The sequence below is a fragment of the Amblyomma mixtum genome, chromosome 6, assembly GCF_055824585.1.
Source record: "Amblyomma mixtum isolate Tamu chromosome 6, ASM5582458v1, whole genome shotgun sequence".
Classification (NCBI taxonomy): Eukaryota; Metazoa; Arthropoda; class Arachnida; order Ixodida; family Ixodidae; genus Amblyomma; species Amblyomma mixtum.
The window spans coordinates 120,797,249-120,919,144 of record NC_143017.1 but is presented as its reverse complement, the minus strand read 5'-3'; the positions used below and the strand labels follow the sequence as shown (position 1 = coordinate 120,919,144).

Sequence of the window (121,896 nt, the reverse complement as noted above, 5' to 3'; positions counted from 1 at the left end):
CATCATAAAAAAGTTAAAGGTGGCTTTCAAACCTTTTTAGTGAAGTTTGGGTTACTGCATCATTAGTTAGATTATTCCAGTCTGTAATGGTTCTGGGGAAAAAGGAGTGCTTAAAGGTGTTAATTCGTGCGTTTAATGGTGTTACTGTAAAATCATGGCGTTGTCTTGTGCTGTACCCTGAGGAGAACGATATAATATTGGATGTGTCAATATTATACTGACCTTTGATTAACTGAAATAAAAATTTTAGACGACAGATGCGATTTCTGTGAGAAACTGGAAGCAAACCACTTTGATTAAGAAGTGCAGTGATAGATGTGCGGTTATATGAATTGTAAATAAACCGTGCTGCTTTCTTGCGGACTCTGTCTAATTTAGCAATGTTAGATTTAGTGAAAGGATCCCAGATTATGACGGCATATTCTAACATAGGGCGAATAATAGTGTTATACGAAAGTGAACGTACACTGGGGGGGCCTAGCTTCAGAGCACGTCGGAGGAAAAATAGTTTGCGTAGGGCATTAGCTGTAACGTTGTCAACGTGCTCTGTCCAGGAGAGGTTATTGCAGATCCGCAAACCTAGGTATTTGTAAGTATTCACTTGAGAGAGAACTTTGTTTTTAGCAGTATAGTTAAACAAAAGAGGCTTCTTTTTCTGAGTTATACGCATGAACACTGTTTTATCATAATTAACGCACATTTGCCATTGGTCAGACCATGTTATTATCTTAGTGAAATCGTTATTTAACCGTACTTGGTCCTCAGTAGTAGTAATCTTTTCATATAACACACAATCGTCAGCATACAATCTAACAGAAACTGAGATGTTATCGACAATGTCATTAATAAAAATCAAGAAGAGGAGTGGCCCAAGAACAGATCCTTGGGGAACGCCGGAATCAACAGGAACTGGAGGGGAAGGGGAATTATTTACTACTACAAACTGACGACGGTTTCTTAAGTAGGCTGTAATCCATGCGAGTAATCTGTCATTTTTTAGTACATTACCTAATTTGTGAAGAAGCTTGTTATGCGAAACTTTATCAAATGCTTTTTTAAAGTCCATAAATATAGCGTCAGTCTGCTTTCCTTCATTTATTGCCTGCGCAAAATCATGTATAGTTTGTACTAGCTGAGTGGCAGTGGAAAATCCTCGTCTGAAGCCATGCTGTGCATTAGTTAGAAAATTGTTTTGTTCAAGAAAATCGGCTATATGTTTATGAATGATGTGTTCCAAAACCTTGCATGCTGTAGATGTTAACGATATCGGACGGTAATTCTGAATAGATGCTTTGTCTCCAGTTTTGTGAATTGGTTTGATTCTTGCCGTTCTCCAGTCATCCGGTAATGATCCTTCATTTAATGATTTGTTAAATAAGATGCATAAATACTTGGCACACCATTCTGCATAACGCTTCAGGAATGCGTTGGGAATATCATCTTAGATAGGAACTTAGATAGGAAAGGGATTAAAGTAGATTACTTGAGTGACAGAACACAACGTACAGTAACCGGAGGTAAATATTTCAGTTTTTTACAAGTCACTTTGTGAGTGCCGCAAGGATTGGTGCTTTGACAACGTCTCTTTTTAATATACATAAATGATGTCGCTTCAAATATTTCTTCAAAATAATGCTATTCGCAGATGACAAATTTGTTTACAGATCAATTCGTAACCAGCATGATGAAGATGCCCTCCAGCAGGACCTGAACAGCCTAGTTAATGTCAGTAATTGTTAAAATAATAATAATAATAATAATAATAATAATAATAATAATAATAATAATAATAATAATAATAATAATAATAATAATAATAATAATAATAACAGTTAATGTTACACGATGTAAAGAGCCATCAAATCGGTAAAAGGTCTTTTATCCATTTCATGGCTCTTTACACTTTGTGACGTTAACTGATATGTAATCAGACAATAAAAATTATTTTTGTACCATCCCTTCTAATATTTCATTGTCGTTTAGCCTTACCTCCTTGCTACGTATTTGTCGCCTTTATGACCATTTACACCATGTGACATTGAATGCATCTGATTACCACTGCCACTGCTTTCCTATATATTGTGTACGTTTTGCTCAATTAAAATCAGTTGCCACTTCAGCGCCCTTTCCTGTACCATCTTCGTTTCGCCGTCGGGATCTTCTTTTGCTCTGCTTACCTTATGTCAGAAACCTAAAAAGCGAAGATTTTTTGAAGCTAAAGATATCTGTACCAAGAAACAGTCTAATATTAAGGCACGACTGCTCTACATTTTCATTCAGTCAAAAGAAAAATCACCGCCACGTGTGTGCCTCCTCTCGTTCTCTGCCCTGTTTCTGAAGCGCTGTGGCAAAATTAAGAAAAAAATTATCCGCTCCAGTGAGGTTGCTTCAGCATAAATGAGTACGAACCGAATCTTCTTTAAATAGCGAATAGTGATGGCACTCTGCAACGTCGTCTACCGGTTTTATCGGTGTCTTTGGTCAGCTATAGCGCTACAAAAATGACTTCCAGATTACTATTTCCTCGATATCTGCACACCAGACTGCATAGTGTTTTCTTCCATTATAACGCGAGTGCTATCTCTAAGCCGAAAGTACTTCCGTGAAAAAGTGGTAGGGGCAAGCTTACCCACTTGTCTTTATACATTTGCCTGTGTTAGTTTTGTACGACCTCGTTTCTGGTTTACTCCCTCTGGCTTGATAGCAGCACTGCACTTTCGGAATTCCGCAGGAAGCCAAAAGACCGGTGATGCAAGCGGAAGTCAGACGCGCTGCAAAGGAATGTGTGGACAACAGCCGTTCTTACTCGCGGGCACGCCTCTGTAAGTCTAGCGAAATGAGTCATTTTTACTGATTTCTTTTGCCCGCACTCACCGTTATCGTCCGCTAGTTATTAATTGTCGCAAGGCGTCGGCTGTTCAATTCTTTGTCGCGGCAGCCACATTTCGACGAAGGGCAAAGGCGAGAATGCCTGTGTACTGGAGTAATGGTGTATGTGAAGAATGTTGTGAAGAAAATTGTTTTCGTACGTAAAACTCCATTACCGTCATTCTTACCCTTCCATTTCCTTAGCGAATTAAAGGCACGAGTTACGAAAAAGATGCAGCGCAGAAAATAGCGCATGACTAGCACATGATATTCTGCGTCGTGCAATCCGTTTCAAATGTGATGCACATACTGCACTGCTGAAAAATTCCTTATCTGTGACTTTGAGTTCACCGAAACCAATGAAAGCATAGGGTAGGGTGTTTCTTTTAAATATAATTTGCGGTGTTCATCAATGAGAAATTTGAAAGTTCCACTTTCTAGTCAATTATCTGTCGTGTGTAAAGTGGTTAAACTACTATCTTCCAGTAATCGACGCGTCAAATTATATCTAAAAACAATTTCCCAATAATTTTCGTTGGTTTCAGTGACTGTTGGCTCCCTTCGCATGTATGTGTCATAAAGAGTGCCTTATTCCAGATCGTTGTCGGCTCTATATATTATAATATATGTCTGCCTGCGTGCGAGTGTGTATGCGTGCGCACGTGCGTGAGTTCATGCGTGCTTGCCTGTGTCAGCATCACCATGCTGTAGCGAGCAATGGCCTTGATATCGGCATTGGGTTTTGATTCTGTGAGCCCTGGTAAGTACCGGAGCATTATACATCTCTTTTTTTTTTAAAAAAAAAAGGCAACTCACCCAGTGCAGTGGAAGAAAGGCCCTAGGCCTTGAGTATGCCTCTTGCATGCATAAACCTGTGAGGCGATCTTAAGCCATCAGCCGTTGGCAATAGAGTTTATCTGCTGTTTACTAAGTCGTAAAAATTAATGGCGCTTGGCGGCATATGATAAGCCGTTATGAGCGAAGTGAAGAGCGCTGAATAGCTCTCCTTCATGGCGACAGCGATTTGTTTGGGAATAGCAGCCCAACTTGTGGAAGCCCACTTTTCAAGAGGCATGGTCATGCAAAAAAGAACAATACGATATCTCATCTAAGCAAACTTTGGCGCACGAGCGGTTTCACTAATACTGTTTGCAACGGTGATGGTGTTGTAGACGTCTTGATCGGCTCATAAAAGTAAAGTAAATAAGTGACTCCTGCATGCTGCATCAGCCGGACGGACACTGGTGTGTAATTCGGGTATACTAGAGCCAACTCCCGACTGCTATCGTGCAACAAGGTGGACGCCATCAGTGCTTTCGCTCAGTGGTGACGCCAAAAGAACAGTCTAGAGTTAGAGAAATGCGGCTTAGTACAATGGCACTTGTGCACATAGGACTGGACGTCGTTCTTTAAGTGCGATCGGAGACGAACGGCCGGCTCCGGAAATTCGAATAAAGTTCAGTAGTGAGTCGCTGACAATCTTTTCCACCTTAAGTGATCCATTGTTAGCGTGTGCAGCCTTCCGCTTATGTCACTACGAACATTGCATTGCTACTTGGTTTATTTCTATAATACAAACAGGCACTGGATGTCTATACAAGGTTAAGTACTAGACTGGTACAGGAAATGCTATTTTGTCATCGACAATTGCCCAAGCAAACCTTTTATACAAACATCTGTTCTAAAGTAGGAATCAGCCTGCGTTGTCAATATTTTTAAATAAAGAAAATTTTCTCATTTCTAGGAATTGTACGGTATTTCGTTGAACGCTTCCTTCTTCTGTTTCTTGCAACTTTGCTCCATTTTTATATACTGTCACTGCTTTTGATGAGGCCTCTCCATTCATTCCGTCTTGAGCTTCTTAACACTTAGATCTTCCTTCCCATTGTCTTGCCACCTCTTTCCCGTTCCTTCTTTGGGCCTCTAACCACCGAGTTCGTGCTTTGTGACCTTCTTTACAATGCATTCTTCGTCCTTGAACTTTAAATGCCCAAATTAGCACAGCGCCTCTTCTAGAATTTTGCGTTGAATATCCGTGACTTTGACGCTCACTCGTATGTGGTCTTTCCGGACTGTGTCCTTTCTTGGCACTGCACACATCCATCACAGCATCCTCACTTTTGATACTTTTATCTCTGTCTCTGGCCTTCTTTGAGGGTAACGCTTCAGTTCCATACAGCACTGTCGGCCTCACCATTGTTCTAAAGACTTCGCCGCTTTGACTGGCATCTTAACCGGTATCTTCTTGTTACCGAGGACATCAGAAACAGCTTTCTAGTTCTTCTATGCTGCTTGGATTCTACGGTCCCGTTAAATAACTAACCTACAAGCCTACATAACCTTCTAGAATGGGTTCCCAGTCTTCAGGGGATAGAAGGGAACGAACGGGCACATGTTCTCGCTCGCAACACGCCTCCGAGCAACACTTACCCTCGTCTGGATCATTAAAACCACAAGGATGAGCAGCGTATGCCCTGAAAACACCGAAGAGAAAGTCTTGAAGAACTACGACTCTCCCGCTGCATCCTTCCCCTCCATCTTCCACATTTTACTCGCCGCGAGTCTAGTTTCGCTAGACAAGTGCAAACACTGTTCAATGTGACCTGTACAACCACCACATACTCAAGTACTCTGGCCACACTCGCTGTCAGGTATATTGCTCCCACCCGACAACACACACATATTGGACCTGCCCACGTGCCACACAGTCACCGCACTACCTACAACGCAGATTGCTATCCATGTAGATACCGTGTTCTTGGGAGAGCTGGGTCGCTACTCTAGACGGTCCGACTTGTGGCGGCGATCCGGGAAAGGGGGGGAGGGGGGGAATAAATGTTTTTCTCTCTCGCTTTCCCTCACTATGTCTTCTTCATCACTTATCGTGTTAAGGTATCTGGAATGTATTTTTCTTTTGACCATGGTGTAATGTTACCTTAGTTGTTCGCACATATGGCCTTCTTGATTAGAAGCCATGCATTTTGTATTGCCTTTTCTGACGCTTGCTTTTCAGTGTTTGCTTTCAAGCTTCCAGATTGCTCCTGCACTCTCCTTGGCACTCGACCACAGTTCTATATCATCAACAAGCACTATTATAATAGGACAACCAATACTGTACAGAAGTGGAAAGGGTTCAGGCTGCAGACTCACTGTAACATCAGTGCTTCTAGTTTTAACTCGTACAAAAGAAGCTCATTTATAAGGATAAAAATGCTAAATGCATAAAGCGTAACATATCTTTCTGTTAAGCCAATAAATGCTGCAACAAATTTTCTGACAGTTCATTTTGCTTTGTCAATTCGAAGGATCTAAAATAATCGCAGAATACTGAACGTGTGTTATGCTAACCTTGTGCGACGTCAAATTCTCGTGTAATACGTCTGCATGAAGCTTTGAATTCAGCCCAAAGGAAATCTGCATAATTCAATTTTTTTTTCTTTTTCCTTTTTTGAAACCATAGACGCAATACGCGCGTGCAGCCCACGTGAACTAAACGTGACGACCAGTGTAAACGAAGTGATTAGGAAGATGCATTAATTTAAGCATCTCTTTTCCTGTAAGGAAAAGCAAGGACAGACGAGTGGCAATGGGATGTGACCAGAATGAAAAGGTTGATTAAAACGTATGTTCGAAGCCACTCTCTAATAATATTCACGACACGGCAGCCAGTGCCTATCTGCGGTGGATAGTAAAGGGCATGAATTATTCAACGACATTCCATTCCGTGCGCTACGTGGGGGAGGAGCAAGACATCTCTATAGGAGTTCTGTACACCCGATAGGAAGGTGTTCGCATATGCCGTTGCTCAAAACCGTCTTGATCGTTCCGAGAAGCAGAATTAAGATCCGAAGGTTTCCTTTTCCTGGCCGGCTTAGACACTGTGCTAACGCTTTCAAGCATAAAAACTTCCGGGGAATAAGTGCACGTGTACTCACAAAGGCACAGGCAAACTGCGAGCCCGTGACAAATTTTCGTTTTAAGATGCGGTATGAATATTCAAAGCGAAAGTATCTTTTTCGTTTTCTTGAACATGTAGACGTGGCATCGGTAAGGCCGACTGTAGAAGCCATCGGCATTTTAGCTCATGAAGCACAGTTCTCACCTCTCGTCGCAAGAGGTATTAACTTTGCTTTTGAGGATTATTTGCGGATTAGCCGTGAACTAGCAAGTGAGGAGGTATTTGCCAACTTCAATCCTGTTTAACTGCGTTATCTGCAGGACGGCCGCCTGGAATGCTGCTCGTTTGGCGGTTGCTTCGGCCCGTTGCTGTTGCGGCTGGACTCATCAATGGAAGCTTCTTGTAATCAAAAGAAACTGTGTTAGTGCGAAATCGACACCAGTGTCGCAGTGCGAAAATTCCTTTGTCTATGTGTCTGTAGCCTAGGAGAATGATGTCTCCATTCACCAGCCACCTCCCCACCACAACCGCCTTAGTTAGGAAGCTGGCCACCCACCTACCGCCACCCTTTGATGCACCTCTCAATCCCACCCTCACCCACCTTCGCCCTTCAGAAGCGCCATACACGATCCGCCTACCTCCTGTAATTTTCACCTGCCCAAAACATTTTGTCGCTTGTGGGAAGCCTCGAGTTGAAAAGCCTCGAAAGAAAAGCATTCATTGGAGCAAAAACATGAAAGTAGTCTTGGAGGATATATCCAACGGCTGTCACAAAATTTTCGCATCAGATGTCCCATTGTCCTGTAAATTGTTTTCCGTGAGTCTGTAACCTTTAAAATGTGGTGTTATTTGAGAAACGACGCTTGATTAATCAGTCTTACAAATCTACTATGTTTTAAGAAGAAATTATCAACTGCAACCAGGGACTATACTCAGTTGCACAGAAAGAGAGGTCGTGTTTCGGCGTGTTGCCAGAGTTTACTGTGTCGAAACGCAACTGCGTGCTCTTGTATGAAATCTATGGCTAATGAACGCAAAAAAAGACGGAGACGAAGAGAAGACGACGACAACATTACTGAAGCATTCTTCGTCTTTGACTTTTTTGCACTCGTTAACAATGAATACGTACCAACTAGCCCAACTTCTTAATATTTGAGAATGGCTAAATTTCCTCATAGTTTTATTTCCTCCCTTAGAAGCCGGGCTCCCTTGAACGCCATGCTTCCCTAACGAATTTTTTGGCTGTACCGATGAAGTGTATCTTTATGGATGGATGTACCCTGCTCTTTATAAGTTTGGCTCTACGCCGACTGGTGTCTGTCTGTTTTTACATCATGGCAATCAAAGATACGAAACTGACGCGGCACTGTTGTTATGGTTCCATGATTTGCCGAACGCCGCGCATAACAAGACAGAAAACAGAAATCGAGAGTACGGGTGTTATTCCTGCGCGGATTTGCACTCATATGTCTGCTTTGGTTTGTTTCACAACTGATAATCGAGGCTTCCACCAATGATGACCTGATATGACGGGTGCAAAGCTTCCTCTATTTGGCCACATTTATTAGGCGGAAGCATGGCGTCACATAGGTTGGGGCTTGTATTCTCTTGGCGGGGCGTCAAATCTCTGTCACTTCTGTTCCGTGTTATATTTCAACTTTGCGGCCTAGCCCTTGACCTGGGGCGCCGACATTTCAATTCTACTTTTCATGTAAGCGAATGCCTTTTATTCGCTAGCGAGTCATTGATGCGGCAAAATGTAAAGTTCGAGATCGCAGTTCAATACCACAGACGGGCGGGGACGTTGACCGTCACGCTCCTGGTATTTGCCCGAGCGAAAAAGTGTTACGCGCTTGTCGGCGAGAACATAAGAAAGCGGGCCAGTGAAACCACCAGATGCTGGGCACTGATATCATTGTTATCAGTCGACCATGCCAAGCGAGCGGCACTGCAGGAAAAGAAAACAAGAAGGAGAAAACAAAACCACCCCACTGAGGTGCCCTACATACACCGAGCCAACACGCTAAACCTCAGAGAGCCCGCAGCAGAAGGAAGGCTGTGAAAGTGTTTCGCTGCTCGCCAAACAAAAGGTAGTCTGTGCTTTATAGTGGTAACGCGAGATCGAAGAAGAGTTAGGGCACGAAAACGCAGGCTACCGGGTAAGGTCCGTATGAACAAAGAGAAGTGAACGAACATCAAATCAAAGGATAGCATTGCGAAGTACAGCACGACCACTCTGTGTGGTGTTGTCCTTTATTTTTGTCTTGCCTTTTTTCCAAAGTGAACTACACATCTCGCTGCCTTGTCACCGACTAACCCAACAATGCACCTTTACGAATACGTGTGCTTTGGTGGCCGCGCGATAAATTTCACCACATGACACTTGCGATCTTATTCTCCATGCTGGCTTGAGATGTTCGCAATGGTGATGAGGTGCATATGCGTAGTGCTAGGTGTTAATACAAAAGGTACGGCGCACCGACACACGTCATCTCAGGTGACTGTGTACCCAGAAAAAAAGAAAGCAAAGAGGTGGTACGCACTTGTCTCTCCGCAACCTTCTTTGTTGTTTACAGTGCTTCGGAGGCGCGTGCAATGGCGTGGTGCAAGCCGGCTCCGATAGAACCAAGGACACAAAGAAAGAAATGTAATTAGTGCCTTGCATAGCTGTCATCTATTGGACGCTGCGCTTAGCTATAGGTTGCCGAACAACAAACAACATCAACAACGGCAGGAAATGTAGTGGGGACAACTCCATTCATCTTCAAATGCCGATTACTGAACACCATGGAAAACATCATCCAACACCCATCTATTCCACATTGTTTGCAAGTAGATAAAGCGTAGTGAAACTGCGCCTAAATATGGAAATCAGTCTGTGTGCATATACATGCGTGCGTTCGTGCGCGCATGTGTTTGCGTGGCGTGTGCTGCACCGTCATATGGGTGTGCCCAGTTTAGGACTTGCGACAGCACAGAGCCAGGTCATGCGCCTCTGCTCCATACGCAAGGAGGGAAGGGCGGAGGCGTGACGTCACCTAGCGCGTCGCATAGAGGGATCACCCGTACTATTGCGTAGGCGTTCTGTTTGCTATAGCATCACCACCGAAAAGGTGCCGCTACAAGGAGATGGAAAAGACGTAACCGAGCACAGACGCGGAGCAGCTGTAATAGCGTCTAGAGCGTGGGTGGCCTTCGCGAATCGGGTTACAGGCGCGACCTCGACATCCAGGATGCCGAAAAAGACTCGGGCCGCAAACCGAATGGGCCTGTACTATGCGTGCGGCGCCAAGTCATTTACAGCAATATATATCGTGAGTCAGAAATCTGGCAATTAGAAAAAGAACGGAAGCCACATTTTATGTTTTAGGGCCACTTTGATCTTTCCGAGTTTGAAAGGTATTCGACTGAGGACTTCTCGTCCCAGTTGCTGCGTGCGCCTGCTGAGCGGGGTCTACATGTCTGCTAGAAGAAATGCTCGCTTGCGGTGCAAGTTACATCTATTTCATGTGTTTTAGTTGTTACATATAAGGCCTCGTGGACTTCAAGTAGCTTCGAAATTTACATGCAGAAGCAACATTCGTGCTGTGAGCCCGTTGAAGAGATTGTCTACAATACCGTCTCGACCACATGAATGTGTAGCGAAGTCCCAATAGCATTTTCGCATTTCGACTCAATCTAAACCTGTCCGCTTCCATAGCGCGCTTTCCATAGCTCGCTGGAAAGCGAGCTGTGGAAAGAAAAATGATAGGTGTAACGTTAAGAGACCGGTAGCGGGCAGAGTGGGTGAGGGAACAAACGCGGGTTAATGACATCCTAGTCGAAATCAAGAGGAATAAATGGGCTTGGGCAGAGCATGTAATGCGAAGACAAGATAACCGCTGGTCCTCAATGGTAACGGAGTGGATTTCAAGGGAAGGCAAACGTAGCAGGGGCAGCAGAAAGTTAGGTGGACGGGTGAGGTTAAGTTTGCGGGGATAGGGTGGCCGCAGCTGACAAAGGACAGGGTTAATTGGAGAGACATGGCAGAGGCATTTGCCCTGCAGCTGGCGTAGTCAGGTTGATGATGATGATAATGGGAAAACCCAGAATGCAGAAATTCATTTGGATTATTGCTGAGAAACCGATCTTTTACTCGGGTCTGATAAGAATATATGCTGTATTAAGTGAGCATGATGCAGTTATTGAAGCCACTGGTTACAGAGGCTCCATGGCTGACATTTATGCGACGCTGAAGAAGTAGCGTATTTTGCCGGCACCTTCAAAAATTCTCATTTCCAACATGTGCCAAGGAAGGCAATGACAGGAAATAAGTGCGTAGCCCTCACAAGGCAGGGCACCGTATACTTCCAACCATGCAGTCAATATTTACAAGATGGCATATAAATAAGTGTTGTTTTAAAGAAGCGAAACACGCTATGAAGCATCGCGTCTCTCCTTTTCGATGTCTCTGAACCCTGGGGAAACCCAACCATGTCGTCCGGATGCGCTTGTACAGACAGGAAAAATCCTGTGGGTTCCCGGTGCAACACGAGACCGGGGGTGACGCCCTGTATGACGAGGCCTGTTTGCCAGCGCGTCATCGCTGTCAGATAGGCCTATTTCATTGATGCCCTGCACGTAAAAAAAGCTATAAATTTTGTTTCAAAGTAAGTACAGTTTCTGTAGTCAATTCAAGGCCACTGTAAGAATGCCTTGGCCCATATACTGGCGTACTCGTGCTCAAAAAGTGAAGGTGTACCACTCGGATTGCTCTTTGTTAAAATAAACATATTGCCACGTATCATTGTAGTGTCTTTTCGTTCACGCAAAGCCGCAGGAAAGGGGTGTTATCATTTTTGTTCGTGACGCGAGAAGCGATCGGATTAATCTCGATTGATCACAGCCATGAAGAGGTGCATCTACGTGTTTCCAGATTAGTGTAGATGATCTTGACCTGTTATCTCGAAGTTTCCTTACCGGCTTTAAATTGAGCGATGCCGCGAGCGGCGGGCATTTGTAGTTCGACGACTGACGAGCACGTTTGTTGCTTACGCCGCCGCCGAGTTATTCAGTTCTTTTGCGGGCGCAAGTCAGCCCAAATAAAGAGCTTCGTTTCCAAGTCTTGTTGGTGTCCTACTGACCGCTGGACTGCCGTTACTACAACGTGACAATATTGCCAGTGATATCGAATGTTATATGAGGTCGCGGAAGGTAGCACTGGGGCTTTTTGTTTACATCTAAAAAATGCACACACGTAGTACTAAGAACAGGCATGCGTATGCGCCATCACACACGCGTACAGGCATGAACGCAGACACATGCGTACGCACACGCATTAAATAAAGAGGCAACTGCACTCTTTCACGCTTCCTTTATACACAGCTCTCCTACGTGCTGTGGCCAAAAGCAGCAGGTGTGGAATGGTATCATATGTGCAGGAAGACAGCAAAATCGCAGGGTAGAATTATAAATGTCTTCACCGGCTTTTCTTTTCTAAACGGACTCTCACGGGAGACGCATTTGCAGTAGCACGAATTTTTACAGTGACTGCTGCATCATTTACGCTTTGCGAATTTATGCTTCCATCAAACTCTTTCTGTGCGCTACTATAAAAGCTGTTCAATTGCAAAAACCCAATCCTATAACCCGAGAAAGATAGCAGCTTTTTGGAATTCCTATTTTCTTCCTATATAACTTGCTATGGACGCGGTAGAATCGTTTAAGACGTTATTCGTAGCTTGAAGAACCTTACGTTCCGTATGCTTCCCTCAGGATTGCATAAGGTGAGTAGTCTTCAATCTCGCATTTTATAACAATTAAAATTTTAGAATTTGAATACGCCAATACACAGTGCTTGTATAGTCGTTCACACACCTGTCTAGAGCGCTCGAATGACGCACACCGGGGAGTGCACTGGCGTCATTTACGCTTGGTCTAGGTCTAGGGCTCTAAACAAGGCTTTATCATGCAAGCACCTTCCCATGCGCACTGTTTAATTCCTCATGACTTTTAAAGCCATATCGAACCCGCCACGCAGCGGCGCACGGCCATAATTCGCAACAGAGCGCGGCGTTCGAACGCTCTAGATTTGTGTGCGGATGACTGTACACGTTGTTATGCCTGGGTCTGCGTTGGCATCGAAGGCCATAAAGAGGATCCAGAAGACCTGTAAAAGACGCTCCAGTTTCTGTAGAGGGGTCTGGCAGTCACCAAGGTGCCATGCATAGCAGCGATTAACCTCCCAGTACAGGGACAGGTGCATGCCAACAAAACCCTTCTGCGCATTCCTCAACTCGCTCTGCAATGTATTCTAATTGCATGGTGGGCTGGGCTCAGGCCGCTGGATACTCTGCGAGTCCCTGCGGAGTCTCCTACGAATCGACAGAAAATTATACTCCGCAGAAGCACACGCTTCCTCTTGGACGCCCCGAAAATTGGCATGCTCACGCCGGGTAATTGTCGACGCATGGGAAAGAGAGAGAGCATAAGCGAAAGAGTAGACGTGAGAAACGGCGTAAGAGACGGGCAGCTGCATCAAGAAGCAACGGCGCTCTCTGTCTTGCAGGTGGACCCAGCGGTCATCAGTGGCGACTTCCGTCCGGCAGGGCGCGCCTCGAAGGCCTACTCGGACTCGACGTCGTCGCGCCGCCTGGGTATTCAGCAACGCTCGTCAAAGCCGGTTCGCCCTCTCCCCAGCCCCTCGCCGTCGCCGCCGCCGTCGCGCGGGCCACGCGGTTGCTGCCATTGCTGCTGCGCCGGTGGAGCCGGCCGAAGGCCCTGTCCCCGTTTGCCCCGCAAGGACGGCCGAGCCGTTTCGGATACTCCGCTGTCGCCGTCACCGGTGAGTCGAGATGCGCGCGACGCGAGTCGCGAAAGTACTTCTGCCCAAAAGCATCACTGTTTGGCTATGCTGTAGCTATATGGAGCGTGCGCGTGTGTACATGGCTGTCTGCTGCAGTCATTCCAATGGTTTATTTTCCCGCTGACCGTGATGTGTGCTGTACGCGGTGTCCACTACGTCGAGTGCGTTCTGCGTGAGTGCCAAGCAGTGCTCGGGGAAGCAACAACTGTGCCAGTGCAGTCGAGTTGCTTGTTTGCTTTGCTTCGCTGACTGTATGACGGGTGGCTTCGATGCCTTCGGTGTTGTACTGCGACGTGTCTGTAACTTCTGCAGTGTCGTTTCCTTTTTGCCGGGTCGATAAGTTTCGACCCCACTGGTTTCGAGTGCGGGATAACTGGCATTCCAGGACTACTGCATATGGCATTCTGGACGAGATGTTTAAAACTGTGCCACGTTCTCCCCTAGCTGTTTGCAGGGGTTAGCGGACACGTGAAGGCGAAACCGTGTTGTTTTCGCTTCACGCATTGGGTTGTGTCGTTGGAACGCACTGCCATCTTGTCTACAATAGGGTTTGGTTTAGTATACATTGCATGGAGGAGTTGCGCTACAAGCGGTGAAGTGATAAGTCAGCGGTGTCAACTACGTGCATGTGATCCCTCGTGTGGTCCCGACGCTCGCGTGTGTGTACATCGCATGCCGGCCGCTTATAAATGCGACAGGAGGACTCAGGAGCATCCATCGTCGGTCGCATTTTGCCATTTATTCATGAGATACGTGTGTGGCACCTTTAGTTCTATTTTGGCACAAAAAAATGAAAAAAACTGCCTCTTCCTTTTTCATTAAAAAATAAGTTGTATAAGTAAAGTTTAAAGACACCTTTTACTGGAGCATGCAGCCAGGAGCTACGCGAATTGAATGAATTATGCTGTGGATTGATTTAATGTAAAAGTGTGGAGGATATATCACATGCTTAGACGAGTTCGTGGGTAAAATGATCATCTGACTGAAGTTTATCAAGTTAGGATCATGATAAGTTTTAGCTTTTAAGGGACATGACGCAAAAATATTGGGGTAATTACGGGATTCCTGGAACAATGATTAATTTATTAGCGTCGTAACTAAAAGAAGATACGAAATATGTGCAACAATGAGTTATAGTGCTGATGTGCGTATATAAATACGCGTTACTGAGGGTCTAGATGTAATTTTGTATATGTTTGTTCAGTGTCATGCGAACCGCATGCAGACGTTGTGCGCCTTCTGGCTGTCGGAGTTTTCCTCCCGTGTGGTTATTTCGTGTTTTCTACTTACTCATTTATAATGATGTTCATAATAACGGCAATACTTTCATTTTGGACAGTGTTTCATATGATTTGCTTTGCGTGAAAAGTATCTTGCTTGTTATTGAGCATTTTTTTTTGTTACGCAGAAGCAGTAATAGAACTTATGTCGCAGGTTAACTTCAAATGTATTCAAGAATGAAAAATCACCATTTGCCGCCGCATATGCAAGCTTAGCGCATAAACAATACTCTCGCATTTTGACGAATGAAGCTCGTCCCTACGAACTAACCGCTTTTATTTGCCCTTTAGTCGACCGTCGCACTTACGATCAAGAAAGAACACGTTTTTACAATCACTGCGCACGTTGCCACACTCACAATTCCATACCCTTGTTCTCAAACGGTGGTCACGGAAACAGGTTGGCTTATGCTCTAGTAGATATGCTAAGCTATGCGTTGTCTTGTTTCTTTTTTTACTCGCCGAAGTGAACGGAGCATAACTCTCTGTTTTGCTTCCGTCTGTGACTCAGAGGGTATTAGACTTTGCAGTAAGCGCGTCTCATAGTCAGGAGCTCTTCGGGCTTATGCTCTGCGAAGTAAGGGACAAAAATCATTTCTTAAAACAAAATTTTCTTGAAAGGTTTCGTGCCCTACGACGCTGTTAACATTACTCATTGAATTCGTTGGTAGTGACGTAAGCAATTACGCACGTCTCTACTAAGATACGAAGTAGCGATAATATCTGGGTGTCAGACACCTAGGTCTTAGGATCGGAGCCAATCGGTTTCGACATCTCGCATTTCTGTTTTACTTTGCGACGTAGAGGTTCACTCTTCGAAAAAGAAGGATGATGTTTCAACATACGATTGCGGACGTTTCATCCTTGCGACATTTTCCAGAAAAGTACTGCCTCATTAACATAAGCAAATCGGTAACACTAGAGATTACATAGCGCAATATTAACCTTAATAGGGTTTCTGTAAAGAAATATAGCCGCTGAGATACGTTTTATTTTCTAATAAGTTGCCTATGTTCATTACTGAACCAGAGGTGTTTTAACGCGTTTGCGAAAAAAGAGGAAGGAATGTGTTGGTACCTATTATATTAGAGTCGGAATTGGCCCCAGAAAAAAAAAATAATTTTTCTGTTGTCTGAAAGCAGTCACCTGTTAAATCAAAATGAAGCGCAAGAAGCGGCACTACTTGAATAACACACCGGACGCTGAGCGCCGTTATTCTTGGAGGTGTGTCTGCTCACCTGACAGCGGCAAACGCGGGGTCGGTGGCTGAGCAAATATGCTTTCTTTCGCTAGGCTGCCGTGCCAAGGCTGCTGAAACCGAAGGCGCAGCTTAGAAGACAGCATTGCTGCACCAGCGTGAAATGGAATTGATTTCGGCAGTTCTGCACAGAAAGAGAAAAAAGCAGAAATGAAATCTTGTTAGAAATAAAAGATGATCTGCTTTTAACTGTTCTACTGGGCGGTTTGAGGCTGTGATATCCAGGATTAAAAAGAAAATAAGGAAGACATCCACAGTTCACTACAGTAGAAAACTGATTCCCTTTTCTGTTAAGTCTAAGTTCACGCAGAAATTTTTGAATCCTGGTTACTAGAGATGATCAAAGTTAAACGGAGTGTTCCGTCTTGATCATTCCGACCTCAAGGTCCACGAGAAGAACAAGTATTTTGTACATTTTTTTTTGCCAGTACGAGTTATCTTTAGTAGAAGGGCAGCATTTTCAAAGCGAGCTATTATAGAATGTTAATTTATCTGACAACAATGCCGAAGGGCTATCAGGAAAAAATTCCTTGCGGAAAAAAAAAACAATAAAACAGTCGTATTCTGATCGTCACTACGTCTGCCGGTCGAAATAGCCGCACGATAGCTGTCGACTACTGCGTGGCACATAGCCCTCAGTTTGCGCTGGCCCGTAAAATTTTATCATTCAAAATTCTCTAGATAAATGTCATCAATTTCACAATGAATCCATGAATCAATCAATCGGTTAATTAATTAGTCAATCAAACGAGCAGTCTATTCATAGGAACATCAAGCTACTCAGAATTCAGTAACTCTTTATCGATCGCTTTATCCAGCAACATTTAGAGATGTTGTGAAATTCGCGCACTTTCATATGCAACGACACAAAAAGCGACGCACACAATTGCTGTTGCGCTGCTTCGTAGTGGAGTTGCGCGGGTACTTTAAAATGCTCACTTGAAGAAATGCCACGAACGCAGGAGGCAGCATCCATTGCTGTGTCCCTGCTGGCACATCTCAGCGCGTTCTGAGTGGCTACCATCTTACGATATTATGTCCAGCTGTATGTGTGCAGTGCAGTCCACCACACACGAACTTGCACTCTCTCTCTCTTTTTAAAAAATAAAGCCCGATAAGGCCTGCCTAGGCTTCTGAATGGCATTGACCACATTTCAAAACCACATGTCTTCAGAAACTGTTTGCAGGTTTAATGGCGCCCATCGAAACTATTGCTTCGATTTGTAAGGAAAAACTTTTCAAGGTACGCAAGATAAAAGTACCTCTTGCGTTAGCGAACTTTTGCTCTTTGCATCAGTGGTCCATTTGCCCGTTAAAGCATGTAGTGATGCGCCCTCTTTTGGGAATATAATCGATCGCATCGAATGGGAGTTAGAAATTCTGTTTTAAAATAACCCCTGTTCCTCTGCAAGGCTTACTGTTTGCGAGCACTCTAGTATTTGTGAAAGTTCCTCGAATTATTCCGGTTACGGGCACCGATTGGAAACGTGGAGATGCATCGAGGCCAAGTGCTACCTACGAACTGCATGGCGGCAATAATGGGAGGGGCCCTACAGCAGCATGTCAACATTCAGCAGGTCATGTGACTAGGAAGAGAAAAGGTGACGAATGAGTGCTCTCTTCTGTGGGCTGACAGAAATGGCCATGAGGCTTGCGCGAGGATCGTTGAGGAATCCGCCAACGCTTTACCGACGAGGGATTCTTCCGGAGGCATTCGCTTAGTAGTACATGCGTTAGCTCTCTGAAGAGTGAGCGGTGGAATGCCTGTAAACAACGCGTAGCCGGAGCCTGTCAGTCTATCTGGCATGTGTTAGGATTTTTTTCCACAAAATGTTTTCGCCAGCTCAGGCGCAGTCGAAAGAAAATACATTTATCGGCGGCATTGTTTAGAAAACTCGAGGTCAGGGCTACCAGGGCCACGAAGCGTTCAAATGGCAGTGCCTGCAAGCTGAAAAAAAAAGAAAAACAGCCTAAAATTACGCCATTAGATGTGATTATGCGAAAAAAAATGGCCCCTGAAGGAAGAGTTACTGATAGTAGAAAGAAAACACTGGGATAAAAACAAGAACTTAAAAGGTGTAAAAATTTCACGCTCAGTTATTTATGCGTTGAAATACACGTGCAAAAGCGTCTCTAAAATTCTTGACATGAAGGTTGCGAAGGGGAGAGCCCAAGACAGAAGGCGTAAAGGCGCAGCAAGTTAGTAAATGTGAAGTTGGTAAAAATTCTGACGCCCATAAAATAGCAGCAAGACGCCAGAAGGATACACGGCATTGCCGGTAGAATGTATTTCAGCAAAATGACAGTGAAATAGCTTGATTGTTTACTGCATGGGGGAGAGGTTTCCTCGTTCGTTATGGTCAAGTAGCCAAGATCCTTGTCAAGTGCAAATTCTCTCACAGCACGAGCGCATGCAAATGAGGCTATGGACCATCTACGCTATTGACGCAGCGAGCGCGAAGCAGACAGCGTTGCGTCACGTACACCACTCTTCCTTGTGAGTTCACTCAAAAGGAAATACCCAAGCCTACTTTCTCTTCACTGTTTTTGTGGTTGTAGAGAGGCAGTCGAATGCGAGTTGACAGAAAAAAAAAACGGCCTTGACGGCGAAAGTAATTCCGCCTAGCGTGAACATCTTTGCTTACGCTTTTTAGTGCTTTTATATAAGACCTTTCCTTGAGTGATGCATTACCATCTCCGACAATGTTTGCCCTGGGGGGTAGTTGCACTCGACTTGAAGCCGGGAGTGCCTTTCCGAGCTCCCTTTAGCGTGGAGCACCCGGAACCAGTTATACCTGATACATTTGCATCACGATGCCAGCTAAGCACCACCTAGCCAGCGTGCGTACTAAGCCATGCGTGTCAAGATGAGTCTGTTGCTCATGTTCATGTCTGAGTTAAGGGCATCACAAAAAGGCGCAGAGAGAAGATCCTGTCACTCAGCGACTTGCCGCGGGAGATCTTTATTGAGACATGTGCGGGACCAAAAATAACCCGCTGAATCGCTGTGATCTAAAACAACACCCCTATAAATCGCGCATCTGTCCGAACTTTAGTTGCTAAAAAAAAAGAAAGAAGATTGAAGCGAAGGCGTAACTTGTGCAATAGTTAGGAAAACTCGGGGTAACCTTGAGAAAGCGGGAACGGTGCCAGGTGTCTGGTCTGGCAGCGCTGTGCCCCTCTTGGCTGAGACGGCGTTGACGGCGGTTCCGAAGCTCCGAATTACTTGCGGTCTTAAAAGCATGTGCCGAGAACAGACGGTTTCAAAACTGGAGTACACAGGCTTCGTCGAACAGTGTTGCGATGGCCGTGGCGGATAGATGCATGTGTATTCAGGTAAGGTTGACTCAATGGCCTTTTAAGGCGGAAGCCTTTAATGCCTCATCGTTGTAAGCAGGAGCTGTCGACAAGAAATGTCACGCTTTTCAGTTGGTCGAAACGGTCGTGACGACACAGTGCGCGAATTTCAAACGGGGCCAATTGTACTCGGCTACTAACCATGCAACCAATTAAAGGGATCGTATAGTGATGCTCCAAGAAAGTTTGACTGAGTTTAGTTAATTGCTTACTTAACCAATTAGTCCAATTAACCTTTCTAGTCAGACCAGATAAATAAATAAAACTGAGTAAGAAATTGGCCGAGCTTGGGAATCGAACCCCGGTCTCCGCAGTGCGAGTCGAGCACGCTACCACTCCGCCATGCCAACTCGATGGTTTGGAATGAACAAAGGTGCGTCTAGTGAATACGGTATCTACGTTCACTCCCATCTTCCTCCCTTCCCGTTACGGCGAGGTTTAGGTGTCCTCCGAGATATGCGAGACACATTTCCTTTCCTCAAAAACCAATTTACCGACGAGCAAGTCGTATTTGTCCGCGTTTCTGATTGGTCCAAATTGTCGTGACGTCACCATGCGCGAATTTTGACGGGTGTCCACCGAAATATGTGAGACAGTTACTGCGCAACTTCCTTTCCTCAAATACAATTTTCGTCTAGTGTCTACTGAGATATGTGAGACAGTGAATGCGTAATTTCCTTTCCTCAAATAAAATTTTCATTTCCTTTACTACGGCCCCTCTTTCTTCTTTCACTCACACTTCCTCCCTTCCTGTACAGTGCGGCTCAGGTGCCCACCGAGATGACAGAGAATTACAGCGCCATTTCCTTTCCTCAAAAAGCGTTGCGTTCAAAGGGCAAGGCATCGCGCCGAACGAATGGTGGCGTTCCGTGGACTCCCTGGCAGCGCTGCAACACGCTGTCGCGTTCCACTCCTAAAGGCGAAGCTTAAGCGTCATTAATGAGCAGTTAATTAATGCACCAACAAAATGGGCAGTGAACAATCGGGTAGCAGAATGCAGCACTCAGGCTTTCGCCTTTCACCACTTTAGCCGCTAAAGTTCCTCGTAATTTTTGTTCATGAAGGATGTTGGAGAAAATGGGTACATTTCATCGAGTAAGTGGAACTGCTAATTTAAATGCGCATCCATCTGAGCCGGGAACATTTCACGGAAAGAGGTAGCTCTTCATTCTCACTTCTTGCTGGTTATTGGGTACCGATGTAGATCTCTGCTGGGTAGGTGATGGCAGTTATGATGGAAGCTTTTCTTTTTTTTTTTGTAGACGGTGATGGCCGGTAGTCCTCCGGGGAAAGGATAAAGGAAAGGAAAGGTGGCCGGCACGCATTTAATTGATGTTCAATGGGATAGACTTTGCTCTGCATTGGTCATTATGCAATGACGGAAGCGGCGAATATTTTTCCGGCACTGCTTCACTCTCCAGTTTGTGCAAGGTCCAGTTTTTCCACATTTCCTTGCAGCTAAGCCCTATTTTTGACAGGCACTGCCTTTCCAGTTCCTAATCAGTGGCTGCGTCCTTTGACAGGTCCATTCTTCAGCCTTTTCTTTTGGAACAGTTCCTGTTGGGTGAAGTGGCATTGAGAACAATTCGATAAAGTTCGCCGCGCAAGTGCCACTGATTGAACCAAACATGCAAGAACATTTTTTAATATGTATCTGGGAGTAGCCCGGCGAACACTATACGGAAAGGTAGACCACAAGTCTGTTCTTCAGCCATGTGTCTTTTGGAGCAGTTCCCTTTGGGTGAAGAGGCATTAACAATTCCACAAAGTGCACCGCGCAAGTGCCACTAATTGAACCAAGCACGAACATTTTTGATATCGAGCTTATTAAGGCTACGCGGGCTTGCTAAGGTTAGATGTTGTGTACGATAATTTCGCGAACAGCACTAGCAACCTTTCCTCTCTGTGGAACCTCACGCTTCCGCTCTAAATAAGGCTAAGCAGAATTCCTGTGTACTGGTTGTGTCCAGCGCCGCTAAATGGAAGGGGCCACTTATCGCCAGCATCGGCTCACGTCTGCTCGTCGCGTAGGTTTCGTGGCGTTCTCCTTTCGCTTTCCTGGGGTCGTGCACAAGCGTTTTTCATATATTGGTTCCGGGTGTACGGCAGAGTGGGTATACCTTTACGAGGGATGCAGCCTCAGGCAGGAATTATGCGGTGCACAGGGACGGCGGTCCAGGTTTGTCCGGTAGGTTCGTGCTCGCCGCGGCCGCTTTTGGCGTGCGAAGAAGGGAGAGGAGGGAGTGGGGAGGGAGACAGGGGAGGGTGCGCAAATCAGAAGGGCACGTTCGTTCGGGAGCGCTTTCTCTTGGGCGTCCACCGGTGAGGAAAGAGGTCAGTGCGGTCAGACAAAAGCTCGACCGGAAGCCGGCGACCAGGAAGCGGAGCATCGATTCCGGGAGACCAGAACGCATCGCACTCTCTCGCGTCCAATCTGCCTCTCCTCCCCCTCGCAAAGCGGCGTCTCGCATTCCGTCCTGACCGCGCGGACCCCCAGGCACACCGCTGTCGGGCCGACGTCGAAGCTATTGCTTGTGGATATACGCTGCAGTTGTATACTTTGTTGTCGTTGGGAAAGTTTCTCTCTGCGCCCCCCTGTGCGTTCTGTAGCAGGCAGAGCTTATTATTTTTCAACAGTTCGATAACAGCCCTAAACTACAGAATGTACTAAATGGTTAATTACGCTCTCAAGAAAAAAATTCACTTCTGCCTTTGCAAGAAACTTAGGAGAGAAGACATGGAGGGGGGAAAGGGGGGTATTTGTTGAGAAAAAAGTTAACTGCATAAAAAGTAGTTTCTGTTTCTATACCTGTGGGAGTAATCGTTGGCTACATGCTGAGAAGGCACTGTGTTTCGGATTGCTTGTATTTCTACTTACGCTCGGTCGGGTCTCGCGTTGGACTCGTGAGGGTGCGGATAGACGGTATTTTTCGACCTTTCCTTCACCAATTTATAATGAATATTATGAAGACATTGGCAGTTGATGTAACGTGCGCAACCGCTGAGCTAAGAGGAAGCGGGCTACACTTCCCCGACTTCCGTATATACAAGTCCGATCTGGAGGCCTCGTTTTCGTTCTTTTCCGCATTCTCCGCGTCGTACTGGTGCAAGGTACATCGTTAAAATGAAACGCATTCCTTTGAGCGTCAACAGCAAACACTACGACTTTCTCGGCACTACGGGACTCTCTTCGCAGGCGCCTGAAGAGAAACAAAGGAAAGGAAATAGGAGAGTGAAGGGATTACCGGGTTCTGGCTCCTTCCGGTACGCGCATACCGCGTGCTGAGAGGCCAAGCACGGCATAGTAAAAAAAAAAGAGTATAAAAGCGAAACGGGTTTGCCTCCGATCGCCGCGAAAAGTGACCGTCTTTTGCCAGTGCGGCGCGCTTGCAATTCTTCTCTTGTCTATTTAGGGAAACTGTATCGCGCACAAGGTCGCATTATGTGCGGTGACTTGTGGGCATTGTTCAAGGGGATATCGACTGCAGCGGGCCACAGGGCGATAGTCCCGATTTAGTACAACGCAAAAAATAAGCTCACGAAGCAGCAGCAAGTCCATGGTTTGGAGAATGCTGGTCCACATCAGGCACGCTAGTACACAAAAAGGCTACAGCCAAAAGGCATCAATTTATTTGGCGACCGGTGCAGTGCGCTGAGGGTAAATGTGTTAACAGCAGGTTTTGACTAAGTTAGCCGCTGCAACTGCTAACTGCTTTATGTCTTCTCGTGGTTTAAAGCCGAGATGTTCAGGCTACGCCAGACAGTGTTGTGTCGGGATCTAAAGCGGCGTATCGGTGAAGCCATGCACGTGTCGTTTCCCGAGTGAAATGCAGGCGCGCCGAGGGTATTCGAGCGCGTGTTGTAGCAGTCAAAACAGGTGCGCTTGTCGTGGTTACCGTTGGCGTTCACGCCAATCGAAATTCGGCGGGTGGCAGTGAAATTCATGCGACGTTTTACACTTCAGAGTTTTCGGTACCAACTCTCTGCATACGTTAGCAACTCTATGTCAACAAATTGTCCGAGGCGTCGACTATTAATAGGCCACTTTTCGACGCCAACAATTAGTTGGCATTACGCTTTGGCATAACGCCGGCAGATTCCAAGGTCTCTGAATTTATTCCAATTCTTGTTAGCCTTCATGTCCTCTTTGCATGATGTAGAGAATGGCGATGGTGTTTTGGACGAGAGGTGAGAGTCTGCTTTGTGTGCTTCTTGCTGCCTATTTCTGCACGTTGCTATATTTTGCGCACACAACACACTGAACTGGTACCATGTCGCGGCCTAGTTACCCGCCGTGCACATTGAGGAATTCTTTTAAACGGGCGTAGCGCAGGTGCTCAGAGATTTTGTTCGATGGCTGTAAAAGTAATTCTTTCCAAGGCGAGCGTCCTCACCGTCGCCGTATATGCTCCTTCGCCCCCCCCCCCCCCCCCCCACCCCCTCTCCCCCGCCTCAGTGCTGACTCTTGTTTACCATACAAGAAGGCTCAGAGTCAGGGTTTCTTCATGTAATAGGCTTCTAAGCCTCAAAAAGTGAAGCGAAGAGGCGTGCAATACGGGATAAGTAGGGCAGCCCCCCCCCCCCCCCAAAAAAAAAAAAAAAAAAGGTGTCCTGCCCGCACCGTTTTTGTCACAAAGGTTTTAAGGCAATATAAAAGAAATAGGCAATTAATCTTAACGCGGACCCATTTCTGTCTTGTCCAATGAAAAGTGCGCAAACAGGCGGACAGCTACAATGCTGACGGCAGCTCTTACCATATTAGGCCGTTTTGGCAATCACCAATTGTCGGAAACGCCAGCAGGTTGTCTCTTTTCGGGTCTCTTTTTGAGAGCACGGTAGTCAGCGAGAATGTTCCAGCATTCATTTCGTACGTTTAAGTATTTATGTCCTCGAAAAGGTTTTGGCGTCGATCATTTATAGAGCTCTCGCGCCACGATCTTTTTGTGGCTGGACCGAAGTGAATCCAAAAAATGGAGCCGAACCCTGTCACAGAAGGTCCAGCGTTGGAAACTAGCAACAGTTTTACGAACCAGTGCAGGAGGCAGTGTGCGGGAAAACTTAAAATTCGATAGGCAGAGCTGAAGGAAACGAATGACAAAAAAGAATGTGAAGTTCCGTGAAACTCAAGTGAAACTAGCTCTTGCAAAAACTCACCCGATCCATGAAAAGGAAAGACAAAAGTAATCACCATGCTATACTCTTTCCCACAAATTGTCAGCACTGAAGAGAAAGCTACTGCTCCCTTTATAAAGCCAGACAGCTCGTATAGGCGAAGCGACGAGCCCTACAAGGTTGTAAAAAGCGTACGAAATTCAGTGTAAGGAATTATTTGCCTGAGGGATCGTTCACTGGCTCCTAATTCTGAAAAAGGAAAAATATGCGTTGTTGACAGAGCCATGACATCATCGATGCATGTAAGTATAAGGGCAGCAGGTTAGAACAACAGACACTTAAAGGAGTGCACGCTTCAAGACAGTATTCCACTGGAGCTTGCATCGTAGACTCATAGGTGACTATGAACATGTCTACATTACACTACACCTGCCGTTGCTTACGGCGCCATATTTTTTTCTTTCGCTCTCTACGAGCTTTAGCAGTGCTACTGCCACAGTAAACGTACGCAGTGTTACTGTCGTACGTACTAGCACAAAGGTGCTCCAGCTGTCCCAGCATTTGCGGCAGGCGACAAACCGCCGCCAAAATGTTCGCGCAGAAATCGTGCTATCTTGGCTTTAAGGACAAACTCGCCGCTCTCTCCTTGCGTGTTCTACTCACTATCATGCCGGTTTCGGCGCTGTGGCGCGCACCTCGACCGTCCCGGGCGGCCGTCTTATCGGTGAAAGCGGCCACACGTTTTGCACGCAGTGCCTCGCGTAGCCGATGCCCCACATCTTGGATCACCCGCCGACTTCCGGTGCGTACGCTGTGCCGTTTGTGAGCATCGAGCAACGGGGTTCCAACGTGCAACAAGGCTGCACTCCTCCCGGAAGTGATCGGCGCGCTTGATGCGACTCATTGGGAGGTGTAATTCGAAGTGCGGCACACGGTCTCTCAATTATCACGGTGCTTTTGCCAAAGCACAGACCGGCGTGGTGATTGCCAGGTGTGAAATCTGACTTAATGCATTTGAAAACCTCAAACGCACCATACCAGAAACCAGTCAATTCGTTCCAGAAACGATGTAGTTCCGTTTCAGTCTATGTGGACTGAAAAACAAAATGTAGGTTATCCTTAATATTTCATCGGGCGCCAGGTTCCTATAAGGCGAGATACATGACAACAGAAGCTGTTTTTGGTAAACGACTCTGTGCAATGGCATCAGCACGAAAAAGGTTGGTGTTGAGCAGAGAGCGCTGTTTAAAATAATCTATTTCCGAAATAACTGACCGAATTTTCGCCCCACAAAATGACGCACCTTCCTTCCAGTCAACGGAGGCATCAAACCGCACTAAAGTAGGCAGCGTCGGACATCATTCGGGTGCATAGGCCGGGGAAGAAAATCATGATCTGTCGAGTTTTCTTCTTCTCTATTTCCTCTCTTCTCTTTGCTTACAGTTTCTTCTTGAGCTGGCAACTGTAGACAACCGGAATTGAAGGAGAAACAGCCGCCGTCTACTGTGCGTCATCAAATATACATTTAATCCGCGTGATCAGCCACGGGGTATTATTGAGGGGCATGAGGGGCGAATCCGAAAGCGCGAACGTCGTTTTTTTGCAGTTACGCACCAACCGGACGCTTGGAACGCGTGGCACGCCTTGGCGATGCACATTTGTGCGTGACATCACTGTCATTCCATGCCTGAAGCGAAGAAACAATTGGCCACGGTGCCGAATGCTTGTTTCGGCAATGACGTTTGTCCCACGGACCCTCCTGGCTCCTTACCAATGGGGCCCCATTAGCGCGCCTACAACTACACGGTGGGGGAAGCAGCTTGGTGGGCTGCGATAGCATTTTCGCCTAAGCGTTGTAGTCTGACAATATCTACAGTCTTTGCCAAAAGTATACAGCCCAAGGCGTCTGCTTCTGAGCCCTGCAGCGCGGCCCCTCTTGCATACTCAGGGACCCTAACCTCACGGAAATGGGAGTAACTGAAGTCCTCAGTCCTCCCAAGCTTAGGACTGTCAATTGTGCGCCCCGCTACATGGCTTGCAAGCAAATCGCTTGGGATGCATATTTTTGATCTTATCTCAGTAGAATAGCGCATTGTAGAAGTAGGCACGGATGACATAAATGAGGCAAACTTTCAGTGCAAGGCTGAGAAAATCCTGTGTCTTCACACAACGCACAGCCTTGCGTGAGAAAAAATTTATTTCTGCTATGTCACGCAAATTATTGAGAATGTCTGCAAGTATAAAAGGATGCACATGCTTCATACACCGCTTTCGGTACCAGGTAAATTGGTTGTGCGGCAGTGCTATTTCGAATTTGTTTCCAAGCACGCGAGTAAAGGCAATGTTTACAGCTGACTGCATATTATCTCCGATCGTGCAAGTGCGTGCACGTAGGCTTCTAATAATCTACCTGCAGAAAGTTGGTAATCGTATGCATCGTTTCTGTGTATCCTGTTGGTTTGTGGTGTACTCCTGATATTACGTGTTACCAACTTCAGTAAAACACGCTTTTGGGCAAGTTGGTAGCATTCTTGCAGTGTTCGTCCGTGTTTTGAGTGTTCCTTCTCTGAATGTGTGTGTGCCTCTTCGCTGCCGGGACGATTCAAGAGTGTTACCAACAAATCTGAACTTTAACCTTTGTAACGTGATCATGCGTTTGTCATTCAGAAACCTGCTAGTATTATCAACTGACTTGATCGCCTGTTCGAATTACATTTTTTAGCGATCATGATAACCTCTGCCCTGAAGAAACACTTAGAATAAAGTTGGTACCGTGCATTAGCTTCACCTTATCTACCGATATATAACAGTGGCCATTCTTTAGCTACGTTATTACTGTCGGCGAACATTTTAGCGAACCTTCACAAGCATGAAATCGGAAGACTTAAGGCAGCCTCCTTCAAGAAGACACATTAGTGAATGATTTTAGTTGAAAAAGTTTAATGCTACTGGGTGCAAAGAAGTTTCTATTTAACTTATGCCGGTACACTATGAGCAGAAAGACGTAAAAAGGTAATAAGCTGTCCTCGAGCACATTCCGCTTTATAAAAGGGACCGCTCTTGCTTCTTTTTTACCCCCATATAGGCGTATTCGTGCTTTGAGAGCAGAATAATGAACAAGAGACGATGTACAGCAACAAAGTTTACAAAGCGCAAAGTGATGAGCTACCGTAAAAATTTACTACGTTGTTCTAGCTACAAACGAAGGGCTTCAGTCAAGGGCATGTGTGCGAGGAACTGGCGCTTGCACTGTGTTTCTGCTACGTGCTTCTCCGTTGATCATCTTGAAGCATTTCGCAAGAGGCACTTTCATTTGTAAACCTGGTGTTCGCCGTGCGCGAAGCCGCGAAGGCGGCCATGACACTGATCGTTTTGGCTCACTTCAACGATTCTCGGGGGAAAAAAAAGCACTTGGAAAAGCTTTTGGCTTAATTGCGCCGTTTTAGCCCATCGAGCACGTTTTACGCGTCTCAATCTTCATGATTTATAATTTTGTTCGACTCCAGCGTGCGGAAGGTGATAAAGAGCTTGCTTAGGGGGAACGTATCGCACCATCATCGGGGAGGTATAAGGGTGCCAGTCGGGCCATGACCTCTCCGAGTTGTTTACACCTGCTCAGCTCGATGAAAAAAGAGAGAAAGGCGGCACAGAAATGCAGGTAAATGGAATGCGCACATCCAGTAGCACGTGCTGCCAGGACGCGCCCGGTGGCCGCAGCTGGGAATCACGCCCGTCGCAGGGCGTGATTTAGCGCTGCGCATTTCCGCCTACGCTCTGCCTTGCCGATAAAAGGAAAGTAAAAACGTGCAGCGTTGTGGCAGCTTCAGTGGGTGTCAGCGCACTGGAAGCCAAGTTCACAAAGCTAGTCGCATATACGAGCGGTTCGTGATTGGCGGTAAAGACCCGCACGTATGTATACCACTCTGTCCCTCTTATCTGGACTGACCGGCTCATGGTTACCAGTAGAGTTTGCACCACTGTAACTTGGCAGCAGCTTCAGCAGTTCGAGCGGCGGATAGCGGACTCTCCTTCTACACTAAAAAAAAAGGTAGTAAAAAGGTAGTAAGTGCAGCAGTGACTAACTCTGACCTCATTTTACTACTTTTTATCAGCTATTTACTACCCTCTTCAAGGTATAGTTAGCAAAAGTAGCCCTGGCTGCCTTTTTACTAACTATGGTCGCTAGTTACTACCTAGGTAGTAACCGTTCCTTTAACCCTAAAATAAAGTCAGATAACTTACACAGATTGTCGAGCCAATAAATTGCTTTTGTAATTAAACATTTCTGCAGGGACATATGGTTAGGTGTACTAAGCTGTTTCTACAATCTCAACTTCATAATTAAATCCTGGTATCTTAGCTCTACTGGTAAGAACCGCTAGCCCATAAATGAGAGTCTGATTTACGGACTATATAAGACTGAAAAAGGTTTACCTGTGCACGCGCAATGCCCGAGTGTGACTCTTTCTGATTTGTGCTTTTCCTGCATTCTGAATCTTTTTGTGCGCACGGTAAGTTTAAACCTAAGCGTGTAATTTATGGCCAGCGTGCTCTGATAGCTCTGTCTGGATTCGGGAATTCGTCAAATTGACTATGAAGCTGTTTTTTATTTTTCGAGCACGCATAAATTTGACAAGCCACGCCAGCACACCGTACGATGAATCTATAGCAACATATGCGAGTTTCTATTCATTTTCTTAGTAAATAGTACTAGCTTCCCGTTACTAACAGCGGGTAGCAGCCGTTACTAACTCAATGGGTTAGGAACTGTTGCTAACCTTCCCGTTACGAACTGCAGTTACTAACAGGTTAGTAACATTTGTTACAACCAGTTACTACCCCAAAGTTAGTAAGTACTACTACTTTTTTTCTAAGAGTGTAGAAAGCTGAACCGAACTTCGACCACCGAAACTTCTACTGACGCGCGCGTGCCGTTCGGGTGGCATGGATTCGAGGCGAGTCATGCATCGCGAACTCAGCTTGTGTTAACGAGTCATTCGTGAGCCTTGATTCTTTGTAGAGTCGATGCACGCTTTGCAAGTTCCAGCTGTTTATGTGCGAACAGGACCGGAAGTGGCGCTCTATCAACCGGAAACATAGAAATGAGTGTTGTTCGTGAGAGTTACTTCCAACTTGCTGCCGCCCCTCTACTATGCCTTAATATATGCGCGCTCACATTTTATCTTTTCTCTTTAGTGGACATCCAATGTTAAGAAAAGGCTGCAGAGGAATTAGTCGCTAACAATGAAAATTCGGTGGCTAAATTTGTTTCCCATTGCAGTGTAGTGACCCCGTCACCAATGCACTAGGATTTCGCCCACTTGTGTTTGCGGGCAGATTCAAGGGCAGTTACCCCGGACTCAGATAAAACGCCGGAATCTGGGGGAAACAATGGGCCAAGGACATCCAAAGCTACGCTTTGAGGAGCCGCGTTTGTTTTGTTGTTTGTTTCCAGCGGCTGCCGACATGCAATGGCAGCGTCTCACCGCGCACTCTCCACTATTCTCATTCGCGCGATTAATTTCTTCGATTACGAAAGTGGGACAGTGCCGTGCGAACAGGCGCCTGCTTTCGGCCGCGCACATTTTATGGGCCGCGCCGCCGTTCCAGCGGCAGCTTGCGTACTGCGCGGCCACGGCGACGGCGGCCGAGCGCATCGGATTCGCGCCCACTGGTTGTTGCGGCACGCTGCGAGCTGCTGCTGCTGCGGCTTCCCGGGCCAACTTTCACGCGCGAGTAAGCGGCCGCACTGCACGCGAGATTGCGCACTCTGATAAAGGTCCGGGCTGGCTCCGCCTGAAAAAGGTTGCTTTCGGAACATCGGCGTGCGTACCAGAAACGATGTCCGGCTCGTGCGTGTGTGCCCGAAGTGCAATGGCATCTCCCCCTACTCGCCGGAAAAACCTCGGAATTCAAACTGAAGCAACCGCGTTGCTGGCCTTGGAGGTAACTATTTTGAGTTTAAGGTTGCGGCTGCTTTTGCTGGGAAGAGGAGGCGAATTGCTAGAAAAGCGGATATGTTCTGTACGCGAGTCTATCCCCCTGCGTCAGCGAGAGGATGTTGACGTCAACCATACTTGCCTTCCCCTCATGACTTCTTTTGTAAATTAGTGACCCACTGCTTGTTCAATAGAACTGAAAGGAGCTATCGGAACTCGCTTCGCCGGAGCTGACGTTATGTTGCTAGTAAGCGTATTCTTGTCATCTCGTCATTGCTGCCGTGCTTGTTGGCGGAGTGGCAGGTCTGCAGAGAATCGCTACTGCTGCGCATTAGTTATCATTATCATCATCATGATCATCGTACAGGCTGAATATATTTCACGACAAAATCCTTTCCCATCGATCTACAGCTGTATTTGCCTTGTGCCAGTCGTGGCCAACGTGTGAAACATTGCCCTCAGCTTTATCATCACCTTTGCTCCTACCAGTCACAAAATGGATCTTTTTTTTTGTATTGACATGTTGAGACGATGCACACGTGAAACCTTTCTTTGTTTCCCTGCACTGAAATAATCTGACCGTTGCAAAAAAAAGCTTATTTCCGGCAGATTTCAGGGCCCCTTCATGCGATGGGTCCCGCAAATGAAGCGACTTCAGATAATGCGAAGAAGGTCGTTTATTTTACTCAGTAACCTCTCACTCTCAAGGCATAAGTAAGAAGCTGTCTCTCGTTACCTGCTAACTAGTATGAAGAGGATGCCGAACAAAAAGCTAAGACTTGCGACATGCTTCTACTGATAAACAGATAAATTAGCGCTCGGGCAACCTCTCAAAAGGAAGGCCGTAATTGGCGGCTGCTTGACGCCTGCGTGGCGGCATTCCTTCTGGTTGCGCCATCAGCAGAACAATGCCTTGCCTTCGTTATTGAGAGCGTTTGTTTCAAGGAACTCCCGGTCTTACTCTAGCTGAAGAAACAGATTACAGCTTCTCTTCCTGTCTCATACAGAGGGTCGAACAGTACAATATGACTACGAACGTCTACTGGATTGGGAAACGCTAAGACGGTAGGGTTGCCCCATGATGACGTAAAAAATTTACAGCGGTTATACTTACGATGAGGCCCATAGCTAACGGATCTTGAAAGCCACTTTTGAGTAGCCCAGAACTATGCAAGCATACCTGACTTTACCTCATAAACGGCTTAGCCGCAAAATGATCGCTTTGGTTAGTGGGCGGGTTAGACTTTAGCCAACGAAAACTGTATCGAATAAAAAATTCGGCAAAAGAGTCTGAGAAAATTATCGCCGTGTTTATGGTTGGAGTGCGTGGTTAATAGCGACTGTGGTTTTAAGAGGGTTCTGCTTTCAACAAAACTTCGTTCGACACAGCTCTGACAACTATGTCATGGGAAACGCCGAGGCCTAATGCCATGTGGTTCGCGCTACAATTTATACATTGCCAGGAATGCCAAATATGCTCTCTACCAGTGTTAAAACCCGGAATTTTAGTCCTGGATCTCTAACCGTTAAGTAGTTTACCTCAGACATGTTCGGCAGGTTCTTTACCTGGCTCGTTATCCGTCCGTTCAACGGTAAGGGCTCCGGTTGTACAGATGGTCGGCGAATTAGCCGAGTGGCTCGGTAGAAAGCATGAGGGGGCTAACAGTGCTCGTTTCACATGGGTTCGATGCAGCAACGGTAATAAATAACGGTCAAGGAGCGTATTTTGTAAAGAAATTTTTCCTTCATTCTTTTGCCTTTGGTCTGCCAAGTTTTCGATGCGAGGTCTGGTAATTAGCGGCAGTGCAAGAGCTAGGTGTCTGTACTTCCACCATTTTTTCCTGGTGCCGCACGCGCGTGGCGACGGCATTCACAGGTGGGTAGTTTTAACGCATTTTCGATGCACACAAGTCTCGAAGCTGTCGTCTCAGGCTTCTACCTCCCGCATTCCTACTGGAAGATATTGAGATCTCGAGATTGAGTACGGCTCGCAGTTGGCCTCAAATAATAACAGAGGCAAACAAGTGGATCGCGCAATGAACGGGAAGACAATTGTAGCTGCTTAACTAAGCTGTAAAACTGCTCAGTTATTGTCTTCAATTCTTGCGCATGAGCTCGCCAGTGGCATGCGTGAGAAAGAGCAAAAAACAAACAAAAAGGGCTTCACGAGCATCACATATACCATAGCTTTGTCTCGTCTTTCAAGAGGGAGGTGTTGTTAAAGGGCTGGCACTTAATGCGGATGGAGCAACGTTTTTTTGCCCTGGCTTAGTTTTTTACTTACACGAAAAATCGTCTCCGTGATCTTCCTTCCCTTCTCCCGTTTCTCGCGCGACTAATTGAAGTTTACAAGCGTACAAGAATGTTACTCTGTGTGCGCACGATGTACCCTCCTGAGTTGTTTCTGTACCTCTCAGTCTCTGTAAACAAAATTCTTTTCTCACGCGAACAATGCAGTCGCGTTCGCGGGATTCCGCAAACGGAAGCTCTTGTGTCGCAAAGTAAACTGAGCTGTGTTCCCACGGCCGACGGACGCGTCGTTGTTTGTTTTGAGCCGCGCTGTTGGGGCGCAGGTACGGCGCCTTTCAGCGTTGACATGAGAAATTCTTGTTACGAAAATGACGCTGCGCTGGCGAAAGGCTTAGCAACGACGGCGAATATGTCCTCCCAGCATTGTTCGTTTTTTTTTTGTCTGCCTTCAGTTGCAAGGCTCCCACCGCTCCCTACGTGTCTCGACACCGCCATGAAGTGCCGCCCTGTCCCACTCTTTTGTGACGCAAGAAACGTCGCTCATCAAGAGAGAATGACCTCGTAGCTGTGTCATTGTCCCCACGCTCCTAAATGAGGTTAATTCTGCGAGGCATCAAAGCTCTACTTTTTAAATGTGGCGGGTGCTTTTTTTAATGCAGAAGTTTCCTGCAGAAACCTTGAAGCCACATCTCTAGCGAGGTCTTTTGTTGACGCAGAGGATAACAAAAAGAAAAGGCAGAAGGTTGGCGGCTTTAAAGTGAGGGGACTTGCTTTTTTACAAACAAAAAAGCTTACACGCCGGCAGTAGCAACCGCCAGCTTTTGTTCGGGTAGTCGCCTAAGAAAAGACAGCAAGGAATGGTTTGGTCACCTTTTGTATTGTCATTGCTATTAAATTTAGTTACCGTAATGTGATATCCGTAAGAACAACGATGTTTCGGAAGGAAAACTAATTTTTTTTGCAGAAATTTGGTACTGCTTCTCTGTTTACCCGCATTTCTGGTTTGGAAAATGATGAGTGGCTAAGGCATTCCGCTGATCAGCACTAATCCGCTGCTTAAATCGCGGCAATGGTGGCCGCATTTTGAATGAGGCAGAAACCGTCACACCCTTGTACCGAGATTTTGTTGCTCGTTAAGGTTATTCGAAATAAATCCGCTGTACTCTTCACGATGTGGTTTGTAAGTCCACACTATTGTTTTGGCGTTTGTGAATAGGTTAATAAATAAATAACCAATCGAATTGCGACTTCTAGTACCTAGACGCTCTTCAAAAATGCCCTCATTCCTTTTCTGCGGTCATCATTCGAGTAATCCCGATGCGCATGCTTGATAAACATAACTGCTGCGAGGATGTAATTACTAGCTACAGATGCTTTTTTTTTTTTTACGACAAAGCATTGCAGACCTACAATCAGCAGTTTAAGCGTTCTTAGTTCTGAAATGTAGTCGCGAAGGCTAAGTTTCTAATGCATTCCGTTGCGAGCAGCTGCAAGCTATATTATAACTACAGAAACGACGGTTTCACAGGCACTGAAGAAGCTGGCGGCCTCAAATCACTACTGTCGGCGGAGAAGACGTTGGGAAAGAACTACGTGCCTTTTTTAACTTTGACACGAAAGCTGTCAACATGACGGAAGCCCGGAACGAATGAGTATAGGGGATGCTTTTTTTTATTTGTAGTTTTTCATCAATGGGAGATTATTAAAAGCAGAAGAAAAAGAAACCATCTGCCGGTGGTGAGATACGTACCTGGGACCTCCGAATTTCGCGTCCGCTGCTCTACCAACTGAGCTACGGCGACGGCCGTTACGTCAGTCTTCTGCTTTCTGAAGCTGTCAAGCTTGAATGTATTTATAGCGAGACAACGTAAATGCAGTAAAAGCACTGGTTTGAACCTGAAGAAGAGGGCATATGTTGGGTTTTGTATTCTTGTCAAATACCTGGGGCAGCACACGAAAAAGAAAGAAGCACGGGCTCGGCTCAGGTGCCTCGGCATGATCATAACTCTGCTGCCTGCATTATATGGCGACGCGAATGCGAAATAAGTGTTGCACCTTTCGCCTAAGGTTCGCTGCGCTTTCGTCCCTATGACGCGAGGCAGTGACCCTAGATACACGTGTTACTCACTTGCCTCGGCGCGACCTCGTGTTCGCGATGTGCGAGCGTCGTGGCGCGTGCGTGCACGGGTTGCCGCAACTCGAATTTGAATGGCACGCCTCGAACATGTGGCGCTGGAGAGGGAGCAGCGAACGCTGCCGAGTGCACCCCTCGAGGCTTTCGGCGTTCCGTCACGCGCGCGCAATTCTCTGTGCACCCTCGTCGCGCCGCCTTCTGTCGCCAGGCATGTCGCAAGCCGAAGGGGGATGGGGGGCAGCTCATCCGGTGGCTTGCATAATGGCTGGGCAGGCGGGCTTCACCTTCGTACACGATCACTGGTCGCTTTTTCTTCTCTTTGTTTTCTGCTTTTGGCGCCTGCACAAATGGAGGCATTTGCGCCACGCCGCGTCTTCAACAATATCCGGGGGGACCTTGGACACACCGCGAGGAGGCAGAGAACGTCGGTGGTGCCAAGTCTCCGAGGAAAGTGGGCCTTCGAGCATACTATGGTGGAGCTAGCTGCTGGGTTTTTATGGGCCGAGGCATCGCGAACGGGATGGGTGTGCTGGTCTCGTAGCACCAAAGCGTGCGCGATTCGCCGTGTCGCAATGGTGAAACGCGCTGGGCGAGGGAGCTCTCTAGAGTACCGGAAGGAAGTGTTTGCAACCCGGGCCATACTTGGTAGTACGCAACGGAGGAGGTGGGTGGGAAGTAAAATTAAAGAAACGGGGTCTGAGAGCTGTCATCCGGTGAGCCGCGGATCATCCGGTGGTAGATTTCGTAAAGTGGTCAGTGCATCACTGCATATTGAGTTCTTACGCAAATAAAAAAGGAAGAACATGCTTCTTTGGGACATATCTGTTCGAAGACAAAGTATGGACGCTTTTGTAGCATTTCCCTCACATCTCAAAAAGAAAGTGATGTAGTGCGAAGTAGCGAAAATACTTGTAAAATAAAAGAAAAATATTTTGTGGAATGCTTTCCTTCACCTCAATATCCTTAAAAGAACCTCATGTTTGCTCTAGTCCGAGTGCAGGTAAATAAAGGAAGAATGTAAAATTAAACTAGAAAAAATAAACAAATAGAAAGACAGAAATGAAGAACAAAAACGAAGAAGGAGAAAGAAGGTAAGAAAGGAAGAAATCAAGAAAGGAAGGTTACACCGTCTTTAATAAGGAAATAAAAAAAAAGTACATGCACACTTGAAGCTCTGGGCGCAACTGTCGCAGAAATGCATTCCCACAGGTTACCCGTAGCAGCTCATGCATTATTCCAAGGAGGGTATCGTCTTATTTTGCGTCTACCGCTTCTTTTTGTCCTTCGAAGATCACTTGGATAACATGTATAACCAGTGTTCCTACCTACCTATATGCAGTGTGCGCTATGCATGATAATGCATACAGCGCATGCTTTTGACCACGCGGTGCTCTTGATTTTTAACGAGGGCAGTCCTGGAGTACAGACACAAAACGTGACGCCACAGTTCGGACGCAGATTGTGTCCGCGTACGCAAAACTATAGGCGTAAGCCCTTCAGCGCATTTCTGCGTTAAAACGATATTATTAATAACGCACTGACAAGATAAGTGTTGGCAGCTCTCGCGAACATGTCCGCACGCAGAAGGCAAACTCCCGATCCGTCTCCAAATCTGCGGTGTCACTGCTATATTCATCACTGACAACCTCGGCGATCATACACCGGTACGAACACAAGCACTTTGCTCACAATAACTTCGCTACTATTTCAACTACTGTTAGGGAAATATACCCCCTCATTTATCCAGCCTTACCACAGGACTTTCTCCTGAACGCAAAAGTGCAATGACTTTACGCCGAGGTACGACGAGGAGTATTGTTTGCTAATGGTCTCTGCTCGCGCGCTATCTTTTTTTCTTCCCCACGCACTACCTCTTCCTAATCGAGTGCTGCGCGGACCAGAGAACTCAGCGTTGCACTCATTTATCTGCGTACGTGCTACGCGGCGTGAGGAGCACGTCACGTCTTCAGAGATGAAAAGGTTACATCCCGTCTTGTTTGGCACGTACTGTTTTGCAGGAGAGCATCACGAAGCCGACTTATATAGCGGACGTTGACATCAGATGTCTTTTTCGTGTGTTGCTGAAAGGTAATGCAAAACACGTGAAAAGGGGAGTTTGCTAAACTTTCCTGGAGGGAGCTGCGTCATTTGAGATTGCATAGAGGGCACCTGTTTTCGCATACTTTCCCCTTCTTCGTACAGCCCTATTTCTTATAGTCCTATTTTTTTTAAAACGCAAATGACACATAGGAGCAGTCTTGGAAGATCTTAAAGGCTCAATGTTTCAAGCTCCCCTGTTTTTGTGGCGTAAACGAGGTAAAATAATAGTGCACATCCTAAGAAAACAAAGAGCAGCCATACGTTTCCATCGTGCTCTTGGCGTTGGGGTTGAATGTCGAATCTGCCACTTGCTTCTCGACCTTCGGGAAAGCCTCACATGGGCATGTGACGTTCGCGTCATTTGGATGGGGCCAACGAACAAGACGAATAGAAATTTGTATTCGCAAGATTTGTTAATGCGTGAAAAGAGCAAAAAGCACCCAGCGCATCATGCTGGTAATAGAGAGAGCTACATGCCCCATCGTATGGAGAATATGAATTTCAGATGCAGCTGCACAAGCGATAAAACGCCGGAAAAAGTGCAGCCTTAGGGGCTGATCTCCATAAGTGAAGAGCGTGGCTGGTGACCTAGCGAGACAAGCAACCGGTGTCGAAACGAGATGTTTTGATGGGGTTTACAGCTTGACTGACAGCCGCCGGTCGTGGGAGTTGAGGAATTTTTTCTTTTAGTGGAGTCAGCCGCCACAATATTCTTAGAAGGGTATCCCCGAACTTCCAAAGCCGTCGCTACTGAACGGAACCTGGACGGAACGATGAAAGGAACATGGTGCGCAGACACACGAATTGTGTACTCTTTTGCATTTCTCATCAAAAGGCCGAAATTGTTGAGAAAAGACTAACAGTGAATATAGTGAAAAAGGCCTTGGCTGCCTTTAGTTTTGGCTTGCCGGGTGGACTTTGTAATCGACAGCGCGACACCGTGAAGCCGGTGGGTTTGTTTTGGAACTGGGCTGTCCATATCCTAAATCGATATAAAAAAACGGAGCCCACATACCTGACAGACAAAGGAGACGAGGTCGTCAGGACTGCACCAGTCCCGTCAACTTCCTCTCCTGTGAATGTATTTTATTTTAGCGCAGCACGTTGTCGATTTAATACCATGAACCAACTTGCCCAGCAAGGCAAGTTGGTTCAGTTAACCTTAAGTTAACCTATATTTGTTTTTTGAATTTGTATTCTTGCTTTTTTGCTATGATTCATCCTCATCCTTGATACTGATTAAATGCTATGAGTCATCCTCATCCTTGATACTGAATAAAAAATCTTGCCAGTTCTATTGCTCAAACGTCGACTGCCAATAATAACGCGGCAAGACAATTATTCGGAAAAAAATCTCCTGTAATACAGATTTCATAGGTTGTATTAGCAAAACTATGCACTCCAGCACTGCGAGATAGGCAAGTGCAAGAAAGCTGGACAACCTTGAGAGAGGGTAAGACGACGGTTCGTGGCCATTTCAGAGAATAAACACGCTACTAAGAACAAACTGCATTTATTTAAGTGTTTTTTTTTTTCGCAGACACCCAACGCTTAACGTTTAAGCTAAAGAGGACGAACGAGCCTTCTCGACGACGCTCGCAGAACTCTCCTTTTTTTTTTTTTGCCAGCTAGTTTCTGCTTCGATGCAGCAACTGCTCCTTGAACTTGTATTGGCTCACTTATCTTCTCTGCTGACCTGCCGGGGCGACGAAGGTATAGCGCACCGCTGATGCCTCCAGCGTGCCGCGGCGTTACGCGTGGATGCCGCTCGCCTTGAGACGGCATTGAAGGCCCCTGGGCGTGTGCCTCCTTGTGTAGGCGCGCGGGAAGACGTCCTTCGCTGCGCTGAGGACATTGGCCGGAGCGTGACGTCGCTGGTGCGATGTGCGCGTATCAGCTCACTCTGTGCGGGGCTCGTTGCAGTGATGTCAGAGAACAACACTGAAAATAGGCGGTGGCCTTTTGAGCGCGGTGCTTTTTGGTGCCGTCGCCACATCGATTTACGGAGACGTTACTGGCAGAATTAGAAAGCTGTTTTGAAGCCTCCTCCGGCTAGGAGGACCAAGCCATTATTCAAGGAGACCGAGGCGAAAGGAAATAAAAAAGGCGTTTCTGCACATTCAAGTTTTGTGGAGGTTGAAAATCGCAGTGAAGTAAAGAAATCCATGCTGTCACGTTAAAGATCCCCAGGTGGTCGAAATTTTCGGAGCCCTTCACTACGGTGTCTCTCATAGCCTGCGTAGCTTTGGGACGTGAAACCCCAAGAAACCAAACCAAACCAAGTATCAGTGTTTGAACATAAAGTTAACATTAATTAGCTTAAGTCTGCTTGAAACAGGCATTTGCTGGTGTACACACTTTGTTGGGAACTTCATGCGAGAACTGTCTTAATGTGTACCCGCTGTAATAATCGTGTAAAAATAACTTTGGCGACGAAATGCATTTTCTTTGTATCCAGTGTGGATTTCTTGATTTTTATTGATGCACTGCGCAATTTTCGTACTGAAAATAAAACCGCGTACACCGATTACAGGTACCGTGCGAAAACGGCGATGCAATGTAGGGCTTTGTGCTAATATTGTGCTCTTTAAACATTTGTCCGCGGGCCTATATACCGTGAAAAGAGTCAGCAGGGCTGAGACTGTGCTCCAGTGAGGGTGCGTAGGCTTGCGCAAAGCGATTACTACTATGTCCTTAGAAAGCTGGAGCCTCTGCGCGTTGCCCACAGCGTCAGCTATTCCGTTTCAGGCGAGTATTAACAAGAGCGGCATTCCGGAAGGGCGTATATGGCTTGTGGCCTGTACTCCCGAGTTAATGTATTCCGAGCGCAGAGTCTTCGCATTTTTCTAGCTACGCTAGCTCGCAGAGCTTTCCAAGGTAAACACAAGGGTGCGATGCTCGACCCCGCCCATCACTACCGGTATATTGCTGTCTACCCTCTTCCGCATTCGCCCTTGAGGTAACGGCCGTGCGATGCCTTGGAAATGTTCGCTGGTGAAGTCATTTGTTTGCTCAGACGGGCCTGTAGTTTTTGCGCTGAGTTATTACCGTCATGCTACGAACACCTTGGATGAACTAACATAAAGATCATATTCTGAAGCCTATTTCTTCAAGTCTATCTACGGCCTTCGTCAGTAACTGTCATCGATACCTGACACGAGACCAGGTAGGAGGGTTTGGTTTATGGTTTATGGGGGTTTAAAGTCCCAAAGCGACTCAGGCTATGAGAGGCGCCGTAGTGAAGGGCTCCGGAAATTTCGACCACCTGGGGTTCTTTAACGTGCACTGACATCGCAGAAGGGGCGCATAGATTAAGTTCGAATCTACATGAATGTTGTATTTGCTTTCTCCTGTTTAAAAAATACGCGCAGTAATGACGTCACGCTAATCGTAATCAAGGCGGTCATTTTCGTTTCGCAATAGAAAGAAGCCACATTTTCTCGTTTTTCTTAACGGAACACGTCACTGATCTCTGTTATCACGTCGGTGTCGGAATGAAACAGGTGCGGTAAAGGTTAGATAAAAACATTATATTTTCCGGGTTTTATGTTAAGATACCTTCATCAAAACTATAAGCCAAGACGTCGGTTTGCGCAGGACTCGAGAGTGAAAACTGCACATGTAGAGTAAGCGGCATTCATAATCCCAAGCGGATGCTACGCACAGCGCTTTTCGTGCTATGTACTCAGTGTGACAGCAATGTCAAGAATATGGCACATAGTGAATAAAAGTTCATTGTACTGCTAAGCGCGCTGTTTGCCAGTGAGCTGGCATTGGTAAAGTTCTCATCACCGCCAAATTTTCGCCTTCCATTGCTGACATACCGCAGTGATTCTGCCAAGTCGGCAGTCATGGATTTTTCTACAAACAGCCACTTACAAAATCTTACAAGCAGAAATCCACACACACACACACACACACACACACACACACACACACACACACACACACACACACACACACACACACACACACACACACACACACACACACACACACACACACACACACGCACACGCACACGCACGCACGCACGCACGCACACACACACACACACACACACACACACACACACTCTCTCTCTCTCTCTGGGCGCGCGCGCCCAGAGAGAGAGATAGAGAGAGGCAGAGAGGAGAGAGAGACACACACACACACACACACACACACACACACACACACACACACACTCTCTCTCTCTCTCTCTCTCTCTCTCTCTCTCTCTCTCTGGGCGCGCGCGCCCAGAGAGAGAGATAGAGAGAGGCAGAGAGGAGAGGGACACACACACACACACACACACACACACACACACACACACACACACACACACACACACACACACACACACACACACACACACACACACACACACACACACACACACACACACACACACACACTGTGTGTGTGTGCTCTCTCCTCTCTGCCTCTCTCTATCTCTCTCTCTGGGCGCGCGCGATAGAGGCAGGCAATAAGAAGGAGCAAGAAGGACGCTGGCAGCGGAAGGAGTGCAGTGCCTTCCTGTTCAGAAAAATACACCGCAGCGATATATATTGTGCAAACTATGAAAGGGGTTCTACGTAACCGTTTGCTTTCTGGAAGTAAGCTGGCAGGAACAGGAGTAAATGATTTCTAACCTGACGAGGCTCTCTCAAGAAAAGAACGTGCTTTCATTAAAGTAAGTTTTGTCGCAGCACATCTGGTCTTGTGCGATGAAAGTATTCACAAGAAACACTGCAGAAAGGGGAAAGTGTTCGTAATCCTGTCAGGAGGAAAACTACAATTCTGCCCTCCATAACTTGTTCCGAATAGCGGTAGAGTCCGTAATTTTGTTTCTAATAGTTCTAGTTTTAATGGACACTTTGGGAAGCGCCTCATTCTGGCCTGTAGCCATCCGTCGTGCGCCCTCTACGCGCCCTCTAGACAAGCGCGCTGTCATGCGCACAGCACATATACATACGCATATGCGCACGTGCTCATGCACGGTCGCGCGCTCCCTTTTATACACACGAACATACAAGCCTTCGCATACAAGCACCAGCACACGCACCCTAAAACCATCAAAGCCGCGCACCACACACGAGCAAGCATGCACGTGTGCATATCTTACCTCCCGAGCATGCTCGCACACAAACACTCCGCCAGGTCGTGCAGTGTCAGGAAGCGCAGCCATTCTGGCGTGTCTGAGCAGAGAACAAAAGCAAAGGCTATTTCATCACAGTGGACAAAAGGGTTATTTGTCGATCGCAAGCGGAACGGGATGACTTTGCTGTCAGATGTCAGCGGCAAGAGATATGGGTTGCCTGTGACGGTGATAGCAGGCGAGGAGTGTAATTAGGACAGGGCCGTGATCTAGAATCCGGAACAGTAAACTGCTACGTTCGGTAGAGCGTGTAGACTGAGCAGAGGTATACATTTGAGGGATGGTACACTGTGGGTGCGGCTGAGCACGACACACTGAAAGTCGGGCCGAACGACGTGAATCACAATTGTATCGCCGGCGGGGATCGTCAGAACGGCTGTCGGGGAGAGTTACTAGATGAGGAACTGCAAACATGCTAATCGCTGTGACAATAGGTGTGAAGTCAAGCTCTTAGGTTGTCCTTGCATAGAAATCAGGGCACGGAGTGAGGCGCATGGACGGAGGGTACAAAGATAGCGATGGTGTCTTCTCTCGCGCCGATTACAGAAAGGGCAGGCACATTCAACTTTTATTTTGTGGGCCAGCATGCCTCTAAGGGTTAAAAGATAATAATCTTGTGACGTACGAAGACCAAGGAACTTATCGCTACTTATGTGGGACGGCACACTAACCTCCAAAAGAATTGTCAGTCCCGTAACAATTGATCGGTAGATGAAATGGGGACTGGTGCCGCAAATGAATTGCAAATTTCATGCTCCCTTGCCAACGTGGGTTGAATACGACGCCAGTCGCTCAAAGTGATGCGTTGAAATATGAATTCCAGCGGACATGCAGACCCATACGCGGTGCACCAGCGGTAACAAAGAGACTTCACATGCGTTAATCCTCGCTTCGAAACTTGCATCAATCTGGCGCGGTCTGCTACCGTCATGGATACATTTTAAATTACGGAGCAAGCCTAGACGCGTTTGTAGCCTCCGAGTTACTTCCCGTGATTGCAGCGCAGAGGAGTCCTCAGTTACTTTCACAGTTTTATGATGTAGGATGTGGTCGCATACTTCTCTTCGTTTTGCGACGTGACGTTCTTTGCCCTGTTAAAAAATGCAGTATGCGTGGGAAGCCGCAGTGATGCGAGAAAATATGTCAGGCTTTGGTACTGAAAGCAATGAGACAAAAAAAAAAAGGAAGCTCGAGGTCACATTCCGAGTTTTTCTTGTTCGTTTTCCGACACAGTGGTGTCGTATGGCTTTGCAACATTAAAGAAATGCAGACATGCTAGAGAATCACGCACCGAACGCTTTGTCTTTAAAAACGTTCGTCATTGCTAATTCTCCGTTCCTAATCTCCCCTTCTGCCAGTGAGCAGTAACAAGCCAGATAACGCAAGGTAAGCGACACATGTCTGTCATGTCTGGAAACTCGAACATCTATTTCAAGAACAGGTTGCCTTTCACAAGAAACACAATCAAGATAAGATACGAACACTGTTTCCTTCCCGTCATCCCTTTGCGCACGAAGTATAGCCTGGGCAAACACTCCGCGCGGCGGCACCGCACAGTGGGACCGTCCCGTCAGAAACTTCTGACAAGGTTACGTCTGCGTCCGTTCACTGAACCTGGCCAGTGTGTGACGGAGAAAGAGCGCACGCCATGGGGTGACGTCACACACGTGGGAGGCTTGCTTGATTGACTGCACGCGGATCTGGGCTGAGTGCTTGGTTTAAGACACGGCGGAAGCTGTATCTCGACGCGTCGCTTCGAGCCGGTCAAAGGTCGGGTAGAGAACTGGTTGCTCCGCACAGACAATGCCCGGTTGACAAACAATAGCAGCCGCTCGTTCACTGCGACCACCTACCTCCATCGCTGCGAACGACAGTGCTCCCACGCGACGCACGTGTGACCGAGTTTCGCTTTCGTTCGCTCATTAATACTTGATGCTGACATTCGCTTGCCAGCGTTCGCTTGTTGACCTATATGCGTAGACTCCATCGGCGGTGTTTTTTTTTTTTGTTTTTGAAATAAAGACGTCAAGAAGTATGCGAGCATTTGGTTAGCGTGGTTGCGTTAGGACTACTGATGCTGGGGGGTTTTTATTGCTTGATTTTGTTTCTGATTGATTATGCCGTCTAATGCTGAGAGCGTCGAAGTTCTTACTGACAGGCACCCGAGATATTTTTTCTACTTGAAGTATTCAGTATTCCATCACTACAGTTGCTGTGGAGCAATTATTACAGTATGTTTAAGTACTGCAGTTTATTCTGCCTGAAATTACTCAAACCCGCTGATGCGTTGCTGCATAACGGAATATGCGAAAGGATCCCAGGATTTCAAGTGGGGTATATAATAGATGTTAATATAATACTCTAAGTTGGAGCAAGGTTTCAACATATTTGGGCAAGGTGCGGAAATCAGTGTGTTGAAGGCACTGTCCATACACAGCTCGCGAAGAGTGCAGCAGTAAGGTAATACAGGTTGTTTACTACGCAGGAGCATTAACAGTTGGTTCGTCCTGCTTGTTTGCAATAAAAAGTTGTTAGTGTTGCTAAAAAGACCGAAAAGGCAATAGCTGCTACCTCACTTCACTTCGCATAGCAGCGCGAACCTTATGTCAAATGACTCCAGCCCTGTGCTTAAAAACGATTCTCAATGTCACTACACTCTGTCTTTATGATATGCTTGCGGTTCGGCTCGCTGATGCGAATTTTTTGAGTGGGACGAACTGATTGTAGTGGCGATTTTTGCGACATTTCTTTTACGAGCGCACTGGATTGACCTAGGAGCAGTCGAATGAAGTCTGAATGAAGACAATGCAAGCATTAACCTGGTGGTTACAAGAAAGTATTATGATAGGATAGCCTGTGCTACCATCACACCACCCTTAATAGAGATGAGACCTCCAGCCGATACAAGCACTTTTCACGTGTACGATGACCTGCTTACAAAATTTCTGCGCTCGTGGCGCGGTTCGTGGACGGACGAAGCGGCAAGGAGAAGCTTCGTTGGATTTGAAATCTCCGGCCATGACATCATTTCTGCTTAATGTCGGCGGCGCGTTCCAGCCTCAGTTGTCTTGTCGCTCACTCAGCAGACCGGAACTGCTGTCAGGTTTCAACTAATGTCGCCTAGCCTTACAAGGCTACGTTGCAATCGACTGGTCAAAAGCTTTGGTTGTCAGTACGAGCATAAATGACGTTGAAGACCTTCGGCATTTGCAAGTCTACTGTGGTTCCGGCACGTCTGGTAGTAGAATAGAAAAGATTAGAGGATTGATGGGGCTTGTCATAAAGGACGCGTTCGGAGCACTGAAAATGGCCCTGAATTTTCTGTGATAGACTGCTTCTGTGGCCGTCACAGATCTGAGTACGCGCTTGACGGATTGGTTGTCTTGTTTTCTTCTGTGTGCTGTCGAGTCCAGTGGTTGCTAATGCGATTCTTTCAAATTTTTTAGGAAAGAAAAATGGCGCTGTAATTGCCTCACATCTCGGTGGACATCTTTCCTATCATGAATTTGTCCGCATGAACAAGAGCAGTGCACACGTGTGGAACGTTGCAGGGAGCATAATAGCGACAAGTGACTGGGTGTGCTTCCAAAAGTTGGAAGTGTTTATGAACGCTCTCTGGCGTAGTGGAGGAATGGCTTGGCCATTGGCGACTATTTCATACTTCTTTTTTTTCACGTAGATGTTTTAGGTTTGAGCAATCTCTCATAGCGTAGGGCTCACAGCACACAGCAGCCATAGAAACTGCCAGAACAAACCAGGATCCGCCTGCTTCCAAGCTGCGATCACGAAAGCACGTATTCGAAGAGAGGAAGGGTGCCAGGAGCATTCAAGGCTGCGCGTGCGCGTTTTTAAACCGGAGGCTATATTTAGCCTGAGCCAAATTTCTCAGCACCATCAGCGGAGTATAACGATTGAGCCCTGTTTACGCCCTAGAACCGGCCGCCCGTCTGTCTGTCTGTGCGGTGCGGAGGATCTCTCTTCCCGCCTTAGGAAGCGCGGGCTTTCCGCCTCGCGAGGTCCTGGCTGACCGGAGGCGGCGTTTTCTGTGCTCCGAACGTGCGCAGAGAAAGTGAAACGGCGGCTCCTTCGAGGTGGAACGCGACCAGAAAGGGAGAGGTGACCTCTTCTTCGAAGACAGCGTTCGTTGCCAAACGGATCTATCCCAGACCGATACGAGGCTGATACCAGGCCGACAAGGGCTCCACGATTGCGACACAATGGCACGGCTTCAAGATTATAGAGCCTCTGCTGCTGCTAGTGACAGCGGCCGCAAATAAGGCCTATCTCTCACTTCGCACACCATCACGTTTTTGTGTGTTGACGCAGTCTGGGCATATCTTGGAGAGTACGTGATGCTACTTGATTGCAATAAGATCCGGCTGGCGGTTCATTCAATCGAGCATTGTTCTTGCTTGCACCCCAGGGAAGCCCAGGACGCTGGTCGAGTTGCCGGATAAGTGGGCCACTTAAGCACGGTGGTTACTCTACCGGAAGGGGCGTGGCGCCAGGAGGTGCTGCTGCATGACTTACGTCAACTCAGGGGACCTAAATACTGAGCCTGCCCTCGCTGGAACGGGCAGTTAACACCGGAGACAACGAGCTGAAACTTCGTACCATCGACAGGTGTTTCTCACCACAGGTCTGTGGAGATGGTTCCATTTCTTACGCATTTTAGATATCTTTTCGTATATATGAATACCAAACCAGCAACATTTTGTTTTGCTCACGCGCGAAATGTTAGTGCATACGGAACAATTCGAAATATTTGCTCGGATAAGCCGCACACCATAATATATCATTATAAAGCCGCTTAAGCAATGATAAGCTTCTAAGTTTGTGCTTCTGTCAAGTTTACCCAGACATGCGCATTGGTGTAAGAAATACTGCTTTCTGTCGCTTCCTGACTACCGAGATTGGTGAACCCAGTGTGCTGTTCTCAACAGTGTGTACAATTCCAAATTTTGGATTGGATTGTTCGTACCGAGGACGCTTGTACATGGCTCGTCACTTGGTTTTGAAAGCACACAGAAGTCCTCTTGCAGCAAAGTGATCTACAGTGACTTGCGAAAGCTACAAGGCGTATGCCAACCTGCAATAACCGGATTGAGCAATAGGCGCCATACCCACAGTGCTAAGAGATGTGTAAACCTGCCTTGTAGAGGCACGTAACGCCTGGATTCGTATATCTTTTGAAAGCATTTTAAATACAAAATTATGTAAGGCCTGCACGGAAAGTTTCCACTGTTGCAAGCTTTTTACCGCCAAGATATATCAGATCTGCGCAAATTTTCCCTGCTACTGATTCATCAAGCATACTCTTTTCTTTCTGGTGTGATTTCCTGAATGACGACTTTTTATTTTAGTCTCACTGGCCCGCTAGAAGTTTAGTTCCTTTCTTGTGAGTAGTCGTTATGAAAGTGAAAATCTTGCGTTGATTAGAAGAGTAATCACGTACGTCAAGAGCTGACATCCGGAATGCTGACACTGTTTCCCAGTGAAACGCTGCGAAGGGCAGATTTATTTGTTCTTGCGGCTCATTTCTCGTTTTGGCTCGCACCTGTTGAATCTACTCAGTGTTTTCACACTACTTAACAAGGAGATGTAGTTTTCCCGGCGCTCGTACCAAAATTGTGACCAACCGTGTGTCGTACAGCATTCTGGATGGCATCATACGATTTCTCGTTGCATACAGCGTACAGGTGCTAGTCAAATTGGAGGCCAGCTTGCGAAATGTATTCGAACCGACGACATACGCACCTTCAGTTGTATGCTTTGCCAGACTTTTGTATCAAAATTGTGATGCAACCGTTCGTCGCACAGCGCTCCAGGCGATGTCACAGGCGCGTGCTTACGCATCCCCACAAGTAAGAGGTCTTAAGTGTCTCTGCCGAATTTTCGTTCCTCTCTTTTGCGTGCCGCGCTTGCCGAGAATACTTGCACTTTTGTGATAAGTCCTTGTTTTTACTTGGGAATGAATTTATAGTAGAGATAATTTGCAAACAGTGCTCAGTTTTATTGGACGCATTATTTCAAGCGCGTCAGTGCCGCTGTTTTATTGTTTCATTGCCGCAAGGGCTTTATTGCATTCTGCTTTGCTTTTCTTCCCTCAGAAGAGCGCAGTGTTTGAAGAAGTGGGTAACTGTCGTTGCGAATGACTCGGTCCGAACATAATTAATTAATTAAAAATTATTAATTTATTAATTGATTCATCCTGTGCCGTTAGCGGCACCCTATTATGCTTATCGCTTCTGCTGGCTGTCACCGGCTCTTATCACGCCCTTCTTTTCTTTAATTCACTTGAGTGAGCACCCATGCGTCGTCCGCGCTCAGCTGCTTGTGCTCTCTGCTATTGTGTACGTGCTGCTCTCGGGTTTGAGCCCTGGCCGCAGTGGCAGTATTTAGATATAGTTGACGTAAAAATACCCTTAAACTAAATCTTGAGACTATTTTGGCATGCAAGATGCACTCATTCATGAACTTCAGGCTAAATGTTCAACTAAAAAACTGCACCGGGCCCATAAAGAGCAGGTGTTCAATTTGTTTATGTTGATAAAAATGAAAAAAAAAAAAGATAGAACGATAGCCTACATTTTCTGTTCTCGTGTGTTGCGAAGGAACGACAGCCACAGCTCCAGCGCAGCTATTCACAGAAAAGAAATCACGGGACGGCTTCTGAACAGAGTGGGGTGGAAAAAAAAAGTGCACTTGTTTAGAACAGAAGCCAGATACGCAGAATCATATTTTGTCCTCTCCACACTTGCGCAACTCAGTCTCCAGGTGACGCCACCGTAAGGTGGCCTTGCGTAGTGCTTAAACGGCGTCACGATGACAAGGACGTCTTAGTGAGGAGTATTCGGTCTGGAGCATATGCAACTCAGTTTTCTAGTGTAGCTCTCCGTTCTGACAACTGAGATGAACTGACGCAGCGCATGTACATGTCTCGCCGCTCCCGATCCGCTGTTGCAACCAACTGGTGTAAACAGCGTGGGTAGCCCGTCATTTTCGCCACCCCCCTGACGAGCGCGACCTGCTCGTCTCGACCCGCGCAGGTGCCAGTCCGTAAGCGTCTGTTGGCGATTGCTGCGGCCGCGAGCAAGGTCAGTGGCGTGGCCACGCCCCGGCCTGGCGGGTTTTTCCGCGCGTAGCCACAAGTCGCTCAGGCACCGCTGTATGAACGAGCAAGGTAGTATCAAGGACACCACAGGGCGTGCACAAAGGCATCAAAATTCCGGTTTCACCGAGACAGCGGCAATCTCAAGGATTGTTTCTGCGGTCAACAAATAGTGCGGGTAGGCGAAACTTGCGCCAGCGCTCTCCACTCGTAGAATTTGGAAGGTATTCACCAATCCTGCCTCTGGGAACGAGAAATGACAATCTCCACTGAGCTGCAGCCAGTTATTCACATTGTGTTTGCTTTCTTCTTGTAGAGTACTCCCGTAATACCGCACTGCGTGAGGGAGTAATCACTGCGGCCTGAACTGTCCCTGTGCCAAGAGATAACGGTCATTGGGATATACTGAGAGCAAAAATAGGAGCTTGCTGCGAGAATAAAATGGATTAAATTCATGCGCATCCTTTGATGACGGACAAGTATGAGGCTATAGTTGGACGCGGAAAAGTAAAGAGAGCGGACCTGGCATAAGTGGCATTGCTGCTTTTATGTCTGTTTCAATTAAGCGGTCTGTCAACATTCAACGCTGCCTCAAGGTAGCGGACCATGGATGTCAAGAGAGACATTAAAATTGAGGATTTCATGGCCACCAGCGCAGGAAGCCCGGTAATGAGAGGTACGCCGGCAGTGAATGACGGCTTGCAGTTAAGCCGTGCGCGCATGACTTATTTGTAGGGACCTCGAGCTAATTGGAGCACGCTGTACATTCAGGCTTTAGAGAGAGGAAACTCCTCGTTACCGTTAGACAAGCGCGTGTAAAAAAAGTCGTTCTATGTAGACTAAACAAGCCTAGTGGTGCGCAGGCAGAACCCGAAGCCTCTCTTTCACCTGGACAGTGTGGTAGACGAAACATACGCGGTGTATCGCCCTACTGCGCAGCATTTTCGGTAATGGGGAAGCCCAACAAGTGCGGGAACTTCCTGTTGGCTTCACTGAACTGCAATGTTTGAAACTGAAGCGAAATATGGGGGCGACAGTGTTAGCCTACGCTTACAAACGCTTCCGCTGGGCGAGAAGGTGTTGAAAAATGCCTTCTCTCTGGACTTCTCTGTCGCAAAACCATTCCGCTTCGGCTTCCACCCTGCCAGGTGCACAAAACAGCTTAGCGAGCACTGAAGTGACGCCTAGGGAGCCCTTATTGGAAAGGTGCGTAGAAATTAGCTACTCATTTAATGGCCTATAGCTTTTCAAGGTTACCTAGAGGAAAAAGAGGCGCTAATCTCGTTTATCCATCATGGTGGGGCTGTGATTCCACGGCAGAATCCGAGTTTTGGCCTAACACTAGCCAAGCCAAATGTTAAGTGGCTACTTCCCGGCATCCTCCCCGAAACTCACATTTACAGTGGCTCCTCTTTTCTGTCAAGCTAATATTGAGAAACCTCATGTTTTGAAAACACTCGGAGGACAACTCCATGCGATTTATTCTCTGAGTAACAATTGACTGTATGGCTTTCTGTATATTTTATTATTTCCTCTGCTGGAAAAGGTGCATTTATTGGTTAGAAAATTCAGTTTAAAAGCGGGATCTTTTTCCCTGCCTCTCGAGTCAAGCTCGTGACGCAGGTACCGAAAGGGACTCCGTGATCAGCGTCTAGAAGTGACTAGCTGTGTAGTCTTGCCACAGGTACATCCGTGCACCAAAAACAGTCTTGACGGCATCGCAGTTTGGTCCCGTGGTGAGGATGCGGATATTTAGCTTCTTGGATTTATCTACCTTCTAAAACCACCTTTTTCAATTAACTATCCTCTTCGGCGTAGAAACACTCTTCAGTGTCCCTTTATAGCCCAAAGAGAGAGCATCCTCTGGTGGGAATGACGAAAAATTTATTATTTACGACACTTAGGCGATTATTCACTGTGGTAAGAGCTCTGGCCATGGTGACAGCAAGCGACCTGATAGCGACATTGAGACAGCGAACGCCAAGCGTGCGAGACAGCCACAGAACGCACTTGTTTTGTGGCTGTCGAGGTGCCCTTAACAAGCGCATTTGTGTTTTCAGGCTGTGTTTTCGAGAGTGAATCTCGCTCGTCCGCTCTAGCATAAAGCCAGGTAATCACCTACGTACGGCCGCAAAGCGGTCTCTAGATGAGCGATTTATAGAGGTTTATAAGATTTATAGAGGCAACAGCACCTGTGGTCCTATAAAGTTCCTAAGAGTTCGCTCAGTCTATCAGCATTTCGTTATTAGCGACTGAGAGATATAACAATGAGAACGCAAAATGTGGTGCTGTTGACCGGTTGAACGCATAATGTAAACATTCCAGGGCAGGCCTCTTTACTGTTCTATAGGCTTCAGTTCAAAATGCACTGATGGCACAAATATGAATTACAGCCTGGATAGCGGCAAATAACGAAGCTTGTGTGAAGATCTCATGAAGACCGCCATTGCTAGAACATATGCGGCGAGGCTCTTCGTTCGCACGGTACTTGCCGCGAGAACGGGCGTACACATGAAAGTAATTTATTATCGCTTGATGACGAAAATCTACTGAAAGCCGAGAGAGCTATCCCTGCTGACTAGTGTTAATTAGCATCCTGAGGTAAAATTTTCGCAATATCTAATAGTAAATCTATCAGTTGGAAGCAACAATAATGGCCCATAATATGTGATTTAAGGAAACGGTGCTTTGCCCATTGATTAAGCGGTAAAACACAACAGATCAGCTTGATCACGCTGATCCCGTTGCTTAGGGAATGCTTGGACTGAACACTTAGTTTTACACCATGGCAGGTCTGCGCGTGGCAGGATTAACGTTTTAGCGCATCACATTCTTTTTGCAGAAGAGCGTAATCCGTGAGCGGCATTTTTCATCACCCGTTTTCATAAACTCTTTCACGTTATCGTAAATCATTTGCAGGAATTTGAATAACTACGCGTCGAGTAGCGCTCCTTATTTTTAACTCGGGACACAACAGGTGGCTGAGATGGCTGCGTTCGCTAAAACGAGAAATCTCGCTCACTTGGCCATAAAACGCCACGTAACGCTCCACTTGCCTGCAGCGAACACGCGTTTATGAAGCTCACTCGCAGTGGGCTGCTTGGGAAGGCAGCCGTGCCTCATTTTGCCGAGGTGCACATTTATTTCAAAAGGATAAGAAAGAGGGAAGAAAGGGAGTGGGCACTTTCAAAAAGGTACTGCACTCCTTTAATGAGATTTCTATGTGCTCAGCGTACGGACTATATTTCACAACGCGAAGATTCATCGCGCATTATGAGCCACGAATCCACAAATATGGAGCTACCTTTAGTATGGAAGGTCATTAAAAATGACGTCTGAAACAGGCTTAATGAGATAGCATTAAAAGCCAAAAAAAAAAAATGTATCCTCGGTTATAAAATTCACCAATTGGCTAAAAGGAAATGGCATCACGGTACCAAACGGGACGTCAGCAGACTGGTAGTGGTGCTACTTACGTAAATGCATCAACAGTGTCTAAGGATATCGCATTGCCAACACATAAGGTTATTTATTTATTTATTTATTTATTTATTTATTAGAGATACTATCGGTCCGGTCAGGACCAAGATAGGAGTGATACAAGGTACAGATTAGAAAGGCGGAACACAACAAACAAAACACCAGCACCATCCAGTCGGTGCCAAGTTTTAACATATCAAAAAATGGAATTGACCTCTAAGCAACAAATAAAAATGCGCAAAAATATCGCTGCAACGAAACAGAAAACAATGTGAAAACACCATGTCCAACACAAATGCAAGGCGCATTATATCAGGCACTATACCAACCAATCACGAACTCCAGCAGAGAACACATCCACACCCGATGCGAGCACCACATTCTCTGGCAGCCTGTTCCATTCTCTCGCTGTGGACAGGAAGAAGGAATGCTTGTAGCAGTGCTTAGAAAACTTTTGTTCTTTTACGTGTCTGCAGTGTTTACCCCGAGTGATACGTGAAGTAGTTTGGCTTATGTATTGCTGCTTATCGATATGTACCATGTTGTTCATAATCTTATAGAAAAGAATGAGTCTCTTTTGTTTCCGGCGACATTGAAGAGGGCGCAAGTTCGCTAAAGTGTAAAGATGTCTCTGTGAATTTTTAGTTACCGGATAGACTGAAATTCTTGCCATTTGTAAAATATTTTGGAGAAAAAAGGCCCGTTTCTTGCGCGGAATGGGAAGCGTGAGGTGTAGAGCATTTAAGCAAAGGCAGATGCCTTGAGGCTAGCCAAGACAGCCGTCCTCAAAGTATTCTGAAGGCTGTGAGTATGAAGTATGCAAGGACTTCTGTACTTTGCCTTGAACATCTCAAGTGTTGCCCAGATCATAATTACACATATACCTCCTACCTTTCATCCATCGCCTTCTCTGTTGCTCTCCGCTCTTGTATCTTCTGGTGCGGAGCAACGGGCCAAAAATGTATTGCTCTGCCCGATCTTTCCATTCTTCCTTACAATCATGAAACCTTCCGCTGTTATCAACTCACTCGATGTAAGGGTCAGGACAAAAGCCGCAGGCGAGAAGTAAGACCAAGGATACAACGGCTTTCATTTGATGCGCGTACCGCCACCCGCCAGCTATCCTCCGCTGCGAGTGCCGCTTGTCTTGAAAGCGACTGGCCAAAGGCTCGACTGACTGCTTGAGTCGCGGGGCAGCTGCTTCGGTAGCTTTTTTTCCTGATGGCTGGCGGAAGACATTCGGCGGGAGCTGCTGCTAACTCTTGCTTAAAAATCTATTAGTATTATACATGGTACATCATTGTATGCAATGCAGATTAATTTGAATAGATCACTTGGAAAATAGCTAAAGACCACAGGTGATTAATAAATACAAATTCACAATTATGTTTGAAAGGGGCGCCTTCTTGGCCACATAATTTAAACTCAAGAGCAGCCTTCTGTAGCTATTATGATGGCTGAATTTATAAGGAAAACCTAATTGAACGAAGACTACATGAGGATTGCATTTAAATGACATAATTTTATCATTGTTTTCACTTTTGGTAATTGGATCAAGAGCCGCCACTTGTCTTCCGTAGGCTGATATGCTAGTCGGAGCTTTTTACTTCCGTTATTAGATCAAGAGCCGCCATTATAGTCCGATATGCTGGTTGCAGCAGCGCAGAAGCGAAAAAACAACAACAAAGCCTTTGGTTATATCACCTCTGGTTATCCACATATATCTTTTCGCTCGGTAATTTGGTTTTCAATTGCCTGCCTCTTCATCTCGCCAGCGCAGGCGCGCTAGCAAGTAAGAAATTGAGTTTGCGTCCGAACACTTCACTTGTGAACTTGAATATTAGCTTTTGCAATTCAACCATCAGAGGAAGTTAACCAGAGAAGAGCATTTCAAAACTTGAAGCATTCCTGCGCTTTACTTGGATTACTTACCCAACCCACTCGCCCGTATTGATTTTGTTCACAATATTTTCGTCGTGAGAAAAGAATAGAACCCGGAAGTGAGGCAACAAGGTCGAGAGGGTCTGATCAAGAGAGAAGTGAGCCTAATTTCTTTCGGGAGTAAATTTTCCGGTTGCATAATGCAGAACCTTTCGCTGCTGTGCATGGATCTAGAGCGCATCACACCGGAATGGATGGCGGATGAAGGCGTTCTGCTGCGTATCTTCATTGCTTCGCGCTACGCACCACTGATGTAATGCGCGCGAAATCTCTCTCTTCGTGATTTGACGTTCACGCACGTGGAGAGGGGTCGTTCATTTCCTTCCCATTTGCGGCTATTGTGGGCAAGTTTCCTTGATGGCGGCCCGCGCGTTCGTTTTCCTCGTGCGGAGCAGCTCACTCGTGAGAGACCCATGCTGCCAACCAGTGCGCGCGAAAAAAGAAAACATGCTTGCTTTGATTGCCCGCTGTGTTTCACCAGCGGCTGGCAACTAAATGCAGCGCGGCCCTCTGTCTGGTCAGAGCGCACGGGGCGAACGGGTTTGCGCCGACGAGCAACACCAATGTCCGCTAGCTGGGCGCGTGCTCTCTCTCCGTGGCTTCCGCAAGGCGTCCAAAACGCGCTGCTTCCTCAGCACCGTTCGCACAGACGCCAACCACTTTGACGGCGCACCCCGGAGCGTGCGCAGGTGGCTCGCCTGGCTGCGTCCGAGAGAAGCACGCGTCCCCGCCCCTTCCCCAAGTAAGTGGAGCTTGACTTTAGGGAACCGTTTGGAGCCGCAGTGTACAAGGCGCAAACATTGTTCGTTTCGCGAATGAAGACAGCTGTGGAGGACGTAATTTCACGGGAAGGAGAACAGTCCTCGGACATTCCGTAGTTTCGCGCTATCCAGGCCACGGCTAGACCGCTGCATTACATTAGCTGCAGTGGCTTTCGGCCGCTGGGTACGGGAACGGGGTGGAGTAGCGTCGGCCGCGTTTCGAAGGAAGCGGAATGCGAAAACGCAACTGTTCGGGGATTTTGGCGCGTGTGAAGGAACTTGACTGAATTATAAGGAGCATTTTATTCATGGCACCCCAATTCCTAGTTGTGAAGAATAGGTCTCCTGGTTGATTCTCCGGCTGTAAAACAGTGCCTGAGATACAAGTACCAATTACAGCTTCGCTTGGTATCTACCTCTGTGCTGTCCTTGTTTTTACCGCAACCTCCTCTTCTTGGACCCCGTTACTGTGAAATTTCATTCGCCAACGGCAGCGACCTTCATAGCCCTGCAGTGGCTTGAGCACTTAATCATTTATTAATTGATGATTTGTTGAATTCTATTCTACAGGTCATTTATTCTCTCGTTCAAGTTTCGAGAGAAAGTGGCTGTTGCTCGCTCTATAACTACGTAAAAATCCTTGCAACGACGCTTAGAGACAGCTGGCTCCGAACTGCTAGATCCTTAGAATACTTATTTGCATGCTGTTGCCCCCCCCCCCCCCCCTCCCTCATATTTCACACGCACAGAGGCAAGAGAATGGAGTGTCAGAGGCGCATCATTAGAGCGTGTAACATGGCGCTTCCCGCTATTGTCTATGAGCGATAAATATGCGACACGGTTCAATGACGCCTTCTTTCGCGAAAGTGTATTCGCACTCCGGCCGAGTTGCAGTCCGAATTGCTCAAGACATCAATTAATGGCCTCTGCATAGTGAGGTTCTCTTGATTGAACGCCTGTTGCATAAGAATGAGCTATGGTTTCGTGTTTGCATTCTGCTAGAATGGCGGGTCTAGACACTTGGATTTTAAAGAGAATTTCTCATTGACATGATACATCTTTGATTTTATATAATGCGTATGGATGGGGAGTAGTCATTTAGATGCTTGGAGATGTGGTCACCCCCCTCCAGAAGCGACTGAAATGGGTAAAGGGGTTAGGGCTTTGAGGGCTAACGATAATCATTCCCTAAAAAAGCAATGATTACTTCCTTAGAAAGTCACTCAAAAGCGCTTACCAGCCGCAACTGCTCTCCGTCAAGGACAAGATAGACAGAGTTAGTCTCCTTTTGAGTACTTTGGTTTAAAGCGCAGTATCGAAAACCAAGCCGAAGGAGGCATCACGAATGCTTTGAAATCGTGTTAGCTATGATCATCAAAAGGCACGTGCGGAAGCAGACAAGGATTGGCGGACAGAATAGCGGCGAGCGCTTACGCCCTGGAAGTGTACTGATCCTTGGCGGCAATCACCACCGCGCAGCGCCCACAAGGTCAGAGCTGAAAGAGCGGCCCGCGGCTACAGTTGGCCTTCCGCGACAAAATGGCAGCTTTGTGCTCGGGGAAAATTGAGTCGATATTGGCTGATAGCAAGATTGATCAATTGCGACAGGTAATTCTGGCCGGGGCTAAATGTTTTGCTCGTTTCAGTTCTTAAGGTCTTCGTTCGTTGTAACTTCTTTATTTGGCGGTTGGTGAGCCGAAACACCATTATTCGAACTGATCTGCAACTTCGCCATGGTGCTGTGTAATCTGGTCATATAAGGCGGGATATATATCCAGATGTGAATTTTTTGTTCTTGACATGAACATGATGGTATAGCCCGTCAAGAGAGGAAAGCAAGGCCTGGGTGCTACATCTGAGGCGCAGTTAGCTACAAAGGAAAAAAAAATATTGCGCATGAGGCTAGGACAGCGGTAGTGATAGCGCCAACAGTTTTTGCGTTTCCATGGAAGCGTAAGCGTATCCTTTGAAGACATTGTTGATGGCACAGATGCAAAAAACACGCGGAAAAGTTGAAAACTATGTTCTCATCCTTCTTCTCCCGGTGCGTCATAGCAGCAGAGTCATAATGATCGCATTGTAAATATATTACATGACCCGCTACTCTACGCATCCGACCTCTCCATGGAGAGCTAGAGCTAAATGCCATTGAAATGCGAGTCAATGGAAGTGAAATGCGCCCTGTGACATTGGCTGCCCTTCCATATGGTGTAAACCGGTTGGTGAAGTTCGAATAAAACCTTCACGCGTCTAAGCCGCCGCGGTGGCTCAGTGGTTATGGTGCTCGGCTGCTGACCCGAAAGACGCGGGTTCGATCCCGGCCGCGGCGGTCGAATTTCTTTGGAGGAGAAATTCTAGAGGCCCGTGTACTGTGCGATGTCAGTGCACGTTAAAGAACCCCAGGTGGTCGAAATTTCCGGAGCCCTCCACTACGGCGTCTCTCATAGCCTGAGTCGCTTTGGGACGTTAAACCCCATAAACCAATCAACCACCAACCTTCACGCGTCTGTTTTGTAGAGCTGCGCCTACGTGATTTTATTGCAAGCTTTCCGTTAGTATTGCTCCCAGAAGCAAGACGTGTCATATGGTCTGATATTTATGCTTTGAATGAAACGAGAGCTAGCGGGGCTGCAGTAACACGCGATTCGCGTCCATCAGCACCACGGTGTTTTCGCGACCCCTTCCGCAAGCTGCACACGCTGTCGCGTGCGTTTCTAAAACGTTTTGCGCAGACTTTCCGAAGCTTATCCGGCGGCCACGGCAACAAAATAGAACACATCCTTCATTGCAATGGCGGCCACACGGGCCGACCAGGCAAAGGAAATTTCATTCTGGGGTGCAGTTAAGTTTCTCATCGCGAGCTTTTAGGCTCGGTAGCTGTGCAGGCAATGCATGATACATTTTAATAATACCTTTATAAAATGTGCATTCATTTATAAGTGGTGTTGTGGGTTTGTCGGTCAGTAGTCAGTGCTAAAATATCAGTGAAGATCATCCATAGTAAGATAAAAAACAGCAGTTACTACCAAGGACCCGTATCCTACAGGATTGCCTATTACACCAAATCAATCACTGCACTGAACAAAGTCAGTGGTTTAACTTTTTGCTCTATTAAGAAAGTAAGAGGCGTCAAAATCATTCTGGTTGTAAGTTGTTCTTGCGATTAGCTCTTTATGCTGGTATCAGCAAAAGCTTTAACAACGGACGACTTCCTTGGTGCGGAGCAACAATGTGAGGCGGTCATGAATGTAGGCGGAGCTTCACTGCAGGCTGGTGTTGTAGCCTACTGTGTTTACCACGGAAAGAACATAAATTTTGATTGCGCCAGCAGTAGTGCTTTTCAAAGCACTGAACAACCGTACGCATTGAAAGAGAGAGGATCAGTAGTTCTTCATCCATGGTGAAAATAAAGTGTTTTTCTTTCCTTAATAGTGAAACCATACCATCACTTTTTTAAACAAACCACTTCTGCTGTACTGTGTGCAGGTGAACTGATTATCAGCGGCGAATGGAACGTGAACAGCATAACTAGAACGCAAAAAGAATAATACAAACATTATAAGCTTCTGAAAAGAAAACATAAGAAAGGTCTATTTACACTAAACGCAGCGGTCCTCACGCCTTCAAATTTGAAATAAAGTGCACTGGTATTCAGCTTCTCTTCGCTAAAGTCTTGCAGTTTTGTTGAGCTCATTGCAGTTGTTTTGTTCGCGTTTCATTTTACGCTTGCAGTACAAAACAAGGTCATGTTAAATGGCACATTTATCTGCAGCGGAGTTCACGTATTGGAAATTTCAGCCTCTATGGGACACACACACAAAAAGAGAGGAAGCATGCTATAGCATCACTGTAGCATTCACAGGTATTTCCCATTGAGTCCCGACGCCCTTGTGGGTGTCCGGAAGTTGAGCGATGAGAACGGCAGATCTGTTTCCGCATGCGTGACCGCGTTCAAACGATCTGCTGCGTCTGCGACCAAGCGGCCTCGCAGCCTTCAGGTCGAGGCCGGGCTTTCCGGCCTCGACATGAAAGCGCAGCCAGCCTATATTGCCCGGACATTTGATGCTTTTTCTGCACTGTTTGAACAGCGGACGGAACTCCTTCAACGCTGCGCTCTTGTGATATGCTGAAGGTTGGAGCCGTTAAATCTGAAATAGTGGGTAACAAAATAGAGATGTTTGGACTGGGCGATTCATGAGCTAACGACGAGAATAGCTAAAAGAAAACAATAAATGTGACATCGGCAGGGCTTTCACCATTTTACAGTGTGTTTAGTAGTGTAATAATGGCTGTGCAGGTTGACAAGTAGTGCTAGCATTGTCGTGATCAAACGGCCCGAGTGTGTTTGGTAGTGGACGCTCCTTTTTCTTGCTGCCACGTTGGTGATAAATAATTGTATAGCGGTTGCGCTTAGTTCTGAAAAGCGCAGATAGGCCCCAGTGCTTTGCACGTAATTGTGTGAGCTAGCATACCAAAGCTTCTTTTAATCGTGGATTCAGTATGAACTGAATGGGTATTTAACCGCAGCCCACTCCTCCACCCCAGTTTAACGTCACAGAAATGCCACTGCAAAACCGAGCATAATATACAGTCTTTCTTGTTTTCGTTCTGGACAATGGCAATTTTCGCTTCACTCTGTACACTCGCCGCCTAAACATCGATGAGAAGTGGTGAGATAATATTAAGTGCTGTTACGAGTTGAATGCGGTAAATGGAGATTGTAATACCTATGTACAAAGCCCGTATAGATATGTATTGTAAAGTAAGCGCTGCGTTCCCCCTTTGTGTCTGTGTGTTGCAGCGCTTGTGTTATGCACAATGATTGTAAATTAAAGAAAGCGCCTCGTTGTGTTAATTGTAAGGTTGGAATGCCTACTGGTGTTACTGGCAGCGAGAAATCTTGATTGTCTCACATTTGCCTTTTGATAAATATCCACTGTGAATTTCAGTCCGATGTTTTCTTATTTCGGTTCAATATCAACTCTCTCTTGCGCAGGTTTTGCAACCGTTACATGTGCGCTCACCCGGAGGGGCGCAGTAGGATCCCCCGACAGCCGATCCGGTTGGGTCCGGAAATGCTGGCTTCTCATTCGAAACCAGTTGAGGTGAGAACGTTGGGCGCATGCGCTGGCTTACTAAGAACAGTGAAAGCATCACAAGTAGTTACCTTGCAAATTTTTTTTATACAGTCTATAGACTGTCCATAGACTTCTGTCTATAATGTCTACAGACTCTGTATAGACAAATCGTAGAGAACAATCTATAGGCAATACAAATGCGATAGACAGTCTATAGACAACCTATAGATTCATGGCCTTACAGTTTTAGTAGACTTGTGTCTATAGACAGCCTATAGAGTATAAATATAAAAAAATGAAATATCTATAGAAAGGCAATGGAGTCTATAAGCACTCTATAAACTCTCTGTAGACCATTTTGTAAGGGTTGGGTTTCTGTTACTAATTTGGTTCTAGTTTTAAGCCGCAGTTTGGCAAGGGTGGGGTTATGCGTCAGGCGAACAGAAACTCCTACCCACGGCCCCCCCAAAACGTTACTCAAGGCTATCAATCCCTGCCATATGCAGGGAGTCCGGCGGACCTCCGCTGGATGCGTGATCGAGAGTGCCCATGTCGCTTGACGCGTGACCTGCCGTGCTTAAAAGCCGTTTGGTGGGCAACGTGAACCCGTTGTACTGTGGCACTATATGCGCAGGCGCGCACGTGCTTAGGCTTTTTATCACGGCGTATTGGGACTAAACATACTCAATAAACATAAACGTTTTTCGGTTAACTGTGGAAGAAAGCTTAGTGTAAGTGGTCGCCTAGTGAAAAAAAAGCAATGAAACTTAATAAAGCCTTTCGTATTGCGTTGTCTACACCAGAACGGGGGCTTTTTAGAAGTACCTCAGTTATCTTTGTCGTTTATTCAAAAGTATGCGTGTAAGCTGCAGAGACACTTGAGCATGCCTGCTACGAATTATTATTGCTTTTTTAGAAGGGCAGCAACGCCAGTGTTGTGTAATTATGCTGCATTCCTTATTGAAAGGACATTTTGGCCATCCATCAGTGCCGTCAAGAGGACTTTCAGCCACCAGCAGCACCCGAGCTGAATAAAGACCCCCACACAAACGCCGACTGCAGTTTTAGTTCCACACCTTCCTCCTTATCCTCTTAGGAAAGAAAAACTAAGGGCGCTTTATTTGATGTACCCTGATATAATATTTGTATTGTGCAGAGCAAATGCAGTTGACTATCTATCCGACTGCAAGTGAATAATCGATTGAAACAGCAATGCCTGTGGCATAATCACCGCAGGTGTCAAGGTAGCACTTATTGAAGCCCACCATGTGCCGAGGAGGAACTGTGTGCCTGGCGTTGCCGCTGCTGCTGGCGGTAGCGGCGGCTGAGCAGCCGCTGGGAGGCGCTGAGCGGCTCGCACGAGGGCTGCAGAAGAGGGTCCACTGTTCGGGGCTCTCAGCATTTGAGTGCGTCCAGGTGAGCTTCGCAGACCCATTACGTCGTACTTTTGTGGTGTCAAGGGTGGTGCCAATGAAGAAATGGCGGATACTGGCAGTCCGGGCAGGGACGAAAGTGACCGCGCGCTGCCGAGACCTACTTTGCAAACGAGGTTCTAAGGCCAGCGAACGAACAGTGGCTAATGTGGCAATAAACTGTTCTCAATATCAGTTTTCAAGTGAATTAGAAGAGCTGCGTTGTTAATCAGAGCACAGTAGCTGACGTTCAGTGTAACGACTTCGCTGCTGCGTTTTGTGGGGACCCTAGCACGGTATCGAGTAGATTACTGAATAAAAGGTGTGGTAATAAAGCCCAGCGCCTATCGGTTTTTGCACAAGGTTCGTGAGAGTCTTGGGCTGAACATTGTTTAGAGTACGTATACTCTTCAAAAATTTGCAGTCCAAGGAGTTCGACATAAGTCATGTAGTGTGATTATTGTATACCGATTGGAGGTCCTATACGCTCCGAAAGGGTGAGAATATGAGTTTCTATGATCTTGAGGAGGTTCGAAACACTGGCGATCGAAAACGAATTGTAAAGCGCGGTCAAGAAGCAAACTGTGTGGGCTCTATTTCTTACGAAGGCAGTGCATAGTTAGGTGAAAAATGTATGACGATATATGCAATAAGAAATCAAGGTTCGGGCATAGTTTTCAGCAGATACTTTATACGAAGATCGCTAGCTGTATTCAACAATTCCGCCAGCTCATTCCGTGTAAGCCATCGAAAGGACTCATGCGTATATCGGTGCGTGTATCAGAGTTCTAAAATCCATGCAAAAAAACTGACCAGTGCTTTTGAGGCAAAACAAGCGGATAGCCTTTCGCTGCACTGACAATAAGGTGGTGGGTTAATATTGGGGCGCTGGTCGCAGTGCTTGTCACCTGGCAGCCTGGCTCCCATTGTCGACGACAATGTGCCTAATGGAACGACGGCGGACTGGCAGCGGGAGCGGCTCAGCGTCCTTCTCTTGGAGCGGCTGTCGGACCTGCGGCGCCCGTGCCACGTGGGACGCTGCGGCTCGTACGAGCAATGCCGGGCCGCCCTGCAGTTGACCGCACCGGACCGGCTGACGAGGTTGGAGGACATCCTGAGACGTGTCAAGGCCGTCTACGTGCCCACAAGTAGACGCAAGGTGTGCCTCTCATGCGACGAAGTTTCACGACTGCGTGTGATTTTTTCAGCTGCACTTGGTGTCGATGCACGTTTGCTTAAGTGCGTTGTGGAGCTGTCTGTTCGCTAGCTTGATAATTTGCTGTGTGCTTCGTCTCGGTAAGTGAAGAGTGAAATTATGTTAGGACACAGCAGTGCATGCTAATGAACCTTTACGGTCCCAACACATTGTCGGAACGTTGACGCGTTCTTTGTAGCCCAGTCCAATCTAACATCGATGGCATAGTATCGAGGAGCTGTCGATTGCGAAGGAAAATTCGTACTCACGTTGTCACTCTCTATATTGCTTACGGAACGCCCAGCAAGAAAAGTTTGGGGGGTTCTTAGTGTGCGTGTGCGTGCGCGTGGGTGCGTGCGTGTGTGTGTATGTGTAGTGGAGGACGCGGGGTGCAAAAGGTGTGAGGAGTTGTCTGAAAACACCTTATGCTGCCTGCGCCACAAGCCATTTTGGAAGAAAAACAAATTTTTGACATTAATCTTTTTGCAACGAGTATGAACTTGATGCTGGAATCTATCTCTCTCGCAGTTAGGCTTTATAATACTGCTCTGCTATGAAGCAAACCAACCCAGCTGAGTAGCCTGTACAAAAAAAAAATTAGCACGAAGCTAACCTGGTCTTAATGTTCTTGAAGTAAAATATTCGCGCATTACGTATACGACATCAGAAGAATACCATGGTACGATTGAATGCATAAGAAAATGGGCCAAACTTTGTGCATTTTTCAGGGTATTTTTAACTAGCATTTTTAGACGTGGAGAAACGAATCGTTTCCAGGTGGAACGGCGGCACGATCTCATAAAGAATATTCCTGTTGTAAGAATGCGAAGAACTTTCGGGCGTGTAGTACTTTGCAAGAATGAGAGCAAGTTGTTGAGGATCTCCTGTGTTTCTCGCAGTGCTTCACGGCAGAAGATGTCCTCAACAGTTTAGTGCCATACGAGAAGAACGGGGACACTTACGTCGAGAAGGTGGCGTCGACAGTCATTGCGCACCTTTCACAGGGTGAGCGCTATTTCATGCGTTGGACTCTTGCTTTTTGAAAAACAAGTTTATGGACTACTCCCAACGTTCGTGCGAACATGAACTTTATAAAAGGTGGCTTCTGTTTTAGTCACTAGCATTCAAAACTTGAGCAAAAACATGAACTTTATAAAAAGTGCCTTTTGTTTTAGCCACTGACGTGAAGAAAATAATTGTGGCAATCAAGACCCCTATAGGAATAAGCTGCGTAAATATAGAGCCGCGCGGTAAGAATGCATAAGGAGAAAAACATGGCAAATTTATCATATGATTTTCTTTTCCGTTGTAAGCAACCAGCATTGGCTTCACTCTTGAGAAAGTTGTCTGGAAGAAATTATATATGTGCGCTTGCCACTGCGGGAAATTCTTACTCAGTTAGGCCGGATGGCCGGCAAGTTTATGGCCGAATGCGTCGAAGGGCATAATTTCAAAGTTATCACGGAGGCTCTGGGGTCGATGGACGAGTGACCATCGTACGTACCACTATTGCTTGTCATCGTACAAGCGGCGTTTTCAGCTTCTCAGAATCTGAGCCCACGATGGACAGCTGTGTAGCGCACTCCGTTGGAAGCAGCAGCTCGCTTGTTTCGAAAGAACTGCTTCAAGACATTGCACGTACGCGCACCATCCTTTCTTATTCTGACATTTTCGCCACGGTGTGCTCATATGGGCACCTGCAATGCGCTTCTCTATTCACTGCATTTTTACATGGTCATGCTTCGCACTTCGAACGGTTTCTGCCAGGGCACAACATAGAGAGGAACTTATCATCTGTGTGGGGAGAAGGAATGTTATTAAAACCGCATGGCACATGGCTGCATTCGTTTATGTCGCAGTGCGCCCCAATCTATTCAAAGCTTGAGCTCCGTGTAATAGATTTTAAAGGCCGTAGTTATTCTGTGGATATGCAACATGCGGAAAGAAACTTATTTTCTAGAGTACGAATTGCGATTCGAACAGAAACAGTATAAGGCGCTAATTCGCGCAATGGGAGCGGCTATTGACCCCGAGGTCGCGGGTTCGATCTTTGCCTCGGCAACTCGATTTCGATGGTGGCGAAGGACGTTCGGGATGGTAAGATTTCGGTGGTGGTTTATGGTTTAGGGTGGTTTAACGTCCCAAAGCGACTCAGGCTATGAGGGAGGGATGCCGTAGTGGAGGGCTCCGGAAATTTCGACCACCTGAGGTTCTTTAACGTGCACTGACATCTCACAGTACACGGGCCTCTAGAATTTCGCCTCCATCAAAATTCGACCACAGCGGCCGGGATCGAAACGGCGTCTTTCGGGTCAGCAGTCGAGCGCCATAACCATTGAGCCACCACGCCGCTACATTTCGGTGAATGAATCAAATACTTTCCATTGCGCCCTACCTCAAGACGCGAAGTGTTGGAATAGCTCGCTAGAATCCAAAAAACTATAAAAAAGAGCCGGGTAGAGCAACTACACAAAAGTGTCTGTGGCTGCTGTGGTCCGAATTTTCGCCTTTTTGGTCTTTATTTCGAGCTGCGCATTTTGCCGGTTTAGAGCTTGGCACAAAGAGCGATGTGGGCCATTTCGCGGTTTTCGAGCCATGCACCTGCCTCTGGCGTGAGTTTCATTTTCACGTGACCTTGTTTCCACGCGCTTAATTTTGATGCAGAACGAAACTTTTGGAGCAAGAAAATAAGAAAATAAACAGTCTTGAAAAAGGGGCGCAGTGCATGTACAAACGTGGCTAATTACACATCGTTTTTCTAAGGCACTGCTAAACTCAACATACGCTGCTACCAAATAATAAGCTTTGTCAGGCGGTGGTAGTATGGCCATATTTTCGTTTGCAGTGCAATTCAGTTCAGAGGAAATTTATGGAAAACATTTTCAGAATGGTGCAGCTGCACCAGGTTAACTCGGAAGAGTTGTTGCTTGCTGGTGGGCGCTTCAAATTAAAATAATCAGCTGAGTATTGATGTTCGGCCGGGCACTTGAAAAAAGATAATGGGTAAATATTGCACTAGGGCATCAGATGGAACTACGGGCCACTTTTCTTTGTCGTCGAAGCTAGTTTATTGTCCGGACAGCTACCGACAGCGTAGAGGCTGCTAAAATTTTGTTTATAATTGAGAGCACAACTATGCGAGCCCTATGCAACACAAACGGTTCTTCGAAAAACTGCTGTAGCGGATGTTGTTTTTTTTTCTTCGTTCGTTTCGCTTTTCTTGTTCTTTTCTCGTCGCCATTAGAAAGCGGTTTGAAAAAGGCCCCGTCTTGTGTGAAGCGAGGCCATGTCATTATTAAGACGATTTTTTAAAAATTTTTCCCTATTCAACGCAGATGCGCCATAAACGGGTGAAAATATGTGTAAGGACAGAAAAGCAATCTGGTTCCATCCGCTCTTTTATAGTACACTCGGAAAGGGCCAAAATATGTGATCAACTTCTGGCAATATATGTGCGCTGGCGCCATTCCTACAAAAACTTTCAAGAGCAATGAAAATCTTAGAGACAGTAAATCATTATGGTCGTGAATGTGCAGCCCGAATTCACCATGTACGCGTGAAGGATCACTTTGTGCTTTATCGAAAAGGACATGTTCTCTATAAAGGTGGCAGAAAGAATTCCTGGAACATTTTGTAATTAAAGCATGCAGCATACTATTGCTTGGTATACAAATGTTCTAACAAAGCGCGATGTGCTTGTCTTTAATATGTTACTATGTGGCACTGCCTGAATAAAGAGACCACATTAGCGAAGTAGTAAAGCCGTGAGAGTTGGTGCAGATCACCCTTCTTCTTTGTTTTTATTTATCTTAAATTCCAAGTAGACAGACCATATTCTTGCCGAAGGTTCATCTGGAGCCTATGCATAATATAGAGAAACTGCACATTGTTTGCATTCGCTTAAAGCTCAAGTAAACAGAGAAGGGCTGGCTTATTGGTGACTCTTTTTGGTGTTCATAGTCTAAGCGCGTAAGCAAGCAGCTGCGCAAGAAGGAAGAGACAGGACAAGGCGCGGACTTCGACTGCGCATTTCTGCGCAGACCCGTCAAATATACCTAGCAGCGTAAGCACGTGCGAGTCATAGTCTATAATACAAAACATTCTATAATCATATATAGTGTGTATAGTCAAAATAGTCTATAAGTACAAGCACCTAAACGTTCGTATCACACAGCAAACAGATGCAACAAGATTCATTATAAACCTATTTTTACATATTTAAATCGCTAATTTAGTCTCCATATCCTTCACGCTTGTCCTTGTATATCCGGTAAGGTACCTTAGAAGTTAGATCACTGTTGTCTTTACCTCCGTCGCCTTAAAAGCAGGTACATATGCTTGTCATCTCAGTGTACGCTCGCTAATTGGCTGAAAACTTGTTTATTGGAGATCACGGAAGCAAGCATTTAACTTTTTTTTTTTTGTCTCGAAACCGCCACTGACGTAAATTTGCATGAGCACGCCTACTAGATCTACAATAAACAGTCGCAACTACTGCTTAGCAATCTATAAAACCTGCACTCGAAGGAACTACGACGAACGTTTTTGCATTTTATAGCCTATTTTTCTCTTAACTGAAGAATTTCTGCAATTTCAGTTCCAATTCTTCATGCAGAATTTGAAGTGTTGTAAACTTCAGTCCAGTTATTTTGGTGCAAGATACCAAAGCAGTTACGGTGTTACGGTGAAATTTGACAACTGAGGTCCTTTTGATGGTGACTTATTTCCCTGTATTTCCTTTTCAGGCCGCTGTATAGAGGTTGGAGATGCCGTGACTGATTTCCTTGAAGACTTGTTCAAGCGCTTCGGCGATAATTCATCAGAGGTTATGACGCAGCAAGGTGAGCTTGCTTTCTTCTTGCACATTACTTGAATATTCGCGGTGGTTCAGTCATAATCTGAAGTTGTTTACAAGAAAGGATTGCAGTGCAATTGTATCTGCTACAGTTATCTAGAAAAAAGGTGGTTCTTGCAAACTTAACATGAGGGTGTAGTAGGTAATTTGTTTATTAAGATCTTTTGAAAATCACAGGTGAAAGGTTAGTGAACTGCTTAAAAACTGAGTTGGCATGCCAACAGTACTTTTTGTGTCATGAACAGATAATTAAAGAACTTCTTACCCCCACTAGGCAGCTTTTAAAGTCGTTTACATGTAGAACACTGATAACAGACGCTCCAGTACCATTTTTACCCTGCCGCAGGGTGCCCTGAGTTGATAATCAGTTTTTTCGTTATCAGTAATTTGGGACTGCTGCCAGCTAGCGCTGCCTTTGCGGTCTATGCTTCTCTAATAAGAGAAGTCGCGCTTTTTCGTTTAAATAATCGCATATAAAAAGACTAGGGTTACCACAGGTTATAGGTTCTCGGTTATCTTCTGCACACATCAAATGCAACGGCGCCTCGATGTCTCGCCTAATGTTTGTACCAAAGCCATTGAAACTTTTATTTATGGAAATGACGAAAATTTAAAGCGCTTTTAAATAATACGTATCTCCAGTCACTATTCGTCACTGGATTCGAAGGGAACAGAGAGTGCGCTTTCCATAATTTAATGCCATATTTTTGGAAAGAAAAAACAAAATTGTCAAAATTGACGTCTTCGCAGCATAGTTACCTCATTTAATGATGAAGGACCATAAAGCAATGCGTCTGTTCGCGCGTATGCGTTATACTGCTTCCTAAAGGCTTTGTGAATAGTTCATGCACACAGAACGTTGTTTAATAGTTATCAACACTATATTAAAGAAAAAACCTTGTAGCGGGGTGGTCTAACGCTATGCAGCATAGACAAAGGTTCTCAGATCGAGCCTTGGCAAGCGACGTGTTTTTCTTTTACACAAAAGAATATACCGCTGCCAATTTCTTTTCATGCGTCACAAGACAACAGAACAAGTTAGCTAGACAGTTGTGAAAAATTCCTGGTAACATGTGCAGGATATTTCGAATGCTAACGTTAATTTCTTTCCCTTCAAAGCAATTGTACATTAATACCACGGTCATAATGCATACTTAACGTACAATATTTGACAGCGCTTCTTCAGATAGCACTGCACAGCGTATGCACTTGAATGCAGAATAGAACAAGAAAACTATTACTCATGTCTTCATGCTGCTGCACATGCAGGTCTGGAGAGGCTGCTGAAGAAGTTGCGCCTAGCATCCGAAGAGATAGCGTACGGCCACAAGCACAGGCACGTACACGGTGACGATCACGATCATGAGGGTCACGATCATGACCATGATCATGAAGACGAGCACGATCACAATCACGGCAACGACCATGATCATGATCATGAGCATGGCCATGAAGATGACCACGGTCATGACCACGAACAAGGCCCAAACCACGAGCATGACCACGACCACAGTGACGATGATCATCATGAACACGAGCACGGGCACGAACACGAACATGACCACGACCATGATCACAATCCCAGTAATGAACATCACCACGAAAGGCATAGTCCTCGCCCACATCCAGCTCATGATGACCACCAGGACAAGAGCAACAGTACCACAACAGATCAGACGTCTACACCTCCGGAGTCCAGCACTCTGGTCGACAGCCATACGCACAGAAGCGCTGAAATTGGACAGGCCGCTTCCGGCACCAGAGAGCTCAGCGAGCAACCTGTCCACTACCATCACGAAGCACACAGTGACCACGACGACGAACACGAAGAGCACAATGCCCGCCATCGGCGGGGAGCGAATAAGTCGCCTCGGGGACGAGCGGATCCGCATCCTCCCGCCCGTGAACTGATAAGGATAAAACGCAGCGTACCAGTTGTGCCAGACCACGACATCCACAGCCACAACAGTTCTGCCTCCAAAGTAAGGACACTTATGGTGCGGTGGGATCTTCGTCCTCTATAGTGACTATTTACTAGGTCTCTGTTTTGATTTGTAGTGTGTGCATGGTGCTTTCAGATGGTTTTTGTCATTATATATATATGGGAACGCTGGATTATCCTTTAAAGAGCGAGCGCCTCGAGTAGGAATGTAAGAGCTCTAGAGTCGATCCCGAGTTTGAAATAATTACGCCCAGTATCTGAAGTCAGTGAAAACAAAAATAGTACGATGCTGCCCGTAAGCAACCTGCGTTCCTTGTGAGCTTGCATGGCCTGAAGGAAAGAAGCGCACTTCCCCCTTTCAGAGAGAGAATTATCCGCAATAAATTCTTACTACCCTTGCACTACCACGTTTGCCACGATATCAGAAGCAGCCATCTTTCTTACTGTAATCACAGAGAGCCCACAGCAGATGCTCAAAGAACTGAGCTGTCATGCACTGCGGTTGATACTTTGCGCGCTAATTCACAGTTTTAATAGTGGCATCACTGGACAAGCTTTGTTAGAGGCTAACCTGAACAGTGCCATGTGGCTTCCGCGTACAGAATTGTTTAGAGCTTTTACACTCCGCCCACAGTGCTGGACGCCTCGCGAGCTGATCCGGCAGTTCGGTTTGTCGGGAAACGGCACCATCAGCAGACACGAGTTCTTTCATCTGTGCCCAGCTCTCATCCAGCAGGCTGTCAGTGACGTCTGCCTCCACAGCGCCCGGGAAACGCAGAGGCCGTCGACTGCTGAGCGTGAGTTCAAATCTCGCTCCTCAGAGCTCACTTGCAGGTTTTGGAAAGTTAGATCCAATGTGAAATTGAAAACTGCTGTGGTAACGCTATGTTTTACTTATAACGCATATCGATGCGTACGCTGCTTGAAATTTTTGCACTCGTTCTAATATTCAGCACCTTATTACTTCAAAATAGTTTGCCTTGAAAGAATACAAAAGAGGGTGGGGGGATGTTAAACAATACAGTGAAATTTGTCATTCAAAAATACAGTAGGTGGAAAGCACCGCTCTCAGCAGTTGCGGGCTTTGCCTAATGCAGCAGTGTCGACTTCCGAAACGCTGAAGTCTGGCATAGAGCGCCTCGTGATTGAAGAACAAAGAGGGGGATTGTCGCTCAGCAGGAATAAAGAAACGAGTAATAATATTTGGCCAATGACCAAGATAAAAAAAAACGGTGCGAAAGACAGCACAAATAAGAAAGAAGGGACCGACGCAGCTTTGTATCTGTCGCTTTTTTCTTTCTCGTCCCGTCTTTCGTGCCATTTTACTTGCTTTAGTCTGTAGAGTGATCTCGCGCCTCGCGTCTGCGCTTGACGGGGGTCTGCCGGCTGTGTGCTGCGCGCTTCATAATGCAGGCGTAATTTGGGCGCAGTGTACGGCTACGGGACGCTGTCCGTGTTCATTATCAGCTTGTGCTCTCTGATGGGCGTGCTGCTGCTGCCGTGCCTGGCGCGACACGCTTACTACTACATCATGATGGGCTTCATCGGCCTCTCGTTCGGCACCATGACTGGGGACGCCTTCCTGCACCTCATACCACAGGTGAGCGCTGCTTCTTATTTGCCTCAATGACTAACTTGCACCTGCTCTGGACCTTTGTACTGTACCGCAGAATGCGAAGAAGGACACAAAGGCTCAAAGCAAAGTGATGACTTCCTGACTTTTTTACCCGCTGATTTCTCCCTCCCAGCTGGCTGATTCATGCAGGTTATTCAGAGAAGTGATAGTGTCTTGGAGGTGGTCGTGAAAGCAGTGAAATGCCTCCCAAAGCGCCATCTCTTTTACAATCCCTAAAATTTGACAGTAGCTAGGAAAGCAGAACAATATATAAAGAGCACGAACACAGCACACAGAGCCTAATGCAACAAGCCCTTCAAACATGTCACTTCACACAAATATGATGCAAGCATGTGGAACTCTGTATAAAAGAAAACGAAATTGCACAATGAAATTTAAGTCACGCACACAACACCACTACAGTCTTTCGGTTTGAATCCCCTGGAAATAAATTATTATTCTTTTAAAAGGAACAAATTTTCGCGAGGCTACCTTTAAAAAACATCTTATAACGCGCATTTGTCGTGGTGTTGACAACACAACAGGAAGGTACACTATCCGTCGTCACCATGTTTTTTTTTTGTCTGCAAAAAAGAACGTTGAGTCTCTCGCCTGAGGCCGCTTTATATCATGTGGGCTCGTGAATTTCTCAGTTACCCGCGGCTCATCATAGCTTATGGTTGTGGAAAAGGAATTGAAACTTTGGAGGGATTATACGTTTAAAAGTTTGTGTGAATGAACTCCTCACTGGAAGCACAAAAACTGCATCTTGTAGCATAGTATTCGGAGCTCTGAGAGGCGCCCTTAAGGTACCTCGCTCTGCTGTGTATTCACTACAGGCCGTGCATTTGCCTCTACAATAATAAAATCAATGGGCGTAGGAGTGGCTGCAGTCTTGCTTTTTTCTCGCTGTGCATTGTAAGATTTTTATTACCCATGTTCTCTGTGACTTCTGCTGGAACCTCGCATGAAAATTCCACATCTGTTTCGTGCGGTAAAAGGCGTTAAGGTTGTCTTTGCAGCTTCATGCGAAAAAAAACGAAATTGGTAATTACTTCCGACTGAAACGAACAGAACAGGGATGTTTTCGCCAAGATTATTATATGGGAATTGTGACGCACGCCCTGAGCTTTCAACTGACCTCTTCCTAGAAAAAAAAAATGTGTTTGGGGTGATCCGCGGTAGATGTCGCAACGTGTCCAGGAACCTCGCGATGCCACTGTGCTCGCCATGCGCAGGGCGCATCTTTCAAATCATGCACTCGGTTCAAGTGTTGGAAACAAGCTTCGCTGCTCAAGGTGTCACTTTTAGCGCTTTTGGCTGGCGAAATTCTCACACAGAGACTACATAGAGAAGTGCGATGACTGCAGTTCGTGCTTCGCGAACCAAATGCACAGTTCCAGGGCACGTGCACAGCCGAGAAAAATTGTGCTTTGGGAACACAGCGTGGCCACCCGCAGATCTCAAGTAGCAAATGGCGTGACGCAGCGTTTTATTTAAGTTAGCCAGATACAATAGATGCTGCTCCTTCCGGTTTCTTTACTACGTCTAGCGAACGCAATCGCTTCGTTGGTCAGGAATGACAATAAGAAGGCAGCATATTTTATTTACCCGTTGCGCCCAACTCCAAAAGAAGAGTTATTAACGTGGTTTTGTCGACCACCTTGACGTACAACTAATGTTGGGGCGAATATATCTGCTCCAAGTGATGATACCTCCCTTAGGTATGTGCCGCAATACCCCAGAAGCAGTCCACTCTAGCACAAAACCAGACGATTCTTGGTTGATTAGTGTAAATCTATGGATCCCGGTGAAAAAGGAAAAGATTCATATTTATGCGAAGTTCTATGGCCTTGAAGATCGCTGATAGACTTTGTGGCTGTCGTTTCCGTTTCCAGCCGTCTGCCTTGCTGGTCTCTGAGGGGAACTGTGGCCCATATTCACAGGAGAGGTCCGCGAGAAACAAAGGTGTTTTGTTTGTTTATTGCAGGTGCTCGGTCTTCACAACCACGACGAAGGCCACGGAGAGGGGGGCCACTCGCACTCACACGATCACGACAGCTTGGTTCCCGAGTACATGTGGAAGCAGCTCGGCCTCATCGGAGCCATTTACGGCCTCTTCATCTTCGAGGCCCTGAGCACCATATTTGGCGGCGAGGAGGTACTTGCAAGCTAATGATGTTCATGATCTTCACGCTATCGGCAAGGACGTGTGCACGGTGCGCAGAAACGGGGTGAACCTGAGCGTAAGCAATACGCCATAGATCTGCGGGTTCACGTGAGCACCACTTGTACTTGCAGAGACGTACATTGACAGCACCGTACTATGGGTGCTCAACTAGACAAAGCTAAAGGTTGTGGCGCTAAAGTGGGATTATATAGAGATTTAGCATTGCCTGATCATCAGCCAAGACCTAGATCCGCTTTCGCGGGGAGCCACTGGGCACGCGCAGACCACCCTTAGGGCGAGCCAGGCCCCGGCCAGCTGCGCGTGCACAGGCCGCATCGGAACCAATCAGCGCATGCGCACTGGCGGTAGGCGGAAGCGAATTGTGGCAGCGGCAGCGAGTCGCGGTATGCTAAATATCTAATACTCCAAACGGCGGAGTAAGTCAGGTCCCAGTGTATGGCATGATCCCATCACCCAATCTATTTGTTTTTTTCCAACAACAAATGAATTACATGATGCGCGCACAATCATGTTTCCCTATGCTGGGTAAACGTGGTGTTCTTATCATGAATCTTTTTCTATTTTTATTTGATGTCATATTCCCGCTACCATCAGTGCTGCTCGGTAAACAGGAAGTCAGGACCTCTCATGCTGCTTGTACAGCCTTTTCTCTGGCTTTCTTGGCAATATCGTTTAGCGGAAATAAACCATTGTCGCTCTCTGTGCTTGAATTGTGAAGTATGGTACTTGTGCTCGCATGTAGTATAAAGAGAAAGTGGAGACTCCATTTGCAGCATTGTTGAACTTCTCTATTTAGTCTAGTACTCACACACGAAAAAGCTCTCGATTAATTTCTTGGTTTCTTTCAGAATGAAGGTCACGGACATAGTCATCTTCCGAAAAACATCCCCGAGGACCTTCACATGACCAAAGTTTCATCAAAGACGGAGTCCAGCGTCGAACTGGTAATTACCTGTTGATCTACACGAACGAAACGGGTGCAAGAAACATCGCAGTCATGACAGTGAGCTTTGCATAGTTGCTGAATCAGTAGGCTGGAAACCTTCAAGTAATGTTCAACATCACTCCTTTGGTTCTTAAATTATTGCGCTACATCGATGATGCCCCGTATTTGGAAAACAGCAGTGCAGCAAATTACTGCGCTATTTCCTTTCCTCAAAAACGCAATTTTTAATATATATCAGAATAGTGTAGGTTCTCAGGGCTGCAGAAGATGGACATGATTGTGACGCTAAGTTTATATTGTAAGAGTGCGAGTGCCCACATGGCAAGTCCTTCAAAAAAAAAAAAAAACTTTATGATAGGTTCATGGGCACGAGCGGGAAGCAGGAGAAACCCGACATAAAGTTAATTTGGGGTTGGCCAGTCTGCTTGTTTTGATAATATATCGCGATCATTTTTCTGGCGTCTGTCATCGCGCTTCCAAGTAACGAAAAAGCAAATGTTGCGAAAAAGCCACTGTGACATGTTGTCCATCTGTTATATGGCGCAGCTTGCATAATATGAACGATTAGAATACTCGTATGTCTGAGTTTGAATTTCGTCGTTCTTGCTAATCTCAGGCATTTACGATTATCTGTTGCCTTCTCTTGGGGTTATTACCCAGTACATCTTCGACGACTTGAGCTGGATTTTTTAAAACGCGCGTGGATCCTAAAAGATTGAAAGAAGTCTGCTAAGCTTTCATATTTTCTCCGAACGAACGTGCAGTGTGTCCATTTACAATATGATATACAAAGCATAAGAATCTCGGAAATGTCCTTCAGGAGGCTTTATATTGGCTGAAAATTCTGAGGCGAGATTCTACAATTCTCTGGAGAGATTTTCCCCGTGGAATTTTCGTTATCTATCGGGACAGAACGAACGGCTCTTTGGTTATCACGACCGTCCGCTACTCGCATTTAAGGCGGTAAGTAAAGTAAGGCTCTTCTCTCAAAACATTTCTCTATTTCGTCGGCATCTACACGCTCGTTACGTTCGCTGGATTCTGTCGCCTGATAATGCTGGAATATGTATATGGTGTCGCTGCGATGCTGTCAGGAACATCATGACTGCAATTTTTCTTCACTATTTTGCTCCTATTGGGGCTGCTACAGTTCGCATATTAGAAAAAAAAAAGAAATTGTTTAGTCTCAGTATTAGTATCAAGATGGACTCTCACAGTTGTGTGAGGCCTGGGACAGAGGTAATTAATTGACCTGAATCTTGAATATGCTCTAAATGATCTTTCTTTAGGCGTACGGAATTCTAGACTAACCAGCCCATGCTGCTCTGGTTGACCGATCGGTGAGCGATTGGCCGGTGTGCCTTGCTTTTATGCGAAGCATACTAAAATAGCCCAACCCAGCTCCTCGAGCGCGGCGGTGTCGTTACCATTGACCTTTCGTGACCTCCATGTCATACCACGTGATGCGTGACGTCACAGCAGATGAAAAACGGGGGCCCAACTCGCGCCGTCGCGCGAGGCGTCGTGACCAAGGATGACCACGTGGTGCGTGACGTCACAGCAGATGAGAAACGGGGGCCCAGCTCGCGCCGTCGCGCGAGGCGTCGCGACCAATGTGTTTCCTGCTTCTGCCGCTAGGTGCGCTGTAGTGAACACGTGATGCTGGAGCGGCGGTATACAAGGGGGTGCGCCTGCCTCTGCTAGGCGTTCACGGGATAGAGATGCCTCCTGGAGACAGGGCTGCTCGTTGGAATGAGAAGCAAAAGTTGCGGCGTGCTACAGAGACTGATGAAGAGCGTGAAGAACGTCTAGCCAAGCGGCGTGCTCGATATGCAACTCGGCGACAATATGCTTCGCATCTGACTAGGCTTAACCTAAGCTAAGCCTCAGCCATTTTTTAAAGGCACAGGACAAGTTGATGAAGGCTGTTTTCAAGTGACATCGGCGTCTTTCTTTGGCTAAAGCTGTCTTTACTGGTTAGAGTCACTGATGAACGCACTGGCTGAAATACTTCGCAGAGGTCACTTCTTAAGTTCGAGTGAGGAATAAGGTACGAACGTGAACAATATTGGCATTACAATCAGTACTTACCCTGCGCTAACCCTGCGAGGTTGGAGATTTTATTGGTCTATGTCAAAACGCTAGCAGATGACGAATATATGACGAGGTGACGACGAGGAATTTATAATTAATCTGGCAAAAGATAACAAGTTCGAATGTATGATTGTCCCCTCAGCAGTCGACCGCTTGTCTACATGTTGAGCTGATGAATCTCTTGCCATTAGTCATTGCACTGGCTCTAGTAAACTACTAAGCTTACACGCTACACGTATTTTGAACATGGCGACACATTAATGTTAATGTGGCGCGTCGTATTGAGCGTGCGAAGAGAACCGCTTCTTGACTCTTTAAAGAATGGTGGAAATGTAAGAGCTTCGACTTCCGAAGCCCGTTAGCCATGCAAGGAATTATAGCGAGCGTCAGCGTGGCGCGACAGCGTCCGTGGAACTGCAAGCCCCACGAAGAGCCCGCTCCTGTCGTCGAAAAGCATCGCTTCTGTCCCTTCCACGTTCCTCGCCGAGATGGCTCTGCTGAAGCGGTTGACTCGGTCGTTGCCGAATAAGGTCCCAGTCATCGGAGCCACCGCCCGGTCTGAGGCCATCAAAAATGCAAAGGGTTGTTCCGCTGCGGGTCTGGAGGTAGGACACCTCTTGTTCTCAGGAATGTGGAAGAGGCATGCGGTGGCATGCGGCTGCGTTGCTCTAAAAGAAAAGAACAAAAAAAAAACTGCTTAACAGTGTGCTCTAGTGGGAATGCGGATTCCTCCGTGCTTTCTTAAGCCGTCGCCTTGAACATCTTCAGGAGGGGCACAGACCTACGAAATAAGTCACTGCGTCCAACATTCATTGTAATTGATTGGCGATTAAGCGTTGCCTGTGCCGTAATAGCTCTTACAATTATGTTGCACAGGCCCACTGCTCGAGCACGCCTTCACTAGCGGTAGATGAAAGACCGCAAGCCCCTGTGTTCAAGTCAAGAACTCTCTGCTGTGGTGAGTATCGCACTCAACATTCTGTTTCATCGCAGTTTGCAGACATGTTTTTGTAGAGCGTTGTTTCTGTCAGACCGTATGCTTGTTCTTCACATAATTTGCTGACTGCTCTTTGAAAAAACTTGTGGGTGCATTTTATCGGACTATACAGCCAGCTAGGATTTTAGATATAATTAAAGTACGTGAAAAAAGAAACTCAAACAATTTTTCCGAATCCCTATTTTAAAAATTTAAAACAGGAGTAAGAGGTATGCTGACGCCAACGTAATTCCCGCAGGCATGTCTACGCTGGCCACAATGGTGATCGTTGGCGGTGCCATCCACAACGTCGCTGATGGCCTGGCGATCGGCGCTGCTTTTTCGTCGGGCCTGAAGAGTGGCCTATCTACCTCGTTGGCAGTGTTTTGCCACGAGCTTCCGCACGAGTTTGGTAAGAAGACCTCATAGCAACGCTTCTCCGTGCTGGTCACATTGGTTTAACTTTCGTCGCGTGCTCTTTTCGGAGACACTTCCTGATTGTAAAAGTTGGGGCAGTGTCAAAGTAGGTGCGCAATTCTCTATTCGCACCTTCAGTCAATGTCTACGGTACCCATACGTCCCGCTGACATTAATTAACGCACCACTAGCCATAAACTCTTGCGAAGGTATCTGTATGACGCCGCGACTGCGGTTTTCGCAGGAGACTTCGTGGTGCTCATCTCCACCGGCCTGGGCTACCGTCGGGCTTTGTTTCTTAACTTTTTGTCTGCATTGGCGGCTTTCGGCGGGCTCTACGCGGGATTCCTCCTGGGCGAAGAAGTGTCTGCCAGGGACTGGATCCTAACCGTCACGGCAGGCATCTTCCTTTATGTCGCACTTGTTGACATGGTGAGCACACGAACAGTGGTTTTGATAAGCTGCTACGCCAGCGGATATGCTTGCGATGTGTGCAGTGGCAGAGACGGATGTTTAGTTTTCGTTAATCTAAATGATTACCAAAGTGTGTTACAAATATATTTAAAGCTGTCCTCACTGTCTAAAGCCCGAACTGCACTAAGGTTTCCAGATGAGCATAGCCGCATCTTTGACGATTAGGAATCAAGCGAAATGGTAGAAAACTTCAAAAAATCATTGCAGGTTTGAGATATCAGCTCCCGATATTTATTCGCGCATAGTGGGCGTAGTGAGCGGGCAGAGGGAACAAATGCGAGAGAGGTCTTTGCCCTGCAGTGGGCGTAGTCAGGCTGATGATGATGGTGATGAGTGGAACAATGGTCTCGTTTTTTTAAACTTTGATACGCGTGGAATTAATTAGAGACGTTTAGACGTGACTAATGGTTTTAACTGACGTAGTAATCCTATTAGTATCCGCACCATTACGCTAAGCGTGATGATTATTGATGCAGCGTGAATCCTTCCCCCTAATTGTTTACCCAATTCTCGCACTCCCTTTCGCAGTGCGAAAATATGTCACTAATTTATCGCCCGTGTTTCAAAAAGTGCTTGCCCTGTCAACGACAAACAAGGAGACTTTTTCGTGTAGCAGAGGCAAAAAGTTTCTTTAATTAGAACAAACATTTAAAAATCATAAAAGAGTGTTCGGTTGTCCCTTGAAAATATTTAATTATTATGCTCGCTACAGCCCTTTGAATAGTTAAGGTGTCTCTGTTTCCTCCCAGAGCGAACATATCAAGACAGCTTTGCTACCATTGGTTGGTGTGTGCGCACCCATGTGCGGTTGACGAATAAGAAGCCTTCGATGCCTCTAGCGTACGCAGGCATCGAACTTCCTTTTATAGGACAAACTTTTTTTTTGTTCATCTTCTTGAAACGTATGCTCAAGAAGTGCAGCCACTATTTGCTGTGTGAGTCCACTTCGGTAAATCATTGGTTTTATTTTCTTCATTGGAACTAGCTTAGAAACTTGCAGCGTCGAGTAAAGCTACAACTTACAGGGTACATGAAAATTTAAAGGCCGCGGCTCCTAATTAAGGGAGTTCGTGAGTCATGGTACCACCCGACGAGTGATACACGACAAGCAAGGAAAAACACGTTTGTTTATTGGCAGCCAGCGATAGAAGCGCGGCACATTTATTGTACCACAAAAAGAAAGAACACAATGCGAGCAACTCCGCCTTAAAACTGAGGTAGTTTCGGGGCGGTTCTATCAAACAACGCTGTGCTAACCGCCGTTCATAGCGATACAGTTACGGGGCCGCAGGAAAGAAGCCACTCGCGCCAGATATCGCTTCAGGCTCTACGTCGGTGCTAGCCGCCGCTGGATCACCATTGCAAGTCCGCGAAAAAGTGATCTCTCTCAGGCACGGTCCAGGGACACCTCAACGGCCGGCCGAGACCTGTGAAAACACGATGCCAACGGGCACCCTGACCTAGCCCTGACCAACTCCCCAGTGGAGCTCTTGCCTCCTGGCATACTTCTCAACGCCGCGATCATGGGCGCGCTGATGGCAATCAACAAAAAACATACCGGACATGCGCCGTATACGGTTTCATCGGCTTGCACTCGCTCGCATCGAGCCAAAGGGAAAGATGTGCTCGGGCTTGCTCACCAGGCTTTGCGCGCGTGAAGCCCACAATATAAAGTTTGAGTTTTCGAATAAAAGGAACACAGGCTGCGCGTCCATTGCCTGTAAGGCACACTTTCTAGAACTTCAAGAACTTGCCTTTAGTGGAATTAAAAACAAATGTTACCAACCTAATCAGAGATTTTTTTTAGACTTTAGTGATATGCTAACTAAATGTTTGGTTTGGTTTGTGGGGTTTAACGTCCCAAAGCGACTCAGGCTATAAGGGACGCCGTAGTGAAGGGCTCCGGAAATTTCGACCACCTGGGGTTCTTTAACGTGCACTGACATCGCATAGTACACGAGCATCTAGAATTTCGCCTCCATCGAAATTCGACCGCCGCAGCCGGAATCGAACCGGCGTCTTTCGGGTCAACAGCCTAGCACCATAACCACTGAGCCACTGCGGCGGATGCTAACTGAATGCGTTTGAAAACTTGTGTTTTGTCGTTTTTTATTTGCAGTTGCCGGAGCTCAAGCAGTACAGAGGGAAAAGCCCTTTCAAGATGTTCCTCGTTAAGAACATCGGTGTACTGGCCGGCGTTGGAATCATGTGTGTGATTGCTATATACGAGGACAAGCTCAACATATGATCGTTCACAACGTACACCCGGGTGTGCCAGCTGTAAATGTTGCCTGAAGAGACCAACTGAAGGAACTTATGCGTGGTGAACCACATGTGAACTGCACTGCGCGAGAACATTTTGCAGTGAATGTCTTGTTAGAGTTTGTTTCACCTGCCAACTTCATCACTTTGCGCCCATTGTGCCTAAAGCGGGCTCCATTACACAAGTCGGTGTCATACTTTTTGTGAAGTCATTCCAAGTGCAATCACCAGGGTTTCCAGCAGCAGTACTTTCTCACCTCTTGTACCATCTTTCTATGCTATGTGACTGCATGGTGTTTGAGAATTCTGATTATAGGAGATTTCACTGCCTGGTTTCATATGAACACGGCAGCATAAGACAGATGTGAAATCAAAATGCCATTTGGCGGATGGGTCTAGGAGTAAGGGCACTGGGTAAGTCTGTGTATTATATGAGTGCTTTTTCGTTATGACTGCTGTGCTGAACATGGAAAGCGTAACGTCTGCTCGAAGGGAACATACAAAAACGCTACCGTTAAAAAGTAAGATCCGCATTTGTTCATGACATCTTACCGATTATTGCTTATTATGAAACAGCATAAGGGACAAAAATCACTGCGAGTGATGAGGAGTTATTAACACATAGGTTGAAATGCATAAAAGCTGAAAATGTTGCAACGAGAAAAATTGCTCCTCGCAGACTGCGGAAGGAGTAGAACAAAAAGCGAAAGAATTACTGAGGTCATCCATATAAAGAAATCTGGGCTTTGTGCGAATAAATTCTGTTCAGGCGAAAAAAACGTCAGTCGACTGGGCCAGTGTTCACTGCCGGTTGCATTAAATACCATGCATTACCAATAACTTACGGTAAGAATGGCCGTAACTGAATTGCTTATCCGTCGAACTTGTTATGCGCTGCTGCTTTGTAACGTCCCCCTCGCACGGTTAGTAGAGGGTGCAGATGATTAAAAAACATCCTCTGACGAGTTCGTCGTACATCGAGTTTGCTAGGCGCAGAATATTATCTGGCCCACTTCTTGTATGCTTCCCAGCAGTGCTGGAGCTTGACATGGCAGGTCTTACACAGTGTTGAGTAAAGGCTGGGCGAGACAGAGATTTTGAACTTGCACAATTTGTTCATCGGCAGAAAAGGTTTAACTGACGGTCTGACGAGATTTTTCTAGGCTTTGTTGAATATTTTAACGCAGGGCTGAGCGCAGTTAGGGCTTTGGGCTTTCATTAAAAGCTAAAGCTGTTTTGGTATCATTGATTCCGAATGTTGTAAATGCTCTCCTGTTTGTTGTTTTCAAATGTTTTCTTTTTTAAGCTTCTCGACCACGATATCTGATTTTCTTGTGACCAAAGCTAAATAACCTAGCGGTGACTACTTGCCATTCCAATGAGTAGTGGCTATCTCTTGACAATGCTATGACAAGGAGCGAAGTAAAGTCGACTAGTCAGCTCTTGACCAAAAGAGCATCCTGCATTTGCATAATTTGTTGTAGCGCAGGAGAACGTTTGGCGCTGGCCAACAGGTTACTTAGTTACTGGTAGTAACACGTGGTGACAGATGTTTCGCTGAACAAATTTTTTCAAGTTTCGCAATTTTTTGTTTCCCAACAAGTTTTTTCAGTTGTGTTATTTTTGTCTGCATGATTCTTGTGCTCATATCATATAAATATGGAGAAGGGTCACACTATTTCAGTACTGTAGACTCAAATGTCAGTTCAGAGCGACAGCTTATTTCACGGTATCCCTGTCTCATTTCTGCCGGCTTGGTGCCCTACTGGACCATTGCTCGCAGCTATACAATGGTGAGAAAAGTCGGTGAAGAAATTAAGTCGGTGCTCCCGGAAAAGAAAGGCGACGCGCTTATATACTTCACAGTTTCAATACTTAACTATACAAACATAAGTAACGCAGGGCCTCTGTGACATCTGCTTCTAGTGTTTGTGTGCCAATCATGCTTCCTGCATCAATATGACGCCCTACGCAATAAATCGAGCATATACACCGGGAAGGCAAGGGGGCAGTGGTGCCCCTAATAAGCACGGGTGATGGGGCCACAAGTACATCCCATATTGTTGCCTACTGCGCAGAAGGCATGAACTTGCAATTTTGCCCCCCCCCCCCCCCCCCCCCCCACCCCTGTTGGAGAGACTTGTGCACGCCTACGCACGAAATGTTACCTAAAAATGCGATCTTCATTGTGGCTACATGCATACTGGCTACATGATCTTCACTGTGGCTACATGGCTACATATTTAGAATGCACTGAGACAAACTACATTCCATACCGTGAATGCTTCTCGCAGGGTGTGAATACACATGCTCTAAACATGCTTTTTCTGTTGCATCAAGACGAAAAAAAAAATTGATTTTTTCGGACTACAGCTGTCAAGCGGCAAACATACCTTTTATAATTCCGTCGATGTAGTTATGTATACATAATGACGTATTTCTAGCCATGTTTCACACATTCAGTTTGGCGAAATAACGAAATGTTGTACTTAAGCGCGCTCGTTAGCTCTGAGCACTGAGCACTGCACTCTTTCACGTGTCATGATTTCATGTGATAGATACCTTTGTATAAACGATACATATTTGTACATGAATCTGTAGAAAACATCAATAAATATTTTTACACAAAGTTACTTGGGTTAGATAGCAGCTGGGAAACCCTTGCCTAATATAGTCTATTCTACGCCGGGTACTAGGGCGCTGATGTAGACGGTAGCAACAGTAAGTATATTATCTTTCTTTTCTACTGGCGCATAATAGTGTACTGTCAAGTTCTCCGACTGCTATCACCGAAAGCCGTGAATACCTACGCATTACGAAACGTAATCCGTTTCGTAAACAAGAAATGAACTCCCAAATTCTGCTGAAAGTCGCCGGCCGCAGGCATTGGCTCTCCGTTTGCACCACAGTAAAACGCATAGTTCTTGATTTCAATTTGTACAACTTCGCCTAATTTCAGAAACAGTGAGATTCGCTCACTCTGTTTTCTGTGCCGCACATCGGCGCAGCTATGGAAGTCATCAAATGTTATCAAATTCCCATCAGAAGCGCTCCCACAATGCTACAATTCGAATCCGTAAGGTTGCGTGACCATATAACTTCGGCGAAATTTCATAAAATTCGCAAATCAGTGAAAAAACCACTAAAACAGATCGTCGTCCTGACATAAAATAATCATCGTCAGTTCCATCCCTAGTTTCAATTCAGATGGCGATAAGACTGCTTTGCACCAGATGAGTGGGGCTTTATACCTCTTTGGATATGTGCAATATCGAACTTCTTAGCCTGTGTACCTTTCTTTGGATGCTACGGGATGACAAAGATAAACAGTGCAGAGAAAAAAGGCTAATAATCTCAGAAGAATTTTATAAGCAGGTCCTTCTTATCGTTCTTTGCGGTAGAATAGACAAATGATTCAAGATTTGCTTGTGGTTCCTGGCCTCGATTACTGATGTTAAACGTAATCCGTTTCGTAAACAAGAAATAATCGCCACATGCTGGAGAAAGTGACCGGCCGCAGGCGTTGTACTCTCCGTGTGCACCACAATAAAATGCACAGTTCTTGACCTCAATTTGTAGAACTTCGCCTCATTTCAGAAACAGTGAGATTCGCTTCCTGAGATTTAATTCCCAGTCATCAGGTATGATTTAGTCCGTGAATAAAAACACGTTACATCAAACCTGCCTTAAAGAACAGCACCAAATAGGCACCATGTTCACTATTCACATTTCTGTGCAGATGCATCAGTGGTGAATAAATTTGTGCATAATAGTAGAAAGTTTTAACCTAGTTAATAGAATATTTGTAAAACATTTTAACATAGTTAATAGAATATCTCACCGCTTCGTACAGGCCGACCAACCCAATGGTGGTTCGAAATGCGAGAAGAGAGGACTTTTTGTTTTTTGATAGTTACCTCTCATTTGCTTGAAATTATATTTACTTTCTTTGAGATTTCATGCCTCTGTGTGCGATTAGCAGTTAAAGACACAGGTCACTCGCGCCAAGTACGGAACACGCTATAATTTATAAAACCGTCATTTGATGGCGCCACTTGTCCACTTGATAGCCAGGATAGAACAGGTTATAGTTTATAAAATCATCATTTGATGACGCCACTTGTCCATTTAATAGCGAGAATAACACGCTATAGTTTATAAAACCATCATGTGATGGCGCCACTTGTCCACTTGATAGCGTTTCAGTGTTTCAAGGCTTTTCTGCACCACACGCAAGCACAGAGGGCAAAGTGCAGGCATGTCATGCAGGGAAGCCTAATCATGTGTTCACGCAGACTTTTTGGGAAGTGCACACCCGATAGAACGCTTCTGTTATTTATTTAAAAAGAAGTGAGAAATTCTAAAAGCACGCATATCTCAAACGTGAAAGTTTCGAAATAATGCAGTGAAAGTGAGAGGTCCGCTCTCAAAATTCGCCGCTCAAAATGTACCTGCGCGAACTCCATCATCACATCTTCGCACCGTCGCTACCACGAATCGCCCCGCTTTTCGTCCGTTGAGTAGCATGCCGATGATATGCATCCCTGGTTGATTGCGTCACCTCTGCTGGTTAGACTGCCTACTTGCTTTTTGGAACCAAGGGCCTTTTTTGACCCTCTGCTAAAGAAACAAGCAGAACTCACCGAAGACAAGTTGCTCCACAAAGTAAAACGTTCTGTTTGCGTCAACAACACTTCATGATGTCGCTACTACTTGTATAGAACAGATAGGTACATGCACCCGGTTTCATATATCCATTTTACACTGAAATTAAATTTCGGAAATGTCATAAAACATGCATAGCAAATTTGATTTATTATTTGTTGTAAAAAAATATACTCGACGATTATGTTACTTCCTAGTTCGAAATTTGAGCGCAGCTCATCAGCTGTTTCAGCTTTTTGATAGATGGAGGCAAATAATTAGAGCAAAACGTTTATGTACAATTACAGACAACTTACTATTTTTCGCACATATTCCTTCTTCAAGAAACGCTCCACTTGCAGTTCTTGATTGTCATGAAAGATGCTTTGTGGACGGAGAAATAGATGGATATATGCTCGACTTGCTGCACCAATGCCTGTTTCTCAAAGACGAGGTCTTCGCAAGTATTTCGCGAGGTTCTCACAGCTATGGAAGCCGTTACGAGCGAGAGGAACGGGATGTTCTCCCGCATAAGTGGCAAGAAATTCCCGCTTGTCTTTATATCTACATTAAAGACCCCACCCACCCTGCCACCCTGGCAGGTGGCAGCTTTTCTGGCACAACGTTGTCAATGCCAAAGCATGCAGCGCACATCTGTCACTACCGCCACATAGCTTAAAGCACGATTGAGGTCTCCACTTTTCCAAGAAGGCAATTAAGCGCGTTCCCTCTGGTTCAGGTGACCACCGAGATGTGTGAGACAGATACTGCGCATTTCCTTTCCTCAAAAACCAATTTACAAATTTTACCCTCTGCTTTCCCAGCCACCGCTCTGTTGGTTTTGCAGCTGAGGGAAACAGATACTGCGCATTTCCTTTCCTAAAAAAATACTGAAGACACTTTGGAAATTCTTAAGTGTGCTTGGCGCAAGCCTTGTGGTCAACCCCAACGTTGGGTCAACCCAATGCCGCTTCCCCGAACCGCTTGGCGGAATCACTGGGCCGCTTCGGAGCCATGCGTCTCACTCACTCGACTGCAACGAGATGTCTGGCGAAGGAGCGGCGGGCAGCTGCCACCGCCGACGCGCGCGCGCGCTCATTCTACCGCTGTTGTGTGACGTCACGGTTGCTATGCACATCTACGCCCCCCACCGGCACGCCGGTTGCTAAGGAGGGGAGGAGGTTGCGCTTTTACTTTCTCCTTTCTAAGCTCCCGCTCCATTGCTTTCGCAGCTTAAAGGATGTGTCCACTGCTGGTTAGAACTGACAACGGCGACGGCGACGCCGCGAAACGCAGAAACGGGCGCCTAAGAGTTGAGCTCTAAAAAATGCATGTACAGAAATATTCCTGCTGTCATCCAGCAAACGCTCAGAACACAAGCGCCGAGCAGACCACTGAGACGGGGCATGCTTAGGATGTCTCGTTCGTAAGAAGCGTTTTCGCTGTCCAGCTATTTATTCTCATTCGAGGCAAGAAAAGGGCAGGTGGCGCAGCTAACTCTCGCCTAACAAGTCACAAAAAAAGAAAGGAACAGAAAAAGCAGAATTCAGACCATGCATTCTTCCCAGAAACAATGATGCAGCCTCCAGGAAGAGCCTCATCACAGACCCCTTCTTTTCAGCGCGGGGATGACAGCAGCACAAAGGGCAAAACTAAGTTAGATACACGTCTCCATCCATCCCCGCCCCCCTTCCACCACCTTCCTAAATCATTTTTTCCGAAATGTGTAAAAGAAAAGGGGACTGCATGCGAGCCACAAATGATCACTACAGCTTTGCTAATTGTCTCTGGGAACAGAATTCTGTGTTGCCTAGATTGTTAGCGTAATGAAGAAAGCGTAATTTGTAAACGGCATGAACATCAAGAAAATCAACAAACATCGGAAGAGGAAATGTGTGCAACAATGCAGCTCCTTTTAGCTGAAGGTTCGTAGGGGCAACTGATACACAGAACCTGTTATTAATTGCGCCTGATGTGAAGCAGCAATGCTTCGCTCAAGCTGGATATATCAGAGTAGAAAGGCAAACAAAAGAAAAAGAACTTAACAGCCACAGCTCTTGTACACAAGGGTGGGTCGGTATGTGTGGGTAAGTCAGCTTCTCTGACTGCCTATCCACCTACAAATATATTTGAAGTCTTACGCCAAACGAGTAGTAATTAAATGGTCAAGGAAGCTGCCAGCACCCCGCGCCGTGCTAACTTTGTCATCACAGCGTATTTACGCATCCAGCGACAAATGGACAAATACTATTAGAATACGAACACCGCAAAGAATAGAAAAAGATAGAATGCGGGAGTGCTATGACATAACATTGCTCGTTGAGAGCCCAAGAAATGAGGCGATTGGACCGGCATCGACCGCGGCACATTGTATACAAGTAATGCGTTTCACGGAAATGTTTTTGGTGAGTCTGCTATAAAGGAGCCTGGAGTGACCTGTGCTGTGTTATTTTGGTGTAAGCAGCGCACTCCCGTTTCATTGCGTTCGAACCATAAATCGGTATTATGTTCCCTAAACATACTATTATTTTCCCTCATAAAAATGAAATGAATTGCAACTTAAGAAATGTCTCCAGGAATGCAGTTTGTAAACAAAAAACAAAAAACAAAACGGAAACAAAAACAAAAGCGTTGACAACAGCCCTTGTATCAGGCTAGGTTATTGGGAAGGCATCCTTGTAACAAGCCAATGCCCCGTGTCCTTTCCGTCGCTGCAAACACAGCTATAAATCGAAGGCTAATTGGTCGGGGGTATTTCTTGGCTAAGTCAGCCGATGTGCCGCTGCTTGAATTGAACGATATATGTTATTTGAAGTGACCTGTAAGCCCAGCGGGAACATTAACTTCACCCAAGAAACTGACGTCGTGAAGCTACCGCGACCATTGAAGCTTACTGGAAATATCAGAAGCAACTGGCTAGTCTTCAAACTGAGGCTTCAGTTCTTGTTTACAGCAATATTGTCTAAACGGTATAGAGGGCAGCACTGAAAGGAGCGATCCTTCTCAACGCTACCGGTGACGAGGCGTTGGGCATCTAAAACAGCTAATCTTCACGGAAGGTGAGAACAAATATTACGCCAACAGCCTTCCGAATAAATATCACGATGATGTCTTCGAAAAAGAAAACTAGGTTTACTAGACACAGGTATTTCGTATGCGTGTGCAAGATGAGCCAGAGCCGTTATCAGCCACCGTTATCAGGCACGTGGGCCTCGCCCCGAGATCCCAGGATATGAACGGAACAAAGCAGGATACGAACTTTTTAGAGCGAGAACTTTATTCCTGCTGGGGGGGGGTTACAACTTCTGATTTCGATGTGGATGAGGCAATGACCTTCAATGTCTCACAAGGTCACACCGAACTTAACTGCCTGGTGGTATGGCCTAAGCTATGGTAGTATCACCATATGATCATATGACTGTGACCATCAGGTTTACCTTCATTCATCAACCAAAAAGTTTACTAAATAAATGGATGAAGGGCTTTCGAGGCCAGCGCATTTAAAATAAGTTTTCTTAATTTTGAAGCAATTGCGGTGGAAGGCAAAACTTTCAAGACATCCCCAATTCACAGTCAGAAATTAACCATATTTTAGGCGTAGCAAGTACCGATATTTCCGAAATATTTGGTACTAAATTAGCGTCGTCAAGGACATATTAAAGCCAAGGAGGCTCCGTGGGTCACACATTGGTGCCGACATTATTAAATCATTGCCTTCACTGGCAGCTACCAACTCATCGATTTTGCAACACCCTCGATTAGGCTCGGTTCCCTTTAGAGACGAGGAGTGCATGCCTTTGTCTACATAGTATGAAGTTATTTGCCGCAAAGAAGCTGAGGTGCTGCTGTTGCCCGTCAAATTCTGCGTCGTTAAGCAGCAAAATAAAAATCTAACCTCACGGCTAACCATATAGCTCTTTCTCCAGCAAATTTCGTCAAAAAAAAAAATGATGTTTTGCTGCGCTGATTGCGAGAAGTGACCACGTCTTTCTCTTAGCATGCGACGATAGAGATGATCGGTCGGGTCTCGGACAGGTGTTGGACGTCCATGGGAACGTAGCAAAAGGAAAATGAGAAACGTGCGATGTTCAACGTGCCTTAAATTAGTTCCTAGAAAATCGAAGCCGAAACGTGCGCATGTCTCCCTTATCCGGTGACACTCTCCCCCATAATATCCTGAAAGAGAAAAAAGAACAAATATAGGATTCTATGTGCGGATTGATGAAATACCCCGCCAATTTGAATAAGCGAAAAATTTAACGACAAAAAAGGAACAGTCCTTATATCATTCGTTTTAATTTTTTTCCACTTTGAAAAGAGGAATAATACAAATAAAGGATTCGATGTGCGGCTTGATCAAAAACCCCGCCTATTTGAGAAAGCGAAAAATTTACCGACTAAGAAGGAGCAGTCCTTATTTCATTCGTTTTCTTTTTTTTCATCTTGACAAGAGGAATCAATGTAAAACCTAAGCACACGACATCTCCAGCCACTCAGGGTGACGAAAACACCAACTATGAGAATGCGGTGAATGCCTGCATGTGGACGTGCCGCGTCTGTTCTTTCCTTTGCGCGAAGGCACAGCGCCACAAACCTAAGTGTCGACACTACAACACTCTGACCCGAAAGACGCGGGTTCGATCCCGGCCGCGGCGATCGAGTTTCGATGGAGGCGAAATTTAAGAGGCCCGTGTACTGTGCGATGTCAGTGCACGTTAAAGAACCCCAGGTGACCGAAATTTCCGGAGACCTCCACTACGGCCTCTCTCAGAGCCTGAGTCGCTTTGGGACGCTAAACCTCACCTAAACCCTAAACTACAACGCCCTCTCATTCTGTCGCCTGGGCACACCCGTGCCTATTAGGAAAGTTCAAGAAGTGAGTCATTTCTCCTCGGCCGGACACCGCCACATCCCATAGAAGTATAGACTGTATTGCTTTAGAAGCGCAAAGTTGCGTGCTCTCCACCCCTACTAGTCGCATTATTCTTCGTTGAAAGTACTAACACCAGAGAAGTAATCAAATCCGAGTTATTGCGAAAGCAATACTGCTCACAGTTTGAGCCCTTCAGCGTAGCGCGGCGGTGGGCACATTTGACCTTTAGCGTGGCCTTAGACGTGACGTCATACTAGCTGCGAAAAACCAGGGCCCCAGCTCGGCTCGTCAGTGTAGAGCGGCGGTTGACACGGCGGGCGGTGAGCCTCTCGCTTCTACCACTAGAGGCGCTGCCGTAGGAGTGACGTCACACCATCTGTGGAAGAGAAGGGCCCCAACAGGAGAAGGGCCCCAAGACTGCTGGATATGAAATGTCTTGACGCCACCTACCTGAAACAATTGTGATAACTTCGCGACATCACTCGTCGCCGAAATCCATGGCGTTTTAGCCAATCAGGGTGCACAAGGCGTTAAGCTATTATTTTGATAGCACTCGCAAGATCAGTTAGCCCAGCCATACCGATGGACACACTGTCTCTGGACAGTCCACTCAGGCGGTAGGGAGAATCGAGGCGATTGGGAAATTAGTGTCTCGTTGTTTACATTTACACGACTGAGAATGAACTAATATACTAGGTTGAATAACGTTAAATATACAGCACTGAACAAATAAGATTGCAGGAGAGGAAGAAACAAAACATAAGTCCGGCAACATATGCTATCTATACAAGACGGTAATAAGGGAGTAATTACTCATTGGCATCCACCCAAGCGCAGCCATACGGCTACAAAGGAAAGCTGTATAGCTTTCCTTTGTAGCCGTATGGCTGCGCTTCGGTGGATGCCAATGAGTAATTACTCCCTTATTACAAATTTACTCCACCTTGGGGGATTCCCCTAAACAATTGACCTATACAAGACGGCTGGCAACCATCGTGATTATCGCATCAGCAGTCACGCTGTTCGCTTCACTGAAAGAGTGAGGAAGCGTGCAGAAAGAAGGAAAGGTTATTGTGCGACATGCAATTGTGCAAAACGATACGTACGCAACCAAGTGCTTTACCGGAATACTCATCCGTCTCAACCTTTTACACACTCCTCTCCTCTTGATCAACTAGATGTATCCTACAACCCCGTTATGTAGTTCGTGCTCGCTGGATCCCTGCGAAAGGTATCAGAATCTTCGACAAGCGTACACCAAGAACAAAGAAATCATAAGATTTATCAAGCGAGATAAACAAATGAACGAAAGCCGGATAGAAAGAAAGCAGAATAGGAGCCCGACTGAAAGGCGAGGAGTGACGAGGATCGTCATACTTAAAATGTAATTGAGCAACTCTCGTTTAAGTATAATGCCGAGATAAGCCACGTAGTGAGCAACTTGTGAAGAGCGCAGAAACGATGAGCTAGCGTTTCGGCCCACACTGAACGATGCGGGCGCAGGTGCACAAGAAATTACTTTTCGAAGTCTTGCAGCATGTCATTACGCGATGTTATGATTGGGCAAATAAATATGCATAGGCATCACCACGTTCTGTTGTACGAAAAATTTCAAAGGAACCCGCTTCTTTAAATTAATCCCCATTAGCCTTCTTCCAGCTTGCCTGATTAGATGGGAAGCGAACTGAAGTTGAAAAGATTTTTCCGTGTTCGGCGTTCATCTCGAAAAGAGCCCGCCTAGAGTTTTAGTGCACTTAATCGTTTCTCTAGTGGGCTGAGAAAATCTTGCTTCGGATCTCTCAGCAGGCATAATTCTCAAAATGGGGGCACATGAGTTGTGTATCGCAACAGAAAAACTTGCTGGCTCTTTGATTAAGTCGTGGGTTTCGTGCAACAAGTGAAATGAAAATATGTTGCATTCCATCGGATATATACATTTACAATATATCGGTATTATAAAAAAGCTTAATATACTCCATTTTAATCTCCAAACGAAGGCTAGCTTATGTGAAGAAAAATTGATTGAACGATGAAACGAAACTATGAAATCATTTCCTTTTCCGCTGATGAAATCCTGCAACCGCGCATTATTGCAAATAAAAACCAGCACTCTCCACTTTCCCGAATCTAAGGCTGAACGAAGCCCTCAAACCGTCACAGCCTCCAACTTTTCCTCTTAGAGTTCTCAGAAAAGAACATTTAAGAATAAACTGGCCTAACATGCTTACGCAGATCTTGAATACCACTCCTAAAATATATGCTGTCCAGGTTGCGTACACGATAATGACATTAAAAAAACTGACATGGATATTTGAGCTAGCGGTATCACACTACATCGGCAATGCGCTTACCGAGTTTATTATAGCATGCAACTAGTGGGAGTATAAAGCCAGCACAGTGACGGAAGGGCAGCAGTTTGGAGCTGTACAGTAGCAGACCGGAGCAGGGTCTTATCCATTTTTTTTTGTTGTTCGCAAGCGCTTTGCCAAAACATTGAGGTACAAACTTTCCTTTCATTCAATCATCATCATCATCATCATCATCATCACCTTGTCCTTCGCCAGTTGCAGCCACCGTGTTCCTGCGAACTTCTTAATCTCATCCGCCCACCTGACTTTCTGCCGTCCCCTGCTACGTTTGCTTTCTCTTAGAATCCACTCCGTTACCCTCAAGGACCAGCGGTTCTTGCCTTCGCATTACATGCCCTGCCCAAGCCCATTTCTTCCTCTTGATTTCAACTAAGATGCCATTAACCCGCGTTTGTTCCCTCACCCACTCCGCCCTCTTCCGATCTCTTAACGTTACACCTATCATTTTCCTTTCCATAGCTCGCTGCGTTGTTCTTAACTTAAGCTGAACCGTCTTTGTTAGCCTCCACGTTTCTGCCCCATAGGTGAGTACCGGTAGGATACAGCTGTTGTATACTTTTCTCTTCAGGGATATTGGTAAGCTACCATTCATGATCTGAGAGAACCTGCCATATGCGCTCCACCCCATTCTTATTCTTCTAGTTATTTCCCTCTCATGATCCGGATCTGCGGTCACTACCTGCTCTAAGTAGACATATTCTCTTACTACTTCCAATTCAATATCTGAATTAATTTATGCTGTTTGCTAAGGTGATGCTAAATCCTTCTGCTTAATGGGATTCTAAAGAAAAACCATAGACGTCGGAAGCAAAATTGCCTTACCGTCTGGGAAAAATGCAAGGGCAAACAAAGTTCCGTGTGCAGCACACTTTTTACTTTGTGGCTTCATGCAAGAACTGCCAGAAACCGAGTTTTCTACCCATTTCTTGTTCTGAAACGTCTGTGAGCATTTTACCGTAGAATCTAGGGCATTGGAATCGCTCAATTTTTTTCTTTTATGTGGCTACAGTCTGCGTAGTAATAGACACCTTTAGCATACCATGTACGGTGTGACCATTACTGATACCGGAGTACCGGGAGCACGCCCGCAGGCAATGCGCATGCGCAAATAGTCTTGACGGCATCAGATGGCGCCAGGTACCCGGCAGCTGTGCGCGCCTGCAACATCGGGACCAATCAGCGCATGCTCAGCGGCTGTGGGCGGATTCCCGGTACTCCGCTAGTGGTAACGGTAACACATTACATGGTATGCTAAATGTGTCTAATATCTGGTAAACACGTGACCGGACAACACTAATACAAAGAAAAATGTGCAATAGGAAGTATTTAGAGCTGTTTCTTTCTACTACAGAATTAAAACGCCTAAATCAGTTGCAATATCCAATTTTTCTCATGTGCGAAAAGTTGGCAGGAATGCTAACAATCCCGGAAAAAGAAAATGCGGAGTGTGACACTTTTTCAATATTACAAGAGTTTCATTGGTTACTTACCTCGTTCTCAACTCACAATGACAAGTATGATGGCGTTAAACGCGGTCAAACACCACGCGCGCTCGTGGAAGCGAACCGAGAACTTGAACCTGCATAAAGTGTGTCTGCAGTCTTCCTCCCTCGATGTATAGCCGCTGTTTCAAGAAGACAACTATTTATTTCAGGTACTCAGGAGCTATGCGGCTAGAAGCTCTTAGGGTCGAAAAAGTTTTCAAAAGTCACGTTCTTCAGCCGTCCATAGTATGTAAAATGTATGAATGTCTATAATTTCTTGACTCCTATGAGCTTGTGGTCCCACTTTATATTCGTTATAAGCGAACATTTACACACGAATCCTTTACGCGTAGTTTACAGCTGATCTCCTGCTCAATTTACACAATTTAAATAACTTTCTCGATGTTCGCAAGAACGTTTTATATCATGATCAACAGTGCAATGCACCCGATTTCGGATTCAATAAAGGCTGTCTTATATTGCGCATTGCTAGCGCCTTGTGCAATGTCCGACAAAGTGAAGCGAGCGAAAAAGTTCTGCATATTGGTCAAATCTTAGAGACAAGAAACTTGGAATACAACGATAAACGAGCACAATACGCGACAAATAGGGTAGCTTCAGTACTGTCGCGAATTTGAGTCCAGCTGAATAGAGATACACACATCGGGGCTGCGCTGTTCATTGCAGAGGAACGCTCAACCCAGACAACTAGTGTTCAAAACATGTTCCCAAGTAAGCTACGTGGCGTCGTATGAAAAATATTTCAATATATTTCCTCTCCCACAGGGAATAGGTGCTAGCGGTAGGTATAGAAATGCTGTGCAATGACCTGTATCAATCACTGGGGAATGCAGTTCATATTGATCGATCAGCAGGCCAACGAACGACTCGATCATGTGACTGCACACAATACTTTCCCGCCTAATTTAATGTTAGTCTTATTAGCCAGACTCTGTAAGCTTGGTATTTATATTTACGATTGTCTACGCCTAGTGTACTTACTTCTGACAGAAATCGCCTTGTCACTATCTTTACAAAACGATAGTGCAGAACACTACCATGCGCCGGTTAAAGAGCGTAGATAGTGCAACTGCCGCCCTCTGGCGCAAAAATCATTAAAGCACTGAAACCGAGAGGTGATTACCTATTTGCGAAAGCAGTTCAAATGGGTGGATGTGACCCAAACCCGATCGCGACAGATTGTGGTTGCGCAAACCAATCTCGATAAGAGGTTTCGCTTTATGGCGTGATGTGATGGGCACTCAGTCGACACAAAGACCGCGCACTTCCTATCAAAAGGGTGGTGGTCTTACTTCGTTGCGTAGATGAAAGGTCCTGGCACGAACAGCCGCCGGAACCGAAGCCAATTTCATGGGAATGGTCGGTTGCACCCGACAGCTCCTATAACGAAGCAGAGTGATTGACTTGTGCAACTGATCACAAGCACATGCAGTCGGAAAAGAGTAAAAACCACAAATCTTATGATGGGGGAAAAATATCAGTAGTTCTGCACGCCTGCGGAAGGGTCTGTGTTCAAGCTTGATATTTTTCCGACCCTGAACTCCTTTCCCCTTCAAGATTCAAACACTGTATTAAGTAGATATGAATCTGATTGCACGCAGCAAGAAATGAAATCCCTCACAAAAAGTTCTTTAGACAGTCTATAGACTGTCCATGGACTTCTGTCTATAGAGTCTATAGACTCTGTAGACAAATTCTATGGAGTAATCTATAGAGAATACAAATAATGGAGGCAGTCTGTAGGCAATCTATAGATTTATGGCCATACACTTTTAGCAGACGTTTCTCTATAGACAGTCGATAGGCTATGAATAGACCAAAAGTAGCCGCCGCGGTGGCTCAGCGGCTATGGTGCTCGGCTGCTGACCCGAAAGACGCGGGTTCGATCCCGGCCGCGGCAGCTGGAATTTCTTTGGAGGAGAAATTCTAGAGGCCCGTGTACTGTGCGATGATAGTGCACGTTAAAGAACCCCAGGTGGTCGAAATTTCCGGAGCCCTTCACTACGGCGTCTCTCATAGCCTCAGTCGCTTTGGGATGTTAAACCCCATAAACCAAACCAAGACCAAAAGTAATATCTATAGGAAGGCAGGAGAGTCTATAAGCAGTCTATAGACTGTCTAAGAGCGTTGTGGTCTTCATACGTTATTTTAGATACTTTCTATAACTTCTGGCTTATCTGCCTTTTTAGCTTCTTATCGCTTATGGTGCTTGTTGTTTTAGTACGTGCGGCTGCATCACCAGGCTAGCTACATTACTTGCTTCCTAGTTAAGCGACTCGCCGGTTTTTAGCTATCCACCAACAACGGTATTAATATGCTTCGAAAGTTACACTGTTACCTCAAAAAGCCTTTTTTTTTAAATGTTGGTGGTGAGCTTCCCTGAAACACCTGGCATTTACCAGCATCCTTACGCTATACAAGTGAAGATATTAATGCGCGGTCTGGTGACCCTGTAGAGATACATTGTAACAAGTTATTATTCAAGTAGAAGAGTGCAAGTTCCCTGTAATGCGCAAGAACTGAAACTCGCCAACCGTCCACTGCGCCGAAAGCTGTGCGAAACGTTTCTGAACGACTTGAGGCAGATTCAAGGGTTGGCTTCGTGCAACAGCTTTCATCGTGAAGTGACATGCTGCTCCATAATACAGCGGAAAATAACAACCGGGTACTACTCTAATGAACGAAGAACAGATTGAATCATTCCTTTCTGTGGCCGGTGCTGGGAAGAGTATAAACAAATGCCGAACAAAATGACTGAATTATTTATAATTCAAGTATTTAAACAGAAAGGCCTCACACTTCATGAAAGCACCGCCGACGGGCAATGTCGCTTCATAAACGACATGTGCCAAGCGAAAGGATGAATTTAAGTATCCCTCATTCCGGCCCTTATCAAGATTTTACTCTTCCAGATTCCTTCTTGACAAGGTCACTAGCGACATTGTCTGGCGCCCTGACCGCATCCCATCTACAATGGTACGAGCTGTTCAGTTTACCTTCAAAAATGATATTGTGGAGATGATTACGGAAACATTCGTATGTTCGCGATAGCCATGAAAACACGCCGTTTCGTAGCACTTAAGTCGCCCATTTCGTTATTCTTGGGAGCCAGCGCGATGATAAAGAAACGCTTTTTGTTTGCGTGCTGCAGAGAACGAAAAACCCATTCCTTCCGGATGGTTTTTGACAGCAAGTACTAGATCTTTGACCAGACAGCAGCGCTAAGACATCGGTTGCTGGGCGCTGCAAGTATTGCACAAATTTTCTGGCAGTACTTTACTTTGCAGCTTTCTTTAAATAAGTTTAAAGCTTTCAGCGACTGCAGAAGCCAAAATCGTCGCCCAAGCATGACATTGCCGCGACATAGTTTTTCAGATATCAACCGACCTACCGTCTTTCCTTTTACTACTCAAAAAGCAGCTTCTTTGATGATATTCCCTAGAACTGTCGGCTCAGCCAATGGGCACAGCTTCCCAAGAATTTTGCATCAAACCATGTTGATGTCAAATTGTCCACTTTGTAGACTATGTTGTTTTTCCCTATCGCCACTGATTTTTTGTCCCTCACGTTTCTCGTGCACCTATCTTGATATAGATAACGTTTTTATATATTTCCTTGGCTCAAAGCTGCTATGCATGTCTTTTACTGGGAGCGATTGGGTCTTCGTTTTCTGCTCTAATCTTTAAACCGGCGTATGCCCTGGAAAGCTAAACATGTTATCTTATCAGAACATGTCGCGACAGTTATTTTCAAATATATTCCAGTGAGCTTCCCGAATCATAACGCATGACGTAATTCTGTGCATTTTGCCGCATCTCTGTGTAATATTAGTGTCGATTTGTCGCATTCAAACGCCGCTGCAAGATAGTTTTACGCCCATCTAAGACTCAAGACTAAAAAAAACAGAGCTTGACATCTCCGCGAAAAATAACGTGAGAGTTTCGTCTATGTCGCATATCGAGCTGTAAAAAATTCCAGGGGAGAACAGGTTATACTCGAGCTGCGCAAAGGAATCTACAATAGGACTTTGCCAGTAGTCACTTGCACAGAGATCAGTAAAAAAAGGTAAAAACCCCAATTCGCACCCTATGCAGAGCACATCATCCTTTGCAGCCTCCTGCGCCCATCGGCCACAGCAGAATGACCACCCGGGCGCTCAAATGGAGTTGGTTCCCTTATAATAAGGCATCTTCCGCACTGCTTATCTTTGGCGCGTGGGCAGGCTGCTGGTGAGCCAAGCACTCCAGACCCCTTTGGCGGAAATTGCTAGCAGACTTGCATCATGCCCGTCTTGCCTTCCCTTATTTACGGCCTAAACCCACCCCTCAGTGCCATCTCCAGTGCAATCTACGCAATATCAGTGCCTGTCTTCAAGATGAAAACAGGTTTCCACTGACATGACCGTGATGGGAATGCCCGAAGGAACCATGTCCTGCAAGTTTGCGGCTTCTTTTATTTCCGTCCGAAGTAGAAACAAGTAATTTGGACAGTGTTATTGCAGTGGAGATGTATTTTGTATACCTGCTTACCACGCTGCAAAGCGTCAGCAGTCCTCCATGCCCTGGTTATCACCGGTAACGCTCATGCAGTAGGCGTTGCCACCAACACAGTTGCCCGTGCAGACCCGGAGCATTGCTTCCCAACGTTTGTTGAATGACTTACTAGATGGCAGTGTCACCTGTTGTGCCATAAGCGGTGTGTGCACTGCAATTTTTTTTTCTTGTTTTCTTTTTTGCGTACGCAGTGAGAGTGTCTTTGGCGCGACTCGTTCCATGCAGCGTGCTCAATAGAGTTGCGACTGCCCCGTTGAAGGACGTAGGGACGAGCACATCTGGAATTTAATGTGCGGTCTGACAAAGCAAACCTTCTCGATCATCTTCACCGACAACCATATGCGAACTTTTAGCTAGGGCAAAATTTTACGCGCTTTTTCAATGCTCGCCCATCAGTTTCTAAACGTTATTGTCGATCCTTTCATTTTTTTTTACTGAATGCATATTCTTTCGTCAAATGCATAAATAAAGAAGAAAACTCCCAGAGCAGAGTTCGCAAAACTTTGCTCGGTAGCATAGCAGGTAGCATAGTAGAAATGAAACATTTCAGTGAAAACTTTAGCCGAGGCTTGGCACTGACGTTTTGGAATCCGCAAGAGATTTCCCTCAAAATAAAAGAGGCATGAGGTAGTTGTTTCTTAAATGCAGAATGAGTAGCCGAACGAGTAATTTATGAATAAGAATGCAAAAACTAGTACTACGAGGTTCTCTACGAATTGGCAACAACATGGTCTTAGTTGTGCGCGGCTATTGCATATGTTCTTCAAAATGAATTCGATGTAGGTGGTACGAATTCCGCGTGGAAGTTCTGCCAATAGTGTTTCTTTTTTCTTAAGCAAGGGGCTTGGTGGAGGGGCTTACTAGTTGTAAGTGCAACATGTGGATGATTCGCGTCGTCAGAAGAGATTACTTTCAATGAGTCAGCATCCCGTAGTGTGGGGCTCGTGAGCGCATCGTCACTCAGGCGCAGTCGCCATGTCAGAGGTGGTTACTCGGAGCAGCACTTAAAAAAAAAAACTACGCAAATTGCGCCGTGGACTTGAACTACGACTTTGTATAGGTCCAAAGTAGCGTGCACGTGAGCCTAGGGAATAACAACAAGTGGATCCTTAACTTCGAGCTTTCGAGATGTCGAGAACATGGGACAGCGCCTCCTGGCTCAGGAAGTGTGCGCCGCCAGGCAAGAGCCACGCAAGAGCAAAGACGATTTCCTACTCCGGCTTTTGAGCACCAGTTCAACGCCAACTTTTTAGGCTTCTTGGTGTTCACTCTCTGGTATTCTCTGGTCTTCAAGATGATATACTTCCAACTGGACCAATATAGCGTGCTGATAAATTATATTTTTGTGCTTAGTGTGTTCGGTCCGCGACAGGTCCTCAAAGATGCTGTGAATTTCAACTGCCTCTGTACATTTAAGCACCTCTTTTATAACTCAGGTCAAAGTAGAAAAATTCAGGACAAAATTTTCATTTGCCAACAATTTTGATCTGTTTGCTTCATTATTATTATCAGCCTGATTACGTCCACTGCAGGACAAAGGCCTCTTCCATATATCTCCAATTAACCCTGTCCTGTGCCAGCTGCGGCAACATATCCCCGTAAACTTCTTAACCTCATCCGCCCACCTAACTTTTTGCCGCCCCCTGCAAAGCTTACCTTGTCGTGTTTACTTGATAGCTGTTAAATTATGTGGAGTTGCTGTAGAAATGACCTCCTCATAAATACGATTATATTTAAGGTAGTCTCGTAACACCTGTCAGGGAGAAAAATAAAGAAATAAGCGGTTTGTTTTGGGCGAATGGAAATGAAAGCTCAGGTGTACAACTTAAGAAAGAAGCTGCAAATGGGCCTCAAAGAAGATCCTCCAGTCAGTGACGTAGACCGATTCTCATGACTTCTTGGTTAATACCCTTGGAGGCGCTAGTAAGCCATCGCCGTAGGCCGGGCTGCCAGCGTCATGAGCCTCCGGGACATGAACCTTTGAGTGCAGTGGGGCCGTGCGGGTTCACAACGACTTGCTTGTCCCAAAATTTCATGTTTCATATAAAGTTTTCCCCACCATCTACCCCCTAATGCAAGAAAGTATCATTTCAACGTAAGTAAGCACGTGCACTTTTGAAGCTTTATCCGAATTTGACGGTGACCTTCGCATTATGAGCGAAACAGACATCGACCTCCACCCAGCACAGTTTCATTCGACACCAAGATTAAACGCCGGTTCTCCACGAACACGTTGCGTCCAAGGGTGTCGTGCCAGCCCGATAAAAATCTATTTCTCAATTTCTCGCGCAAACTGATTCAATTGAGCATAGCCATAACGTTGTGTTCATTTTTGGAAGGGCGGGGCGCGAGTGGCATGGCGGAAGAATTGAATAGAACATCAACAAATACCGCGCGACAGCGATACAAACAGTTATTTTTTGAAGCAGAGAGTGTTTCTTTCTCGAAAGCGAGTTAGACGTCCGGGAGCCGTATCGACAGAAAGCGGCAAATGAGATCTGGCGATGGTAGGAAAAAAAGGCTTGGCTAATATCGGCGTGCCGTTTCGTGGCACATCTCTGACTGCTCTGCCATCTTAGCCGGAGGCGCTATCTACCCTCTAAACGAAAAACAGCGTGCGTTTCGTAGACTTTTAATGACATGGAAAGTAGAAGAACAATGATCAGCTATGTGCTTTACATACACTCAGACACGCAAAAAATGTTGTAGAGTTAGGTATAAAAACAATTCATGCCTTATCCGTAGCTGTACTATTTGTTTGACTAGTCCAAGTTGTTAAATATGCTTGCCGATTCTGCAAGGCTGGCATTGTTAAAGCTTTACTTTCTCGTTGGACATTGGTTCAAGAAATGGCACAGGCGATCAATGTGAATCATGCGGCGGAGGATGCGTTAGCATTAGAGTGCACCTGGTGTTTGGGTCTCCTGTACTCAGCTTCATCTGGTAGGTGGTCCATTAGTGTCTTTGAATATTTTCTCTTGACCCAGGTTTGTGGTACTGGGACTTCTGGAGGTGTCTGCGTGGGTGGTCGCTCGAGCCTCTCGAGCTTGGATGGAGGTGAGTGGAGGCTTTTGGAGCAAATAATGGTAGCTGGGCGGACACTCGCAGGTAGGATATTCATTTTTACCGGTGGGTACCTCAATGTGCACTCCCCAAACAGTGCCCCAAAAGAAAAGTCTGCTATCGTTGGATGGTGACCGGAAGACGAAGGCTCCGCGCAGGTAGAAGGACCTGGCGCCGCAGCTGACGTGTCATAGAGCACATGGGTTGCACTTTCCTCCTTTTCACCCCATCCTCTCCTCTCTGCTTCTCTGATTGCCAGCAACGTTTCCTCCTCTCTGCCCTACCTCCCCAGCTCAAATTCGCTAACTGGACGCGGTGTTTCCTTCTCTCCACTTGATTTATCGTACATAATCTAATTGGTTACTCTCCTCCTATCCCATTTCCCAGCTCTTCTTCACTTTCAGCTAAGCGGCATCACACAACACCACACGGGCAGATTTTGCGGCGGAGATGGGGTAGTAATGTTTCTGAAAGGCGCCGCGCTTGCACGGCCATTGGTCATTTTTCGCTGTGTTAACGGGATCTCCAAAGTACCCCATTCATAATTAAAAAAAATGTTTTAGCTCATTAGAAAGATAAATATATTTATATTTCATCGGTATGCAATAATTATTGGTGAAAGTAGAATGAGAAAAAAAATTCATTGCATCAATCAATACTTCTGTTCGACTTGCCTCCTTGGGTGCAGTGTTTCGGAAAAACTACTAGAGCAAACAGAGAGATGCTTCAGCACCGTTTATTTCGGACGTTATTATGAATATAGATATCGTTTTTTTGGGTTCAGACCTCCATGCGTCGCATTTTCGAAATCTCGGTTAACTGTGAACAACTAAAACAAAATAAGCCCCATGTAGAGCTTTAAAAAAATTTGAACACTTTAGGAAATATTCACGTGCCATGGATTTGCCAAATAGCAAGATTTTGTCAGTGGCACAAGACGCTATTAGCCTCTAATATGCCTAATTTTGGTTATTCTTATTTGCATCAGAGCGCTGGTTCTAAGTAACTGTCCCCCGGAGCCAAAAAACCACGAGCAACGTATCGGAATTAACTCTCCCCCGAAGAAATTTGTTGTCTACTCCCCTCCTTGAAAGTCGGTAATGCGTTCGCGGATAAAGAAGAGCGATGAGTTATTGACAAAGAGTACGAATATGTAATTAAATAAGCACGGTTTCTACTCCAGCACGTCCTTCTTTTTTACTACCAAATATTTGGCGTAAAGCGTTGTTATCCTTCTAGAAAGGAAGCACGAAAGCGAAATAACGTACTGTGAGGAGCTGCTGCAAGAAAATTATTCCAGCCCAAACGCCTCTCCCTATGTGTGGTAAACAAATAGAAGCGTTAACATGTTGTGGGTGCTCTGAGGCCACTGGTTTCAAAGGCAATGAAAAAGTATAAGTTGATTAAGAATAGGACCAATCCTGATTACTGGAAAAATAACAGATTGTTTCTCGGAATTCTCGTGTATATAGTGCAAAGCTGAACTTCATAAAAGCAATAAGCAGCCAAAAATGAAAACCAAAAATGCGCATATCGCTTTCTGAAACGCGCACGAGCTGGTTTCGTTGGAAGGGTAGCTTAAGGGAGCTTAACAAAATCATCCTTCCGCATAATAATGACGTGAACTAGCCAAGAGTGCATTCGGCGGTACAATCTAAAGCATTGATGAGAAGCATCTCCAAAGGTCCCGGGTCTGAAAGCGGCGATCACTACGTCCTGAAACAAACTCTAGTGACGAATTCTGTAATGAAATAGAGAGCCCGTTTGAGAGCAAAACCCCAGCAGCAACACTCCGATCGTCGCAATCGTGTTTGAAGGAGTGAAAAATATTGACATATGAGTCTAGTACTTCCGCGAGTATCTCAGCGTTTGTTATTCCACGGTCACCAGCCAGGACAAATCCACTAAAGAGAGGATACCTATTCCAACTAGCCGGTCCTTATCTATCTGATGTTCATAAAACCGTCCCCTGAAATAATTTCCTGAAGCCCTGAGCTTCGTCACTCCTCCTGTGGAGTCAATCGGTTAACCTAGGACACCACCGGTTATCTTCTATGCACGACAAAATGTCCTGCCCAAACTATATACTTCTGTGGCGAGTAACACTAATTAAAATGACGTAAAGAACAATAACCAGGATAGGCACTGTCACTTGTCATCCCGCTGTAGACAAAGGCAAACAATTTATCACACTCCTCAGTCGAATCTAGTTTGCCTTTGGCAGCAAAATGTGCCTCAATAACTAACCACTAGTACATTGATATCCTTCTTTGAGTTCCAGGTAAGATATGAATCGTTAGTCATGAAGTAATGCTTTCATCCGCACTTTGGAAGTCATAGCAGAGTGGCCAGTGTATCGAGCGAGTTGGTTCACTCCAACTTTGTTAATCGTCCCCTTACCGACACTCATATACCTCCTACAGGGAGAGAAGAGCATGCTCCTGTCGATAGTTCGAGCGTGTGGAAATGAAAGCCCCAAGTAGAGCGCGTACGCATGCATATGCTTACCCCGTGAACCAGACTCGCCCAGAAGCGGCCCACGAGACCATTCATTTGTCATTCCTGTATTGAAGGTAGTATCAAATGCGTGGCGGAAGCTTCCTCTCTTAGGAAAGCGTTCATGAATGCACTTTCTGTGTCCAGGTATTATAAATAGCTTTGCCAGGGGCCACAGGCACGTTCCACGGAGCTGGAAAATAGGTCAGCACACAACTCCAAGCTCGAGCTGCGGATTGACTTCGACTTAAAGTTTCATGACGACCTCGCCTGTCGCCGAAATATACCAGAAGACAAATGTCACGAAAGAGAATTCTTGACGTCCGTGATACATAGCTCACATCCACACGCCGACGTAGATGATGCCTCCGAAAGTGGGGAAGTAGAGGCGGTAGCCCCCACGTAGATGTCCATAGTAACAGTGATATGAATGGTTCAAGCGACATACTGACTTCAAAGTTTCAAATAAATGAAGTCGAATGCGGTGCGGAGATCTAAGAACAAATTTAGAAGCGACATGAATTTTGGCGTTTGCACGAAGCGCCGCGCATTTCAAAAATGAATACGCTGTTCTCTTGGCAATGGCGGAAGCGAGCGCAAGTCCCTATTTTGAGAATCCGCTCACACAGCTTGTTTGTTCAGCATGTAGCAGACACCGATCGATTCTATGGGAAGTCCGCAGACATCACTCTATTACAGTTACTGATGACCTTGCGATGCTATTGGTACTCATATCGATCAAGAATTAATATGACGGTTTTTTTCCGTATCTTATAAAGATTTTTTTGGAATTGAATGCGTTGTCGTCATCATCAATATAATAGTACCATGTTTGCTGAGATTGAAAATTAAGTACAGTCACTATTCTAGTAACGAAGTAGGACGCCAAGGAAGCCAGCAGTGTGGTGTTCACCAGCTCTCTAATAAAAGTTTGACGATGTTCAGCTATTGACGTCTTGTTATTGCTCTGAGTTGAAAAAGTTTTTTTTCTTTTTTTTTAATTCACGCAGTTATGCAGCTTGTCTTCTAGTCAAATAGAAGTTTCAGGTGAATTATGCATTACTCTTTCTAACGCCGAGCTCCGTATGTCTGAGATATATATGAGAAGCCAACAGCCACTCTCATCGGTATAACGAGCCCCTCATTCTCGTTTTCTTGTATATATAATAATAATAAATATGTTTCCTTTAACGAAGCGTATACTTCGCTATATACTCCTATAAGAAGTCAAGTACTTGATGATGTCGCAACCAATATATATATATATATATATATATATATATATATATCATAGGGGCGCGACGCGCACGCGGCGGGACGCGCGTGGCCCAGGGAACGGCCGCGCGCGAAAGGTCTCGCACAGCGGGCGCGGAGTCTGCTTTCTATGATAGGGCGGATGATAGGGCGTCGAATGACGATAGTCACAACTGCAGAGCCGTAGGAGTTCTTCCACAGCAACGGAAATGAACTGGCGCCCACGGTCGCTGATTACGACACGAGGAGCTCCGTGGCGAAGGATCACCGAGTGTAGCAAATATGACGTCTGTTGCTTTGGCGGACACAAGAGCAGCTGTCTCCACGTAGCGAGCCAAGTAGTAGACGCAAACTATAATCCAGCGTTGGCCCGTGGTAGACTCGGGAAGCGGTCCAAGCAAGTCAACACCGATCTTCTAAATAGGGGAGTAAGGTGGTCTGATCGGTTTCAACAAGCCGGCGGGCGAGGCAGTGCGTTGACACTGCAGAGAGCCTGCAACGTACTGCTGAGTTGTCTTGTAAAGTCCAGACCAGTAAAAGCGTTCCCGCGTCCTGTGTAACGTGCGAGAAAACCCTTGATGTCCGGCAGAAATATCATCATGCATGGTATGCAGGACAATGCCACGAAGACTGGCAGGGACAACCAAAAGCAGACGTGCACCCTCCACGGAATAGTTCTTATAGAGCACGCCCTCCGATATGACGAACGGCGTTACAGGAGCAAACGTACGGGCTTGATCAAACAACGGCTGGAGGCTACGATCCTTGAGTTGTTCTTGCTTAAAAGTCGCAAGGCTAGGAAACTCAGTAGAGACAGAAGATAAACAGTCATCAAAGTCCTCTTCACAACTTGCCGTGTCTGGCAGAGGGAAACGAGACAAACAGTCGGCATCAGCATGGTAGCGACCGCTCTTATACGCCACTGTAAAGTCATATTCTTGGAGGCGTAAGGCCCAGCGAGCGAGTCGACCGGAAGGATCGCGGAGGCCAACAAGCCAACACAACGAGTGATGGTCTGTAACAATCTTGAAGTGACGTCCATGTAGATACGGTCGAAACTTTTGCACAGCAAAGACGACAGCGAAACACTCGACTTCCGTCACGTTGCAGTTGCCTTCCGATTTGGTCAAAGTGCGACTTGCGTATGCGACCACGTACTGGGCGCCGTTGTGAGGTTGGATAAGCACTGCGCCGACGCCCCTACCGCTGGCGTCGGTATGGAGCTCTGTCGGCGCCGCCGGGTCGAAGTGGCGCAAAACAGGCGCAGAAGTGAGCAAAAACTTCAGCTGCTGGAAGGCAGACTCACAGGCAGGCGACCACACAAACGGGGCGTCTTTATGAAGGAGGGAAGTCAAGGGACGAGTGAGCTGGGCGAAACCTTGGATGAAGCGGCGGAAATATGAGCAGAGGCCCATAAAGCTTCTAAGGTGTTTCAAAGAGCATGGCTGTGGGAACTCCCGTACGGCAGCGATCTTCTGCGGATCTGGCCGGATACCATCCTTGTCGACAAGAAACCCGAGGACAAGGGTTTGCCGTTCATCAAAGTGGCATTTCTTGGAGTTTAAGACCAGTCCAGCTCTTGCGAAGCAAGCCAGCACCATACCTAGTCTTTCGTTATGCTCGCGAAAGGTCTTTCCATAAATGATGACGTCGTCGAGGTAGCACATATAGACCTCCCACTTAAGCGCACGCAATATTGTGTCCATAAATCGCTCAAATGTAGCGGGGGCATTGCATAACCCAAAGGGCATGACATTAAATTCATACAGTCCATCGGGTGTGAAAAAACCTGTCTTCTCCCTGTCCGATGGATGCATGGGGATCTGCCAATACCCAGAGTGCAGGTCAACCGACGAGAAGTACGATGCAGATTGAAGACTGTCCATGGCATCATCAATACGCGGGAGCGGGTAGACGTCCTTCTTCTTTACAGGATTTAACCGACGATAGTCTACGCAAAAGCGCCAGGAATTATCCTTCTTGCGTACCAGTATAACTGGAGCAGCCCATGGACTTGACGACTCCCGGATGACGCCTTTCTGATGCATATCCTGCACTTGCTCGTTGATTAGCTTCCGTTCAGCCTGGGACACATGATAAGGCTTCTGTCTGATCGGATGAGCGGTACCGGCGTTGATGTGATGCTGTGTGCGAGAAACTGGCAGCGAAGGTGGAATGGCTGGCTGAGCGAAGTCGAATACCGACGCATACTGGGTAAGAACAGTCTGTAAAGCGAGCCGTTCGGACGACGGAAGCGACTTGCTGATCATGCGCATGATATTGACGGAAAAGTCTTCTGCTCGACTGGAAGGCTCGCACTCAGACACGGATCGGATAGTAAGAATGTCATAGGCATGAAACTGAGCGAGTTTAAGCCCCGATGGGATCAAAATAGGTTCCGACGAAGCATTCACTTCTATAGTTGTGCGCAACCGTCAACTACGGCAACAATGGCCCGGGGAACCAGAACATTCTGTTTCGCGGCGTTGTGCACATCCGGCTCAACAAGCAAGTGGAAGGTGCCTGTGCGGTTGTCCGAAGAGCGAACAGAGATGAACATTGCTGCCATGGCTGGTAAAAGCACATCTTGCGTGACACTAAAGACACCATCACTGCAGTCGGATGAATCCTGCACAAAAGTAGATAACATATTGCGCTGGAGAGAAATTTCTCCTGCTCTGCAATCTAAAGTGGCCCCGCATTCACGTAAAAAATCAATACATAATATGACATCATGCGTGGCATGGAGTAATCTTATCTTTAAACGCGCTGTACAGTACTGTATGACTAACTTTGCCCCGCTCAAGATCAAACGCATCGCTAAAAATAACCCTTGGATCACTAGAGACGTCATTCACGCGCAGCGTCATGTAAAGAGGTTACGCGAAGCTATCAAGACCAAAGGTGGTAGTCATTTGAGGATATCTAAATTAAGCAGTGCCGTTGAAAAGCTCAAGCAGGTCACGAAACAAGCGAAAGACTACTACTTCAATGTAACTTTCCCAAGTTTTTTGAGAAATAATCCACACAGGTTTTGGAGCCATTTTCGTGGCCGTAAAACGGTGCAGTCCGGTCTCTCTGTAGAAGATAAGGCAAATACTGCTAATATGTACAACGATTTCTTCTTTTCAGTCTTTACTAAAGATAGCGGCATCATCCCCGACTCCTGCAATTTGCCCCTGCTAAAAATTGAACCTCTCAGAATTGCCGATGACGGGATTTTCAATCTTCTGCTGAACCTAGATCCAAAAAAATCAACAGGTCCGGATGATAATCCAAATGAGTTTTTAAAAAGATATGCCGAATGGTGTAGCAAGTACCTTGGTATTATTTTTCGCAAGTCTATTTCATCATCAAGGCTGCCCAGAGACTGGAAAATGGCAAAGATTATACCTATTCATAAATCAGGGGACACTACCTCACCCTCAAACTATAGGCCAATCTCTCTTACAAGTACATCATGTAAAATTTTGCAAGACATAATTTCGAAGCACATAACCTCATTCCTGGAGCGCAATAGTATATTGACACCCCATCAGCATGAATTCCGACGCGGGTTATCAACCGTTACTCAATTAACAGAGGTTGTACACGATCTAGCACTTAATATTAATAACTGTAGCCAGACATACATAATATTGCTCGAGTTTTCAAAGGCATTCGACTCTGTATCACACAATAAGTTGCTAGGAAAACTAAAAACTGTTATCGGGGAAGGCGAATTACTATCTTGGTTAGAAGATTTTTTGTCAAATCGGTCTCAGTTTGTGATTTTTGAGTATGTTTCATCCAAAACAGTTCCAGTAACGTCGGGCGTTCCTCAGGGATCAGTCCTTGGTCCATTGTTATTTCTGCTCTTCATCAATGACATAACTAATGACATTGATTGCAGCATTAAGCTCTTCGCAGATGACTGCATTCTTTACAAAACTATTAACAACCGCGAAGACCATCTGTCGTTAAACAGTTCTCTAAAAAAAATAACAGAATGGTGTAACACGTGGCAAATGACAATAAACACTAAAAAATCCGTTTGTACGACAGTAACAAGAAAAAAATTCCCGTTTTGTTTTTCTTACTCTGTAAACGGCGTTCCATTAACGAAAACTAAACACCATAAATATCTAGGTATTACGCTGTCTTCTGACCTGAGGTGGGACTCTCACATTGCTAATATCACGTCTACTGCTTTACGGAAACTTCTCTTTATCAGGAGACGTTTACGGTCCGCACCAGTATCTTCTAAACGCCTGGCCTACAAAACCCTTGTAAGGCCAGTCTTAGAATACGTGAACACAGTCTGGTTCCCCCAATCAATAACTAATATCACAAAACTTGAGTATATACAACGCAATGCCCTAAGAATAATTCACAATAAATACAAGCGCACAGATTCCCCAACATTGCTTGCAGCTTCATCCGGTCTCCAAACACTATCCGCAAGAGCAAAACAAGCGCGCTTAAAATTTTTGTTTCAATTATTACACGAGCAGTACAGGATAGATGTGAAAAAATACGTGACGTACTCACAATCGCCACCTTCACGGCACAAACATATGAACACACTAACCGAGTATGTGTGCCATAATGACACGTTTAAGCATTCCTTTTTCCCTCTCTCCATTAGTGAATGGAATCGCTTGGATCGTAACACCACCTGCACTCAATCCTTATCATCATTCGTGTCACAGATAGAGCATTTGTCGTAATGCACAGTGGCGATGTAGCAACCGTGACCGCAAATCTAGGCAAGAAGACACCCCTTATAACGTGTCATGTATGCGATTTTGAGTGCATTCTGAAATTGTGCCTACCATTGTCGAAGATCTGTTCTGCATATCCTTTTGCTATGGCCAATTCACTTCTCCCTACCTTCGCTTTTATGCCATGTTTGCTGCCTTTGAATAATATGTTTATATTTGTTTTCCTTTTTGCACTGTACTAATTACCCCTGCTATGGTCTTGCAATAAGACCAGCAGTATTGTAAATAAATAAATAAGCAAATTTTGCTCGAAACTTCTCGCCAGCAATGGTGACTGATACGAAGCAGATGCCAACGGGGCGCAAAGTTTCACCCCCAACACCACGAAAACTGGCACTCTGGTCCCATGCAAACATCACTTTGCGTCCAAGGCGCTTTTTGAAAGAAAGGCTCATCACCGACACAGCGGCACCGGTGTCCACTAATGCAAGAGTGTTTAAGCCACCAACACACAGACACTTTGTTCTTCAACATGATGACCGGCAGAGGAATTGTTGATGACGACCGTTCCGCGACCTCACCTCTATCGGCCGCAGGAGCTAGTTTTCCGGCGGTGGTGGGGAAGAACGACGACGAGGCGATGGTGAACGGCCACGTCGCGGAGGCGGTGTTGTGAGGCTGCGGTCGGAAACGGGAGAATCGGGGCGGAAGAGTCGGTCTTGGCGCGGCTGCCAGTCACGAGGAGGGTTCCAGGACTGGGGGCCACGGAAAGCCAGGGACGGCTGGGCCGACGATTGTATGAAGAAGCGGGGTCTTCAGTCATGGGGCGATTTACAGTGAAGCACAGCTTTAGGACTTCCTCAATGTATGTTGTACAAGTCTCATTAGGTCGTTGAGCTCGTTGGGCAAGTGTTTGTTCGGCTTTCTTCTTTTTCGATATCGTGTCACCGAAACACTCCTTGAACTCTTCGACAAAACTGTCCCATGTAGCTACTGCGTCCTCATGGTTCTCGAACCATAAAAGTGCCGTTCCCGCAAGAAAGAAAACAACGTTCATGAGCTGCATCGACTTGTCCCAGCGGTTATGTTTGCTAACACGTTGGTAGTGCTTGAGCCACTCCTCGGCGTCCTCGTCCGCAGAGCCAGAAAACATGCGGGGCTCGCGCTGAGGCGGCCAGAACCTGGCCTGTTCGGAGCTGTCCCGGCTGGATGGTAGACCCGGCTCAGACGTGCTGGCAGGTGGTGGATTGTTGCCGTTGCGGGTAGCCATAATGGGAAATGCGGGTGGTAGCCCGGCCAAGCGTCGGCTGCTGCGAACGGAGATAGGGTCCAGGACGCCAAAACACTACCTCCACCAAGTGACACGGAGTTGTGAGGACGGAACGGGTTTATTTACAAGTCGGGATCTGGGACGTCACTGGACGGTCAGCGTCAGGCGGGCTCCACCACAGTCTCGCGCACACCGTGTTCATCTTCTTCTTTCCATTGCACTACAGTGCGGCAACGCCGCAGCGCGGCGTAACAATATATATATATATATTACCTCATGGTGACAACGCAAGGAGTAGGAAACTTCCATGTACACCGTTGTCCCGCCAGTACAGACGCCGGCGTCAATTTCTCGCATAGCGGCAGGAAGGAAGGTAACTGCAGCATCGTATCGTCGTCATAGCAACGGTATCCAACCGAAAATACTTCATCCCCTAGCAAGGTTCGAACCACCTCCGGCGAAAATAAAGCAGCTTCGTATCCCGGCGACTCAGACAAATCACCCAACGCTGCTTCCTGCGCTTCAGTGCTGTTCCAGTCTCTCTGTGCACTGAAGCAGCTGAAACCGAAACTAACCGCAGTTTCCTACCCCTCACAACATCCAGTACAACAGCCGAGCAGACTGACGTGGAAGTGAAGCGAACTGTTTATTGGGCTCACTTGCGCCCCTACACAATTACAAAGTTGGCGGCGCCGATAGCAACAAGCAGGTTCAGTCACTGTCGAACATGGAATCACTGCTGCTCTCGTCTGCGCCAGATCTAAATCGGACAAATAACTTTCAAGATAATACGCGAAAAGGCTCAAGGACAACCTAAAACACGTAGAAGCTGTTGTGTGTGCCTGCGCGGTCAGTGGAGGTAAATCTGATCGCATTTCGCTTCACTGGGTGATAAAGCTGCGTTTCGGCGGCTTTGATCACCAACAACCATTAACACTATCGCGGCAATATCATGTGATCTATAGTAACCCGTTGCCTAACCTCCAACAAGAGAGTAAAGAAAACTTATTGCCGCTTTTTGTTCTGCTCCGACATTCTAAACAATCGTACTAAATAAAACCCTGAAACCTGAAAGATGTTTCCTAACTCTTCGGACAAAGAATTGTCATATAGCGTGCAAATGTGCAATTGCACGAAACGAAGCGGTCGCGATTGCCTTAATCGAATCGCTGCAACACTAGTTCAAAATTTCTTGGTTTATGCCTGGGCACAGAGCAGGTCTGTCTCAGTAACGTTATATTGCAACAGTCATGCTTAGACGTCTGGTGATTATGGCGGTCCAAAGCGCTTGCATCCCTGCACTAGATGCGCAGGAATCACGCCATACTGCACTCACCGATTGTCACTGGACTGTGCACGCTATTTTCCTTATGTGGAGTGAACCAACACATTTCCTCCCTATTTCCTTCAAATCATCAAGCGATTTTCGTCGTCTTCAAGGAAATCTGCTGTTGGAGTTTTACAGCGGCTGATATGTGTCAGTGTGGGTGTCGTTCCGTAGGAACATATCGTCGTCGTCATTGGCATCGTCCACTGATGCCGCCGCCCCACACTCCTACGCCCCTAAATATCCCGCCCTCATCTCATGACTTCCCGTGTACTCGCCTACTCCAGCACAGTCAACGCCGCACGTCTATTCCCCCTCAACCACCACTGCTCGCAGCACCAGCCTACTCCAACACGCGTGCGCCCTACTCCAACACTGTCAACGTTGCGCCCCCCCCCCCCCCCCCCCCCCCACAGGGCACATCCTTAGCACCCTTCCCAATCCCCTTCGGTATGAGTAATCGCTACACCTGTCTACTTCAACTCTGTCAACGCTGAACTCCAGTCCCCCACAACGCCCAAAACAGCCGGACGTTCATGTGGCGAAAATACACTTCGCCGTGCATCGCAATTCTCATGGCAGAGTCGTTTTGTTTCCTTTATATTTGTGAGAAATTCATACATCAAATACTTCACATGCTTCATAGCAGGCCGTCTTTGACGGGCGTTGAGAATTAAACAAAAACAATTTTGTTAGCTGCCGAAACGAAACAGACATGAGTGACAAAACACGCTGTGCATTTACGTACGCGCGTTAAAAGCAGAATTGTGGCAGTAACTAAAATTATGATTTATTACCACTATTCAGGGCAACAGAACTACTGGGTCTGCGAGTTTCTGCAGGCCTCAAGAATTCTACAAATTTACCTGAACAGCAGCCCGCGAGAAATGTACCATGGGCAGGCCACATGTCTGGAACGATCGAAGTGTGTGTTCCGCAGCTCTGAAAGCCCCTGCGACCAGGAAGGCAAAAAAATGACGATGAAATCCTAATAGTGTGAATTTAAATGCCTACATCCAGAGCATTTTTAAGCAATTGTTATCCCTAGATATCACGTGTTCAGCCCGAAACACGCACAGAACGTCTTCTGGACAAGCATTTTTGCCCTTTGTACGTACATGCACCATTCGCACTCGTGGAAAAACCGCCCACCGAACTTAAGAAACCCGTTGCCCTTCTTCAGAGGTTGAGGTTTCGGCGCACGCACAAGTAGAGAAGGGTTTTGTAGTCTCAGCCTGACGGGAACAAAAGATATTCTGCAGCAAGCAGAGCCTGCATTGGCGAAAAGCTGTAGACGCAAAGCGCATACTGACAAGACCTGTCAGGAACTACGCTGCACTCCTTGCGCTTGCATCCGCTTTGATCATCTAAGCAGTTCAGAGCGGCAGTGCAGTACATATTCGCTCCGCGTTGGACGGACAGACACCAGCGAGAAGCGTTCCTTTCGCTGTTGTTTTCTTTAGCAACGCGACGGCTGCGCACCGTCATTTCCTTCGAACGTCTGACACGTTCTCCCTACTGCTTGTTTCAAAACTCCATGGATTCTTTAGTGTCGCAGGCCGGCTGTTTTCGGCTCACAGGGTGCTCAGAAACGGGGTCGGACGTTGATATGTTGTCAGTAGCCACTACAGTTGTATGTACCTCCCGTGTGTGACTTCAGCTGCTGATTTTGTTGTGATGTGCTGCTGTTTCTGACTTTCCCGCCGAGCTTCTATTTTTGTTACTGCCTTTTTTTCAACAAGAATAATTGTTTCTTTTCTGATCCTAGGGTAATTATGGAATGCACATCGAGATGTTCGGACAAATTTTGATTACATCACCCAAATCATGACTGCCTTTAAAAAAGAGTTGAAAATGATCTGATGGCGAAGCTGGCTTTGGTTAGGGCCTTGTTTCAATGGTATAATTCAGAATGGGTGCATGAAAAATAAGTCTTTAGGTTTTTCACCAACATCGCTGTCAGTGAGCTACAGTGACGAATGTACCACGTTCCTCAATGCGCTGCGCTCCCCCCCCCGCCCCCCTCCAATAATTGCTCCGGCAGTGACCAAACCCATTCGGTCTTAAAAATTTTACCATAGGCTTGCAAACGAATGCGGGAGTTCTCAGTGAAGAAAACACTACAGCGCCGTTGACTAGAGGGCCTACAATATAAAAGGGTTAGAAAAGGAAATTTTGCAGCAAAACTTATGTTCTAGATGTTGAGTTTAACGTTTAACACTTCGAATGCTCCACCTCTGTTTTCTGCTTTTGTAAAAAGCATGGGCTGAATATCACTGATTTCGTTGCAACCGTAGGGCTGCATACCGCATAAGTTCTCTTCCCAGTTTCGCTATCTAAACGTCTTCGTGAAAAGGGTATCGCAACCTCCGGTGTCGGTGCTTTCTCATTGTGGTTTACTTGAGCAATGCATTCCTTCACGATCCCCTTTCAGCTCTTCAAATATAGCAAATCTGATTCGAGGAGAGCACAGGAGATGAACTCTATGAAAGTAAAGCTTAGTTCCCGTCATTTCATGGGATGGCAGATGGATGAAGAAATCAGGACTTCATTTGTGTTTTCTAAGCAACACAGGCATTTTTGCGGCTAATGAAAAGCAAGGACATACGCTCCCATGGGCTAATCTAAAATTCTAGCATAGCTTGTTACTTCCTTTATCTTTTCAGCTTTTGTGCCTTTCAGTCAGGCCAACTGGGCGAAGTTATTTCTTGGCTAAAGATGCAGTCATGTTTAAGAAGCCAGTATGACAGGAGCAGCACTTCAGTCGGGTTGTTCTACAAAAATCAATTCACGAGGCTTTCAGCATTTGTTTCGGAACAGGATGGAATCCCATTAGCTTGCAGCACTCGAGAGGTTTTCTTTGATCAAACAGAGGTCTGTTATTAAGACGAAGTAAAACTGGTTTGGTTTGGTTTATGGGGTTTAACGTCCCAAAGCGACTAAGGCTATGAGAGACGCCGTAGTGGAGGGCTCCGGAAATTTCGACCACCTGGGGTTCTTTAACGTGCACTGACATCGCACAATACACGGGCCTCTAGAATTTCTCCTCCAAAGAAATTCTAGCCGCCGCGGCCGGGATTGAACCCGCGTCTTTCGGGTCAGCAGCCGAGCACCATAACCACTGGGCCACCGCGGCGGCCGAAGTAAAACTGAACTAGTCGCTGTTAGCATACTGCGCTGCGTAATGATAATGAACATTGCGTTTTTTCTTGAATAATTACGCTTTGTGGACATTAGGTTTTCGTTACTAAATCTCGCACGACCTATTTGCCCTTCTGAGAAAGCACATTGGCTTTACGACGCCTAATTTTTAGTTTATTAAGCATATAATAGTTTCATCCACCACTTTTCAGGAACTTTAGCGCTTCTAGTCATGAGTTCATTGATAAAGGAATAAAAATTGTGAGATCACATGAAAACACTTGCTGGTTGTAGCTTATGCCGTATTTTTAGAGCGTACGGAGACTCCCAAAACCGAAACGGGGCTTTCAGTGTGTACATTGCAGTATCGGTGCATCGATTATTAAGCGCGCTATCATAGCTGTAACTCTGCGCTGCATGTGTGATATATGCGGTCACTATAAACGTGCGCCACTGATTTGTGTCGGTCAGTTATGTCCGTGTTGTTTTCAAGAATACTTGACTTCGAGGCGTCTATGCATAATAAATACCATAATAAATGTAGTTGTTTTTTGATGTAGCTTTGTAGGAATATAGGAGGCATAAAGAGCACAGTGAACTACCTGGTAACTTTTTGATATCCTTCAATTTTATTCATACGGAGAAAAAGAGTGCACCTAGTTTTTCCTCGAAGTAAAATAAGGTCTGTTTCTTTTTTGATAACCTTCTAGAGCGCACGTATGTGATGGTCCACACTTATATGAGCCAGAATGAACGATAGGGTAACTTCGTCTCTATGGGATATGAAATTACCTGCTAGCATTGTAGCCATTGTCACTTACTTCAGATAGTCGCAATTTCAGCGTGCTGTTTCTGTAAGTGGTCAAAAAGATGATCAAATTGCCTAGCGTATACTCAGCTGTTCCACTGCGTCAAATAAATAGACGAAGGCTTTTGCATAATGCATGAAGCAGGCGTCACCTAACTTTCAGTACATAAAAACGAAGTGTGTGCGTAATTAAACAACGCGCTTGCGGAATTCCGAATGTTGAGTTGAGGCCGTTGTCGATGTAAAGGTTCAGTACGCATCATTACAGCACCTCACAAAGCCTCCTAACAAATAATTCCGCATACATGGGCATTAACTCATTAATGTTATCGCGTAACTGCCATAAGGCGGAGCTTAAGTGTCCCTTCCAGTTTTTTTTTTTTTTTTCACTGGCCGTGTGCAACGGTTTCACTTTCAACGCTGCTCCTATCGCTCTTGCGATGCTTCTGCGTACTTCTTCGTTCAAGGTTTTGCACCACCAACACACAAGCATGCAGCGATTGACCTTGTAGACTGTCTCGGCTTACTTTTCCGGTGGTTAAATCCAGCAGATTCCCGTGCTGTAGGACTGCCGAGTCACGTTTTGGCCTTCCCCATCACGGTAGTGGAGGCCTTTACTTTTGCCATTGTCTGCCTTTCTGTGAAGAGGCACTGGAAGCACCGGCGTAAGCGGTAAGGTCAGTATTGGGCGCAAATTCCAGGCAGTACTTCCTTGGAATTTCTCGCTGCATTAGTTGCCAAGGGCGTGCAGCGTCGAAGGTCCATGACATTGGACGTCAGGTAGCAGGACGAAGAGCAAGACTTCTTCTGAAGTCTTATAATCATGCTCACTATTAAAAAAGGCCGAACATAGGGGATGCAGCATGGTGAGAATAACATAAGTAACCATCTTAACCAATGCCTTACAGTTTACAAAGGAGACGGCGCTGAAGTAGTAACTGTGCATGAAGTAATAAACCAAATATGACAACGCACACCGCGAGGACAAGCTGAGATTATTTATACTAGGTGGAAATGACACGCGGCTAGAAGGTCGGGAACGGCTCGTTTAAACCATCTTCCAGCAGGATGCCTTGTGACGACCAGCAGTGTAGCGCAACTCTGGTAACCAAAGACGTGGAAGCGAGGGAACTGTTGAGGCTACCGCAGCACGTTTAATCTTCAGGACGAACGAAATATCTGGTGGTAAAGAAGCAGCAGCTAGCGACGCTGGCCCGTAGACCCCGGGACTGTGTCGAAGGTTGTTTCTATGCACCGTGTGTGCAGCAGAGGCACCTGTTTTTAGTAGATACGCGGGTTATACCCGCTGTTAAACGCAGCGGGCAAACCTCAACCCCACACGCCTAGCAGACTACACAACCTGCGGCCGTTCTGATGGGTGGTTAGCGCAGCTGAGCCGCCGAGCTTCAACGCATAGTTTGACCGCTGAAGATCAACGCCTTCCAAAGAGAGAACCTTCACTCTAAACTCTCCACTATAAACCTGTTTCACGCTTATGTTAGCTTTGAATTTAAAGCTGCGGAAAAATTCGCGCTTGTTTCGGCATGCGCAGAAAACTGGTGTGGGTGACCTCCTACACATGCATGTGGAGATCATCTAGGAATAATCCTGTTCTCGACAAAAAAGTGTGAATAATCCGGTGCTCACGTCAAATCATTGTTGTATCATTAGTTGCGCACCTAACGGACAGAATTATACAACTCGTTCGGGCCATTCTACGATGTTTTAGGCTAGGCAAGAACAACATAAGACCAAATAAAAGAGATTATCTCATAATGGCATTGCGGTGTAGCCAAGCAGTGAATATTTACAGTGAGCGTCTGAAAAAAAAAAACGGCTTGTACAAACAGCGCAAAAAAATATAGGGCAAAAGAAAGGCATACAGAGACAAAACAGGGCCTACTTGTCCGTAAGTGTGCCCCTCTTTTGTCTCTAAGTGTAGCTTTCGTTCATCCCTGTTGAATTTTTGTTCCGCTATTTCTAGCAGTTCCACATGAACCACTCTGATCAAACCAGGAGCTAAAAAAACTAATCCGAATATCTATTCGCTTGTATAGAATGGTTCGATCGTGCGTGGCCCGTCCTCGTGTGTAAGTCAATCACGACGCACAGGGATGCGACGACCGAGGCGCTGACAAATCGCTAATCATTGTTGCATAGTTGCTTTTTAGGTAAAGCCCCTGAGCAGCTCGCATCTATTTTAACTTTCAGAGCACCTGAACGGGGCATACATGCACCTGAAGACGGGGCGTACACTTAGCTGTGCTTTGCTTTACATCATGCAATGCACTGTTCATAGCACGTGTTTCTGGGTACATGGTCTGAGAAATTATTTTGGCTGGTTTATTTGAGAAGAATTTCAGAGAATAGCGTTGAAGTCACTGACACACTCTTACATAAGAGGAAGCCGGCTCCACACGAAGCTATTTTGATTGTCCTAAAAGTCGCGTAAAAATATTCTACATTACATGGCAGGTAGAGTTTAACGTCGTAAATCAGCACATGGGCCGGTAGAAACGCCACCGTCAATGCCTCCAGATATATTTCCAGGACAAGGGGTTCCTAAATCTGCATTGACATGGCGCAGCTCGAAGATGGTTTCCATTCCGCCTGTGACGAAATGCAACCCTGTATATATTTCGCGGGTTAAGTGGACCTGAGTGAGCAGCCTCCATTTAATATATTGGGAAAGCTTCCCTAAAATCGGACTGTGTGCGACTCTGGGTTAAAGGAACACTAATTACAGGAGGTATGACCTTCATCAACCTCCATCAACAAGGGGCTGTATCGACAGATGTCAGGAGATATCATGAGTACCCAAGGAAGCCCCTTTGAAGTGCCAAGAAGAGAACTGTACGCCGCGTCACCGCAGGTTCTCACCGCAGAATTCATTCTGTGAGTGTATCTGAGATAATGTCTACAGGATCCTATAACTCATCGTGGTGAAGTACAGCGTGCCAGGTGAGTGTACGGCGCTCATAGAGTTCTCGGGGCGTCGTTTTCGCAGATATGCAGCAAAGGCAGCATCAATAAAGAATCGAATCGATATTAGTACTAACGATGCGGATCTACTCCGCGGCACGCGCCGCTGACAGATCAATGGCTAGAGCCACGTGTCAGTTGAAGAAAATATCACTAGTGCAGTCGTTACAAGCAATTATAGAAAAAAAATGCTCTTTAGTTATCGTCTGCCTGGACAAAGTAGGTTCAAAGGGAGATACACAGACTAGAACTGTTCCATCTTCTGGGGGAAAAGTGGAGAACGTTTCTGAAGCCCGACGCTCTTTCATAACTCGGCAGCTGAAACCCTTTTAGGCGGGACAAAGGCTGTCTGCTAGAAATCAAGATTATGCACCGTGCTTTGTCGTGAGCAGGACATGAGAAAGAAAAGCGAGGAGTCAATACTATTCATGACACGTGTACAGCGAGCTTTTTGGTTTTATAATGAAACCCTTGAGATTTAAATAGTCGTTTCAGCTACTGTTAGCGTTTCATGTCACGTTTTGCTGTAATAAATATGCGGCACTTCAACGACTGCATACTAATGAGAAAGAAGTCCGATGGATAGTGCACCCACGGTTAAAAACTGAGCTGCATGAATGAAGCAGAAAAGCTATTTGGTTTGGTTTGGTTTATGGGGTTTAACGTCCCAAAGCGACTAAGGCTATGAGAGACGCCGTAGTGGAGGGCTCCGGAAATTTCGACCACCTGGGGTTCTTTAACGTGCACTGACATCGCACAGTACACGAATCTCTAGAATTTCTCCTCCAAAGAAATTATTCTCAGTTAATATTTTGTTTTCTTGAAACCCTAGAACCTTATGCCAGGAGCCTGAACTCTAAAAGCAATTTTACGTTGTTGCGTAAGCCCGAACAAGCATAATGAAGCACGTCCGTCTAGAGCTTCTCGGAATAAAACCTACGCCGAAGTGCTTATTAATTGAAGGGTTTCCTATTTCTCCCTTCAGCTGCACAGATTAAGCTAGCCATACAGTAAGGACGTCAGCTGTTCAGGAAAAGTGAGAGAGAAAATGCCATGATAGATTTATGTCACCCAACTCCCGCAGAATTAGAATGCTGCTCCTATTCCCGCCAAAACTAAAGTTTGCTCACAAACATGCCTCACTTGCTTTTCAAGCTTTTATGAACGTTTCTAAAGTGATCCTCAAGTAACAAACATCCCAAAATGCATTCCCTTTAAGCTGACTGAAAATAGTTGCTTCAAATGAGCACATGCTTTTCGATTACATAGCATGAACCAGGTTTATTAAGAAAATTATAATGCAAGTGACAATTCTTGGCTATTTGTCGTTACGGTGCCCAAATATATAGATGCTTGTTTTAAACGTCTCGCCGGCTCATTATCGGGGGTCAAAGTTTGTCCCAGTGCTCCATGTCAGCATTCGTTCACACATGTCGACGTTCATCTTTGGTGGAAGCAGAAACTAGAAACTAGAACAAACCTGTGACAACCATGCGCGGAAGCCTTTAAACGCCCAGGGAGTCTTCGAGTAGCCTGAGCTGAGACACGACCACACTGCGCTGAGAAAGAAATACAGGTGATCGCGCCGACGCTGCGTCCATCGGCCATAGGCACATAGCGAAAATTGGCTGTTCACTCTTTTCGTACTGCTGCTCTCAGAGCTGGAGCGGCAGCAAAAAGTTTTCTGTGACATTTTTATGCATTCTTATTTTATCCACCATTTCCGGCTGCTGCGCAACTGAGAGTAGCAGCAGATGGCAGCCGACGCTTTGTTAGCACTGCACTGCTATATTGTAGTTTTTCCGCAAAATATTAAGAAATTGATCTCCCTTCAACTGTGCAGTTTCTACTTTATTCAGAAGTTGTATTTATTTCGGACAAAACTGTTCGTATTGTCATAAAGGAAACTAACTTCGCGTTAGAAGTTCTGCAGAAAAACAAGGACCTTTCAGGCATCATTTACATGTCAGTAAACGAA

At 46.1% G+C, this 121,896-nt stretch overlaps 1 protein-coding gene across 4 annotated transcripts; it reads left to right on the top strand.

Annotated features, from left to right (window-relative positions):
* Window positions 1-13,423: 13,423 nt before the first annotated feature.
* LOC149340213 (uncharacterized) lies at window positions 13,424-83,563 on the top strand. Of its 4 annotated transcripts, none has more exons than XM_089548978.1 (16): window positions 13,424-13,589; window positions 46,604-46,819; window positions 60,470-60,578; window positions 61,788-61,967; window positions 62,862-63,122; window positions 64,058-64,163; window positions 67,904-67,999; window positions 69,283-69,995; window positions 70,590-70,752; window positions 71,386-71,555; window positions 73,561-73,731; window positions 74,610-74,705; window positions 77,678-77,759; window positions 78,037-78,189; window positions 78,439-78,626; window positions 80,788-83,563. In XM_089548978.1, exons 4-16 carry the CDS (start codon window positions 61,818-61,820, stop codon window positions 80,914-80,916), a joined length of 2,478 nt encoding a protein of 825 aa, XP_089405104.1. In that variant the 5' UTR covers window positions 13,424-13,589; window positions 46,604-46,819; window positions 60,470-60,578; window positions 61,788-61,817; the 3' UTR covers window positions 80,917-83,563. The 4 variants fall into 4 exon arrangements, with proteins under 4 accessions (XP_089405104.1, XP_089405107.1, XP_089405105.1 ...); XM_089548979.1 differs by lacking the exon at window positions 13,424-13,589 and adding an exon at window positions 28,508-28,526; XM_089548981.1 differs by lacking the exon at window positions 46,604-46,819.
* Window positions 83,564-121,896: the final 38,333 nt, after the last annotated feature.

What these genes read in the sequence shown, in the direction of transcription:
- LOC149340213 (XM_089548981.1), top strand. Translation starts at nt 61,818, where the DNA reads ATGTGCCGAGGAGGAACTGTGTGCCTGGCGTTGCCGCTGCTGCTGGCG. An exon ending in ACAACAGTTCTGCCTCCAAA is followed by an intron (nt 69,996 to 70,589) that starts GTAAGGACACTT and finishes CTCCGCCCACAG; the next exon opens with TGCTGGACGCCTCGCGAGCT. An exon ending in CGGAGTCCAGCGTCGAACTG is followed by an intron (nt 74,706 to 77,677) that starts GTAATTACCTGT and finishes TATGTTGCACAG; the next exon opens with GCCCACTGCTCGAGCACGCC.